The 144,179-nt window shown below is 41.0% G+C and overlaps 3 protein-coding genes and 1 long non-coding RNA gene across 9 annotated transcripts; 2 read left to right on the top strand and 2 right to left on the bottom strand.

The window, feature by feature from the left end:
• Nucleotides 1-22,127: 22,127 nt before the first annotated feature.
• On the bottom strand, nucleotides 22,128-23,761 carry LOC122640678. The gene has a single exon (XM_043833904.1). The coding sequence runs from the start codon at nucleotides 23,663-23,665 to the stop codon at nucleotides 22,412-22,414; it is 1,254 nt and encodes a 417-aa protein (XP_043689839.1). The 5' UTR covers nucleotides 23,666-23,761; the 3' UTR covers nucleotides 22,128-22,411.
• A 6,803-nt stretch (nucleotides 23,762-30,564) lies between these two features.
• On the top strand, nucleotides 30,565-79,571 carry LOC122640662 (V-type proton ATPase subunit H-like). Its single transcript, XM_043833889.1, has 11 exons — nucleotides 30,565-30,673; nucleotides 35,696-35,821; nucleotides 36,673-36,775; nucleotides 36,855-36,925; nucleotides 43,312-43,379; nucleotides 43,500-43,614; nucleotides 45,304-45,465; nucleotides 46,909-47,034; nucleotides 47,357-47,482; nucleotides 68,559-68,738; nucleotides 79,235-79,571. The coding sequence occupies exons 1-11, from the start codon at nucleotides 30,644-30,646 to the stop codon at nucleotides 79,481-79,483; spliced, it is 1,356 nt and encodes a 451-aa protein (XP_043689824.1). The 5' UTR covers nucleotides 30,565-30,643; the 3' UTR covers nucleotides 79,484-79,571.
• A 4,872-nt stretch (nucleotides 79,572-84,443) lies between these two features.
• On the bottom strand, nucleotides 84,444-130,862 carry LOC122639750 (protein SPA1-RELATED 3-like). 6 transcript variants are annotated; one of them, XM_043832690.1, is made up of 9 exons: nucleotides 130,858-130,862; nucleotides 129,239-129,243; nucleotides 117,449-117,652; nucleotides 117,176-117,333; nucleotides 114,502-115,471; nucleotides 114,272-114,418; nucleotides 113,823-114,134; nucleotides 102,772-102,831; nucleotides 84,444-84,738 (listed from the first exon to the last, which is right to left on the bottom strand). In XM_043832690.1, exons 3-9 carry the CDS (start codon nucleotides 117,542-117,544, stop codon nucleotides 84,550-84,552), a joined length of 1,932 nt encoding a protein of 643 aa, XP_043688625.1. In that variant the 5' UTR covers nucleotides 117,545-117,652; nucleotides 129,239-129,243; nucleotides 130,858-130,862; the 3' UTR covers nucleotides 84,444-84,549. The 6 variants fall into 6 exon arrangements, with proteins under 6 accessions (XP_043688625.1, XP_043688620.1, XP_043688621.1 ...); XM_043832685.1 differs by lacking the exons at nucleotides 129,239-129,243; nucleotides 130,858-130,862 and adding an exon at nucleotides 118,804-118,970 and having other exon boundaries at nucleotides 117,449-118,530; XM_043832686.1 differs by lacking the exons at nucleotides 129,239-129,243; nucleotides 130,858-130,862 and having other exon boundaries at nucleotides 117,449-118,725.
• LOC122639751 lies at nucleotides 106,806-120,934 on the top strand. The gene is made up of 3 exons (XR_006329566.1): nucleotides 106,806-106,889; nucleotides 110,077-110,081; nucleotides 120,925-120,934. It is a non-coding gene; the product is annotated as an uncharacterized LOC122639751 (long non-coding RNA).
• Nucleotides 130,863-144,179: the final 13,317 nt, after the last annotated feature.

Genomic DNA, 144,179 nt, shown 5'->3' with positions numbered 1-144,179 from the left:
GATTTCTCTCGTAGTACCTAGCTATATTTAATGCAATCCAAGACTGAGCTGAATCATTTAATTATCAAATTTTTTACCTTGGTGAAAAACCAATTTAACACCCAAATTCGTCAAATTCGTTATGATAATGGGACTGAATTTTTTAATTAGCCCACCATCCTTTTTTTGCAAAACTTGGGTGTCATTCAACAATCTAGTTGCGTCTCCACCCCCCCCCCCCCCAACAAAATGGTGTGGTTGAACGCAAACACCGCCATCTCCTTAATATTGCCTGAGCCTTACGGTTTCAAGCAAATTTACCATTTCATTTTTGGGGCGAATGTGTTCTTATTGTTGCCTATTTAATTAACCGTTTACCCACCCATGTTCTTCATAAGAAAACACCATTTGAAATTTTATTCACCAAGCTACCTGTTTTTACCCACCTCAAAGTCTTTGGTTGCTTATGTTTCGCCAGGAACACTTCAATTCATCACAAATTTGATAATCGAGCATCTCCAGGAATTTTTTTTGGTTATCCATTTGGCCAAAAAGGATATCGGGTTCATGACCTTACTACAAAGAAAATTATTGTTTCTAGGGATGTGATTTTTCATGAAACCATTTTTCCTTACAACCATGTTTTCTCATCACCAATGAATTCACCAGTTTTACCTTTACCACCTCATGAGATTGAGGAACCTGACCCAATTCCCCTTCCAACCCCAGCCCCTACCACATCTAAACCTATACCGCCACAAAACCCCATGGTTGAAATCCAATTGCTGCCAATTGATGACCCACCACCACACGATACAACATCCCAATCGCCCCCCGTGGCTCCATCTCCCACACGTGCCCAACGCCAACATACTAGGCCGGTCTACTTGAATGATTTCCACTGCTCTGTTACCCACTCACACTCCTCCTCGGACACGGTCCGAGGTACACTTCACCCATTATCTAAATTTCTTATTTATGATCGTTTCAATCAAAATCACATGTCATTTCTTACCTCTTTATCTAGTACACAAGAACCCACTACTTTTGCACAAGCAATGAAATTCTAGGAATGGCGCAATGCAATACAAGCCGAAATTGTGGCTTTGTCCAACAACAACACTTGGTCACTTGTTTCTTTGCCTAGTGGAAAGAAAGCAATTGGTTCGAAATGGGTATATCGCATTAAGCGCCGATCTGATGGCACCATTGAGCGATACAAGGCCCGTCTCGTAGCCAAATGATATAATCAAATTGAAGGGATAGACAACCATGACACTTTTGCCCCAGTGGCTAAACTTGTCACTGTGTTATTTTATCTGTGGCCACCATCCGTGGCTGGCCTTTACATCAATTGGATGTTCACAAAGCATTTCTTCATGGCGATCTCAATGAAGAAGTTTACATGACTCCATCGCCTGAGTACCATAGGAAGGGGGAGTCCCTTGTTTGCAAACTTCATAAATCCTTATATGGGCTCAAACAAGCTTCGAGGCAATGGTTTTCTAAGTTCTCAACGGTCTTGCATGATTTTGGCTTCACTCAATCCCAAGCTAACCACTCCTTATTCATTCTCCACGGTCAGAATAATTAAGTATTTGTGGTCTTATATGTGGATGATATAATCATCACTGGTTCTAGCACTCTCTCGATCGAGCAAGTACAACAATTTCTTCATCGTCAATTTCACATCAAGGATCTTGGACCTTTGAAATGCTTCCTTGGAATTGAAGTGGCCCATTCCATCAAAGGACTTTATCTTAGTCAAAGAAAGTATATCCTTGACATCTTGGCTGATTGTGGTTTCACTGGCATTCGTCCATCAGATATCCCAATGGAACAAAATATTAAATTAAGCGCCTCAACTGGTGATATATTGGTCGTCCTCTTATCGTCGTCTCGTTGGTCGTTTGATTTATCTGACTGTCACTCGGCCGGATATTGTACACACTGTCAATATCCTTAGCCAATTTATGCATTAACCCCGACAACCATATTTGGATTCTGCTCATAAGCTACTCCGTTATCTCAAGTCAAGTCCAGGGCAATGTCTCTTTTTTTCCTCTACATCACCACTTTAGCTTCGAGCCTATTGCGACTCTAATTTGGCCTCTTTTCCTACTACCAGGCGTTCCACCACTGGATACTGCATTTTTATGGGATCATGTCCCATCTCTTGGAAGACTAAGAAACAAGCTACGGTGTCCCAGTCCTTGGTTGAAGCTAAATATCATGCAATGATGGTGGCCACCTGCGAACTCACTTGGTTGTCCTTTTTATTCAAAGATCTTGGTATTCCTATTCTCACTCCAACACCTTTATGCTATAACAACCAAGCTGCTCTTCACATTACCTCGAATCTGGTCTTTCATGAACACACTAAACATATCGAAATTGATTGTCATGTGGTTCATGAAAAACATCAACAAGGGAAAATACGGCCAACAAAAATAGCAATTACATACCAAATAGCCGATTTATTCACCAAATCTCTCGGCAGGGAACAATTCCAATTTTTTAAGTCCAAGTTGAGCGTTTGTGACCTCCACGCTCCAACTTGAGGGGGAGTATTAGGATATGATTCTTCATCAAATCTTTCCTAATTTATTTCTCCCAATTAGCAACAACAATCTTGCTAATTGTCAATCAATGTTTATCTTAATTGATTGTAAGAGTAATCTTAGGATTATTTTCTTCCATCATTCCTTGTATGTTCATCCTCTTTTATGTATATGTTCCATATGAAAAATACACACAACTGTAGAATTCTGCAATCTATCTTCTTCTTATCACTTACTATTGCATCTTAAGCTACTTCTAAAACTCTATATGCATTCATAACTATTTTTCATAGCCAACTTTATATTGCAAAGACTCTTGAGGATTGGGGCCTCAAGTGTTCCAATTAATGTTCATTATTGAAGATGCTTTGATGCAAGACTCAATATCTTTTAGTGCCACATGAGAGAATAGGCAATGTGTAGGAGGGAGGTTTTAAAGTGCTCAATAATGGATTTTAGGACTTTGGAATCTCGGACCACAAGAAAGAAAAATACTTCAATCTCTCTTCCAACTGATAACAGCGAGGGATAAACAAAGCTAAAGGAGAAAGATGCTTATTTGGTATATATATATTGGGGTGTTGTTCTCTATACCGCAGCGCAGGCTGCACCCAGACACATGGGGGTGGATGCAATGACCACTCTGCCCCCCCCCCAAGTGGCAGGCCCATGTGCCTGGGCGCAGCCTGCGCTGCGGCACAGAGAACATTCTCCCATATATCTTTTAGTAACTTTGAGTTCTTTGTTGTGTAGTAATTTTATTCCTAATTAGTTATCCCATTAGACTATTTTCATTAATGGACTCCAAGGATTTTATTTCTTGCTTTATCGCCATACCATTTTTGGATTCATTGAGATATACCGTATACCTATTTTATTTCAGTAAGGTTGTAATTTGGAGAGATCCTATTGATTGGATTTAATTTGGGAAAGATCTCATTGATTGATTGGCCTAAGTTAATGGGTGGTTGGCATTATATTTTTACAGGGAGACTAGGTCTCCCCCCCCCCCCCTTGTATACACACTTATTAATCTCAACCATGTGAGAAGTGCATAGAGAAAAAAAAATACTAAGTGAAGAAACTCTAGTCCTCTTTACCGATTCTTGTCATTGTTTATTGGAGTTCGTCTTACAAACGTGTGTGAAGATGGTTGGATCAAGTTTTGCTGGAGGATCAATGTCGGCAATGAACGGTATGTTGTCGATACCTCTTTTATTAAGACGATTCATTTATGTATTGGCTAGATCGTTTATGTAGGATTATCAATGTTAAAGTTCCTACATGTTGAACACATGAAGGGATGTAGATGTTATTTTCTATATTCTTACTATTTCTTAAGAGACACATAAATCCCTGAGTTGATTAGTTGTGTTCTATGTACCTATGGTCAATTCTTATATTAAAATCACTGTTAGGAGTTGGGAGTGTTCAATAAAAATTATTTTGTTTTAATCTTCAATACCTCCAGGATGAGATCACTTTGTGTCATTACTGACAACGCCGCATTCTAGTGCCATTGGAGAAAGCCCAGAGAAGACCAGAATCAAGAGTACACTACAACAAAAGGCATCTTAGGCGACATTATTTAGCGACAGTAATATATTATCGTCGCCTATTAATATATACCGCGACGGTATTTTCTTCACCATCGTCATATATTATATTTTACGACGGTAATATATAATCGTCACCATATATTATAATTTACGACGCTAATAAGAATTACGTCGTGGAAAATTTATTTGTAACGACAAAAATAGTATTACCGTGGCTACATATTGATATGTTACGACGAAATCATTGTATCCGTTGCCGAGTGCAGGAGCTTAATATAGTGTAGGATTTTGGGCAATGGTAACATAAAATCCATCGTGAAATATATATTTATATCGACGGTACTATATCTTCCGTCGCGGAAAAGAGGAATTTTAACGACGGTACAGAAATTCCGTCGTGGGATATATATTTGTAACGACGGTATCAATATTATGGTTGTAAAATATATAATTTTTAACTACACATATTGAATGCATATTGTATTATGGTCCTACACTTTTTTTACACCGAATTTTTTAAAAAGTAGTTTTATCGTTTAGTTCATTTAACACCCGTATATTTTATTTTTTTTTCATTTCCAAAAGGGACTGGGCGGGGGGGGGGGGGTTAGTTAAAAAGTGCCAGCTCATTTAATGCTAAGTTTGGATCAGCTAACAACACGTATCATTTTGTTTCCATAATTGTCCTCTTTCATGTTGTCATAAAGAGGGACATTTTTTTGATGAAAAAAAAACACTTGTTGTTATGAAATCGTATGGGAGCTGATCCGGACTCATTAATGCGGATTTTTATCCTCTCAAGTGTGGTGCACTACCCGGTGCAACGAATGGTGGCCACTGCACTTAGGAGGATAAAAATCCATTGTGCTAGTGAGGTGTAGGTGCACCGCCCGATGCAATTTAAAAGTAACTGGACAGTGGACCGCACTTAAGAGGATAAAAATTCCATTAATGCTAGCCTTTCTAGACACTAGAGTTTAGTCATGCGTATGGGAAAACCACGAGATGTCCATGTTTAGTGTTGCAACACAATCAACATGACACAACACACAAATGAGATGAACCTAGTTGGCCATCCATTTTTTTTCTGTGCACACTCTCCTAGTTGTTCGGAGAAAAAAAATCGTCTATAGTGCCCTAAGCTTGCGATGCACTGAAGTGCAGGCCTGAAAACTCGACACGCAGAAGTTGCGACATCCAACAGTGCCGAGCTAGAGAAGAAAATCAAACTGCCTTACATCGAGCTCGCACCGTTGGATAAGCTTCTTCCACGTGTCAAGCTCTCAGACCTGCATTGCAGAGGATTTTAGTCCTAGATGTTCATGCCACTTGGCCAACACATATTGTGAATAAAACTTCACAAGTGAATAGGAAATCCTAAGATCTACTTGTTCACAAAATTATAACCTTGTATAACTTGCAATTCGATAAAACCAATGTGCACCTAGAGAACCCTCTCCATAACCATCTACCTAGAATTTCCACTCCCAAATATTTTAAGAACCTCAAGAAAAGAAACTTATTTATGTTGTTTAATTTCTCAAACATCGAATGATATCTGAATCGTACCTCCCAAAAAACCATGATATCTGAAAATTTGTCATTCTTTTATTGTCAATAGCATTCTAGAATGCAATTTTTCATTATATTATTGTCAATATCATTCTAGAATGCCAATAGACGAATGATAAGAAATGATACAAGATGGCAAAGTCTTCTTAAAAATATTTTTATTATTTCAATTGTGATTTTTTGGGATCTTGATTTTTTTTTCCCCTTTATGAAACCCAAGAACTAGAGGACAACTCTTAGCTCGAAGTCTTAAGTTCAAGACCACCTGTTCCTCTCCCCTCTCTCAAAAATAAATAAATAAATAAAAGACTTTTTTTTAATAAGGAATGCATGGGTTCTTAGGATATTAATTCTCATACCGAGTCTTACTGGTGGCTTTCAAAGAAATTTTTTTTTTTTTTTGAGGGGGGGGGGGGGGGCATAGTTTTAATTAGGACCAGACACCGTACCTGAAAAAGCCCTTGTTCCGGTTCATAATAGTGGTTTGGCTAGACAAATCATAATTTTGAGAAAAATAATTAAACCAAATGAAAAGAGGGTAGATTCCGATTCAAAGGTTACGATGCATTAAATACGGGGTTTGATCATTTCAACCCCCTCGTATCCTCCTCATCCTTGCTCTACCTTGCATGGTGCATGGTTGCGCACGAGAAATTTTATCGATATCCAAAATTGGTTATCGAAAAAAAACAGATAAAAAAAAAACAGAAAGATAAAAGATCCACACACCCTTGTGAAGGATTCTTTCCATGCTCTCTCACAAAAAATTAATGTTTGCCAAGTGACTAGTACCAAAAGATGAAATCACAAACCCTTGCGAGTTGTGACGTTCAATAAAAACTCATATGGCAAGAAGTTTTGTATGGCCTCTCTAAGTTTGCATCATTTGGAAAATGTTTTTTTTTTAGACCAGCATCAAATTTTGTGCATAAAAACAACTTTTTCCTACCTTTGTGCAAATGGAAATATACAACCATAACCAAATATACGTAAAATAATAACACACAAAAACAAATCAATTAAACTCCAAAAACACACCAATTTTGATGTGGAAAACTCTTCCAAGACAAAAGGAAAAAAACCACAAGATTTTGTCCAAATAAAAACTTCCACTATAGTAATAGTGGGATTACAAGATCTTCTCTCTAAACAATGCTAGAGGCTAACAAACATGGATCCGACTCCTCTCCAAGAGGCCTAGCGCCCAGAGAGTGCCCAAGGGGGCATCCAAGGGCTGGGTTGTGCCACAAATATCCCGACGTGTGCCCAGTCAACCATCGAAATGTGTGAAGCACAACCCAACAACTGGATGCCCCCTTCCCAAGCACTCCCGGAGCGTTGGGATTCCTGGAGAGGAGCTCAACTCAACAAACATTAAGAAAATAACACAAAAGTAAAAAGATCAGTATAAATCTTCGTTTCAATAGGAATCAGAAACAGATCTTGTGATGTACATCTTACATCTCCCACTCTCACTCCCTTTATACAAAAGAGAAGAATGAGGATTCAGATCCTCTCCAATGAGGAGCGCGCCCAATGAGTATCCAACGGCTGGGCGCTCTGATGCACCGGGATATGTGCCAACCAGCCCACCCGTTGTATGCCTCATTGGGCAATCTCCTCATTGGAGTGGATCCCGACCCAAAGAAATGAAGGCTTGGAGTTGCACCGCCACAAAGAGTAGAAGAATATCAATTAAGTGGAGGGCATAACGATGGGAGTAGGAAGATTCAGATCCGACTATTAAGATCTCTCAACTCTGATATCAGACAATACAGACCCGGTATGAAATTTGGGCCTGGTTATAGCAAGGATTGGATTATGGTCTTTATTATTATGATGAATTGAAAATAATGCCCAAAGTGGAGGAGAGAAGATTTTTCAAAAAAACAAATATTTGTTTCTAAAAGATGAGATCGTTGGGGAGGGGAGAGAAACCTGTTTGCTGTCAAAGAGTAGAGAGAGAGAGAGCTATTAGTGTAGGAGAGAGTATAGAAGAAAAGAAAGAGAAGAAAGAGAGAACTACAGACCACGGGGATAGGAGAGAGAAGTAACTAACTTGATATTTTTTAGGCAGCAACCACAACATACCAAATTTAACCATTAACAACTCGATGTAGGAGGGTATATTAAATATTTGTAGGATAAATACAAGGCTAAGAAACTTATCATTAGATTTAGAACACTTACTTGCCAAATAAGACTAACATAAGGACTCTTAACTTTCATAACATTACTAACAATAGATTCTAGAACAGCTAAAACTAAACTTCTTAAACTTAGACACTAAACAAGTAAACATGTTAACCACTAATACAATCTTAATTTTCATGCATCCCACCTTTGGGCATTATATTTCAGCCCACTACAATAATAAAGACAAAGAAAACTAAGACCTAGCCCAAACAATAAATAAATCTGGCCCAAATTTAAACCGGGTCTGCATTACTAACAAATTGGCTGCGAATTGGAGTTTAATATTCCAAGAGAAGATGTACTTCAGACAGAGAGGCCAAGATATGGCACCAAACAACAGGATTAGCCTTCATCCAAAGCACCAGAGTGGTGCACAACTTGCCACTATCTTCGACAATATCATTTTAGGGGACTGTGTCATAGCTGAACAGAAATCGTATTGCAAGGTAAAAGTTGAGCACTGGTAGCAAAGCTATATGTGAAGAGCAATATGTTACTACCAATCAAGAACATTATGGTTTTCTAGAGTCAGACACTGAAGCAACAATCTCGATTTACTTACCGACAATGATTAAGATCCCTTGTCATTCTACTACCACTGAAACCTCGGGATGATGCAGACTGTGGGCTCGGAAAACTCAGGAGAAGGGCTAAACTGTCCCTTTCCTGGCTGATGCAGAATTTCAGCAAGAAGAGAAGATGAGCAAGTAGTTTTGGGTTTGATTCACTTTCCTGGGTCAAGATAGGCTTAATTTTGAATGCACAATGAGTTATATGGGCCATTAGAATCTTTTCAACTTTTGACCTAATGTTTCATAACCTTATCCATGAACTTGATTTGAATTTCAGCATATTCTGACCTGCAGATTTTGAATTACTAGAGTTTCTCCTACTCTGCCCCCACCTCATCCTAGCTACTGTTTTAAGCATCATCGAGTTACTGTTTTCATGATCTACATATTATTTGTTATTGCACCTATATACAGAATTGAGTATCAAGTTCAGACCTAATTTCTAAATTCACTTTTGACTTCGGAAATTACCATTCTACCCCCAATCAGTTACTGTTTGTTTTCTCCACTGATATACTGATTTCAACGGCACAAGCTGAAGACAGCCATGCACCACCAGTGTCCGCGTTCCTGAAGGCACCCCTATCTTTCAAAAGAAATTGCAGCATGTCAAGCCCTGGTAAGGTTCTTCGCTTTGCATCGAATTAAACCACGTGCTCCATTGCTTGTGCGGGTCCCCTCTTGCATAAGAACTCCACCGATGGCATAATCCAAAGCATCGCTATGTACCTCGATTGGCTTAGCATGATCTCTTTTTCGATTCATCCTTAGAGTTGAATACCTCATTCAAGACTTTTTCCGGATCCAATCCATAGGAATCAATAGAAAAGGCAAATTCCTTGTGATAAACCAGGTCCGACTCGGTTAGGACTGAATTTCCCCTAGAGACTTTGGCTAAAGTCTTCCAGTATCTCGAACGTAGTGGTACCGAAAGCTCCTACTTTCAGTCTTTACTCAAAAAAGAGATCGGGGGACCGTTGACTTTTTGGGGAACTTCTCCATCGGAGATCATGATTGGGGCTACAGCTATAGTACTTACTATCTGTGTTTGGTCCTTATTTTACATCTGATTTCAGTATCAATTGATTCCACTGTTTTTCCTATTCTTGTTTGATAGATAATCACCTAATTCCCCTTCTCCTAGATCTGCTAGGAATGCCCCTTAATCTGAATTATTCTTTAATTAAAAGATCTTGTTTGGCTACTGTTTTGAATCTTTCAAATACAGTACTACATTAAATGATATCAAAGCATGGCAGAGAATAATTCATCAAGGCTTCCAGATCGGATGGCAAGGGTAATAGAGATATTTCAGCAGCTCTCGGTCGAACAGAGGAACATAAGTGAGAAGCTGCAATCACTTGAGAATCACAGCCCAACACTTGTGCAAGATAATAACTTACAACCTGAAGATGAAGACAGATATCAGGTACAGTCCACAGTACATCATCACATTCGAAGTGGCACAGAAAGAGGTCTACAGAGGGCTTACACATCCCATACACCTTTTGAAAATCATGGAGTTGATAGAAATCCACATATTGATTCAACTATTAATAATACCACGAGAGTTCAAAGAGGGAGTACATCTGAAAACAACACCTACTACAGGACGACTAATATTACTACTAGGACGGTGAAGTCAGAAGATCCCTTACTTTGCTAGACAGACACAACAATTATTCCTTGATTGGTTAGATTCTCTAGAGAAATATTTTGACGGATACGAAAAGAGTGAAGCAATGAAGCTTATATTTGTTTACTTGCAATTGACTGGTTGTGCTAGAGAATGGTGGACATTCCATGGAGAGAGGCTTAAAGTTAGAAGGCGAGAACCTAGGACTTGGGAAGAGATGAAGCACGAGTTGAAAAACAAATACCTACCAGAGCATATCCAACAGAAGCTCACCCTTTGACAAGATTACCACCAAAAGATTGAGCTCAACTTTCTACCATCGAAGGAAGCATTTAAAAAAAATGAGCTTGAAGTTGAAAATAAAGTTGAAGTGATCACAGTGAATTGTGATGATAAAGAACAGACAAGGCTTAATGCTTCAAAGACTGAAGGTCAACAATCAACATGTGGAAGATTCTACTAAAGAGGTCTACGTTGAAGAGATCAAATTACACAAGGCTGAAACAGTGGAAGATGAGGTGGTGGTCAAGAACACTCTACAAGAAATCATTGACATTCAAGATGTTGTTCTTGAGGAGGTGGAGCTTGTGCCTCAAGTATTCAATGAGAAGTTTGCCAACGTTGAGGACTATGAATACGACATTCACAGTTGAAATTGATTCAGAGGTCAAGCACATAGAGTTTGTTATGCCACCATGGTTCTTTAAAGAGAAAGTTCCAAGCCTTGAAAACTACATTCCTAAAATCTACAAACAACCAGAATATAATTCTGTTTGGGAATGCTCAAAGCTGCAACTCACATGTTGTTTCCCCCTCATCATTGCAAACTCAAGGTCGAGTTTTTTCAAGCTAGGGAGAGCTGATGAAAATTCATCACCGAAATGAACTTGTTTTATTAGGAATAAGTCTTCGGTTGGGTTCTATACATGTTGGTCTTTGGTCCATTGGGTTTTTAATTTAATAGACCACATTAATGAGCCTAAACAACTGATATTTTTTTTTTGGTAAATGAATATATTACCGAACCCCAAATGGGGGCAGGGAAAGAGAACCAAAAAACAAGAGGAAGGAAGAAGGGGGGGGGGGGGAAGCGCCCACCAGCCTACGCAGAGGAGGAGGGCCGCAGAAGGGCAATGTCAAGGCCCCAAAAATTTACAATATGCCTGTTTTTCCGGTTGTCACTGGAGTGTCTCTGCCGGATGTGTCTGATCTTGGAGGAGACATCGAAAGAGATGGCTTTCCAAATCACATCCAAAGATCTAGAGTTGGAAGTCCATCTCCTAAGGTTTCTTTCCATCCAGATATGATGGATCGCAGCTCCGAAAGCAAGCTTTCCAATAATGTCACAGATGGAGTTCCCTGAGAAGTTTTTGAGCAACCAGAGCCATTCACGGTCAAGGCTCATGACTCTTCTGCTCCTAGGCCAGATGGAGGACATGGCTTTGTTCCAGATGGTAGAGGAGAAGGGGCAATCAAAGAAGAGATGGGGGGTGTCTTCTCTGCCTATCCAGCAGAGGATGCAAGAGGGGTTGGCTGGGATGGTGCGGTGGATGAGGAAAGCTTGGGTTGGGAGGCAGAGTTTTAGGGTTCTCCAAACAGTGAGTGTGTGACGGGGGATGTGGCCAGTGAACCAAACTAGATTGTACCAAGGGACAAGAGGGCTCGGCTCTCTGGTAAGGTTCCAAGCAGAGGAAGCGGTGAAAAGGCCATTGGAGGAGGGGAGCCAGATAACCTTGTCCACAGAAATGGGGTTGGGGGGCTGCAAGGGGGGGAGGGTTGCCCAAATGTGGGAGGTGATGGCTGGGTTGAGATGGGGGTGGGGATTCCAAGAACCTGAAGCAATGAGGGAAGAGACAGGGGCATCTTTCGGGAGACCTGAGGAGTAAATGGCTCTGGGACCAAGAAGGTTATAAAGAATCCCTAAGGGGTGCCACGGGTCAAGCCAGAGAGAGGTGGAGGAGCCATCAGCGATGGGGAAGGAGATGCCACGAAGGGCAAGAGGACGAAGGGAGAGGATTTTGCGCCAAACCCAAGAGGAGTCAGCTGGGATGGGGACGGTCCAAATGGAGTCAGATTTAAGGAGATGAGATTGGACCCAGGTTACCCAGATAGAGTCCTGCTTGGAGGCAATTTTCCAAATGAGCTTAAGAATGCCCGCAGTGTTGGAATGACCAATCCGACGAAGACCCAGGCCTCCTTCGGATTTAGGGAGGCAGATCGACTTCCAACTGACAGGGTGGAGAAATCTGGAGGTTTCTTTCCCCTTCCAAAGGAAGGCACACAGGAGGTTCTCGATAGCCTTGATGGTGGACTTAGGAATGCAGAAGATGCCGGTCCAGTAGATATAGGACGCTTGGAGGACCGAGCGAATGCACTCAAGTCTACTTGCATAGGAGAGGAGCTTGCCTTTCCAGAGCTGGAGACGCTTGCGAATGTTGTCAAGCATAGGAATGCAATGGTGATTCGAGAGCCTGGCAGGAATCAGGGGGAGACCAAGGTACTTAACCGAAAGTAAGCCTAAAGAGAAGCCAGTGAGGAGGCGAAGGGTCGCTTTAGCCGAGTCCAAGATCCCGGAGAGAGATTTTGGATTTTAGGAGATTAACACGAAGGCCAGATAGAGATTCAAAGAGATGGAGGGAGTCCATGATGGCCGAGATGGAAGAGGGGGAGGCCTTAAAAAAGATCATCAAGTCATCGGCGAAAGCCAGATGGGAGAGATTGATGTGCTTGCACTTTGGGAGCGGGGAAATGAGGTAGAGATCCGTTTTAGTTTGAAGGCTCCTGGAGAGAACTTCGAGGGCAAGGGAGAAGAGGAAAGGGGAGAGCCTTGGCGGATCCCAACTTTGGATCGAAAGAAACCCGCGGGGGCGCCATTGACAAGGACAGAGAAGGAGGGGGAGGATATACAGGCGTGCATCCAGCGCACAAAGACAGGAGGGAAGCCCATAAGGGAGAGCACATCGCAAATGAAGTCCCACCGAATGGAATCAAAGGCTTTGTGGAGATCAATCTTCAGAAGAGCTGCGAGGGAGTGGGACTTACGGTCGAATCCTCTAACGATCTCCGAGCAGAGAATAATGTTGTCCGCAATGCTCCGGCCCGAGATGAAGGCCGACTGGTTGAGGCTGACAAGGGAAGGAATGACTACCTTGCTGCGATTGGCTAGGATCTTGGCGATGAATTTGCAAATGAGGTTGCAAAGGGAAATGGGACGAAAGTCAGACAAAGAGGAAGCCCCGTCCTTTTTAGGGATAAGGCAGATGAAAGTTTGATTTACCTGAGGAAGCTGGCCAGGTTTGAAGAAGAAGTTGCGGATGGCTCTGAGAATTTCTCCTTTAAAGGAGTCCCATCTGCTGAGGAAAAAGCCCATGCTAAAGCCATCGGGGCCTGGGGCCTTGTTGGCCTTGTGGGAGAGAATAGCCTGAGTTATTTCCTCATCCGAGGGGATGGCAACGAGAAGGGAGGAGGAGAGGTGGGAGGGAATGAATTTATCAATGAGCCTAGAGGGGATAGGGGAGGGAGGGGGAAGGGAGGGGTTGAAGAGAGCAGAGAAATAGGAGGAAGCAGCCTCCTTAATGTCAGAAGGAGAGGAGAGATGGGTCCCATCGGCTGTAACGAGGTGAGTGATGGAGTTGGAATTCTGCCTGGCTTTAAGGGATTGATGAAAATAAGCCGAGTTCGAATCTCCAAGCTCAAGCCATCGAGAGCGAGATTTCTAGCGGAGAAAGCTTTCCTCGAGGAGAGAGAGGGAGGAAAGCTCCTCGGAGAGACTCTTCTCATCGGCCGTAAGGTTGGGGTTGAGGGGGTCGGACTGAAGCTTGAGTTGGACCAGGGAAAGCTCAGTCCGACAAGAGGAGAGCCGAGAAGGGATATTACCAAAGGTGGAGAGGTTCCACAGACGAAGAGCAAATTTGGTGTTGCGGAGCTTTCTAGCCAGGGCTACAAGAGGGAACGAACAGGCTGAGACTGGAATGCGCCAAGCCTTCAAGACAGTGGGGGGATAGAGGGGATGAAAAGTCCACATGTCAAAGAATTTAAAAGGCTTTGGACCAAACAAGGTATACGGCTTAATGGAGAGGAGGCAGGGGCAATGATCAGAGAGACCTGGGAGAAGAAACGAGGCGTGTGAGTGGGGAAAGGAAGAGAGCCAAGCTTCATTGACAAGAAGGCGGTCAAGCTAACAGGCAACATGGTCATGGCCGATGCGACGGTTATGCCAAGTAAGGGTAGAGCCTGACCAGCGAAGGTCATCAAGGCCGAGATCCTCAATGCAATCATTGAAAGAAGTGACTGCCGAAAGATCAATAGGTCTGCCGCCGACTTTCTCAACCTGGGATCGGACGACATTGACGTCGCCACCAATACCCCAAGGGAGGGAGCCCAAACCAGCATTGAGAAGGGAGAGGTCAGCCCAAAGGGGGATTCGATCAGAGGCCTGGTTGTAGGCATAAATGACTATGAGAAAGAAGGGGGAGGGGGAGTTAAGGAGAGAGAGAAGAAGATGAACGAATTGGGGGGAGGAATGGGACAAGGTGATGTGGATCTTAGAGGGGTCCCAAAGAATCCAGATCCGACCGGAAGGCGAATGGTTGTAGTTAGAAAGAAAGGACCAAGAGGGGGCAATGGAAGCCGCAATGCGCGGAGCATTTTCCTGGAGGACACGAGTCTCAAAGAGGGCGCAGAAGGAAGAGTTGGTGGATTTAATGAAGGATCTTAGCTCAAGGTGTTTGGCCATGGAGTTTAGTCCACGGACATTCCAAGAAAAACCATAACACATAGGAACTAGAGGGGGGGGCAACAAGAACCTAAGGGGGATACTCTTATGACGCCTACGAGCATAGGCGACAGCCGGGCGGCTAACAAGGGGGCGCCGCGAGGGGAGGGGCAAAGCTATACCAGGGAGAAAGGGGTGGAATCTTTCGGACCTGGCTAAGAGGGAGGGGGAGGGGGGGCCAGGGAGGGGGGGTGGGTAAGGGGATCTAGGGAAGGGATGAGGGGTTCAGAAGAGGATCTGGAAAGCGAAGGAAGGGAGAAGGGGGAAATAGGTTCGGGAATGGGCTTGGGGTTTGGGTATGATTTTTGGTAAAGGTGGGTTGGGGGTTAAAAAATGGGTAAATTGTAGGAGAAGAAGGATTTGGGCTGGGTAGGGGTAATCGGGTGGGCCAGGGGAAATTGGATGGGCCGAGAAGACGGGTTAAAGAGATTAAAATGGTTATGAGGGTGGGGTCCAAGAAGGGGGGCTGGAGAGGAGATACGTGAAAGGGGCCACGTGGGGGTGGGGAGGAGGGGGGGCAAAGGTGTAAAATTGCAGGAATCAGGGGGGATATAAAAGACGACAAAAGGGGGGGGGTTCAGACCTGGGCACAGGGGCCAAGAGCTTATCACCACAAAAGGCAAGTTGGAGAACCCAAAACTTGCTCAGGGGCAGTTGCAAAGCTGCAAGACACCAAATCTGGCAAGGGTGGATGCGCGAGGGCGATACCAGCCTCGATTAAATCATCATCGCGAAGGAGAGGCAGCGCCAGGGGTTGAGCAGCGGTGGCAGGCAGGCTGGGACAGTCTTCGACGCCAATTCCAGTCGAAGCCAAACCCAAAGAGGTGTCCTCGATAGCAGCTTCCAAGGTAGCCAGAACTGGTTGAGTGCTAAGGATAGCGGACACAGCGTTTGGAGCAAACGAAAGCGACTCTTCAGGCACAGGAATCAAGTTTGCATCCCTGCGCGGCGGAGAAGCAGAGACCTGGAGGGCACGGCGACGACGACGATTGCGGTGGCGCACTCTATCTCTCCCTCTGCTGCGAGCTCTCGATTTTTAAGGGCAAGGGAAGAACAGAGCATCACTTGGGTGAAGAGGATGGAGCGTTGATGGCAACATACCGGGAGCAACGGCGTCGCAGGGAGACAAGATGCTAGAGGCACTTGCGTCTTGATCGCACAGTTGTAGCGCAGGCGGTAGCTTGCACAGGGGCGACGTCGACGGCTGAAAGGGCAGGAGCTTTGCCTGAACAATCGCTGGATTGATGTCCAAAAACTTTAGTATAAGCAGTGGGGGGGCTTCCATTCAAATTTAACAGGTTGTTCAAAGCTGAAACCATCATCTTCTACGATGGTGATGGAGGAAGGCAACGTCCGATCAGTAGGGATGTCGATGCAGATTCTGGCAAAGGATAAACGATCCATTTTGAGAGTGCAAGCATCAGAGTACAGAGGATTTCCTAAAACCAAACCAATTCTGCTTAAGCATTCGTTGCTCCAGTAGTGGAAGGGAAGACCAGGTAGAGTAGTCCACAAGGGAATGGAGTTGAAGTCGACCTTGTGGAGCAAGATGTAGGGATTCCACTGGCGAAGGAAGATAGGAACAAGGCCTACAAGCCAAGGAGCACCGTCCAGGGCTCTGGCCTTGATTTCCTCAGAGAAGAACTTGAAGACGAAGACTCCACTGTTGAGCAAGAAAAAATCGACAGAACCATGAGCTCTCCATTGCTTCGTGAGGGAGGCTTTTACAGTGCTAAACGAAGGTCTCAAACCAAGGAAATGACCAACAAGGCATGACTGCCATTTGGAAATTTCAGTGGCAAGAAGATTACTGCGACAGAGGGCGTAAGGAGCACCATCATCGCAAGAGGGCTGAACAAAGTAGAGGGAGGGATCAGAGATAGAGGAAGAAGAGGGTTTAGAAAGTAGGGATGACCACGAGACTGGTCCAGGGGAGGTGGAAGAGGGGGTGGGATTTGTGGTGGTGGAGGTGGAAGGTGCCGGGGGGTTGGAGGAGGTGTTGACTGCAAAAATGCAAGGGAGTCTGGAGAAGGTGGGGTTGGTGATGGTGAGGAGGGGAGAGGTGAAGGTGGAGGAGACGAAGGTGGTGGGGGGGGGAGGTGGAGGTGGCTGGAGGAATAGGGAGGGTGGGGCTCATGCAAGCAGGGTTGATTCTAACATTTTCAATGGAGAGGTGGCTGGAGAAGCTGAAGTCGACCTTGAAACCACTGGTCCAAACAAAACTACTGATATTAAGGCTGCACACGGGGATAGTTGTATTAGGATTTAGTTTCTAACATAAGTATCATGTCTAGGCGACCCAAAGCATTGGAGATGGTCCAAAATCAAGGTGACACCAACTAGGCGCCCAAGGCATCCAAGTCGAGCCTAGGCGACGCCTGGACAACTAAGGTTTGTTATACTTAGTTTATTTTTAAGTTGTTTTGAGATAGTTCAATTGAATTGGTTCTATGTGGTTCAATTTAAGTTGCAAGTAATTGTTATTCAGTGTTTTAATTGGGATGGATTAGGATTCTATAAGTCCAACCCTGTTTAGAGTCTGTTTCCTTTAATATTTCACTTTCATAGTTAATTTCGGTTACTTTATTAGTTAAGGATTGAGTTAGGCCTTTCCTTTTTAGCGTAAGAGTCTAATTTTGAGTCTTCTATACAAGTTTGTAAGGGAGGCCACCATTGTACAGGAATTTAGTAAAGAGATTGCAGCTTTTGTTTCCATCATGATGTTTGAAGATCTCGTGTATTTTGATCAAGGAACCCCTTGCGTGTGATCAAGGCAGGTTGGTGTTTGATCCAATCAAACCACTTAGTGGTGTCAAGCCCAGGTGTTATTTTCTGTTGTTTGTATTATTCCATCTTCTTCATCCATCAACAAGTAAGTATTCTTCTATTTTCCTACAACTAGAATCTCTGTTTCGAGAAGATTACATGCTATATTTTTTTTGAGAATAAGCAATCCGGAACTCGATTTGCATTCAGCATATTCTGACTTGCTGATTTCGAATTAGTAGAGTTTTTCTTATTCTGCCCCTACCCCATCCTAGGCTCCTAGCTACTGTTTTAAGCACATCAAGTTAGTGTTTTCATGATATACAAGTTATTTGTTAAAAAAAGGGCGTACCCAGTGCACGAGACTCCTGCCATTGCGGGGTCTGGGGAGGGTAATAATGCACAAAGCCTTACCCCTGTTTCGCAGAGAGGCTGTTTCCAGACTCGAACCCGTGACCAATTGGTCACAATGGAGAAACCTTACCGTTACACCAAGGCACGCCCGCCCTCTAATGGAATCTCTTAAATAACTTTTAAATTACTCGAAATCAATCCACAACTGCACTAACCCAGAAAAACTAAAGTGAGTAATGGAATCTTGTAATTAACTTTCTAGTGACTTCACCAAATCAGAAAGTGTTTTAACCTAATATATTAATTAACTAAACCCTATGACTTCCATTAGAAACATCCCAATTGATCCAACAGATGGGCTCACTCTCTCACAGACCAAAAAAGACAAAATGGCCACTAGAAAGGGGGCACAAGTGCTTCATTTCTTATTCTTTCTTTTCTAACCCCACGCTCATCAATGCATCACTAGATAGTAGGTCATCTAAGTGGCTCAACGGCACAAATGATTATGAGAAGCTTGCACACACAACCTTGGAACACTAAGGGCTACCGAGATAACAAAAAGGAACGGCTGTTTCTGCTTAGGTCAGCAGTAGAACGGCCAGACTGTCTTGCCATTCATTAGTTGCAGCCAGTATTACCTGAAGAATTCCTGTACCGCTGGAGTACCTGGGATGATGTGACATGACAACGAGTATGACAAAAAATAAAATAATTGTGTAAACTTTTTTTTGTCCCACATGGTATAAATTACTAACCTGCAAACATTCACCCAGGGACGCATCTGCAGTCCCAGTACCCAATTCAACCTTCATGCCATCTTTGTTTTCTTTGAGAGGTGTTGTTACTAACCTACAGTTACTTGTTACTGAACCTATATACAGAATTGAGTATCAAGTTCAGACCTAATTTCTGAATTCAGATTTGATTATGGGAATTATCATTATACCCCTATCGGTTACTGTTTGTTTTCTCCATTGATATACTGATTTCAAATCTGTGTTTAGTCATTATTTTACATCAGATTTCAGGATTAATTGATTCCACTATTTTTCCTATTCTTGTCTGCTATATAATTACATAATTACCCTTCTCCTAGATCTCCTAGGATTGCCCTTTAATCTGAATTATTTGATTAAATGATCTTGTTTGGCTACTGTTTTGAGTCTTTCAAATCAGTACTTCATTAATAATATTGGCTTTTTCTCCAAGTTCTGGTGTTGTGGATTCAGTGCTCCCTTGAGTGGACTCTCAAGGTTTCTAGGTAAGTTGGACTCTCAAATTCCTGGTGGAGGGCCGGTTAGAGAAGAGAAGCAACCTGAGATGGGATCTTAGAGTTACAGGGGAGAGAGGAGATATCATGTAATCACACACTCACATGAGCAACCCAATTTCACTTGTATTTTCAAATCCGTCCTCCAACGTTGGGTTACAAAGTTTAAAAAAACGAAAATCAAAGAAGCCTAATTGAAATATAAAACTGAAACAAACTTGCAAACAAACTCTTTCTCCTAATCCAACTCTAAGACTAAACTAGCCTATTCCTACGTACCCAACTCAAAACATAAATAAAAGACAGAGAATAACTAAATTACTGCCAACCCCTGTTAGCCCAAAAACCCGGATTGGACCGTTGGTTTGGGTTTCCAAACTCGGTCATGCTGGTTCAATCAGTCAAGTGCTACAGCATCAATTCTCTTTTCTGTTTCTTCTAGGTCTGTATTGTTCTGCATATTTAGTTCCATCAATTCATCTCTTTCATTCAATAGTCAATACCCGGTTTTTTGTCACTTCTCGTCCATCTTTCTCATATCACTTCTCCCTTACTACTACTCAGTTTCTGATATTAGTATCTGTTGATTTCTGGTTTTGAATCTGAGTTTAATCTTGTGATGCAGATTTATCACCAAACTGGGCTTCTTTTATTAGGAATAAGTCTAGGGTTGGGTTATATACATGTTGGGCCTTGGATCCCATGGGTTTTCTATGTAATAAACCACTTTAATGGGCCTCAAATATGGGTACATAGGTTGCATACGGGATTAGCCCTATACTTAGTTTATTTTCATGTTTTTAATGTTTTAAATTGAACCGGTCCAAAGCTGGTATGAACCAGTGGTTCAATTTAAGTGATTTTATTATTTTTTCCTTTAATTGTTTAGCTGGACTGGATTAGGACTCTATTTTGAGTCTATTCCAGTTTCCTAGTCAATTTAAGTTACCTAATAGGTTAGAGATAGGGTTAGACCTTTCCTTTTTAGTGTCTAAGTCTATTTTTTGAGTCTTCTATAGAAGTTTGTAAGGGAGGCCAGCATTGCACACGAATTTGATTAATAAAAAGCTTTTGTTTGCTGCCATAGCTGCTCCTTTGCTCCTTGTAAGTGTGCATCTTTGTGGATCTCAAGGTGGATAGAGTGGATGGACTCCTGCGACTCCTTGCATCGAGAAGATCGGGAGGTTTCTTCAATTTTCAAGTTGCTGCCTTTGAGTTCTTCAAACCAGTAAGTTTGATTCAAAGTTTTTGTTTACACCTTCTATTTCTTACCCTCTAACCTAGACTTACCCTCTTTCCATCGATCCCAATCAGATTATTAAACCAGCCTTCCATCCCCCTCCATTAAACCTGCAACAAGTAAGAAGTCCTGCAACTATTCTTCTTCCTTCTAGAAGGTCACATACAAGGTGATTTTTGAGATCTACCAACCAGCCATCTGATTGAACTCAGATTTTCACCATACCTCTATTAACCCTAATTTGGGAAGTGATTCAAATTTGGCCTAATTCCTGTGTCCTGATTTGAATATATTCTCATATTTCCCATTCTGCCCCTACCTCCATTAAAGCACAGTTTCAGACCTTCAACCATACTCGATTCTGATTTCATGCTCAGAATAAGGCGTTGATTTCATGACATGTTAATTCTGAAATTAGTAACCTAATCATATCTCTTAACCCTAGTTCCAATACCTTATTTACCATAATACCCTCACTCCTACCCTAACTAGGATTCCTCCATAACTTCAAATCTGTCCATCAGTTTCAAACCATACTTTCAGCATACATCCCTTACATCATTATTGACACTCGATCCAAGTTTCATCAAACCCCCACCACCCTAAACCCTAGAATCCCCTTTTCCTACCTCCATTAGGAATTGTCTCAACTAACCTTATCTTGCTGCCCAACTCACCTAATCGACTTTCATTCACTCAAACATCATAAAACCTATACCATTAGACTTCCCTACACCTGCCCATCATTAATATATAAGACAACCCTAACCTAAACCTAACTTTAACCCTAATTTTGACCTAAAACTCAAGTTTCACCCATTCGGATGACCTGTTCAGATTAGATCCTGGTTGAACTGGCTCCTAGTAGGTCTCCTACCTATCTAGGACTACATTATCTTGCATATTGATCAGGGCCCATATCAGACTTGGTCTGAGTTTGGTAAAGGCTCCGATCACCATAATGTGAGTACTTGATTTTCTATAATAATAACTGGTCCTATCATTTCTTCTTTTGTTTTCTCTTAAGATTTGAACTCTATTTGTTATCTAACTTATCCTAATCTGTTGTTCAATCTTCTAATGTTGAATTCCAATTCCTCACTCAAATCTGTCATTATTTTCCTTTTCCAATTTGCTCTTGGAGTTCCACACTGCAGTTTATATTCTTTTAAACTCTAATTCTCCAGAGGCAAATAGGTTCACTCGTGGGCCATCTTTTCATTTCCTTTTTATTTTTTAAAAGTTACTGGGAAGTGCTAGTACCATTTGGATTTAGAGTTTATATTTTTTTTCCCCCCCTTTTAATCAATGATGAGTCCTATTTTCACTAGGACTTGTGATTAGAGTTCTTCAGGCTGGTTCAGGAGTGACATTTGTCTCTCTTCTTTCACTTCAATTTCATAAACTAATTTTTTTTTATTCCAAGTAGGAACTAGTTATTGGTAGGGAGAATAGGAATTTGATTTTTCAAAGTCTAACTTGCAGATATGTAATCTGTCCAGCATAGTTATCTCTCCCTGTAACTTGATTCAAATACATTCCATCAGTGAGAGAGTAGGACTGGGGATGGGGGTGGGGGTGGAGAAGGAAAGATGAGAACACCAGATAGCGTAACAGATGAGGAAAAAACTATAAAGCTGCCCAATAAAATACCAAGATAGATAGCCAGTTTAATCAATTCTTAGCAAATGAGTCTGCAACATAAAAGAATTCAAGCATAAACCAAAGAACTCTTGACACAAAATCAAAAGACTAGCCAAAATAATGAACTATAAACATCAGGGAAAAAATTGCACCTTGGAAAATCCAAATCCTTCAAGTTTACATAAATTTATGAAGCCAAAACTCCCTGAATTTATCAGATAATGAATACAAGAATTCTTTTTTATCACCCAATTACAACACTGTACCCAGAACCACAAAATATCACTAATACACTAGAGGGATGAATTTGTACCTAACTTTCCTCATGTACTCCCTGTAGCTCTCCCCGAATGTATCAACCATTAGAGCCTCCTCCATTTCTGCCTTCAGATTGTAATACACCAAACAAACCACAAGAACAAAAAGCAAGCTCAGTGGCGCCCTGAGTGCAACAAAATAAGATGCGAACAGAAGCATTGTCGATCCATATATTGGATGCCTGACCCATCTATATGGTCCAAACTGCACAACAGCAGTCGGCACCACCACGTTCTCTGAATACTTGGCAAGATACAATGTGGAATGATATTGCATAAATAGTGTCATCATGATCAAAATCCACAATCCCAAATTGCTCCATCCACCTGGAATAAGGTGTGATTCCGGCCCTTCTGCTGCAGCAAGCCAGTGTGCAGCCATGACTCCAGCACTGAAGAGAAGACGATTCCAATTGGGAAGAACCACATCCCATTTGGGGTCGTGTGGGCGAGCATAGTAATCCCCGTATAGGCGTTTCCTGACACTGACATTGAAGAAGAAAAAATAATGGTAGACAAAGAAGAACACAAAAGGCCACCCCTCAAGGAACCCATTAAAATGGGCTGGAGGGACTAGAGTAAGCCAGGTGATTGTTGAGGTCACTATGACAAGCTGTTCAAAGATACTGGCATCTCCCTTAGTGTGCTTCTGAAGGCAATAAAGACCATAGCCTGCCAAAGCAATGGCTACAAACCATGGCCAGAACAGCCATGACCAACTAAAGTACATCCAGAAGAAGGGATTCAATAGGTGATATACAGTCCATTTTGCAGTACCTATGGAGAAGGACAAAATTGCAGACCATTTGCAGACGTCGAGAGGGGTTAGATTCAAAAGTCTACGCTTCAATGAAACCAGAGAGAGGTTTCCAAGGATTTCCGTTATTGGGTTCTTCAACCCAGAGTTGGAGGTGTTGGAATATGAACATTTACCAGAATGGTTTTCATTCCTTGTCAGTATTGTCGGCACTGGTGATGCAAGGAAAGGTCTTCTCAAAGTTTTGACAAATGGATTCTGGATTTTATGGTCTGTGGTGCTGGAAAAAGAGTATCTAACGGGGTTTACGAGAGACTTGAAGGTTTGGGACTTTGAAAATCGCTGAATATGTAGCTTGGCTTGTAGGTGCTCGTTTTTGTGTCTCAAAGAGACTCTGCGGCAACTGGTTAGAGAGAATCCAAAAGGATTGGCTGACGAATGGAGGCAGACGGAGGTGGTCTCCATGGCAGAGTTGAGTGAAAGATCCTAATGGTAACCAGCATAAGATAAACCAAATAGAGAAATCTTCATATACGTCCTTCCTTGATTCCAATACCCGTGCGCGTGTGAGATTGAACCATGAGAACAGCAGGGAAGCACAACCCTAATTAAGCCTCTGTGGTGTGAGAGAGAGAACCATACTTAGTTAAAACGGAAACAGCAAAAAAAACGGTGTTTGGTACAGTCGTGTTTTAAACGGATCAAAACTTGAACGGAACAATTAGAAATAAGGTCAAATACGTCAAGAACAAAAAAAAGACAATACTGCGTTTTAAACGTTTAAATTTAAACAATACAATACCAAAAAACAGCAATATACAGGCATCAATTGGTCAAAATAATAGACAATATAAATGATTTGCAAATCACAAAATAATAGAGTACACAATCTAGCCATGTCCTTTACATAATCATTAATCACAAAATAATAGCCAATATAATCTACTTGCGAATTAACCTGCTTTGTTTTGCTATTTTTATCATTAATGAAACAACTACCACAAATAAATTTCCCAAGACTTTACCACAACAGTCCAAAATTCTTACCAATATCCAAAGATCTCCCAAAATAAATATGCAGATAAGATTGAACGTATATCAAGCCATTCAACCTCTGAAACTAACAAATTGGCATATAAACAAAAGTTCTATAGAGATAGACACTGTTACATACATATTTTGGATAGAACCAAAGCTCACTTGAAATTGTTCATCAGCCACCTAATACGGTTTGCAACTATTCAGAAGAGCTTGTGAACTTTTTCCAAATTAAACAAACCTTCAGTTTTCTGCAGAACATTAACTTTTTCTTACGGATATAAAAACATAGGAAATTAATCATCTTACCCAAAGCGAGGATTAGAGTTAAACAACTACGAAGTGTTTCCCTATTGTTATCTTCAAAGTATCTTTGAATTCCAAGTTTCAACCATGAGTATCACAGACTTTGACCCAATATCTTGTAAAATTCAGCAATAGTTGCAATTGTAACAGAAGTTCTTTAAAGTAGCTTCGAATTGCAATGAACGCGTCTGATCTCAGAGAAGAGTACAACGGACTTGAACATAGATTACTTAACAACAGAATTACAACGGCTAATTGCAATGAAGTTCTTTAAAGTTCTATTACATAACTATAGAAGAGTACAACGGACATGAACATAGATAACTTAACTTGAATATGTACCTCAGAGAAGTTGCCGAATCGCCGCTAGCTGGAAGGGTAAGCCGTAAGCGTCGCTGGGAGTGAAAGAGAGTGGAGAGAAATTGTGCACGAGCAGCACCAGGAATGTACCTTCGAACGCTGCAGGTTCCCAGCGGCCGGCCCCCTTCGAGGTTCTAGCGCTGCAGGTTACAGGCTAGCGGCCTGCCGTTGAGAGTGAGGGAGACTGGGAGAGGTGTTAGGGTTTCTGAAAGTGTTTTAGGTGGGGAACTAAGGGGTTAGGATGGGCCGATGGGGGTATTGCCGTATTGGGGGGAGTTCCGTTTTTCGGTCGAATGGATAAAGTGGATGGATTTTTTCTGCAATAAAAAAAAGGGTTGATGTTCTCAATGCCGCAGTGCAGTCTGCGCCCAAACACAAGAGTCTGCCATTCAGGGGGTAGGGTGGTCATTTTGCCTATTCCCATGTGTCTGGGCGCAGCTTGCGCCCCCGGCACAGAAAACATTCTCCCTAAAAAAAATACGGACGTGTTCTAAAAGCGTTTACAACTTCTTCTATGGCCATTCACTTTTTTTCCAAAGTCTCTTTGAGGTCAGTTCGGCAATTTTCGTTACGACAAAAATATAGGACAGCGTTTTATCATGTTTTAAATGTGAATTAACTAACAAAGGAGAGAACCCAAATTAAAAAAGGGCAATAGCTCGCTCTTTGTTGCATGCCCTTGCACCAGCCAGGGGATGGTACCTTAGCATCTCTCTCTCTCTCCTCCTCCTCCTTACATGAAATGATCTTGCTACTCCCCTTTTGAACGAAACCATCTTGTCACACCTTATTGGTTCACTTTCCTATGCCACTTGCTCGGAGAACCTTCTCTCATAAAAAAATAACACAAAATGAGGAGACTTAGTTTTTTTATCCAAATATCACATGGTTTTTGGAATCGAGATCAAATGAGGTAGCATTGGATGATTTGAATTAGAATCGATTGATCCCGATTCCAATTAATTTCACTTCAAATCAGTGTTATCTAGAGTGGCCAATCCAAACCACTTGATCTAGATATGTCAATCCGACCAATTCCCTTTACATACCTGCACAACTTCATCTCGTGCATTATGACGCGTGTAGCAATGTGATCTGGTGCATGATGGACTTGTGTAAGAGAGAGTAACATAACCTTCTTAAAAGAGGGGAGAGTTGCATGGGGGGGGAAGAGAGTGAGAGTTGCAAACCAAGGAGGGGAGAAGAAGATGGGTTTCCAAAGTAGGAGAGTGAGTAGGAGGGGAAGGGAGAGTTGTAGAGAGGGAGAGAGACAAAGAGTTCTTATATGGTAGTGTCGGAAGCGATTCGACACAATATACATCTCAAAAGATTTACAGACAAAGATCTCGATGAACACATCCTAAGGAATGCAACATTCGATCACAATCTCCACTGAATGTACCTCTCCAAAGGCTGAATCCTAAGCTTGAAGGAGAAAACTACTATTTTCTCTATTTTGTGTTGTGAAAATTATGATTTTAGTCATGTCTTCTCTTTTACACGTGTAGCAATGTGATCTAGTGCATGATGGACTTGTGTAAAATAGAGTAACATAACCTTCTTAAGAGAGGGGAGAGTTGCATGGGGGGGGGGGGGAAGAGAGTGAGAGTTGCAAATCAAGGAGGGGAGAAGAAGATGGGTTTCCAAAGTAGGAGAGTGTGTAGGAGGGGAAGGGAGAGTTGTAGAGAGGGAGAGAGACAAAGAGTTCCTATATGGTAGAGTCGGAAGCGATTTGACACAATATACATCTCAAAAGATTTACAGACAAAGATCTCGATGAACACATCCAAAGGAATGCAACATTCGATCACAATCTCCACCAAATGTATCTCTCCAAAGGCTGAATCCTAATCTTGAAAGAGAAAACTACTATTTTCTCTATTTTGTGTTGTGAACATTATGATTTTAGTCATATCGTCTCTTTTATCTCGTTCAAGAGGGAGGTCAACTTCAAATGCACGGGTTAGTCACCAACCAGGTGATCATACTTTGGATGTCTTTCTTGACTCTTTATGGGTCGAGATCCCATATTCTTCATCCTCTCTGTTAGTTGGCAACGTGGCCCTTACAACAAAGTTGTATCAGGTTTGCCTCCGCAGTTCCTCTGCTTCTAAATATTTTGTAAACCAGACACCACAGTTGGGCCCTATCGAAAACCCCTACTCTACTTAAGTCATAAGACTTTAGCATTGAGTTTTGGTGGGTGGCTTACATCAAAGGCCATATAGGTTATATTAAAAGGCATTTAAGTTGTTGAAGTTGTTACATATGATTACATCATCAATATATGCCAATAATATTCCTAATCCTCTGACCTTCTGAAGCTTTGTCCTTGATCACTGTGTTCCTGATGAGGCATAAAACACCCCATCTATCAGAGGCTGCCACGTGGCCGCTTGGTTTTTGCAGGTTCATTCACGGGCGAACCAAGTACCGGGGGTTTTCACACGCAACAGTTCCATTGATGTCCGAGCTCCTTCCAAGTCATTAGCATTCATCAAATCCTGAATGACTATGGTTGTAATTTGATCAAAATAATTTATTAAAACGATAAATAAAGATTCAATTGGTTATTGGAAATGTAGGGGAGGGAACCTAGCATGCAATTGAAATAGAACTGAAGTGAATGTTCCTATGCCCAACTCTCCTACGTGCATGTAATCGCAAAGTTTAACTTGAGATTCTTACAGGGATAACACATTGGTTATGATTTTTAATCTATGTTATGTTTTATGATTAATGAAATAAATATTATTCTAATTTTTATATCATTTATATATAAAAATGAATAATTATCGAATCTGAATTTTATTTTGTTTGCTTAAATAGGGTCAAAATGAGGTTCAATTTTTTTTTAAAAAACAAGGTCTAACAGACAGTTTTTTTATCCAACCGATCGGCCGCTTTGGTAACTGACCGTTGGGAATTAGCCATTTTTGTACCGATATACATTAGGCGGTCAGTAGTTAGTCGACAGATGCTTCAACCATTAATTGACCGATGGATGTGCATCGTTCGGTTGCTCAGTCTGATAGGCCAAATTACCGTATTGTTCAGTCTAATCGACAGAGAATTCTTCGGCCTGATGCATCATCTGGCGACCACAACTCTTGAGTCTCATCGACCGGTAGAATTGGTCAACCGATTACTTAGTCTAGCGACCCTAAATGCACTTGCGATACTTTGATCGATAGGTAACCGATTGGTTGGTAACATCGACTGACATGCCTTTCAAAACTGATTAGTAAGGATGAGATTTTTTACTCTTATTTGATATTAACCATTGTTGCATATTCCCTTATAGTAACAAAAAGCCCACTTTATCATGTTAATTAAGTTCATTCCCAAGCCATACCACCAAAAGTCACCCAAGTTGGGGTTTACTAGCTAATGGGTCCATCTTAGGTCTTTGGGGTTAGGTGTCCTATGTGCCCACCGTGAGAATTATCTTACCATGTCACTTAGGATATTACAAGATACAAAACTTAAAGGAAAATTTATGAAACACCCCTTGAAAATGGGTCGAAACTCGGATCACCCCCTGAAATTTGAAAATACTCAGATCACCCCCTGGAATAGAGCCCAATACTCAGATTCAACCCTATCGTTAGTTAACTGATGAAATCAGCTAGTTAATTTTTTTGAAAACCCTAAACTACCCTTGAGAGTATAATTACTATTAATTCTTCTGAGTTGCTTCTTTGTTCTGGGAGAGAGAAAACAGAGAGAAGAGAGAGAGAAAAAGAAAAAAGAAAAAAAAGAAATCTAGGCTTTAAACAAAATCCATGAAGATTGTCTTCAACCTTCAGCCTAGAACAAAGCCAGCGGAAGGAGAAGAACTCCAATCGCATAAAACTCCTTCAACAAGGCACAGTTGGATCTGAGGTTTTGAGACAATTGTCGAAATTTTAAGCTCTTTTGAATGCAACCATTAATCAACTCAATTAATATGTGAAAAGGGACATTCAACTCTTGCAACCCTAACCTGATGGTGAATACAGTTTCAAGCTTGGTTATGGTGCAAAATCTCACAGTAGAGAATGATTCTGGGGAAAAAAACTCCTAGGGCTTTAAGATTTAAGGAATCTCTCTTTCTGTTTGGGGTTCTCGGTTAGTGGAACCGAACCAAACCCTTGAAGCAAACTTTTAGAAACTATTCGAGTATTGTTCCGATTGCAAGAAAAACACAGAGGTGGTCGTCGACCACTCTGCCGACGACTATCTCTAGCTCTAAATCGACCAATTTGAAAATACTACATGTTGGGTTTTAAGATTTGAAAATACTTAATGGGTCGTCGACCAATTTGAAAATACTAAGATTTCTCACCTTCTCTGATTTTTCTCACTCTCTTTCCCTGATTTTTTTCTTCTGAAATCCCTCCCCCGAAATCTCTCTTTTTCTCAATCTCATATTTGTTTCTCCAATTTTTTGTTTTTGTTTCTTTGTTATTTAACAATCGAAGAGAACTATCACAGAGATCAATCGAAATTTCTGCAAATCTGCCCGATTCCAGGTATGATTCTTGGAATTTCTTGATCTATTTGATCTATTTGAGATTCTGAAGTTCGATAATTGACGGTATCTGTCCGAAAAACTGATTTTTGCTCTTGTCGATCAAACTCAGAGATGACATTTCTGTGATTTTTGACAAAATTGTTGCAATTCCTCAAACCATCTACAATGGTTCCATTCTCGAATTTCGATATGAGATCCACTTTTTGCAAGGATTGAAGCTGCTAAAGCAAATCGACGGGAAGAACATCAACCAGATTTTTGTTACCCAGTTCAATGCTTATTACGATTCCCCCGAGTTGCAGAAAACTCCAACGAAATTGCAATGGTGAGGTCGGAGTTGCAAAGTAAGGATTACGGGGAGAGGAGGAAGAGAATGGGTGAAAGTGGGTATTTTAGGTTGAAGATGAAGGAAATGGTAGTATTGTAAATTTGGTTATAATGATTTAGTACAAGGGTAAAATAGTCTTTTAACATCAATAACTAACAGTAGACTAACACCGTTAGTATAGAGGGGGTGATCTAAGTATTTTCAAATTTCAGGGGGTGATCCAAGTTTTGACCCATTTTTAGGGGGTGTTTCATAAATTTTCCTAACTTAAAGCACATATTCCTAAATCTAGATTTCATTAGGTGACGTCTATATAGACCATGAAACCAATCACCTACAAGGCCCAATTACCTAAACGTGCAGAAATGATGTGGGGCTTTAAATTGGTGGTGATCGACTAGCTCGACAGAAACCAATAGGACCTGACTGGTTGACACCCCTATCAAATCCTGTTCGGCTCCGGCTCGGGTTTGCCCAAACACACGTGTATTCCTGGTCATTAAGGGGAACCAACTCCATGTGCTTCCCACCGGTTCGATGTTTGGACCGGGTTTAATCACGGGGACCAATCTCGACCATTATATTTTCCGAGCTCTAGTATGAATCTCTGATCCCTTTTCCTCTTGTTGCACCGTAATCAAACACTGGTAACAGAGATACCATCTCTCCTCTCTCTGGTAAGTTATCTAAGACGAACTTCAATTTCTTCTATCCGTTCTTGAAATGTTATTGAACATGAAAAAATCCTGTAATTTCAATCCTTTTTGTATGCCCAATTTTGCATCGGAACCTTTCTTTGCTTCTTATCATCAATTGCCTCTTAATCGCTGTGTGGTTTGGTCGAATTGCCAGATTCACAGATAAATCTGCTGGTCTCGTCGGAGAGCCGATCTCCATGGATCAAGCAGAGTTAACGACGGTACAGGTCGGTGATCGCTTCTTGCTTCTCAACTTCCCCGTACTAAATAAATTTGGTGCTATTTCGTGGATTCTGGTGCTTCTATTTGAAAAACTCGGCACATAATCTATTATTTTTCTTATTGTGTTCCTGCTTCTGAATTTGAATTCTGAACTTATTATTATTATGTTTGAGCGTAAGCAAGGTCGAGTGCCTTATTTTGGTATTTGAGTTTGGGCTTTTGTTTGAGAAGATCCCCCCTTTTCCATTGTAGTCAGAAAGAGTGTTGGGTGTTGGTTGGATGTGTATCATGGACTAGATCTGCCGTTATACTTCATTGTGTATCCAATTTTAATAATATACTACTTCAGCTACCATCGTTTCCCCCCTCCCCCTCTTTTTCTACTTTTGATGATCCATTTGATTAACAATGTATTCATCTGAAGTGGGTTTGCTGAGCTGTCATGTTATTTATGTATACATATATTTTCCCCTTTTCTTATGGTTTTAATTCACAGTAGGCAAAGGTTTTAGACTGGCTTCCAAGTTAATGCAATACTCCAGTTTTCAAGCTTGGGACTAGGAATGGAGCTCTAAAAAGATTGGGTCCCAGAGATGCTTAGAGCTCTGTTAACAGTTTATGAGTAGTAGGGAACTTGTAGGAACATTGTTGAAAATTATTAGTTGGCTTGGAATCTGAGCTAGACGGTTTTCAACCCATCTCATGGTGGAACTATACACTTTTGAAGTCCCGTATCTGCCATGGTTATACAGAACTTCTGAACATGCGTAATTCTTTTCTTTGAGAGGTTATCCACTTATCCTCCCTACTTATAAAAAAGGAAAAATAAAGAATGTCATTTTTTCCACTTTATATACATCCAGTTACATTTGCAGATTGTCATTGCTTTGAATTTATCGTGGCTTTAAAGAATTAAAATCTCACCTTGTGTGTTGGTACCTTCAATGTTAGTCCCTAAATAGGTTAAACTGATAGGTGGTTTCAAATTTAGTTATTTGTTGAAGGTTATAACAGTGGAACCACCTTTACTTTTGATGTAGGTTGTAGGACAGCCTAGGTTTTCATATTTCTAGGGTTGAACTATAAGAAAGAGTGGTGGGAAAGGGTTAGGCAGATCAGGGTTGAATAATAAAATAATAAGGGAAAGAATAAGACATACGTAATGTTATGGGACTGTGAATAGTATCCTTGAATAGTAAAATTTGAGTAAAAAAGAAGACAAGGGGAGTGAAATCTGAGAGAGAAAAGAAAATAGTAAAAGGGTGAAAGAAAAGAGAGAACACTGTCTTCAGTCGTCACTTGGCCACCATGAGCACATCTTAGACAGAAAACACAATTTTTATTCCATCACTTCCAAGAAAATTGTAGTTAAATAAGTATGCATATACTCTTGTTTAAGAAAAAATAGAAATTCTTAAACTGTAAATTTCCTAGCTAATTTATGACTTGTAACTTAACTTTCTCTTAACGAAAACGAAACTTAAAAAGATAGGAACTCCTAAAAGTATGACTTTTTGACTCAATTTAGAATTCATTTAAAAATTAGACTTTCTAAAGACAACTTGATGCAGATTCATCACCAAATAGAGCTTGTTTCATTGGGAATAAGTCTAGGGTTGGGTTACATACATGTTGGGTCTTTGATCCCATGGGTTTCTAATGTAATAGACCACTTTTATGAGCCTAAAATATGGGTATATTGGTTGCATACGGGATTAGTCCAATACTTAGTTTATTTTTTATGTTTTTTAATTGAACCGGTTCAAATTGGTTGCATCCAATTGGTTCAATTTAAGTGATCATATGACTTGGTTAAGTGGTCATGTGATGTAAGTTGGGCTGGATTAGGACTCTACAAGTCCAGCCATGTTTTGAGTCTATTTCCTTTAGTATTCTAATTTCCTAATCAGTTTAATACCTAATAGGTTAGAGATAGGGTTAGGCCATTCCTTTTTAGTGTCTAAGTTTATTTTTGAGTCTTCTATATAAGTTTGTAAGGGAGGCCAGCATTACGTACGAATTTGATTAATAAAAATTAGCTTTATGCTTGCTGCCATTGCTGCTGCTATTTGTGAGTGTATATCCTTGTGGACTCAAGGTGGTTAAGGGTGGGTTATCCTGCGACTCCTTGCATTGTGAAGGTCAGGAGGCCTCTTCAAGTGTTCAATCTGCTACTGTTCTGCAATCTCAGACCTGCAACCAGTAAGTGTTATCTAATTTACTGCTTCCCTTTGTTGAACCCTAACCTGCAACTATTTTCCTACAAAACCCTAGTTCTCCCTCAAACCCTAAAAGCTTCTAAACACTGCCCAGCCCTAAGCAACCATCCAAATCCCTCCAAACTTCAACCGAACCCTTTCCCCCACCACTGTGATACTCGGCCGGAATCCTTTGGCCTGTCTCCCCCTAGAAACCCTAGATCCATTTGCTCCCTTCATTCCCAAAACCCAAAACCCTAACCCTAATAATTCTGAAATCTTATTTCCTATTCAAACCTAATTAAAACCTATCCTAATAGACTCCTAAAAACCTGCAGACCATTACCCAATAAAGCCCTAACTCAATCTCCCAGTCCTAACCCTAATTTTGCCCTAATTACCCTAATCTGCCCCATTCGGCCAACCCTAACACACAACCTGGTCCTAAGTGAGACTTATTCCACCTAGGCTACATCAAATTGGTATCAGAGCTATGGCGGAGGGAAGCTCCAACCAAGCCTCAAAAGACTCACCTCCATTCATTTTCAAGACCCGAGTTCATCTACCCAATGGGAGCACAACCATATTAGTTGTTGATGAAAGGCGACGTAACAACATTATTTTACAATCCGTGGTGGATATGTTGTCTCAATCAGGAGAGATTTGCATCATGCCTACAGGTAAAGTCTTTGTTGAATTTGGGTGTTCTTCATACCATGATGGTGCTTGTGTCAGCCGGTACCACATTCAAAGAGTTTTATTGCGGTAGGTGGTGATTGGTTAGACATGCGACAAGGTTGGATTGAACCTGAAAACAACTCGTGTGTCCTACCTGATCGACACCGTCTATACCATTGTTTTATTCTAAAAGGGTTACAACCAAAGGTGACCACATCGACTGTACAGCCACAGGGATTGCTAAACATGTCAACTCAAACGCAAGTGGCATCGACTGTGTTTGAAGTTTCACCAATGGTGGATGCACTAACAGAAGATTCTACTAAGGCAGTTTGTGTTGAAGAGATTCAAGAACCTATAGCTAAAGAAACTCAAGTAGACCAAGCTGCACCAGTAGTTAAGATCATGGTTGAGAAGCTCAGCCATCAAATTGATGTGGAGGTCCAAAACACAATGGTAGAAGAAACTACTGAAGCGAGCAAAGTATACAAGGCTGAGGACATGGAAGATGAAGTGGTGGTTGAGAGCACTCCACAAGAAATTATTGGCATTCAAGATGCTGTTTTTGAAGAGGTGGAGCTTGTATCTTAAGTATTAGATGCGAAGGTTGCTAACACTGAAGACTCTATGGACAGGACATTCACAGTTGCTGCTGATTCAGAAAACGAACACATAGAGTTTGTTATGCCACCATTGTTCTTCGAAGAGAAAGCTCCACGCCTTGGAGATTTTATCTCCAATGTTCCTGCTTCACTGGAATTCTGTTTGGGAATGGTTAAAGCTGGTGATCACATGTTGATTCCTCCTCATCACTACAAAATTCGAGGACGAATTTTTTCAAGTTGGGGAGAGTTAATGCAGATTCATCACCAAATAGGGCTTGTTTCATTGGGAATAAGCCTAGGGTTGGGTTACATACATGTTGGGCCTTTGATCCCATGGGTTTCTAATGTAATAGGCAACTTTTATGGGCCTAAAATATGGGTATATAGGTTGCATACGGGATTAGCCCAATACTTAGTTTATTTTTATGTTTTTTAATTGAACCGGTTCAAATTGGTTGCATTCAATTGGTTCAATTTAAGTGATCATGTGACTTGGTTAAGTGGTCATGTGACAACTTAAGTGGTCATGTGATGTAAGTTGGGCTGGATTAGGACTCTACAAGTCCAGCCATGTTTTGAGTCTATTTCCTTTAGTATTCTAGTTTCCTAGTCAGTTTAAGTTACCTAATAGGTTAGGGATAGGGTTAGGCCATTCCTTTTTAGTGTCTAAGTCTATTTTTGAGTCTTCTATATAAGTTTGTAAGGGAGGCCAGAATTATATACGAATTTGATTAATAAAAATCAGCTTTATGCTTGCTCCCATTGCTGCTGCTCTTTGTGAGTGTATATCCTTGTGGACTCAAGGTGGTTAAGGGTGGGTTATCCTGCAACTCCTTGCACTGTGAAGGTCAGGAGGCCTCTTCAAGTGTTCAATCTGCTACTGTTCTGCAATCTCAGACCTGCAACCAGTAAGTGTTATCTGATTTATTGCTTCCCTTTGCTGAACCCTAACCTGCAACTATTTTCCTGCAAAACCCTAGTTCTCCCTCAAACCCTAAAAGCTTCTAAACACTGCCCAGCCCTAAGCAACCATCCAAATCCCTCCAAACTTCAACCGAACCCTTTCCCCCACCACTGTGGCACTCGGCCAGAATCCCTTGGCCTGTCTCCCCCTAGAAACCCTAGATCCCTTTGCTCCCTTCATTCCCAAAACCCAAAACCCTAACCCTAATAATTCTGAAATCTTATTCCTATTCAAACCTAATTAAAGCCCTAACTCAATCTCCCAGTCCTAACCCTAATTTTGCCCTAATTACCCTAATCTGCCCCATTTGGCCAACCCTAACACACAACCTGGTCCTAAGTGAGACTTATTCCACCTAGGCTACATCACAACTTTATTAGGTAAACAACTCACTACAACAGTTAATTAACTCTAGAAATAAAAGAAAATCTGTGCCTCCCCCCTATGTTTAGAGCTTATATTTTGGCCCATTACAAGTAAGCCTTATGTGTAACAAGCCCAAACCATATAAAACAAAACCAGACTTCATCCTTCATTCTTGGTTACATCAACTTTGATTGACATTTTGTTCCATTGTTGAAGGTTCTCAAGAGGGACATTCCATGGGAGACTTATATGACGACTAAGCTGATCACAGGAACATGCCTTCAGCTTTTAAGGCGTTATGATAAAAGATCTGAAAGCTACCGAGCAACACTACTTGATGATGTAAGTAATTTATGTTACCTCATTATTTGTCCCCTGTAATGATCCATGTTTTAACTTTTCTTCAGCAGGTCACTATTTTTCATGCTGTGCCTTCCATTTGTTTTTTTTTAATGGGAATCACCTGCAGACTGATGGGGATGAATGATGAATGGCTTTGAGTTATCATTCTTCGTCCTCCATTTCTTTCTCCTTCTGCTCTCTCTTTTTCTCTTCTCTTTGATAAATTTATTTGATGGGGACAGCTTTTTTACCTTTTTTTTTTGGGTGGGGGAGGGGGAAGGACGAAGGTGGAGTTCAGTCTGAGGGAAAGGGTATAATGCTCACAGGCTTTACTGGTGCAATTCATTTGTTCAATTGGAAGTCTATAAGCATAAGTATGTGGTGATCTCGATCCGATGCCAAGTTTAATTGGCCAATCCCAACAGATCCTGGCCGAGTTTGAAGGAAACTGTTGCTTGCAGACTTGGTCAGCTGATATTTGTTGGAGACTGGTCTATGTTACTTGGCCAAGTTGCTCAACTGATCGATACATGAAACCATAATAATAGTATGATACTGTCACAGCCCGAAAAGGGGGCAAAGTAGAACAATACTTTTGCAGTAGCAACAGAGTGGATAGATGACATAAGCTACATTATTGGATACAGCCCAATATAAAGGTGGTGTTCCTTATCAGCACTTTCTCTAGCTAGTTCATCTGCAAACATATTAGTGGATCTTGCTTTCCATTGGAAAGAGATAGTCCTAGCTTCAGTGTGTAATCAGGAATGCAACAGTAGCAACTAGAACAAGCTATTCAAGAAAAATGTCTTGGTGTCTTTCTGATATTGAAGAGAGGGCTTTTGTGACAGGATGGTCCAGCTTATGTTCGAGAGTTTGTCAACATTTTGCGTGCCATAAACAAGCAAGAAACAGTGGAATATATTCTAGCTCTTATTGATGAAATTCTCACAGGTAACTGAGGAAGTTCTTCAGCAGTCAAATTTCATCTTACATATTAGTTAGTTGACATCTTCTTGACTTCTCCTGGCAGCAAATCCAAAGCGGGCCAGACTATTCCATGACAAATCTCTCGCAAATGAAGATACCTATGAACCTTTCTTAAGTTAAGTATTTAATCAAATTCCTCTGTATGGGTATTGATTTTGTCATCTGATATTCTTTTCATTTATTATTATAATTCAATTCTAGCACTTTATTTTTAATATTAGATTAGACTTTTGAGATATCTTCTGATGACCATAATTTAGTATTGTTTTTCTACTGATTGAACTTTTGGCTGCCCTAGTTGCATCATTGACTGTCTTATTAATGCATATATGGATATTATTGAAGAGGAAATACTGCAAGACTGGTTTGGGTTGGTTTGGTCCAGATCTGAACTTTTTAGTTCAAAGTTTGCTTCCATTAAGTTTAGTAAGTTGTGGAATGATTAGGAAGCTTCCCCACGTATGTAGGAAGTTATTTATTTTGTATGAGGTATACTTTCTAGTTCTGAGTTTCTTCCGTAGATTAGGCTGAAATTGTCAGAAGTTCTTTTCCTTAACAGGGACTACCTTCGATTGGAAGGCCTGGTCCATCAGAGCTGTCGGTTACTATTTCTGAGATAGTTACTAATTTTTTGATTTAGTCCACTTTGGTGTTCTGCTGACAGTACAGGCTGAGTACTGTCTTTTTTTTGTAATTGATTAACACTTAGCATTGTGTTTCAGACCATAGAGTGTTGTGCGTTTGGTTATATCTAGCTTTGTAATTGATTGATTTCCTTGTTGAAAGTGTTGCTGGAACCACTGGTTAAACCCACTGTTAGATAGCATATTGATCCTCCCGTAGAGTTTGTTCTTAGTTGAACTGGTTCTACATTAGTTAGTTTCTCAAATTTGTCCTAACAAGTTAGTGGAGTGCATAAAACAGTGAATTAAGTCCCTCTGAGATGGCCTACATCCAAAATTTTCTTGATCAAGTTATTGAGGAGTTTATGCAACTGGATAAATTGTTAGCTCTAAGTCAGCAAAGAAGTGGCATACCCGAATCACCTCTACTTTACATACTGATCTCAACTTTGTACCTCCACAGGAAGAGAAGAGACCACTAATCAAAGAACAAGAACTTTAAGTTGAGGTTAGAGTTTAACAAAATCCAGCAACTGGTGATGACAAGGAAGAGATGGTGCTTGAAGATTCTACTGTAGATGCCTATATTGAAGAGGTTGAAGCAGACAAAGTTGAAACAATGGACAATTAGGTCGTGATTAAGGAACTTGACACTACTACAGAGGTTGAGGTGGAGATTGACACAAAAGTTCCACAGGACTCTATGAAGACTCCTTTTACCTACTGAAACTGAGCCTGAGGTGGAGCACATCAAATTTGTGATTCCACCCAAGTTCTTCGAGGAGAGAGAGCCATGCCTTGAGGATTTCATTCCTAGCTATTATGAGTGGCTAGAATACTGTTTTGGGCTGAAACTGGACGTACACCATATCAAGCTGATCCCTTTGTTAAAACTTGAGGCTGAGTTTCTTCAAGCCAGGGAGAGTTGATGCATGGCTCAAACAGTACAAGCGTAGGAGGAGAAAACGAGGCCCAAAAATCATAGTACTAAAACTCGCGAAATTTCGGTCGAGATATCGAATATTTCGAGTATCTCGACCTGTCCGAAACGAAACGCAAGTCCGAAATGAAAAAATGCAATATTTCGAATATTTCGGAAATTTCGATGAAATTTTGGAAATTTCGGTCATCTCGTTTCGGAAATTTCGGAAATCTCGGACATTTTTGGCATTTTACACCCACAGAAAAATACCATATTTCGACCGAGATTTCGACGAAATTTCGGTATCTCGAAAATTTTGGTCAGACCGAAACACCGAAACGAAACGAGATTTAGTACCATGCCAAAAATAGACCTGGTTATGGTTCTATTAATCCCCACGACCAGCACTTGTGGATGTTCTTCTAGAAGATTGAATGAAGATTTGAGTGGGCCCCATGTGATTTGCGTGGAGAGGAGATTATCAATAAGATTGTCTGGAATATTCTATTAGATCTACTACTACTTTAGTTTCTATTGTGATAGTTCCCTTTATTCTAGTTTCTATTTTGTAATAGATTTATTTATTTATTTTTTATTGGTACCTACTCTATCTATTCTATGGGGGGAGGGGAGGTGGGAACCAGGAGGCTTGAACCCAAGACCTCCTGGGTAGGATGAGCTTTTACGCTCCACACTCTACCAACTGTGCTAGGCAATTGTTCTTTGTAATAGATTTAGTTGCCAAGTCAATAGCAATCTCGGAGTTGCTATTTTTGTGTAATAGCAATTAGATCTTTCTAGAAGAGTTGTAATTTTCTAGAGTTATTTTGCAAAGGAGGCACAGCCTACCACAAATTGAGAGGTTATTGAGCAATAGGGTTTTCCCCTTTTTTGGTCAGTGGTGAGGCTGTCCTTGGACTGTGGTGAAGCAGCCCCAGCCCCTAGTGGTGATTCCAAAGTCATATACTTCCTTTTTTTCTTCCTTCTTCCTTCATCTCCTCAAGTTCCAGCAAGCATATTAGGTCTTGCGTGGGTGTTTTGTATTGGATGACAAGTTATTTGATTACTCTCAATTCTGGTTCTGTTTTTACGAAGTATTTAATCACTGCAATTCTGTCCCTATGGGTTAGTTTCCTAAATCTGTCCTAACAGGTTAGTGGAGCACATCACTTCTTGAGACATACTTCCCTGAAATCAAATGTGGTCCTACTCCTACCGCTACTTCTAGATTCTGGAATTTTTTATTCATGATCTGATTGTTATTTCGACTAATGTTTGGTTGATCTTCAGAGATCATTGATTTAAAAATCTTCTCTTAAAGTTTCGGGTCAATTGGATTCTAGTTGAGAGAGTTCTCTCAACCGAAAGAGGAACCTCTCCTCTGCTGTACGTGTTTCCATTGTGGGGTTTAAGAAAGGGTCTTCTTCGATATAGCAATTGAAGACCCATTTCCTATTATTTACAAGCCCTCTTTCCTTGAGTTGAATTTCATCATTCCATTCTTTCTATTCTGAATTCCAGAAAAGACCCTCTTTCAAATTCAATTGCCAGTTAGTCCCAGCTTCCATTTGCTTTACCAAACAGGGTCCTAGACTTTCTCATAATTTACAGAATTGCCACTGTCCATATTATTTTGAGTTTCTTTCACTTCGGTGGGCCCATAGCGGCCTAAAAGCAGGGTTCTGAGAACTCAGGTTGCATTCGATGGTCCTCAGGCAGTTTGTTCTCTATCTAGCAACAGTATTTTTTTGGTTTCTTGGTAATCCTTTGGTTCAATCTCTCTTCCTCTTTTTCTTTCTTCTTTCTAGTCCATTTCCCTATGATCAGTGTACAACAACAACTCAGCCTTGTCACAAGTAAATGGGGTCGGCTACATGGATCCTTGCCCTCCAATCAGCTCTGTTCGAGGTCATATTTGAAACAAGCCCTAAGCTATGCATGTCTTTCCTCACCAATTCTCCTAAGGTCATTTTAGGTCTACCCCTGGCTCTTTTAGTTCATTGAATCTGAATCAAATCACTCCTCCGTACTGGAGCATCCAAAGGCCTCCGTTAAACATGGCCATGACATCTCAAACGACTTTCTCGTAGCTTATTATGTATCGGGTCTACCGCATACAAAGTTCTAAAACTCAGTTTCGACCAGCCAGAAACTGAGATATGGTCGAAACCAGGGATTTTTTCTCAGCCAACTTGAGGTGGTGGTTTCGAGGCCCAAGAATGTTTTTTTTTTTTATCCGATTTTTTGTATGCAGTTTATTTTTTACATTCTAAACACAATGCATGAGCTAGTTTCACAAAAAAAACACTCAAAATGGTACTTGTGATTTTTAACCCAAGTTTACTAGTGTACGCACAATGTGCTAAGAATCATAGTTGTGAAAGGAGGCACTTATTTATGCCAAATATCATTATTTCATTTACTTAAGATATTATTCGTAATTAAGCAAATAACCCCTATTTGAATCCAATAAAATAGTTAAAAAATCAAATTCCAAAAGGATAAAAGTCGACCCCCCCAGTTCAAGAACAAAAACTGGATTTTCAGCGGTAGGTGCAATTTTCAACTTTTAAATGCTGGGGTTTTTCTCAAATCTATAAAATACATAAATCTTAATATGGTAAAACATTTCTAAAAACAAAAAATTGCGGTAAAATATTCATTTGTTTTGATATGTAAAAAATATTTTCATTCAAAGCGATTTTGACAGCGTTTGCGCACACCAAATTAAGTTTGACCGAAACATAACTAATGTAATCCTAGATAGGTAGAAGACCTACTAGGAGCCAGGTAGATCAGACCCTCATAAAGGTGCTGTCCGATTGGGACAGATTGGGGTATTTAGGGTCAAATCTAGGGTTAGGTTAATGAGAATGGGGTTAAATCTTATATGGTTTTAATGGGCAGGTCTAGGAGAAGCTAATAGTGTAGGTTTGAACAAAATTTAAAAATTTCAGAATTTAGGGTTAGGGTTTCAGGTTTTGGGTTTTAGAATGTAGGTTGAAATTAGGGTTTAGAGTGGAGTTTTGGGGTTGGGCTTGGGATCGAGTTTCCTAAACAGTGAGGGGAAGACTCGATTGAAGTTTGATGAGAAATGGATGGCTGGAAGTATGATTCTGTATTTTAGGTTTTTTTTTGGGGTTTAGTGGGAATGAGGGGATTAGGGTTTTGATGGACAGTTGGGGTTGTAGGTTAGGTCTAGTGGAGGAGAGGTTGTAATGGATCTGTGGTTGAAGTTTGAATGGATTTGAGTGGAGGGATAAGGCTGGACAGATTTTAGAAGAATAAGGGTTTATGGGGACCGATTAGGGTTAGGTGGGAGGATTAAGAAGAAGATGGGAATGCTGAAACAGTAAATAACTTACTAATTTAAGAAGATCTTCAATGGTATCAACCTTGAAGACAACTTTGAAGAAGAACCTCTTGATCTACAAGATGCAAGGAGTCACTGGAGATCCAACAACCCTTCACCTTGATGTTATTCACAAGGCAAACTCATAAAGGGCTCAACAGCAGCAGCGAAACAAATATTTTTTTCAAAACTAAAATGTGGGGGAGCCTCCCACGATTTCTATATTAATAATAGAAGGCCATAGGCCAAATCCTAATCTAAATTCTAAACAAAACACTCTCTCACTAAATCGTGGAGGGGTGGACCTAATTACAACTACTTAAAATTTTAAAAGAGTTAAAAGACTTATCTACCCCTAATAACTTAAAATAAAAGACACCTATAAATCACTTAAACTAGACCAACTTAAATTGAACCAATTGGATGCAACCAATTTGAACCGGTTCAATTAAAACCTTAAAAATAAACTAAGTATAGAACAATTCTAAGGCTCCTACTATGGCCCTATGCTTAGGGTGGTTTCTTCAACTTGAGGAGGCTTGGATCTACATCAATAACTCCCTCAATATAAATCAGATTTAAGCGATCTTGGATTTTTTAGTTTTATCCTTCCTAGTTTTTCCACTCATCTATCTCAACATTCTCATCTCCGCTACACTGAGCTTATCTATATGATGCTTCTTAACTGCCCAACATTCCGCACCATATATCATAGCCATATGACTGTCCTATAAAATTTTCCTGTAAGTTATAAAGGAATAGGCCAATCACACAACACTCCGACCGCATCTCTCCACTTCATCCATCCTATTTTAATTCTCTGTGAAACATATCCTCTATATCACCTTCTTTATTTATGATTGAGCCAAGATATCTGAAATAATCACTCTGCGGAATTTTCCTCTCATCAAGTTTCACCACCTCATTATTCGTCCTAGTGTAACCAAAGTTACACAGCTTATACTCCGTCTTCATTCTGCTTATCTTAAAACCTTCTGATTCCAAGGTTGATCTCGATAACACTAATTTGGTGTTAATCCCTGCTTGTGTCTCATCCATCAAAACAATATCATCAACAAAAAGCATACACCAAGGAACCTCATCTTGAATGTCTCTAGTTAAATCATCCTTGATAAGCGCAAACAAATAAGGTCTTAAAGCTGATCCTTGATGTAACCCAATTGTAATTGGGAATTCACTACTTTGTCCCCCTACAGTTCTTACACTCGTCACCGCTCCATCATGCATATCTTTAATTATGTCCACATATTTTCTTGAAACACTTCTCAGCTCTAGTACTTGCCAGCTTAACTCTCTAGGGACTTTATCATAAGCTTTTTCTAGGTCAATAAAGACCATATGGAGATCCTTCTTGCAATCTCCATATCTTTCCATAAGTCTCCTAATTAGGTAAATAGCTTCCGTCGTGGATCTTCCTGGCATAAAACCAAATTGGTTCTCCATAATGGTAGTTTCCCTATGATCAGTGTAATTACATTAAATTGTGAATTCTAATCAGAAATCAGTGCAACTAATTCCTTTTATGTTTGAATTTGTGAACTAATTCAAACCACTTTTCTCTGTGCTTTTTTTTTTCTTTTTCAGATTGCTTTGGAAGGATAACTGGTATATGCAAGAGAAGACTTGTAAGATATTATCTCTGATTGTAAGGTACTTAAAATTCTAAATTTCTCTTGTGTTAGATATCAAATTCGTCTCGTTACTAAGCAAAAAAGGGATGCCTTCATATAATTCTTTCTTGGATATTTATGTTTTATTTTTGTGGTATAGTGCTAGACCAAAAACTCAAAATGGTCTGTATGAAAATGGAGCCTCAAATTCAAAGAGCAAGTTTAATTCTATTGATGATGTTTTGAAAAGATTGGTGGAATGGCTATGTGCGCAGGTTAGTTTGTTTCTCTCAACTGTATGCTTCTTCTGTTCAGCTGCCTCAAACTTTCAGTTGGCATAAAATCTTCAAGAGTCCTTCTGCAAAGCCAATTTCTGTCCTTTGTTGCTTCAGCTTGTCACCTCTTAAGGCCTTCTCATCTCTATTTCCAAATTATAATGAAAAGATTAAACACCTCTGAACTATGTTAATAAAGAAAGCTAGAACCTGTGACAAAGTTTGGTTGGATTCTCTATAAAAAACAAAAAAAAGTTTGGTTGGATTCAATATGCAAATGCTATAAATATTTAAATGTCCAGAATGCGTTTGTGATGACACATAGGAATGATTCTTTGATGTGCTGAAAGGATATATATTGTTTGAATTTTTATTTTTTAACTCACTGATGGTCTTTGTAGGACTTCTGGGAGATTTGATCTTTGTGTTTTCCTTATTTTCTTAATGAATTTGTTTGAATAATGCTCAAAAAGGAGATTATAATAAAATTTAAACTTAAACCTTCCTAATCTTGAACACAAACAATATTGAACAATATTCAAAATTTCTTGGGGAACTGGTCATGTATAGCCGTATAGGGGCCTGCACATTTCCAAGTGGGGGACACAAAAAAGAAACTGTTTTTTAATCTAAAACATGAAGATGCAATAATGATATCATTCACTGCTGCTTCATTTTTAGTGAATCACACATCGAATCATGTGTGTCTCCATCGCAGGAGATGTTTTCCCATTATGTTTGAGAAGATAGATTATTCAGTTTTTTCTTCAGAAGCCTGACTTCTGGAATCAGAGTTACTCGTAAAGTCTCACAAAAATGTTGCAGATTTTTTGAAGTGGAGTGCAGGCGTTTTTCACCCGATTTATTGGGTTACAGCTTTGTTTAGTTGGATTGAGTTTCTGATTTTATTGAGTAAAAAAAATGGAAGTTGACTAGTTCAATCTGATAGATGGGCTCGGGCACTGTGTTCATGACAATAGGTAGCAGTTTTTTTTAACATTGTTTTTGTCATCATATTTAAGGGGAATGAATGATATGGGAGATATATTTCAAATATTTCAGATATTTGTTTGGTTTGGGGTCACTCATTTTTTTCTTTTCTTCATTCTTCATCAATAAACTCAACTAGTTTTTCAATGCAGCAGAGTGTTCCCGTCTCTTTTATTCAGATTGTCCAATAAAATATATTGGTAAAAAGAAAGCAGGTGAGATGCCCAACCAAATAGTAGCATCCGATCAGAGGTTCAAACTACAAGAAAAAGATATATTACCTATGACTTCCTGATGATCAATTCTTAATTCATAGAATGGTCAATCCATCTCATCCCTCTGCAATCTGCTCAATGATAAGCCCAGAAGAATCACAAATATTAAACACTTTGGCCAGCATTAGGTCCAGAGGAAGCATGACCCCACCTCCCCACCCCTACCCCCCCACCCCCCTGAAAAAAAGTGATTCCAGCATTTCTTTAACCATTGGTGACGACGTAACAGTAGGAAACTGTTCCATAAGCTTCTAGCACATTTATAAGTTGTGATAAGAGCAAGAGTATTCTTAGGACAGGTCCATCTCTGATAGAATTTCCTAGGGGTTGCCTTTACTGTGATAACATTCTTAATTGGGTATGATGGTTTGGTTTGACAATATATCTCTTTCACTTTTTGTTTGATAATACATTTTTTCTGCAGCTGAAGAAGCCTTCCCATCCTACTCGTGGCGTTCCAACTGCTATCAGTTGCCTAGCAACTTTGCTGAAGGAACCATTGGTCAGATCTTCTTTTGTTCAAGCAGATGGGGTTAAGCTCCTCGTTCCCTTGATTTCTCCAGCATCGACTCAGCAATCTATCCAGGTGATCTAATGTTAATTTTTTTTTCCTTATAAATAATTTGGATGGATAAGGAAGGTTCTTTGAACTTAATTTAAAAGAAAAAAAGAAATTAAAGTCTAGAGAGAGTTGGTGTCCTTATGTAGGTTGGAATGAAAAGTATTTCAAACATGCCGTGAAGACTAAAGTTTTGAAATTCATGAGGAATGGTTGCCTAGAGATTGCCTATATCCGTGTTAATAAAGCAGCGTTGTTCCTAGGTCATCATTTGATGTAGAGGAGATATCGGATTAGTTCTTGAGCCAGTTGGACCAGCAGAAGTCCACCCGGACTGGTCGGAGGTATTAAGCAATATAGGGCGAATTATATATCAAATCAAACTATCAAAGATCTCGTCGAGCTCTTTTAGGGTCAGCCCCTTTGGCGCTGAAGTATGCATGTTTTTGGCTGTTTTGGCGCGATTTGAAGGCGAAACAGCCCGCCGAAGTTTTGAAATTGAATTTCGAACTTTTGTTTTCTTTTTCTGTAAGCAAGCCTCTCTATTTAAGGGCTTCGAATTCTCCTTGTATCCAGCTTACATTCTGAATAGAAAGAAGTTTTTTCGCTTTTCTCTACTTGTCCAATTTTGTTGAGAAAATTCAGTTACATTATTAATCTTGACACAAATTGTGGAAGGTGTTGGATACTTGGATGAACCATACTCCACTTGATAAAACATTCTAGGATCAGACATGGGTTGAGTGAAAATTCCCAAACCTGGCATAGATTTAGAATCAGATTCAGAGGGTTGGAACATTTCCAACCTCAATGCAAGCTGTTGCTGAAACTTGTATTAGTCAACCCATGCGTGAACAAAGGGATGGTCTGTCGGTGTGTTCAGTAATTTATACCCTTATATGCATATGAGTCATGGAAAAACTAACAAATGTTTCTTATTGTTACTTCTGCTAGTAAAAGGTCGTAGGATGAGGCACCGCCAGATCCCTTTCCAGCTGTCTTGCTCATTTCTATGTGTGAACTGATCATCTGGTCATTTTAATCATTGGATAGACGGAGAATTATCCGGTGGACCACCAGGTGGCCCATCTTAGTAGTACAACTTGATCGGGGCTGGGTTGAGCTATAATAGAGCCCAACCCAAAGCATAGCCTGATGTAGTTCAAAGTTAGGACCAAATTTCTCATGGATTGACTTTAGTTGAAACCCTAGCAGATCTCAACCATATGGCCCACCATGCATGATGCTTTTCCTCTTATTTTATTAATGGACCCAGTTCTTTATGCAAAATACACTCTTTTTTTGCAATGTCAAATTGGTCTGAAAATTAACCCATGTGGTAGAAAAGATGAGAAAGCTGGAAGGGCTTCTAGCGGAGGCCCAGCTGGATCACCATCTCCCTCATGCTTAGTTATTCATTTATTCTTAATTGACATGCTTTTTCCCCTTTTCATTGATATTTCTTGGCAGCTCCTTTATGAAACATGCCTTTGTGTATGGCTCTTGTCCTACTATGAACCTGCGGTGGAATACTTGGCAACTTCTAGGACCCTGCCACGTCTATTAGAGGTCGTTAAAGGTTCGACTAAAGAGAAGGTAAGTTGTGGTCTTTGCTTATATGTTGAGATTCATTTGCATTTGCGACATGGTAATCTTTATATATCATTAACTACTATCAAGTTCAGTTTGTTGGAGAAGTGATAGTTTCTCATATTTCTCTTTTGTTCTTAGTTCCCTTTCTGTGCATATTGGGACAGTTATTTCCAAATTTCCTTACCCAATTGAAAACAAGCTCCATTGATTTCCCACCCAGCCCCGAGTTCTATCTTTCGATTTTGATTTTTCCCTCTTGTGAGAATGTTTTCAAAAGTATTTTTGCTACTAATATTGTTAGCTTGATTTGGTTAAATTTTTGTAGGTTGTGAGGGTTGTTGTCTTAACCCTTAAAAACTTGCATTCAAAAGGAACATTCGGGGCTCAAATGGTTGACCTAGGATTACCCCAAATTGTACAAAATCTGAAGGCGCAAGCATGGAGTGATGAGGTGAGAAGTTGTGAACTTTGTAAAGTTTTTCCTTCACTATTCTTTCATTCATTTGTTTTAACTGGAGATTTTGGTGGATGAAAGAAGAGAAGTTGTGACTTATCTTTCTTTGGTTAGTTGTTACATATTGATGTGCCGATTTCATTGGTTTTGGCCATGATTTTAGAGATTTTCTCCAGGGACTATTGATCTTTTACTGGAAGAAAAAATCCAGCTATTTGAAAATCATAAGTAAAAATAATGTTTCATCTTCTTATTTTTTATTCTAATTGTGATACATTTTAAAGATGATGTGGAAAAAGCATCTGGGATAACTAGCATCTTTATCACTTGTAAGATTAAGCAAAGGTAATGCAGCTGCAGGAAAGAAAGGAGGAGCTAGCAAGCTCATATTTCTAGTCCCAATGGGTATTCTGTGTTCTGTCCAGTTTGGTTTTTTGTCTTGTCAAATTTTTTTTCCCCAATTTTAGACAGTCATAATGTTAGTTGGTCATAATATGTATTGCCTTTTGATTCCAGAAGTTTTCCCCCCTGATTCCTGGAAGTATTAGGAGAGTCCTATAGGCTGGCGGTAGCTCTGTTTTAGAGTTTTTCTGTTGCTAGTTGGGATCCCCAGTTGTTGTTAAGGATCAAAGTGAATCTAGTCTCAAGTCTATATATTGGCTGAGGGCCTCGACTACGTTTTGTGCAACAGAGATTTCCAGTTGTCTTCAATTGTGTGCTGTGTGGACTCATAGCCCACTGAGTGGATACTCAAGGTTCTCCCTTGGTGGGCTCGAAGGATCTGAATTGCGAGTGAAACTTGTTTTCCCTCCTTTTTATTTTCTGTTTGTTTCTTCATCCATCCAGGTTATAGTTCTGAGTCTTCTGACCCATCTAGTACTTGGGGGCACACCCCTGTTTTTTATTTAGTTTCAGCTAGCTTAAATTAGTCTTTTGTTTTTTGGGCGAATAATAATTTAAATTACGAAGAAAAGAGAGGGGAAATACAAGCCCAAGGGCCAACAAAACAGAATCTAGAAACTAGCTGGAGCGCAAAATGGAGGTAGGGAGACCCCAGGAGACAACAATAAGCCTATTCCTTGGGGTATCCAAGACCCTACCCGGGGGAAGGGAGCACACTTTAGAAGAAACATCGAATAAGATGGCCTTCCAAATCCCATCGAAAGAGCAGGATTTGGAAGTCCATCTTCTAAGATTTCGTTCCATCCAAATGTGGGAGATGGTAGCACAAAAGGCAAGCTTGCCCACCATGTTGCAAATCGAGTTCCTTCCAAAGGTCATATCAATCCAAACCCATTCCCTAGAGAGGGGGAGCGGCCTTCTTCGAGCCGGCCAGCAGTGCTGGAGAACCTGGTTCCAGATGGAGGCTGCAAAAGGACAAGAGAAGAACAAATGGTCTGTGTCTTCATGTCCATTCCAACAGAGACAGCAGCTGGGAGAGACTTGCATGTGGCGATGGATGAGAAAGGCCTGGGTGGGGAGGCAGCCTGCCATGGCACGCCAAGCAGTGAAACTCTGACGGAGGATGTGCCCTTTAAACCAAACCACTTTATGCCATGGACAGGTAGCCCCTCTATGTCTGACCATGTCCCAAGCGGAGTGGGAGCTGAAGATGCCTGATGGGGATGGGAGCCATATAGTGGTGTCGCCTCTGCCTCTGTGGCCAGGGGGAATGGGGGGAAGGGAGCTCCAGAGGTCATCAAGGGGAGGGGGGAGGGGGGAGGGGACCAATTGCCTCTGGTAATAATGGAAGCCATAAGAGCTAATCTGTCCAAGCCCGAAGCATATATGACACGTGGACTGACAATGGAGGCAAGGACACCTGAAGGGTGCCAGTGGTCAAGCCAGAGGTAGGTCTGAAGCCCCTCGTCAATCCTGCAAGATATAGCGCCCCTGGCAATGTGCCGCACCAGAAGAATTCTGCGCCAAATCCAAGAGGAGTCAGGTGCAGGGCTAACTGTCCAAATAGAATCTCTGCGGAGAAGCCCAGCATACACCCAGGAAGTCCAGATACTGGTTTTGTTGGTGAGAAGCTTCCAAAGCAGCTTGATGGAACCGGCCATGTTGATATCTTTGATCCTTCTAAGACCGAGACCCCCTTCTGCTTTGGGAAGGCATATAGAGGACCATCTCATGGGATGAAGAAACCTAGTAGAGTCCACACCTTTCCAAAGGAAAGTACACATAATAGTCTCAGCAGCCTTTATGGTAGCTTTGGGAAGGCCAAAAACACCGCTCCAATAGATGTAGCAGGATTGGAGAACCGATCTAGTGAGCTCGAGACGGCCTGCGTAGGATAAGAGTTTGGCTTTCCAAAGCTGAAGTTTCTTGCGGAGGAGGTCAAGGATAGGGTTACAATGATGGGCTGAAAGTCTGGCAGGGATGAGGGGAAGGCCAAGGTAACGAGCAGGGAGGGTGCCCGGGGAAAACCCAGTGATGGCTAGAAGGGACTCAATGGAGGCGTCAGGGATTCCGGCTAAGAAGATTTGGGATTTAAGGAGGTTAATGCGGAGACCAGAGAGCCCCTGGAAAAGGTGAAGGGAAGTCATAATGGATACGAGGGAGGTTGGGTCAGCCTTAGAGAAGATCATGAGGTCGTCGGCAAAAGCAAGGTGGGTCAGCCTGGTTGGTTTGCATTTGGGGATGGGGGAGATGAGATGGAGGTCAGTTTTAGATTGGATACTGCGAGATAGGACCTCAAGGGAAAGGCAAAAGAGGAAGGGGGAGAGAGGACAACCCTGGCGGATACCAACAGAGGAGGAGAAGTAGCTGGCGGGGCTGCCATTGAGGAGAATAGAGAAGCGGGGGGTGGAAATACAGAAATGGATCCAGGTGACAAAGGTGGGGGGGGGGGAAAGGCCATCTTAAGGAGGACTTGGGAAATAAAGTCCCATCGAATGGAGTCAAAAGCCTTGTGGATGTCAATCTTCAAAAGGGCAGAGGGGGAAATGGACTTTCAGTGAAACCCACGGACCATTTCCTGGCAAAGGATGATGTTATCCGAGATGCTTCTCCCAGAAATGAAGGCAGATTGGTTGGAGCTAACCAGGGAGTCAATGACAAGTTGGAGGCGATTGGCAAGGATTTTGGCAATGAATTTGTAAAGGAGGTTGCAGAGGGAGATGGGTCTGAAGTCAGACATGGAGGAGGCTCCAGGGGATTTGGGAATGAGGCAGAAGAAGGTGTGGTTGATGTTAGTGATCTGATGGGGGTTGAAGAAGAAACTTTTGATGGCGCCAGTAAGCTTAGGGCTAATGATGTCCCAACAAGTGGTGAAGAACCCCATGCTGAAGCCATCAGGGCCAGGCGCTTTGCTAGTCTTATGAGATCGAACAGCAGAGACGATTTCATCGTTAGAGGGGATGGAGCAGAGAGAGTTAAAGAGATTTAGAGGGACGAATTTGTTAATGAGGTCATCTGGGAATAGAGGTTGGGAGGGGGAGATGGGGTTAAAGATGCCATTGAAGTAAGACACAGCTTCGGACTTGATGGCGTCAACAGAGGAGAGAATCTCTCCCTCGAAGGAGGTGAGGGAGAGGATGAAATTGAAGTTGGTTCTGGCTTTAAGGGACCGGTGGAAGAAAGCAGAGTTCGAGTCACCTAGCTCAAGCCATTTGATCTGAGATTTTTGTTTGAGGAAGCTCTCCTCTTGAGAGAGAGCGGAGGCTAGCTCAGAGGCGGCGAGGATCTCATCTTCAACAAGGGAGGGGTTGAGGGGGTCTGACTGGAGGCAGTGCTGGATGGAAGAGAGGGAGTCGCGACAAGAGGAGACATGGGAGGAGATGTTTCCAAAAGTGGAGGAGTTCCAAGACTTGAGGGCGGATTTGACATTTTTGAGCTTTAAAGAGAAGGCAAGGAGGGGAGAGGAAAAGGAGTGAACAGGGATAGCCTAAGCCGCCTGAACAATGGGGAGGAAACCATCATGGGAGGACCACATATCAAAGTACCTGAAGGGCTTGGGACCGAAGAAGAGATAGGGGAGAACAAAGAGAGATATGGGGGAGTGGTCAGAGAGGCCGGGAAGGTCAAAAACAGCATAAGAGGAAGGGAGGGAGGAGAGCCAATGGTCGTTGACAAGGACACGGTCAAGCTTACAAGCTATTTTGTCAGGGCCGGATCGCTTATTGTGTCAAGTAAGCTCAACACCAGATCATTTAAGATCATTGAGACCAGCACGCTCAAGACAAGAATTAAAGGCTTCGACTGCTGGGAGGTCGATAGGGGAACCACCCAGCTTTTCATGGCTGTAACGGACGACATTGAAGTCGCCACCAATGCCCCATGGGGTGGAGCCAATGGACAGGGAGATGGAGTAGATGTCGTCCTAGAGAGGGAGACGATGCAGAGGATGATTGAAGGCGTAAACCAGGGTGAAAAAGAAGAGATGGTTATTGTTAACAGAATAGGATTAGAGAATGAATGCTTGGATGATTTAGTCATCCCAAGCACATCTTTATTTATAATCATAATGAAGAATGAAACAATTGTACATTAGCAATGTGAGACTAAACCACATGTACGAAATAAATAAAATAACAAAAGAAAGAGGACCAGAATACCCATTCTGACCATATAGCTAACACTCCCCCTCAAGTTGGTGCATATATATCATGCATGCCCAACTTGACTAAGATAGGATGAAACAGCTTGCTACTCAGCCCCTTAGTGAACACATCAGCCAGTTGATCAGTGGACTTCACAAAGGGAACACAAATGAGGCCGGCTTCAAGCTTCTCCTTGATGAAATGACGGTCAACCTCTATGTGTTTTGTATGATCATGCTGGATAAGGTTATGAGCAATGCTAATGGAGGCTTTATTGTGACAATAAAGCCGCATAGGAAGATGGACAACAACACCAATATCCTGCAATAATCCTCTAAGCCACAGAAGTTCACAAATTCCTTGTGCCATTGCGCGGAACTCGGCTTCAGCACCTAGACCTTGCCACAACATTCTGCTTTTTGCTACGCCATGTGACAAGGTTCCCACCCACAAAGGAACAGTAGCCAGATATAGATTTCCTGTCAGGAGAACCAGCCCAATTGGCATCAGTATAGGCTTCAATCTTCAAGTGACCATTGGGAGATAGAAGGATTCCCTTTCCCGGAGCAGACTTCAAATACCTTAAAATACAACGGACTGCTTCTATATGAGAGGAATAGGGATCATGCATGAACTGACTCACCAAACTTACAACAACTGCAATGTCAGGGCATGTGTGAGAAAGGTAGATTAGTTTGCCCACTAACCGCTGATAAACACCCTTGTCAACAGGCTCACCCTCTTTCTCCCTAAGTTTTGTAGTAGCTTCCATAGGAGTATCTGAAGGATGACAGCCAAGTAGCCCTGTCTCAGTCAATAGATCAAGGACATATTTTCTTTGAGAAAGAAAGATGCCCTTTGAAGATCGAGCAACTTCTATCCCTAGAAAATATTTTAGGGGACCAAGATCTTTGACCTCAAACTCACGACCAAGAAGAATTTTCAAATCCCTGATTGCAGCATCATCATTACCCGTGACTACAATACCATCCACATAGACTATGAGAAGAGTAACCTTGTTACCAAGCTGTCTGATAAACAAAGTGTGATCAGTATTGCTCTGCTTGTAACCTACTGAAATCATAGCCTTATGAAATCTACCAAACCAGGCCCTAGGTGACTGCTTCAAACCATAAAGGGCACACTTCAATTTACAAATCCTGCCCATAGTCCTATCATCAGAAAAACCTGGTGGAATGTCCATATATACCTCCTCCTCAAGCTCTCCATGGAGGAAGGCATTTTTGACATCTAACTGTTGAAGATCCCACCCAAGATTCGCAGCACAAGATAACACCCTGACGGTGTTGAGCTTTGCCACTGGTGTAAAGGTCTCCTGATAGTCAACTCCATAAGTTTGAGTGAACCCCTTTGCAACCAGACGTGCCTTATATCTATCCATCGAGCCATCAGCTTTTTGTTTAACCACGAAGACCCATCTACATCCCACTGGTTTTTTCCCTGGTGGAAGAGCCACAAGATCCCACGTATTATTTTTGTGTAGTGCTCTCATTTCTTCCAACATTGCTGCCTGCCACTTTCCATCTGTAGATGCTTCCTGCCAATTTCTAGGAATTGAGATAGAGGAAAGAGAAGATACAAATGCACGAAAAGAGGGAGAAAGAGAGTTATAAGAAACAAAATGAGATATGGGATGTAAAGTGCAAGTCCTAGTACCTTTGCGAAGTGCAATAGGTAGGTCGGAAGGAGATGGATTACCAGGAGATGTAGGATCTGTGTCTGGAGCCGACCATTGGATGGGTACTGGTGCTACAGTGGGATGCAACTGCCCTCTGGTGGATCTGCCCCTTGTATAGGTGATCATGTTGGAGTTGTCAATTCTCTTCTGAAATTCACCAATAGTTCTCTGGACTGGAGTCAGCTCCCTCTAAATAGGAATATTAACAACACTATTTTCTATGGTCTCCCCCTGTAAAGGATTCCCATTAGGTGAGAGAGGAACAGCCAGAGGTTGTTGGGCAGTCTCCAAAGTAGGATGGGTAGCATCCAAAGTTGGATGGGAAGCATCCAAAAAGGGCTAGGCAGCAGCCGTGGGTGGTAAAGGGGGCTGGACAGCAGCCGAGGGTGGTAAAGATGGTTGGGCAGCAGCCAGAGGCACCTCAGGTAAAGGAATTTCGAAAGCCACATCTTCACTAGCACTCTCCCCTTGAAGAGGTGGAGAAGAATAATAAGAAATGGACTCATGGAAAATAACATCCATACTAACCACGGTACGGCGGGAAGGGGGATGGTAGCATTTATAGCCTTTCTGGGTTGGAGAATAACCCAAGAAAATATAACGGAGCCCCCAAGGTTCAAGTTTGCCTGGAGATTTGGTATCTCTAGCATAACACACACAACCAAACACCTTAGGAGGCACAATAAAGGAGGAATTACCAATCAAAATATCAGAGGGGCTACGGGAGTTAAGCACCCTAAAGGGCAGCCTATTGATAAGATAGGCCGCCGTAAGAACCACATCCCCCTAATATTGAGACGGGACATTTTTCGCAAACATCAAAGCTCTGGCCATTTCTATCAAGTGGCAGTTTTTCCTTTTTGCCACACCATTCTGAGCAGGGGTATCAACACAACTAGTTTGATGAATGATTCCATGGTCAGCCAAATATTTTTGAAATTGTGATTCTTTATACTTTGTCCCATTATCACTTCTCAATATTTTGAGAGTAGCCTGGAACTGAGTTTGGACCATTTTATGAAAGTGCTGAAAACATGAAAAAACCTGATTCTTTGTGTGCAAAAGATACACCCATGTGTTCCTAGAATGACAATCAATGAAAGAGACAAACCACCGATGACTAGAAATAGAGGGTTTACGATTAGGGCCCTAAACATCAGAGTGCACTAATTGAAAGCAAGAAGAACTCCTTTTATTTAAAATAGGATAATTTGAACGTGTTTGTTTGGCCAGAACACACGCCTCACAAAAAAAGTCATCCTTAGTACGAAGGGTGACCAAATTAGGAAATAAATGTGCTAAAATTCCTAAAGGGGGGTGACCTAACCTAGAGTGCCATTAGTAGAGTTCAGAAGAGACCATGGAGTTCTGGTGTAGTGGAGAAGGCAATGGTGGTGGAGAGAAGCGACCATCATCAAGCAGGTACAGCCCACCGTGCACTTTACCCAATCCAATCGTCCTCCCAGAGTCCAGATCCTGAAACACACAATGAGAAGGAAAGAAAGTGACTTTGCAGTTAAGATCACCAGTAACACTACTAATGGAAAGAAGGCTAGTAGTAAAATTAGGAATATGCAAAACAAAAGTTAATGGAAGAGAGGAAATGGAGTTGATGATTCGTTTTCCAGATATAGAAGAAAGGGAATCATCAGCCTTGACCTTGTCTTTCCCAGAAGTGGGAGAATATCTATGAAACAAACCAGAGGAACCGGTCATATGATCTGTAGCCCCAAAATCTATGATCCAAGGATGTGAAGCTACAGAAGCACAATGACCCCCAAATGGAATACCTGACCGGGCAAAGTGGGAACCTGAAGTAGCAAAAGAATTGGCAGTAGCTGACGTAGTAGAGGCAGCAGCAGCGGAAGGCCTCAGCATACGAAGGAGTGCTTGTAGATCATCCTGGGATAGACCAGGGTCAGTAGCAGGGGCCGCAGTAACAGTCTCAGTCTAATGGGCCTTGGAGTCTTTGTCTTGGTCTTGGCAGCCCTTTTAACTTCAAAGTCAGCCGGTTTCCCATGAAGTTTCCAGCACTTCTCCTTGGTGTGGTAAGGTTTGTGACAGTACTCACAAACAACAGACCCAGTAGTAGAATCACCAAGAGAAGCAGTGCCACTAGGCGCAAGAGTGGCAGGGGCAGCAGCCTGGACTGTCAATCTGTCAGTAATAGGAGGGTGCAACATGGCAGCCCTACGGTTTTCTTCAGAGGAGACCAGGGCATAGGACTGTTCAAGTGTGGGAAATGGCTTGTGACCCAACACCTGAACCCGAATCTGATCATACTCGACATTCAAACCTGCCAAAAAATCATAGACTCTGATCTTGTCCATATGTTGTTTGTAAGAAGTAATATCAGCAGCTGTACTTGGGTGAAAGTCAGAAAAGTGGTCCAGTTGGTGCCAAAGGCTGTGCAAAGTAGCATAGTACTTGGAGACTGTCAACTCCCCCTGAGTAGTGTGAAGGACCTTCTTCCTGAGTTCATAAACCTGGGCATCATTGCCAAGCTGTCCGTAAGTTTCCTTGCAAGCAGCCCAAATTTCCGAGGCTGTGTCAAGGAGAAGAAAATTGTGCTGCAGATCTGTAGTCATAGAACCAATTAGGTAGGAAATAAGAACTCCATTGTTGGCAAGCCACTTGTCTTGAGCAGCTCCAACCTCAGTGGGCATAACAGTAGTGCCCCTAATATGACCCGTAAGGCCACGACCAGCAATGGCAAAGGATGCAGACCTAGACCAAAGCAAATAATTACTGCCATCCAACTTGATTGGATTTGGAGAAAAAGTGTGATAATCTGGCTTGCTGGTTCCATCACCAACAGAAATAGCAGTCGAATCTACAGAGCCACCCATGAAGACATTAGAGAAGCCCAAATCGCAGAAGGGGGCTGTTGTGAAGAAAAACCCAAGAAATCCTCCAAGTTAAGGGCTGAAAATTGGAGGAGAGCCTGCTGGTAGTGGTAGAACAATGGTCTCCAAAAATCAGCAACAGTAGCTAAGTAAATCCCTTAGATCGATTTTTACAGGGTTTTGGAAAAAACCCTGAAATTGATGAGATCGATGTAGGGAAGAAGAAGAGCAAAATCACAGCAGATGGAGCTGAAACTAGGATCGAGTGGTGCTCTAGTAATGCTGAATCACTCTGCCAAATATCAGCCGCAACAAGAACCTGCAAACCCTAGATCGATAATGCTCAGGGTTTTGAAAAAACCCTGATTTGGTGGAAGAATAATCGATCTAGGATGTCTTCAAACTTGGTGGGGATAGGAACTAATCCAGAATAGTAAATACTGCTGCAGTTCTTGAGTCTTTAATGATGTAGATTGCTTCCTTGGAAGGGAGTGAGAGCAGTCCACAGAAAAAACAGAATCTTCAAATATCGCAAGCAGCAACTGGAGCTGAAATTGTCCCTATCGATCAAATAACTTGATCATAGAATGAGGTAATGGAGGGCAGCCACTGGATCTATTGATCACCTCATCAGTGCTGCCTTAATAGGGGTGAATGAAGAACAAGGGGAAAGGAGAAGAAAAAAAACTTGCGAATGAGAGGGGAGGAGGCTGAAATCGAGAAAGGAAGAGAAGGGAGGGTCCCTAATTCGAATTCTGCTTTGATACCATGTTAACAGAATAGGATTAGAGAATGAATGCTTGGATGATTTAGTCATCCCAAGCACATCTTTATTTATAATCATAATGAAGAATGAAACAATTGTACATTAGCAATGTGGGACTAAACCACATGTACGAAAGAAATAAAATAACAAAAGAAAGAGGACCAGAATGCCCCCACGGTATTCTGGCCATATAGCTAACAGTTATGCTGGTGATCAGAGATGCTGAGGTGGAGGAATTGAGGGAAGGCAGAGGAGACCATGATATGGAGTTTAGAGGGATCCCACAGGACCTAGATGCAGCCATTAGGAGAATGGGAGTAATTGGAGAGAAGAGACCAAGAAGGGACAAGGGATTGAGCAATGCGGGAGGAGTTGGGTTCAAGAACCTTCGTTTCAAGGAGGCAACAAAGGGAGGATTTAGAGGTTTTAATGCGGTCACGAATCTTAGCCTGTTTGGCCGGGGCCGTTGAGGCCACGGACATTCCAAATGGTCCAAGGGATCATGGGAAAGGGAAAGGAGGGGGCAACCAACCAGTAGTGGAGCTAACCCGAGACCCAGGGGGGACACTGCGGGGCCTCAAACGATATTCCCGAAGAGGAGGATAGCAAACCAGGGGGGAGGAGGGGGAGGCGGCGTGCAAGGTGTGCTGGGAGGAACCAGCCGAAAATCCTGGTTCAGGTCTGAGCTGGTTCGGCCAAGGTGTTTTGGCTAAAGAAGGGTAAGTTAAAAGGTCTGGGTGGGTGGGTTGGGTTGACGGGTCAGGGTGTATGGGTTGAGTTAAGTGGAATGAGGGTTGATGAGTCGGGTAAGACGGGTTAGTGTTTTTAGATGGGACAGAGGGGTTAAAGATGAGGGTTGATGGGTCGGATCTGGGGGGGGGGGTACGTAGATTAGAGGGGACAAAAGGGGGTATGTGGACAGGTGGGGGGGTATGGTAGAAAGGTGGTCCGTACAAGGGGATGGGTTTTTAGCGTAAAAGGGTGAAAGATTTAGGTTGTCAGGGGAGAAAGCAAGGTTTGGAGAGCCAAAAGGAGGGGGTAAGCAGGACAAGGCCTTGACAAGATCAAGGGGAGCCTGTCGCTTAGTATCTCCATGCAGGCAGCTATCGAGAGGAGTCGGCAGGGATGTAGTGTCACCATCATCACCCAGATCGAGGGTTTGCAGAAGCGCAAATCTGTTGTGGTCAACCTCTAAGATTTGGCGAGGTAGGTGGGCATCGAGAGACACGCCATGGCAGGGGCTTTCGCCAATATCCCTGGTTTTTTTCCGGCGACGATTTCTGACTTTTTTCCGGCCACGAGAAGGGTGCGAGTGATCTTCCTGTTCCACCGCAGGTTTCGCCAAAGTTTGGATCTCAGCCAGAGTCAAGGCTACAACATCTTCTTCGTCGTCAACCATATCTACTTCCACTGCCACCACTGGAAGCTAGCCTGCATCTGTGCCATCAGGCAAACCTTCGCAGTGGTCGTTGGAGACAGGGGAGCTGCAACGATGGTTTTGGATATCTGCCGCAGGGACTGCCGTCGAATTCTCCAGAGTAGGGTCAGGGGGGCTGGGGAGACACTGCTTCGAAGGATGGCCGAAGGTCTTGCAAACGGAGCAGTAGTGGGGCAGCCATTCATAGCTAACCCTCTGCAAGAAAGAGTGGTCACCTTCTTCTTGTATGGTGACAAACTCAGGAGGTGGCACATCTGCTGAGACTTCTACACAGATGCGAGCAAAAGAGAGGCGATCCATCTTCTTCGTGCGCTTGTCCGAGAAGAGAGGGTTGCCAATGGTTGAGCCAACAATACTGAGACCCGAGGCACACCAGTAGTGAAAGGGAAGACCAGGCAAGTTAACCCAGATGGGAATGGTCTTGAGGTCAATTCTGCTGAGGGAGGAGCGTTGGTCCCACTGCCGGAGGAAGATTGGCTTCTTTCCAACCAGCCATGGGCCTCCTTCCAAGGCACGAGATTTGTCAGCGTCAACGGAGAACCTGAAGATGAAAATGCCACAGTTGAGGAGGTAGGTGAAGACAGCTCCTGAGGCACGCCATTGCTTGAGCAGTGATGCTTAAATTAGTCTTAACTTCTTAATCAGTAATCGGATCAACTTCATATTTGTTATTTGAGTTGTTATTACTTAGGTCTATCTGTTGTGATAATTAGTTATCAATTCACAAGTCCATATAATTACGTCTCAAAGCTTTGGTGAGATTTCTGATTATCCTTCCTCATGGATAGATCAGACACACCAGAGGACTGGACCTGAGTTTCATGGTTTTCTGATCAACATTTTAAGAGATCAGATTTTCTTTATTTCAACCTTTTCTATCCTATCGATCTCTTCTATTTTCAGTTTCTTTTGTTAGTTTCTATTTTGCAATTTTGCCCCTCATTTATTATCCTTTTCCTATTCTGTTATTGTTAGATATGGGCCAGAATACCATGGGGGGTATTCTGGACTTTTTTCCTCTTTATTTGTTTAGTTGTTTGTATGTGGTTTAGTCCCACATTGCTCATGTACATATGTTTATTCTTTTATTACTCTTAAAAATAAAGAGGGGCTTGGGGTGACTCAAATCATCCAAGCCTTTCCCTAATTTTAAATCTCTCAACATGGTATCAGAGCTGATTTCGAATTAGGGACCAACCCCATCGATTTTTTTTTTTTCTCCTTCTTCTCTCCTCCATCGTTTTTCCCTTTTTCTCCCTTTTTCCTAAGGGCAGCACTACAAGAGGTGGTCGTATGACTTAGGTGCTACCCCTCCCAACCTCTTTTTTATGTTTTCTCGATGATCAATTCCTGCTCGATAGCTGCTGGACTCTACCTGCGATTTTGAAGTCTTCAAGTTTTTTTAGAAGATCAGCCCCTACCATTATTGCAGGCTGTTCTTCCCTTATTGGAGCTTCTTCAGCACCCTTTCCAGCATCTATTCAGCATATATATCCTCCTTCATTGAAGACCTCCACTCCCAATCGATCTCCATCTTCAGGGTTTTTTCCAAAACCCTGACAATTGTCGACTTTGGGTGTGGGGCTGCTTGTTGCTGCTACACTTTGGCTCTACTTCTGCAGGGCTACTTCTACACTTACAAGGACACACTCGACTGGAATTTGGGCCTTCACAGTTCAGTTTTGAAGACCTCTCTAAGATCGATATACCATCACAGGTGTTTTTTCAAATCCCTGACATCCATTGATCTTGGGGGCTGCTGCTGCCTATTGGACCTATATTTCTGCAGGTTATTTTCTCCATTATACAGGGTCAATCGACTTCAGTTGCTGCTATTTACCTGCAGTTTTATCCCTCTCTTGTCCCTTTATTGATTTCCACAATTCAGATTTTTTTCCAAAACCTTGCAAATATCGATATAGGGTTCTTCTTGTGCTGCTAGTTCTGATTTTTGGAGAGGTGATTCAGCCTTTAATTTGAGGATAGTTTTGGTTTAATTTGCTTCCATTATGGGGGATTCGATCACTTCTTTAGCCACTTCAGACCAGTCACTTCATGATGGTCACAGCAAGATTGAGTACCACAGCTTCCCACCAAATCCTATTAAACTGGATGGCTCGAATTATCTTCTATGGTCCAGATCTGCCTCTTTTGCTATTGCAGGCCGTGGTCTCACCAGTCATATTAATGGCACTTGTGTTATGCCTACTGAACAAGGGCCTGCTCAGGAAAAGTGGCTTGCCAATAATGGTGTTCTGATGTCTTATCTGATAGGCTCTATGACTTCAGATTTACAGCATAACTTTCTTCTTCTGGACACTGTCTCTCAGATTTGGGCTGCATGCAAGGAGACATATAGGCAGCTTGGCAATGATGCCCAAGTATATGAAATCCGGAAGAAGGTCCTTCACACCACTCAGGGAGACCTTTCAGTGTCAAAATACTATGCTACTCTCCGCAGTCTGTGGCAACAGTTGGACCATTTCTCAGACTTTCACCCTACTACAGTGGCTGATATTGCTTCCTATAAGAAGCACGTGGATAAGATCAGAGTCTATGACTTTTTGGCTGGTTTGAATGTGGAGTATGATCAGATCCGTGTTTAGGTGTTGGGCCATAAGCCTTTTCCCACACTTGAACAATCATATGCATTGGTGTCTTTTGAGGAGAATCGGAGGGCTGATATGTTGCACCCTCCTATTATAGACAGATTAGCTCTCAAGGCTGCTGCCCCTGCCACTCCTGCTCCTAGTGGCATTGCTTCTCTTGGTGATTCTGCTATAGGGAATGTTGTTTGTGAGCACTTTCACAAACCCTATCACACCAAAGAGAAGTGCTGGAAACTTCATGGGAAACCAGCTGATTTTGAAGCAGAAAGGGCTGCCAAGACCAAGAATAAGACAAAGACCAAGGCTCATCAGACTGAGACTATTACTGCAGCCCCTGTTACTGACCCTGGTCTATCCCAGGAGGATCTACAGGCATTGCTACGTATGCTAAGGTCTTCCGCTGCCTCTACTACATCAGCTACTGCTAATTCTTCTGTTCCTTCAGGTTCACACTTTGCCCGGTCATGTATTCCATTTGGCGGTCATTGTGCCTCTGTAGCTTCCCATCCTTGGATCATAGATTCTGGAGCTACAGATCATATGACCGGTTCCTCTAACTTGTTTCATAAATACTCTCCCACTTCTGGGAAAGATAAGGTCAAAGTGGCTGATGGTTCTCTTTCTTCCATATCTGGAAAGGGAATCATCAACTGCACTTCCTCTCTTCCCTTGACTTCTGTTTTGCAAATTCCTAATTTTACTACTAACCTTCTTTCCATGAGTAGTATTACTCGTGAACTTAACTGCAAAGTTACTTTTTTTCCTTCTCATTGTGTGTTTCAGGATCTGGAGTCTGGGAAGGCGATTGGATTGGGTAAAGTGCACGGTGGGTTGTATCTGCTTGATGACGGTCGCTTCTCTCGACGACCATTACATTTTCCACTACACCAGAACTCCATGGTCTCTTCTGAACTCTACCAATGGCACTCTAGGTTAGGTCACCCCCCTTTAGGAATCTTAGCTCATTTATTTCCTAGTCTGGTCACCCTTCGTACTAAGGATGACTTTTTTTGTGAGGCTTGTGTTCTGGCCAAACAGACACGTTCAAATTATTCAGTTTCTAATAAAAGGAGTTTTTTTTGTTTTAATTTGGTGCATTCTGATGTTTGGGGCCCTAGTCATAAACCTTCTCTTTCTGGCCACTGATGGTTTGTTTCTTTCATTGATTGTCATTCTAGGCATACATGGGTATATCTTTTGCATACAAAAAATCAAGTTTTTACATGTTTTCAGCATTTTCATAAGATGATTCAAACTCAGTTCTAGGCTATTCTCAAAGTATTGAGAAGTGATAATGGAACAGAGTTTACTGAGTCACAATTTCAAAAATATTTGGCTGACCATGGCATCCTTCATTAAGCTAGTTGTGTTGATACCCCTGCCCAGAATGGTGTGGCAGAAAGGAAAAATCGCCACTTGCTAGAGATGGCCAGGGCTTTGATGTTTGCGAGGAATGTCCTATCTCAATATTGGGGGGATGCGGTACTCACTGCCGCCTATCTCATCAATAGGCTGCCCTCTAGGGTTCTTAACTCTCGTAGCCCCTCTGATGTTTTAATGGGAAATTCCTCCTTTATTGTGCCACCCAAGGTCTTTGGTTGTGTGTGTTATGCTAGGGATACTAGATCTCCTGGCAAACTGGAACTTCGGGGACTTCGTTGTATTTTCTTGGGTTGTTCTCCGACCCAGAAAGGTTACAAGTGTTACCATCCCCCTTCCCGCCGGACCATGGTTAGTATGGATGTTATTTTCCATGAGTCCCTTTCTTACTATTCTTTGCCACCTCTTCAGGGGGAGAGTTGTAGTGAAGATGTGCCTTTCGAGATTCCTCTACCAGAGGTTCCTCAGGCTGCTGTCCTGCCTAATTTACCACTACCCACGGCTGCTGCCCAGCCTACTTTGGATGCCCAACTTCCTCTGGCTGTTCCTCCCTCACCTGATGGGAATCCTTTACAAGGGGGGAGACCATAGAAAATAGTGTTGTTAATGTCCCTATCCAGGGGGAGCGGACTCCTGTCTAGAGGACTATTGGTGAATTTCAGAAGAGAATCGATAACTCCAACATCATCACCTATACAAGGGATAGATCCAACAGAGGGAAGCTGCAACCCACTGTAGCACCAGTACCCATCCAATTGCCCGCTCCAGACCCGGATCCTTCATCTCCTGGTAATCCCTCTCCTTCGGACCTACCTATTGCTCATCGCAAAGGTACTAGGACTTGCACTTTGCATCCCATATCTCGCTTTGTTTCGTATAGTTCTCTTTCTCCTTCTTTCCATGCTTTTGTATCCTCTCTTTCTTCTGTCTCTATTCCTAAAAATTGGCAGGAAGCATATACATATGGAAAAAGGAAGGCTGCAATGTTGGAAGAAATGAGAGCACTACACAAAAATAACACGTGGGATCTTGTGGCACTTCCTCCAGGGAAAAAACCAGTGGGATGTAAATAGGTCTTTGTGGTAAAACAGAAGGCTGATGGTTCAGTGGATCGGTATAAGGCACGTCTGGTTGCAAAGGGGTTTACTCAAACTTATGGAGTTGACTACCAGGAGACCTTTGCACTAGTGGCAAAGCTCAACACTATCAAGGTGTTATTATCTTGTGCTGCAAATCTTGGGTGGGATCTTCAGCAGTTAGATGTAAAGAATGCCTTCCTCCATGGGGAGCTTGAGGAGGAGGTATATATGGACATTCCACCATGCTTCTCTGATGACAGGACTAGGGGCAAAGTCTGTAAGTTGAAACGTGCTCTATATGGGTTGAAGCAATCACCTAGGGCCTGGTTCGGCAGATTTCATAAGGCTATAATTTCAGCAGGTTATAAGCAGAGCAATGCTGATCACACTTTGTTCATCAGACGAGTTGGTGACAAGGTTACTCTACTCATAGTCTATGTGGATGATATCGTGGTGACTGGTAATGATAATGCTGCTATCAGGGATTTGAAGCTTCTCCTTGGCTGTGAGTTTGAGGTCAAAGATCTAGGTTCTCTCAAATATTTTCTAGGGATAGAAGTTGCTCGCTCTTCAAAGGGCATCTTTCTTTCTCAAAGAAAATATGTCCTGGATCTATTGACTGAGACAGGGCTGCTAGGTTGTCATCCTTCAGATACTCCTATGGAGGCCACTACAAAACTTAGGGAGAAAGAGGGTGAACCTGTTGACAAAGGTGGTTATTAGCGGTTAGTGGGCAAGCTAATCTATCTTTCTCACACCAGACCTGACATAGCAGTTGCTATAAGTATGGTGAGCCAATTCATGCATGATCCCTATTCCTCTCATATGGATGCAGTCCGTCGTATTTTGAGGTATTTGAAGTCTGCTCCAGGAAAGGGAATTCTCTTGTCTTCCAATGGTCACCTCAAGGTTGAAGCTTATATTGATGCCGATTGGGCTGGTTCTCCTGACAGAAAATCTATCTCTGGCTATTGTTCCTTTGTGGGTGGGAACCTTGTCACCTGGCGTAGCAAAAAGCAGAATGTTGTGGCAAGGTCCAGTGCTGAAGCCGAGTTTCGTGCGATGGCCCAAGGCATTTGTGAACTTCTATGGCTTAAAGAATTATTACAGGATATTGGTGTTGCAGTCCTTCTTCCAATGATGCTTTATTGTGACAATAAAGCTGCCATTAGTATTGCTCATAACCCTGTCCAGCATGATCCCACTAAGCATGTGGAGGTTGACAGACATTTCATCAAGGAAAAGCTTGAAGCTAGCCTCATTTGTGTTCCCTTTGTGAAGTCTACTGATCAACTTGCTGATGTGTTCACTAAGGGGCTGAATAGCAAGCTGTTTCATCCTATCTTCGTCAAGTTGGGCATGCATGATATATATGTTCCAACTTAAGGGGGAGTGTTAGATATGGGCCAGAATACCATGGGGGGTATTCTGGACTTTTTTCCTCTTTGTTTGTTTAGTTGTTTGTATGTGGTTTAGTCCCACATTGCTCATGTACATATGTTTATTCTTTTATTACTCTTAAAAATAAAGAGGTGTTTGGGGTGACTCAAATCATCCAAGCCTTTCCCTAATTTTAAATCTCTCAACAGTTATGTATCCATATTATTGCATATTCTGCCCATCTATTCTATTTCTGGGAGTTCTACTCTTTGAGTTCCTATTCTAGGATTCCAAGGGTACTGATTGCACTAAAACCACCGATTGATTCCATCCATTCTTTGTAGAGCACCTCAGCCTAAGTTGATTCTGATGCAGGGCTAAAGGTGTACTCACGTAGGAGGAATAGGGGAGCAGACCAATATTAAGGTCCTAGGCCAGAACCTGGTTCATAAAGCAAGCCATGGTTCTGGTTCTGGCCTTTGATTGGGCCAGCCATAGGCCAGACCTGCATATGGCTTGGTTTGTTTTTTGTGTGGGCCCCAGTAAAGATTGCATGCGTTGAATGAAGATTATGCTGCTAAAATATTTTCTTAGTAGTGCTCGTATCTTAAGTTTCTAATTTTGTAATCATCTACTCAGTAGTTAAGTTATTAGCTAAGTAGTTGTTTCTATTTTATATACTTTCTATTATATGTAGTAGCATTGGATCTCATTTGTAGTAAGATCCTAATTAGTTTTGGCAGCCAAGTAACCCTTCCCCATGCATAAGAGGTTACTATTTTTTTGTATTGGGTTGAATGCTATTATAAATAAAAGATGAACAGCATTATGCTCTCTTGTGAGTTTTTTGCTGCTGTAGTGATTTCTGAGGCTGGTTGGTGATGATACCAAGTCATATTCCCTACTGTTCGATTTCCAGCAGCCTTTCTTTCTCCTATAGTGGTCATCCTTAGGTAATCGTTAATCCCTCTTATGTTCTTTTTTTTTTTAATCTATAATACACCTAGCTGTTACTCACTATATCCGCAAGTTTTATTTCCGTTTTCCTTCTCTGGTTTCTGGTTTTATCATATTCTTATAGTAACTTTGTTATATTGTTTCTCCCAATCCAGCCATTGGATGGGCTTCAATTTTTTATTTTATCTTCTCTTTGTACCTCCCTACCTTTGACCAGAATTTGGCAGGTATTTGACCAGTCGATTATGAGTTATGGCTTATTTTTTGAGTTACTAATTCTGTTTGCTTAATAGTTTCTATTTTCTGTTCTTGCTTGTGTCTTCTAATCCAACCGTTGGGTTGCCTTGACGTTTTAAACACGTAGCCTACCCAGTAGAACCTCCATTCGACCCAAGTTTCAGCTACATCGGCTGAATGAATTGAGAGACATGACATGTCCAATTTCTGCCCAATATTTTCAGTAATGTTTCACTGTGATTCTGGTTTTTTCTAGTAGGTTTTCTGGTGTTGTCTTATCAACATAGCAACCTCATCAGATTCCTTTTCTTCTGGTGTCATGTGATGTTTTATTGTATTACAAACAGTTATTTTATTTTATTTTTGGTGGAGGTGGATTTGAACCTCTAACCTTGTGGTTGGCATCCTCAATGGTGCTTTATAAAAATTTAAAAAAAGGCATCCTCACTGGTGTAACCTAGGGTTTCAAAACCCTAATTTGGTCACTAAGGGCCCATCCCAAACTAATAAAATTCCCAAACTGCAAACCAGGGGCAATTTCATAAATAGACATTATGTACTGGATAAGAAACACAGAAACTGGGATGAGAAGATAAAAAATCTGGATAGAAGGACCTACCTATAGACTGTAGAAAACTTTAACTGGAGGGAGCCATTTGTAATATCAGGAAATACATATACATAAGTTTACCAAAAGATGCATAATGGATGTACTTTCTGGTAAATAAATATAGTTGCAGAACATCAAATCCAGCTCTCTTATGATCATAGTTGTCAAGGCACCCAGGCAACCAAAGGCATTGGAGGGCCGCCTAAGTGCTTAAGAGCCAAGGTGCCCACCCTTTTTTTTTTTGTATCGATTATATCTAGCAAAAATGCAGAATAATAGCAGGTTTAGCAGCACATAATAAACCAAACAATGGATAATAAAAGGGGAAAACAGAATAATAGGAGCACATAATAATCCAGACAATGGACATAATAAAAAGGAAAAAAATAATCATAGCAAAGCAGCACTTTATAGTTTATATACACAACAGCAGAACATGATAGCGAGAAAGAGAGGGAAAAAAAATACAAAGGGAAGAAGAAATAGAAGAGAAGAAATAAAGAAGAAGAAGAATAAAAGGAAAAAAAAAAAGGGAACAATGAGAAGAAGAAGAAAACATAAGAGGAATAAGAAAAAAAGGAACCAGAGAGAAGAAGAAAAAGAGAGAAAAAAAGGAACTGGAGAGAAGATAAGAGGAATCGCATAACTATGAATTTGGTCACCAGAGTCGGACCCATATGACCCAATAGGGCTTTGAATTAGACTTGATCAAGCCCAATCAATCAGATTTGGTGCCTGCATCACCCGATCTCTAACCAGCTGATTCCAGCTTTATAATGGCTACTATTTGTTGGTTTTCCAATGTCAATTGATTGAATGGGCATAATTATGCAACAAATGTTGTGAAGTTGTACTTAGTTGAAGCAAGGTTTTCATTTCAAAGAAATCGTGAAATTTTATTGAGTTAATTTTGAGCATTGGTATTTCAAGGTTTTCCATTTCAAGTTTTGGCTAATTCTTATACTAATTATCTTTTCAAATTTATTAAATTTTGGGATATTGTTCTGGTTTCAACCTGACTGGGATTGATGCATGAAGAAAACATTATTAGAACTGTGTTTAAGAGCACTCTCTTGATTGTATATTTCCTATTACAATGGTGGTTAGTGATTATTTGGACGAACTTTTCTGTGCTGATATACATAGCTCAAACAAACGAAGAAAACTATGGAATTCAAGAAGTGCATTGTTAGATGGGAGTTTACGCATATGTATTATTATTTTAAATATGGTAACTAAGTACAACATTTAATCCTTTATTTGTGTCATGTTGTCACCAAAAATGCCTGAAAGTGACTACACTGAGGCTCACATGACCCTAAGACAGACCCAATTAATTGATTCATGTGCCAGTCAGCTAAAATTTCACATCAATTCTCTACTTGGCTTTATTTTGTTCGTGGATAGGGAAACAAATAGCTGAAATTTTAATGAAAGGACTGAAATCTTGACATTTGAATGCCAAAATTATCTGTTTCTTAATAGTGTGCTTTGTGTCTTTCATTACTGGCTTTGGAATTCTTCGCAGGACCTGTTGGAGGCTTTGAATCAACTGGAAGAGGGGCTTAAAGATAATATTAAGAAACTAAGTTCTTTTGACAAGTACAAGCAAGAAGTTCTTCTTGGGCATCTAGACTGGTCACCCATGCACAAAGATCCAAATTTTTGGCGTGAAAACATAACAAAGTTTGAAGAGAATGATTTTCAGGTACTGTTGATCTCCCATTACTGTTTCTCCTTTGATCTTCTCAGGGTCGGGGGGGGGGGGGGACCAAAGAAAAAGAATTCCATTTTGTGGTTGAAAATTGCATTAACTCAGGTACTCATATGTATCATCTGAGGCACAGAATTGCTGGAGATGTAGCCTTTCAGGCTTAAACAGAACTTTGAAGCTGTGTTGCAAAGCATATTTTGTCAAAAAATTGAGAGAAGCTAATAAAATGTTAGGATACCTTGAAACATTGCAATTTTCCATGTCACCTTAATTCTTCTACCTTTTGCTGTTCTGGAACTAAGAATGTTGCATGAGGAATGATGCAGTTACTTTAGGCATTATTCTCGTATGTATGCCTATATCCAAGCTTATGAGGCACATAAGGTGTTTATGGAAGTCCAATGAGCTGAAATTGATTTTTGGGTAGTTATAAAGTGAGAATTAAATTAGTACATGGGATTAGTAGTTAAGTGCTTGAGTTAGATAAGAATACTTAATAGCTAAATAGATTTCAGTTTTGAGTTTATTTACTTTATTGTGTGAGTATGATTAGGAGTCCTTTTATGATTCAAATTAGGAATTTTAGATCTTTATATATGTAATACATCCCCATCAATTAGCAATGGTTTGAGTAAAGAATGTGAGTTTTTTTTTTGAGAGTTTTGGTGCTATTGAGCAGTGCATACAGAATTGGTATGCCAAACCTGATTTCTTCTCTTCCTCCCAAGAAGATTGATCTCAGGTCTCTTCCTCTTCCATTGATTTTATTTCCTCCTTTAATAATGCAGTTGTTTCCTTTATCTCAGATCTAATCACAGATTTGATTATTGGGTCTGTTTGAATCTGAGATCCTTAATCTGTATTTTCAGACTGCATTAGGAAAGGGTTTTTAGTCTTTCGAGGAAAAAAAAATTCAAATGGTTCCATTCCTAATGCTGAGAAGCCTTGCTATATATAAAATTTTCCATATATTTCAATAAAATGTATTTCTGTTGCCTTCAATTTTTTTAGGTTCAGTTTATGGTTTTGAGGTATCATTTCATTACTGAATCTTTGTACAATCCAGATCTCCGCAGCCATTATGTGCTTTTCAGCTACAATAATACCACTCTTGCGGTGACTTGATATGCTCTTTAATATTGTCTTTGACCTTTATAGAGATGAAATGATCAGGTGTTTACTGGATTTCATCTCCTTGCTTTTGACATTTTCATTGATCCCTATAATGATTTGGTTGTTTTTCCCATCAATCCGATTCCTCTTGAAGTTTGGGATAAATCAATTTCAAATTATGGACTTCATAACAAGAGTTGATGATATGATACATAGTTGCCAACAACAACAACAATAACTCAGCCTTATCCCACCTAAAGGGGGTCGGCTACATGGATTCTTGCCCTCCAATCAGCTCTATTCAAGGTCATATTTGAAACAAGTACTAAGCTATGCATGCCTTTCCTCACCATTTCTCCCAAGGTCATTTTAGGTCTGCCCCTGCCTCTTTTAGTTCCTTCAATTTGAATCAAGTCACTCCTCTGTACTGGAGCATCCAAAGGCCTCCAATGAACTTGGCCATGCCAACCCAAACGACTTTCTCGTAGCTTATCACGTATCGTGGCTACTCCCAAACCAGCTCTTATATGATCATTCCTAGTTTTTCCACTCATCCATCTCGACATCCTCATCTCCGCTACACTCAGTTTATCTGTATGATGCTTCTTAACTGCCCAACATTCTGCACCATACATCATAGCCGGTCATATGATACATAATTGCCACTAGTGGATATATATCTGGAAATAGATCACAGAGCTTTGCTCAAGCCACTCTTCCTCTATTTTCTTCCCCCAAATTGCCACCACCACCAGACTTAGCTATATTCTAGATCAGCATCCTTTGTGCACCTTCATGGTACCTTTCCATGAACAGTGACCAGAAGTAATAGTCACCTCATTTGATTTCTACCATTTGAGTACTGGTTCTCTAAATAGCCCCAATTAAATTCCTCCATATATATGGACGTTTCATTGCCAGGAATCTCTGAAAGCAACCCGCATTTATATAATTGAAACCTACGAATTTCTCGTTAAAGCAGCCCATTAGTTCTTTGGAAGTTTGAGTGCATTACAATAGCTCTAAAATCAGCCGCAAAAAGCAGCACCAACTTCAGAATGATGGCTTCTAATGATTACCCCAGTTGCGGGCATGGCCTGAATTACCAAATTAAAGCCATCAAAATTGGACTTGAATCTCCCACTAGGAGGATTCCATTTTGTAATTATCACCAACCTGTGTGGGTTCAGAGTGGATAATATTCCATCAATCCCTTATTCTTGATTCTCTTGGAATGCCTTTGACACGATCTATTCTTGATGCCCATTTCCCACAACAGGAGTAAAAGTTTTTGTGCATTTCTAAATATTCTGTTATTTCATCTAAAATGATTCAAATACTCTACAACAGGATATACCAGCACAATAATCTTCCACTTTTAGTAAGTTGGGGAGAGTACCTACCTTTGATAAAAATCAAAGATGCAGAAGGGAGTGGAGAAAGTGAGTGTCAACTTTCCCTAGCAAGCACACAATGAATGAAAAGATGGAGAACCGATTCAGCATTAGCCAATCACATATGACACGCCACTGGTTGACCTCATTTATTTGGGATAAAGCTGATTTGAGTTGAGTTTCCTTTAGAAAAATACTCAATAAAAAACGAATAGAGTTCAAAGGCTAGAGGAGTCTTTTTCGGGGGGAAAAAAAAATACGAAGGCAATTTAAGGTAGGGCATTTCCTCATTTCATGCACCTTTCACTTCTACCTCTCACTGCCAATCGCCGACTCTCCACCAGTCTTTGACCTTCAAAAGTTCACCATAATGGCAGAGTTGCAAGTGGTAATGTTCCAATCATATTTGTTAAGGATTCGCCTAGCGGATGCCTAGCGTCCAGGTGCCTTGGATTATTTGTTCCTGTTGTTGGTTTTACCTTGCATCTAGGCTCCCTTCCAACGCCTTGGGTCACCTAGCTGCCATGACAACTATGGTTCCAATTACCATCCAACTTTGTTCTCTGTTGGCAAATGGTGTGTTCTCCTGTTAAGAGAAAATTATGATCAGTAAGTTTTTCAGCCTATATAGCAACTCTCATGTCAAAACCGACGGCCTGTAACATTTGACTGGAACTTTTTTTTTTGGATGAATAAAATTCAATAACAAAACCCCAAAGAGGGAAAGAACAAGAAGAGAATACACAGGGAAAAGAGAAGGGGGGGGGGGGGAAGAAAACAAGCCTCAGACCCTAAGATAGGGGCCCGAGAGAACAAAAAAGAGAATCGCCTAAACCCCAGGAAACAACAATAAGCCTGTTCCTCGGGGAGTCAAGAAGTTGATTACGTGGAAATAAATGAAGCTTGGAGCTAACATCAAAGGAGATGGCTTTCCAAATCATGTCAATAGAGTGAGAGTTGGAAGTTCATCTATGGAGGTTCTGCTCCATCCAAATGTGAGATATAACTGCCCCGAACACAAGCTCTCCAATAGTATCGCTAATTGTGCCACCTGAGAAAGCACGTAACAACCATAGGCATTCCCCGGCAAAGGGGAGAGGTCTTCTACTACGAGGCCAAATGGAGGCTAAGGCTTTTTTCCAAATGCTGAGGGAAAGGAGGCAAGAGAAGAAAAGGTAGTCGACAACAGTTAAGGTCTCTCCAAACATGAAAACTATGACGGGGAATGTGGCCTTTGAACCAGACTTGAGGGTGCCACGGGCATGGGGACGGATGAAGTCCCAGGCAAATCTAGAACTAAATGCACCATTGGGGGAGGGAAGCCAAGAGACCTTGTTCAAGATTGAGGAGTTGGGAGGGGGGAGAGGACCGAGTACCTTGGGAAATGATATAGGAGAGCGGGCCTGATTTGGGAATGCCAGAGGAGTAGACCGATCGGGCTCCTAAGAGATTGTAGAGAACTCCTAGGGGATGCCAAGGATCTAGCCATAGAGAGATGGAAGGCCCATTAGCAATAACAGAGGAGGTGGTAGAGAGAGCCAGAGGCCGAAGGAGGATGATTTTGCGCCAAACCCAGGAAGGATCTGCAGGGAGGGGAACAGTCCAAATGGAGTCATTGTTTAGGTGATAGGAGTAAACTTAGTTGACCCAAATGGAGTTATGCTTGGTGGAGATTTTCTAGATCAATTTGAGGATATCTGCAATGTTATGGTCCTGGATCCTTCGGATGCCAAGACCTCCTTCAGATTTTGGGAGGCAGATAGAAGCCCAACTGATCTGGTGGAGGAAGTTAGAGGATTCCTTTCCTTTCCAAAGGAAAGAGCAAAAGAGACATTCCATAGCTTTGATGGTAGACTTAGGAAGCCCATAGATACCACACCAGTAGATATTCGAGGATTGGAGCACAAAACGGATTAGCTCAATCCTGCCTGCGAAGGAGAGCAATTTACCCTTCCAAAGCTGGAGTCTCTTACGGATAAGGTCTAACATAGGGGTGCAATGATGACTGGTCAGCCTAGCAGGAATCGGAGGAAGACCAAGATATTTCACAAGGAGGGAGCCAAGGGAGAAATTGGTAAGGCGAAGCAAGTTATCTTTATCTACATCAGAGACACCCAAGAGGAAAATATGGGATTTTAGAATATTAATGCGAAGAACTGAGAGGCTTTCGAAGAGCTGCAGGGAGGACATGATGGAAGAGATGGAGGGGGAGGCCTTGGAGAAGATCATGAGATCATCAGCAAAGGCAAGATGAGTAAGGTTAAGGGCTTTGCATTTGGGGATAGGGAAAATGAGAAGTTGGTCAGTTTTAGCCTGAATGCACCTATAAAGGACTTCAAGGGGGCATCCTTGGCAGATTCCAACCTTGGAAGGGAAGAAACCAGCAGGAGATCTATTGATAATGACAGAGAAGGAGGAGGAGATGCAGTAGGAGATCCAATGGATAAACACTGGGGGAAAGGACATCTAGGTCAGGACATCATAGATGAAATCCCATCGGAGGGATTCAAAAGCCTTATGGATGTCAATTTTCATGAGAGCTGCAGGGCAGTGAGATTTATGATCGAACCCCCTAACAATTTCAGAGCAAAGGAGAACATTGTCAGCAATGCTTCTTCCAGAAATGAAAGCTGACTGATTGAGGCTGACAAAGAAGGGACAACAGTCTGGAGCCTGTTGGCAAGGATCTTAGCTATGAATTTGTAGTGAAGGTTGCAGAGAGAGATGGGCTTAAAATCAGAAAGGGAAGAAGCACCCTCTTTCTTGGGGATAAGACAGAAAAAGGTTTGGTTAATCATGGGGAGCTCATTTGGATTGAGAAAGAAGCTACAAATAGCTTTGATAAGGTCATCCTTGATGATATTCCAATTGGCGGAGAAGAAACCCATATTGAATCCATCGGGATCGGGGGCCCGGTTGGATTTATGGGAAAGGACAGCTTTGAGTATTTCCTCCTCCGAGGGGATAGATTGGATAGAATCAAAGAGGGAGGGAGGGATGAATTTATTGATAAGACTAGGAGGAGGGGAGAGAGAAGGGAAGTGGAGGGGGAGAATAGAGAGGAGAAGAAGGAAATAGCTTCTCTCTTGATGTCTTGGACACCCGTTAAGATAGTCCCATCCGATGCGAGGAGCGAGGGGATGGAGTTATAGTTAGAACGGGCTTTCAAGGACCGGTGGAAGTATGCTGTGTTAGCATCTCCAAGTTCAAGCCACTTAATACGGGATTTTTGGCGAAGAAAGCTCTCTTCTTGGGAGGAGAGAGTAGAGAGCTCCTTAGAGAGCATTTTTCTTCTTCACCCAATAAAGGGTTAAGCATGTCTACTTGGAACTGAGTTTGGACAAGGGAGAGCCTAGAGCGGCAAGAGGCTACTCGGGACGAGATATTGCCAAAATAGGGTAAGTTCCAAGACTTAAGAGCTTCTTTGGAGTTACAGAGTTTTTTTGGCGAAAGCTATGAGATGAAGGGAGAAGCAATGGACCGGTTTGTTCCAGGCTTCACGAATGGTAGGGATAAATTGGGAGTGGGAAGACCACATGTCGAAGAATTTGAAAGGTTTGGGACCAAAAGAGACAAAAGGGTTGGATGAAGAGATGGCATGGGCTATGGTCAGAAATGTCGGGAAGAAGGAAATTGGCATGAGAATTGGGGAAGAGAGAGAGCCAAGCCTCATTGGTGAGGGCGCGGTCGATTTTGCAGGCTATACGGTCCGAACCCACTCTCCTATTATGCTAGGTAAGGGGGGAGCCTGACCATCTTAGGTCATTCAAACCCAAATCATCGATACAGTCGTTGAAAGCATTGACAGAGAGGACATCAAGGGGACGACCTCCCACTTTCTCATGACAGAATCGAACCTCATTGAAATCACCTCCCACAGCTCAACGGAGGGAGCCGATACTGGGCTTGGGAAGGGATAGGTCATCCCAGAGAGGGAGAGTCAACGGCTCAATTAAAAGCATAAATGACCGAGAGAAAGAAAGGGGAGGGGGAATTGGGGAGAGAAAGCTGAAGGTGGAGAATTTGGGAAGAGGAAAAGGAGATTGAAATGCTAATTTTAGCGGGGGGCCCATAAAATCAAGATGCGGCCATTAGGGGAATGGTCATAATTGGAAAGGAAGGACCAGGAGGGGGCAATTGAAGAGACAATGCGGGGGGCATTCTCGAGAAGAACTCAAGTTTCAAGGAGAGCGCAATAGGAGGAATGGGAGGATTTAATAAAGGGCCCTAATATCAGCATGCTTGGCTAGAGAATTTAGGCCCTGACAGTCCAACTAAAGCCAGAAGACATGAGAACTAAAGAGGGAGGGGGGGAGACTTGTATCGCTTACGGGTGTAAACAATGAGAGAGAGACGTGTGGTACCCTTAGGAAGGTGGGACTCATCAGTGGCAACAACTTTTTGGGGGGGGGGGGGGGTTGAAACAGAAAAGGGAAGGGGGGAGGGATCTCATCGGACAAGGGAAAAGGCGTTCCCATCGGGCCAGTGTGAAAAGTGGGGAGGGCATTATGCAAATGGGGGTGAGTAGTGTGTAAGGGGGTGATCAGTGTGCAAAGGATGGTGGGTAGTGTGCAAATAGGCGTGTTGATTAGCGCTAGGGTTGAGAGGGATGGTTTTCGAGGAGTCTGGGTTAACAGGGCTAGAGGGGTAAGAGGTATCGGGACTAGGTTTGGGGTTAGTAGGGCCAGGGACAAGGGGGTGATTATCGGGACCAAGGTTAGGGTTAAGTGGGTTAGTGAAGATAAAGTTAAGAGAGTCGGTGGGGCCAGGGTTAGAAGGTGTAGGGTAGAGAGGACCAGGGTTAGATGGTTTAGGGTTGGATGGACCAGGGTTAGATGAATTAGGGTTAAAGGGGAGAGGGTTAGGATCGTGAATGGGGTTCGAGGGAGAAAAGGTTGACTAAAAGGGGTACAGAGATGGAGTGGGTAGCAAAGGGGGTAAAGGTTGACAGAAAGGTGATGGTTTGGAAAGCAAAGGGTGCTGATGATGGACACAAGAACCAGGGGAAAAGTTACCTTCAAAGGAAAGGCTTCGTCTGGTACGTAGTGGCACAGTTTCCGAAACTTAGGGAGCTAGTTGTTTAGGGGCACTGGAGGTGACTTGTGAACCAGGACAATCTTTAGAGGTGGAGCTTGTGACCAGCGGATAAGACGATGAAGACTTCGACAGGTTGGAAGGAGCGGCACTCGAGGTAGCTGTCATTGTAGAGGAAGGCTATTGTAGCAGGGTCGAGCCAGGTTGCAGAGAAACCCTCGAATCAGAGCTACCATGGAGGACAGAAGGTCCAGGAGAATGAGGTAGCAGAGAGGCAGCGGCAGTGGCAACTGTAGCAGCAGCAGAGGCATTGTGATTCGAGCCTGTCTAGAGAACCGGAGACGACATTGGGAAGGAACGGTGGGTTCTCCACTTCTCCCAGGCAGGGAGCCAGAAGCTGGCTGCTCTCTGACACGGCGTGGACGGCAGCGAGATAGTGTCTGGCCACGGCTGGGTTCTCTGGAGGAGGAAGGAGGAAGAGGCGGAGCCGGGTAAAGGGAAGCGCCTGGTAGTTGAGGAGACCGAATGGAACTGGGGTCCTGGGAACATTCCATAGGACCAGAGCTCGCAGAAGGAACCAATAGTTCATTGGGGAGAACAGCAGTTGAATCTTCTGGGACATCGGTGGGCAGAGTGGAGACTGTAGGAGTTTTGCCGGAGCAGGTACTGGAGTTGTGCCCAAAATTTTTGCAGTAAATACAGTGAGGGGGAAGCCAATCATAACGGATGGGTTGTTCAAAGGAGAAAACATCATCTTCAACGATAGAGATGACTGAGGGGGTGGGGTATCAGCAGAGATGTTGATGCAGATCCTCGCAAAGGTAAGGCGATCCATTTTCTTTGTGCGCATGTTAGAGTAGAGAGGAAAACCGATAACTGAGCCTATGATCTGAGACCAGCTTAACTCCAATAATGTAATGGCAATCCAGGTAGGGTGACCCACAAAGGAATGGAACAGAATCCAATCTTGTGGAGATGGAGATTAGGGTCCCAAGGCCGAAGGAAGATGGGTTGATTGCCAACAAGCCAGGGAGCACCTTCAAGAGCACGAGCCTTAACGTCATCACAAAAGAACTTGAAGATCAATACACCGTTGTCGAGCAGGTATGTTTCCAGAGAGCCTTGAGCTTTCCATTGTTTAGTCATAGAAGATTTGACAATATTGAAAGAAGGTCAGGAGCCAAGAAAATGGCCAACCAGACAATATTTCCATTTTTCAATTTCTGGATAGAGTAGTTCCTGGGGACAGAGGGCAACCTGGGAGGAGCCAACTGCCGATGGTTTGACTGAAAAATTAGATCATGGATATTATGGCTTGACCTCCATGAACACTTTATGACAAGAAGGATGAAAGATTTAGGATTTTGATGTTCTAAAGAGCTGAAGCAAGCAGCGCCTGTACCACCTTGCTCTTCCCAAGGAAATCAATGCAGGCTGAAGAGTGAAATAAATCATAAGAAAATTACTTCCTGAATTTAAACTTCAGACCTTGACATTCCAAGTGAACCATAAATTGTTTCTATGCAGAGCTTCAACCTCCATGAGAAGGAGATGGAAAAGATCCAAAACTCAGGAGAAAATTAATAACATTCAAACAAAGATTCTGATCTGGACAGAAAGCTTGTCGAAGGTCACTCTAGTAGGTAGGAGTAACTTCACACAATCTGATCAAGTTCTGATGGTCAGATCTGGAGTTTTAAGATTTAGGTTCCCGCACAACAGGGAAATCACAGTTTTAAAGATCTAAACCACTAATTAACAAAGGACCAGAATAGCAATAAGATATCAGTAACATGAATAGATTATCAATCTGAAACAAGAGACAAAATCTGATTTTACCTGAAGATTTTCCTTTTATATGGATTTTACCAAGGACAAAGTCCCTTTCAATCAAGAAGACCTAGGGTTAAAATTTTCAAATTTCGGTGGGATTTCGATCCCTGCCAAAACTGACATATGTCGGTAAATTCTGCATCTTTTGGACCGAGTCTTTCCACACCCACGGTCAAGGGAGAAGCCCTTGAACCCGAGGGTTCGGATGGTGTCCATAGGGGATCAGGGAACAGTGGAGGTATTATTGACTTTGTACTATGGGGGGGGGGGGGGGGCAGAACATTTATGACCCTTGATGCAATGATGGGTATACGTGTGTGCAGGAAAACTTTTGCCATTTTCTTTTGACCCTTGTCAAAACCAAAATATTTCACCGAAATTTCGACATTTAAGTCCCTACTCCGTAGTCCTCAAAATGTCTAACCATGATAAGACCTTCTATTACTATTACTGCTTCTCTTGTCTGATGTAGGATACGGGTTTTCACCTTTGAAGATACACCTCCCTTTAAAGAGCCTAAATTTCCTGAAATAATTTTGCATTTAAATATTTTTCCCCTTTTGAAGTTTCCTTATGAGATAATTGATCTTTTTCCTCAAAGTATTTTAACTCCACATGGCAATTTAATTTCTAATTGTTTACATAATTCATTGGGAAGTCTTTTTTTTTTTAAATTTTATTTTCGGGGTAATATTCTTTGGCAAGACTTTAATATTTAAATGTTGAAGTTTTACCTATGGAGATTTCAGTAGGCAGAGTAAACCTATGGAGATTTCAGTAGGCAGAGTAAAACAGTGGAATAGAATTCTGCTGCTTACCATGATTGGTGGTGTTTTGGTTGGGGGCGTTGGAGTTATCTGATAATTATAGTGCTGAGGAATCTGATTTCATTAGGTTTGGAACTATTCTGCTGGTGACTCAAGGACACATTTGCATACATACCACATTTTTTGATTATTTATTTATTTATTTACGTTTTTATTTTTGTGGGTAGGGGGTTCCTGATTCCCAATGTGTCCTTTGTCCTGCAGCCATGCTGATAGATGGTAATTCTTGCGGTTACTGGATCACCCTATTTAACTAGTTTCTTACCTCAGTTGTCTTGGTGCTCTGCAGATTTTACGGGTCCTCATCACAATCTTGGATACTTCTAGTGATCCCAGGGCCCTAGCAGTTGCTTGTTATGATCTGGCACAGTTTATTCAGAATCATCCAGCTGGACGGATCATAGTTACTGATCTCAAGGCTAAGGAGCGTATTATGAAGCTAATGAATCATGAGAATGCTGAGGTAACAAAGAATGCCCTTTTCTGTATTCAGAGGCTTTTCCTTGGGGCAAAGTATGCTAGCTTTTTGCAGGCTTAAGTCCGGTGATACATGTTCCAAGTTGACGTCTCAGATGTCTGTTGACATACTAGGTTATATGGAAATTTGGATGTTATTGGTTGGCAAATAGTTGGTTTTTTATCGAGGATCTTCTTTTGATCTATTTATGTTGTAAAAAAATAAACTTGGGATTATTGTAGACAAAAATTGTTATGACTTCAATTTTAAATTGTTTCTCAACTATTAATAAAGTTCCAACTATTCTGTTACTATCATTTGTCAGTGTATTTTCTTGGTGAATGGGATGTGCCCAGTGCAGAATACCTATTCACTCAAGATCTGTGAGAAATGAATCAAATGATGCACCTGATGGTTAAATCGGTAAGGACCTTATCTGTGGAAACATGAACTGTCTGAACCCCAGAGCTCTGTTCAACGAGGGAGAGGTTGATATGCGGCCACTGTTGTGTCATTAGATAATTTCAAAATCAGTTCCTGAAGAATGAAACAGAAATTAAAAAATGTTGATGCCCTCAAATTCAAACCGATATTATCATGTTGGCTGCTGATTGATGTTAAAACTTGCAATTTGTATGGTCTCAAGGGAGGAACGAGATAATCACTGCAGGCTCCTCCAAGTATTTTGTCTATGCATGGACATGGAATATGCAACCTATATTGTCAGAAGCTGGTCAAGTTAGCCACAACTATTGAGTATAGATTTTCTGAGAAATATTTTTATGGAACAATGAACAAACTGGGAATCAGATGCCACTCTCTAAAAGGATATCAATCGGTGAAAAACACCAAATTGTTCAATGTAGCAGCAGTACGCATCCGCTATGCGTTAAGCCTTTGTCAATGGTGTCTGGCAGTGTTTGCTGGGCCTCAAGATGTGTAGGAACGTGGTCGATGTGATAATCTAACAATGGATTGATTCTTTTCACATTCCATTCCAGGAGATTGCTACGAAAAGTGTTATCAAAATTCACTTTTTATTTGATGAACAGGAACCAAATACTCATAAGCTTCAACAGAAGATACAAGTGCCCGGCATATATTTAATTGGACTATCAAGCAAGCTATTTTGAAGAGCAATAGAGAAATTGGTAATCACAACATACAAGCTTCATTAAACCTCGGTCATTCAGGATTTGATGAATGCCAATGACTTGGAAGGAGCTAGGACATCAAAGGGACACAATGATCAAGGACAAAGCTTCAGAAGATCAGAGGATTAGGAATATTTTTTTTTCGCATTTCTTGATGTAATCATATGTAACCATTCCAACAGAGTAGATGCCCTTTAATATAAGTCACCCATAAAAAATAGGAGTCAACCAATCCCTTACTTCAACGCTAAAGGCTTGACTTCAGTAGATTAGGCATGTTTCCCTCAAGGGTTTTCGATAGGGAATGACTGGTGCGGTTTACAAAACATTTAGAAACAGAGAAGATTTCGTAAGAGCCGCACCGCCAACTAGTGGAGAGGATAGAGAATCTAGGAGCTTGACCCACGAAGAGTCAAGAAAGACGTCCAAAATCTAATCACCTGGGTGGTGACTGACCCATGCATTTGAAGTTGACTGCTGCCACTTGAACGTGATAAAAGAGAAGGTATGACTGAAATCCTAATTGCACTACACAAATTAGAGAAAAATAGTTTTTTTCTCCTTCAAACTTAGGATTCAGCCTTTGGAGAGGTACATTCGACGGAAATAATGTTCTAATGCTGCTTTCCTTTGGAGGAACACATCATCAATGTGTTCTAGTTAACTATGAATTATCGTTGTTAGGTTTAATGGATGTGTTTATCGAGATCCTTGTCTGTAAAATTTTTGAGATGTATATTGTATTGAATCGCTTTCGCCACCACCCTATAGGAACTCTCTGTTCCTCTCCCTCGTTACGACTCTCTCTTCCCCTCCTACTCCCTCTCCTACTCCCTCTCCTACTTTGGAAACCCATATTCTTCTCCCTCCCCGGTTTGCAACTCTCACTTTCTTCACCCCGCCCCATGCAAGTCTCTCTCTCTCTCTCTCACCCATGCAAACCCTCTCCAGCATTCCCTCCCCTCCCCCTTATGTTCCAACTTTCCCTTGCCCTCCCCCCTCTTCAAAAAGGTTCTGTTACTCTGCCTTATACATGTCCATCATGCACTAGATCACATGGCTACACGTGTCATAATGCACAAGATGAAGTTGTGCAGATATGTACATGGAATCGATCGGATCGATGGATCCAGATCAAGTGGTTTGGATTGGCTGCTCCAGATAACTTTAATTTGAAGTGATATCAATTGGAATCGGGATTAACCGATTCTAATTCAAATCAGCCGATTCCTCCTATCTGATCTTGAGTCCTAAAACCATGTGTTGGATATTTGGACCCAAAAACTACTGTATTATTGGCCTCATTTCCGAGGGGGGGGGGGGGGAATTATTTTTTAATGGGGGGGGGGGGGGGGGAAAGGGGAAAAGAAAAAAAAAAAAAAAAAAAAAAAAAAAAAAAAAAAAGAAAAAATGGAGAGGAGGAGGGGGGGAAGAGGGGAGAGGGGAGGAGGGGGAAGAGGGGGGGGGGGGGGGGGGGGGGGAAGGGAGGATACATTGTTTTATTTTTTTTTATTTTTTTTTTCTTTCTCCCAATAAGTTATTAAAAAAAATATTAATTCTTTTTTTTTTTTTTTTTTATTAATTATAAAATTTATAATAAATTTATTTTATATTTATTATATTTTGTTTTTTTTTATAATTTTTTTTTAAAAATTTAATAAAAATACAATATAAAACTTTTATTATTCCTATAAAAAATAAATAATTAATTTTTCTTAAAAATTAAGAAGAAAGGCTCTTTGAGAAAAAAAAAAAAAAAAAAAAAAAAAAAAAAAAAAAAAAAAAAAAAAAAAAAAAAAAAAAAAAAAACTAAAAAAAAAAAGGGAATTTTTTTTTTACAAACAAAATAAAATAGTTTAGTAAAAAAAAAAAAAAAAAAAATTTGAGAAACAAAAATATATATTTTTTTCTTCTCTGCTCTGGTTTTTCCTGTTTTTTGATGTTTTAAACATAATGCATGAACTATTTTCATTTAAAAACAAAAATCTCAAAATAATACTTGTGGTTATTGACCCAAGTTTACTTGTTTACACAGTGTACTAAGAAGGGCGATATTTATTTATACCAAATGTCATAAGTAAATGTTTTTTTATATTTACTTAAGATATTATTCATAATCATAAATAAGCAAATACCTCTTATTTTAATCCAATGAAAATAGTTAAAAAATCAAATTCCAAAAGGATAAAAAGTCAATTCTCCAGGTTTAAAAACAAAAACTGGATTTTCGACGATACATGCAATTTTTAACTTTTAAATGATGGGTTTCTTTTCAAATCAAAGAAATTTTATAAATCTGAAAATCATGTGTGTGTGTACATGCTATATTCTATTCGTGTATGAGAGAGAGAGAGACGTTATTACTCTCTTGTACTTATCCTATATTTACTTAAAATCTTCTATCTAAAGTTTCTTTTTTGATTCCCACAGGAAAATAAACTTTCGCTTCTTTTTCTCCCCTATTAATTTTAAATCCCTAAATTACCCCTCTTCCCTCTCCACCCACAGTCGGACAGTCCCCTCCCGTGCTCGCAACTTCTCTCTCCTACATCTTTACCCTTCTGCCCTGCCATCACCTTTCACCCCCCCCCCCCCCGGCCACCCTCTCTCCCTCCTGCAACCACTTCCGTCTTGTGTTCAATTCCAAGGTTGTTGCTCTCCCCATCCGACCCCAAGGCATCACTCAAATTGGTTGCCCTTTGGGTCAGAAATTCTTTCCTTTTCCTCTTGAATTCCCTACTCCTATCCTCGTGAGATTTTCCCAATGACCATCCAAGCACAACAAAGATTCTCTGTTCTTCCTTCAATATGGTGAAAGGAAAACTGGGTCCAAAGAGAACTTGTAAAAAATCTAGGAAAGAACCATAAAAAAATAGATAAAAGAGAACCCAAGAGATATAAGGATAAAAAACAAAGATTCATAATTTCCTTCTAAAGAGAAGTGCTCCATACCATGGTTTTAAAACTGAATCGGAATCAACCGAATCAGTTGATATGAATTGGAAGTGACACACCCGATTTTATTTTGGCCAATTCTGACTGATTCCCACAAACTCCAACCAAGTGGGAATGAGTCCAGAACGATTCCAATTTCCGGGTACTTCTGTTACGGGGAAGAGGTTTTCTAATATAGGATTTAAAAATATGAATCGCAAAAAGTTTGAATATTAGTGGGGAAGAGCATTAATGTCTTCTCCAGGGTGGATGACTCTAGACCATAATATCTCTCATCTTTAATCAAGAAATAAGACTAAATTTCCCTCCACCCACAGAGAACGATGGTTCACCCACCATCCTAAGGTTCTAGTATGTTCCAAAAATACCCTCCTAATACCCTTTCCCACCCCTCTCCCATCCCTCGGTGTTCCCATTCATCATGGGTGGTAGGAAACTCGGTTCATATAAATAAATAAAGAATCTGAGACCAAAAAAGGCATTACGGCATTTCTCCAAAAGAATTTTTAGCAACTTTCTTGGTCTGTAGACTTTCAACAGCATCATGTTAATAACACAAGGTTGCTAATAAATTTCAACACCCCCTTATATGAACATGTTAGATGGTATCCAGCGGATGAATCACAATACTTTACAAAATCACCTAAAATTATAAACTATGATGTTTATACAATCATCACTTAATATACATATACTTCCTCTTTCATTTCTTCCCCTATTGTATCCTCTTCTTCCACAGTACACTCAGTTAAATTCAGACACCCCCCGCCGTGATTTCCTTTCAACTCCCATAACCTGCTTACAGTGAGATCAAATGCCAAAATTTGAACAAAATAGCATCATTGGGTCTCTCCATCACACCTTCTAGATTGCAGGTCAAAATCCAAAGTTACAGACTCTGCGGGTTATGTTTGCTCTTCTTTACACACCCTTATATATCTATAAACTCGTTGACATCCCCAGTCCTTTTTCTCTGTTCCCCATTCCCCCCCTTTCTTCAATGGGACGTTTTTGAATTATTTCCCATAGATAACCAAGTCAGACCATCTCTAACAGTTTGATATTCCCAGTTGAATTGGCTGCAACAAGCATGGAGGTCTGACCATGCCAACACACGGAGGATATGAATTGGTTGGCATCATCAACTTCATGGCCAGAAAATGGGTCCGTATTACCAAATTTGGACAACAACACTGGCATGGGGAAAGCTCTGTGGTAGATAAAAACCTGTTGCACAGAAGATGAGAACTATACGACAATAAATAAGATGGATAGGAAATGAAGCTGGTAAGTGTAAATATCAAACAGAGTGAGACTTGTCTCCTTTCAATAATTACAATCATAATCTGGTTTCTAATTCAAGTTTGTAAGGAAAGATTACCATATGTTTAATGCGAAGGGACCACAAATGGAGTCATTAACAAGAGAATCCAAAGAGTGTTAAAATGTAGGCAGGGATAGGTGGTCAACAATAAACTTTACTGGTATATTTAACAGATCTACCACCACCATGAATGAGCTCAAAATAGTGACAGGATTCTAGTCAGAGTTAGTCATCACCTAGTGAGAACTCAACCGCAATAAGTTGGAGAGATGTCAATTAGTCCAGTAACCATTGCAGAATTACATAGCTTCAGCCGAATTTTGGACACAAACCAGGGAAATCAGCATTGCATGTTCTTTCTGGTCATTCTTTTGACATGCTCAAATAAGATCCCTAACTGGCAAGGTTTAGCGTACAAAGAATTTCTAATTTTTACTAAACTCAAGTGACAAATGAAAGATACCTTCAACAAAATCAGAAGCATCCTAGGCTTCTCTAGAACCACCTAGATTTGAAACTGAGTTGTGCTCTGGATGGGTAGAAATTTGGTATGGGATGAAACTGGGGCACCAATTTCATTTCTGTTCTTGAGATTGCAAATCTTAGTTGAAAATTTTGTTTTGGTGACCATTTCGGTTGGGGGACCAAAATGACAAGTTCGGATATTTCGGTCACCATTTTATTCGATGTTTTCAACATAAATTTTTGGTTACGTCATTTATTAAGTTATTTTTTTCATCACATTTTCTTTATCCAACAACTACTTCTGGCCTTGTTGTTGAGACATTACATTGTCAGAGGGAGGTGTTGGGTTCAAGTCTCCCCTCTTACAAGTTATTAAATATCAAATAGGATGTGGAATCGATACTTGGGCCTGATGTGGACCTAAATTGGGCCATGACCAAACATATTAAAGCCAAGAAACAAAATCAGGATTTCACCAAAATTTGTCAACATTTCTGACATACCAAAATCAGGAAAATCCACGTTTCTAGCCAAACCTTTACCACTGAAAATTCACAATTAAAGGAGCTAAAGACCAAGGGCTAAGGCCGAAAATTAATTGGTAAGTTGTGAGGGAAGATATGAATGACTTTGGGTTGACAATTTTCTCATGGCTTTAGACCGAGTTGAATGGTGAATGAGATCCCCATAGCCAACCCATTTAATTGAGAAAAAGGCTTATTGTTTAGTAGAGTTCATTATCAAGACAGGAAATAGAGGGAATATTCAGGCTAATGATAAGAGTTTGCTAAGTTTCAAAACATTCAATAAAGAAGGATCACCAACAAAAGCAGCTTGGTGAATGGTAACTCAAATCTATGAAATTTTTCCAAAAAACAATATCTCAACATAGAAATCAGCTGGGTATGATAGAATTTTCAAGGTCCCTAGAAGATACAGTTTGGGAAGGAATGCAACACCTCAATTGAGGGATTTGGAAATATGACTGGAAGAAGGCTAGCAGCCTAGCAGACAATTTTTCGACATGTATAGGAAAAAAAAAGTGCATAGAAGGGGTGACGCAAACATTATAAATCCCTAAACAGAACTACAGAAGAGGAAGTCCCATTACAAAAAATCTAGCTTCATCTAGACAAATGTAAGAGATAATATCATTCAAATGGTAAGAAGCTTTTGAATTTACGAGCCAAGAGCGGGAACTGATAATAACAGTTCTGAAACCTATCCTGTCCTTCAACCTGTTTCAAGTGCTGGTGAAGGGTAACTAGTTGACACTGAATGCAGTAAATTCAATTACACTTAGGATGCGTTTGTATGCATTCTAGGTCAATAATGCATTCCAAGAAATCATACCAAATGCAGCCTTAGTCTTCCACCCATGCTCTTAAACATCTGGACACTATTTATTTAATAAATATTTGTAATCTCATCTTCTCAACCTCAACACTTTGTGGGTCTGGGTGTTAGAGTTGTTAGAAGGGTAGTTTTGTCATTGTCATGTTATAAGACATGACCAAGTTGTATTTTTCCTTTTCTTGTTTTGTTTCTCTTTACCTCCCTAGGGAGGACTGCATAATTTGGAAGACTTTATTAACGAAGTAATGTGTGTTGAGTTCAACTCAACACACACAATCGATTCTCCCATCCTCGTCTCTTCTCTACTTCTTCTTCTTCTTGCTGTAAATCTCTTCTCTCTTACTATATTCGATCTATCTCTAAGTTCCAACTTGGTATCAGAGCAGTTCTTTCACTGGTTTGAGAGTTGACTAAGACCTGGCTGTCCTCTTCACCTCTTCTTGGAACCCTAGAAAGGTAGAGGGTTCCATTGGAGGTTATACTATGTGAAAAATCACACATACTACATTCTTTGGAGCTGTATCCTTCAACTCAACAACAATGGAGAGAGATTCCCAACTCGCAAAGTGTATTTGAAGCCCTAGAAGCTGGACAGAGCATTACCGCCAGCCTGTAGAGCATTCTGCTCAGCTCTCTCTCATCTCTTCACCATTTGTGATGAGGACTAAGGCATTTGAATCACCTGAAGGCCTTCTTGCAACCCCCACCTGGTTTTAAGTGTCCCTCAGCTGAAGGGGAAGTGTGTCTCTTGAAGAAAGCTCTCTATGGCCTCAAGCAGTCTCTTAAGGCTTGATTTGAGAGATTTAGACAAGCCATCCTGAAGAATGGGTATTATCAGAGTCAAGCTGACCACACCTTGTTTATCAGGAGAGGTAATGGTACAGTTACAGCTTTCATTATCTATGTTGATGATATTGTGGTAACTGGGAATGATGTTGCTGAGATAAACAGATTGAAGTCTTATCTGGCTAAACAGTTTAAGATCAAAGACCTTGGACTCTTGAAATACTTATTGGGTATTGAAGTAACTAGATCAAGGAAAGGAATCAACATCTGCTAAAGGAAATTTGTCTTGGATCTTCTGAAAAAGACATGCATGATGACGTGCAAACCAGCAACTTCTCCCATTGATCCGAATCATAAGCTTGGTGATGAATGTGGTTCTTCTCTTATAGATGCAAGCAAGTACCAAAGATTAGTTGGGCAACTAATCTATCTCTCCTTGACTCGACCAGATATCTCTTATGCAGTTGGAGTGGTGAATCAGTTCATGCATGCTCCCAGAAGTGGACATCTGGATGCGGTGTATCGCAACATTAGATACTTGAAATCCTGTCCAGGAAAAGGTCTTCTATTTGCCAGGCGTGACCATTTACAGATTGAAGGCTACACAGATGTTGATTGGGTTGGTTCAGTCTCTGACAGGAGATCTACTTCTGGGTACTGTACCCTTATGGGTGGTAATCTAGTTACCTGGAGGAGCAAGAAACAACCAGTTGTAGCTAGATCCAGTGCAGAGGCTGAGTTTAGGGCCATGGCTCATGGAGTGTGTGAGCTTATATGGCTGAAGAGACTTCTTCAAGACTTGAGTTTTGAAACTGAAGGGCCAATGAGACTTTATTGTGACAACAAAGCTGCTATAAGCATTTCCCATAATCCGGTTCAACATGATTGAACCAAGCATATTGAGGTTGATCGTCTTCATCAAAGAGAAGTTGGATTTTGGGTGCATTTGTACTCCCTTTGTGAAGACAGGTGATCAAGTAGCGGATATCTTCACCAAGGGTCTCACTCCTAGTCTATTTAGTACCTTATTGTGCAAGCTGGGAATGCATGACATTTATTCTCCAACTTGAGGGGGAGTGTTAGAGTTGTTAGAATATCTTGTATAAGGGTAGTCCTGTCATTGTCCTGTTATAAGACATGACCAAGTTGTATTTTTCCTTTTCTTGTTTTATTTCTCTTTACCTCCCCATAGAGGACTATGTAATTTGGAAGACTTTATTAATGAAGTAATATGTGTACACACACAATCGATTCTCCCATCCTCTTCACTTCTCTCCCCCTTCTTCTTGCTGTAAATCTCTTCTCTCTTACTATATTTGATCTATCTCTAAGTTCCAACTCTGGGCACCCCACTCCCTGAAGATCTCAACTCTAAACCACAATTAAAGAGAATGAACTATACCGTTATACTTTGAGAGTGTTTTGAGAGTGTTTGGAATCATAAGTGGACTTTTTGAAATTAAGGCTGCATTTGGTATGATTTCTTAGAATGCATTATCGCCCTAGAATGCATACCAAACAAAGCCTTAGTTACTAATCAGACAAAGTCATTTCGAACATGAATGGGGTAGTGAAGCAATGGTTTAATCCACTATTTAAATTTGGAACCTTACTTGGATTCAAACCCTGGCTAAAGCACATACTTTAATGCTCAAAGCAAAACATACATATATATAAGTAGATTTGATTGACGGGTAAATGATAATTCAACAACCCAGTTTGTAAAAAAGTTGATTAGTCAGCGGACTGAGGACAAAAATGTTCTGAGGGTTGGTTGACCCACCCATTTTAGGGGCCTGATAATGGGTCCACCGGTTTACCCAACTCATTGAGCTGGGCTGGACTGAGCAGCCAGGTCTCAGAACATTCCCGACAAAAGAGGCACTAAGGCCACACCAAAGGCACTAGCCATTGTGGGCTTGTCCAGCTATGCTACAAAGCTTTCTCAAAATATAAAGCCAGACTCTCGTGGAGCTGAACTGGATGAGGGAACCACAAAAGTAACAAAATGGACACCTGAACCTCCAGTAAATTATAAATCAATACTCAATCAAGGAATATCTCCAGCATGACTGTACCAATCACATAAAGCAATCTCAAAAAACAATGCCAGTATAATCATGTAACATAAATCAACATATGACTAGGGGAACTTCCATGAAAATGGTGTTACTTTTTTTATTATTTATTTATTTAAGGATCCAGGTTTTATGCACGGTTGTGCCTTACAACCGTTAGATGGGGGGGGGGGGGACAGAAGTGTAATTACACATCTCCTTCTCTCACCAATCCAATGGTTGAAGGCACGACTGTCTACGTACACAGCCGTGCAAAAAACCTTTAGCCTTTTATTTATTATTATTATAAATTGCATGATGGTGCACTTTTGAATTGAGATACATGACTTCACCAAAAATAAATAGAATTGGGATACATGGTCATAAATATCATTAAGAATAATTTTCGTCTGCTTTAAAAATATTTAATTAATTAAATGATTTTAGTATTTTGAAACAAAAATCCTTATGTAGCACGTGCAACAAGAGTTTTAAAAATAGAACAGTGAATCTAGAATTTAGTTTTGAAAAAAGAAACGGGATTGGTTTTGTACTCCTGAAAACCATAGGGACCTGTAAATAATAGAAGAAGAGAAAAGAGAGAGGGAGGAGCTGGTCTCTCAATATTAAAAGAGACCAGAAATATCTCATTATATATAGATCTCTTTACAGGGGCAGAAAGGTAAAAACATAAAACAAAAAGAAGAAGGAAGGAACCCCTTCTCTGTATTAGCACCACATTGCCTTATGCTAATTTCAAGACGGGTATTACCCTTTCTACCCTCCTACATCATCTCATACTTCTAACAGGACTGATATTATTCTTTGTTAGAAACCGAAAAAAGGTAATTAGAAAATAACCTTTTCCACATTGGAAATGCCACAAATTGGAGATGTAGTACCTTCAACGAGTGACTACTCACTAGAAATGCATAGAGAGGAAAGAAGGAAATGAAGAAAAAATATGTTTTAAGGACAACCAGTAGAAAATTCAACACCTAAATCTGACACATTAAATTGCAGCTCTAGATAGTAGATGAGGTTAAAACCCAAAATCAATGCATACAAATGTAATTTAAAAAAAAAGAAACTGAATCAAGTTTTCCTTGAGCCATGGTGGAGGAGGAATTCCTTTACCAATGGCCAAATTTTGTGGACAGATGGATTCCCATATCTCAATACACTTAGGTTTCAATTCAAATGGAGTTGGTCACATAGCAAAATAAAGCATGGAGAAATTCGAATCCGTTTTAATGTCTCATCCACAACACATATTTTATCTCTCTCCTCTCACTACTGGTCATTCATCTCCCTAATTGAATGTCAACTTTTCCCTCCCCTCCTACATCTATGATCTATCATAGATTTTTTCTCCCAAAATCTTTCTAGATTCCCCCCCCCCAACCTTCCTTTCCATGTTAGATGACACATGTTTGATGTTTCTTCCACTTCCTCCTCCCAAAATCTTTTGGGTTTTTAGTGATCTTTAGAGGAAGATCATAACCAAAAAGTGAGATTTTCTTATTATACTTTTTACCAACCGGTTTTCCTATCATAGGCAACAAAAAATTAGAATGCCTTCATCAATTCCAAATTGAATTGGCCAATTCTTCCAGTTTTAATCCACTTTTTTAATTACAGTACACTATACCCAGCCTGGAAGCCTATCGCCTATTTATCTTCCTTACATCCATTACTAATAAATTTCAAAGATGCAGTTGGATCTTCGACGTATTTGTTGGATTATATGGGCCAGAATACCGTGGGGGGGGGGTATTCTGGACTTTTTACTGTTTTATTCTTGTTTCTATTATGTGGGTTTTAGTTCCACATTGCTTATTTGTAATTCTGTCCTCTATTTTCAATAATATAAATAAAGAGCTTGGGTGATCATTAATCATCCAAGCATTCACTCCTAATTCTAATCTCTCAACATGGCATCAGAGCAGGTTTGAATTAGGGAATCTCCTTCCATTCTTGATTCCCCCCCCCCCCTCCTCCCTTTCAATCTCATCTCTTCTTCCCACCCCCCTCTTCTGTTTTGATCTTCTCTCTCCACCATTCTCCCACTAGGGCAGCACTGATGAGGTGATCGATAGATCAGTTGTTGCCACCCTTTTACCTCACCCTATGATACAGTTTTTTTATCGATAGGGACAAGCTCTTGCTGCCTGCGATATTTGCTTCTTCAGTTTTTTTTGGATTGCTTCCACTTCTTGCCAAGGGACCAATCTACCTCATTGAAGACTCAAGAACTGCGGCAGTATTTATTTCTTTGGCTCAGTTCCCATCTCCAACAAGATTGAAGACCTAGGTCAATTTCTTTCCATCAAATCAGGGTTTTCTCCAAAACCCTGACAAATATCGATCCAGGAGTTTCAGGTTTCCATTGGGGCTGTTTTTGGAGGAGTACTTCAGTCCTATTAGAAGCATACTCGATCCAAGTTTCAGCTCTATCTGGTATTTTTATGTCAGCAATCAGCCCTCCATCGATTTCACCAAAATCAGGGTTTTGAAAAAAAACCCTGAAAAAGTCGATCTCAAGAATTACTCTGTCAGATGCTGCTGGTTTTTTGAGACATCTCTCCCTATATTAAAAGAGGATTCTCCACCAAATTTCAGCCCTTACCTTGAAGGGATTCTTGGGTTTCTCATCACACCAACTTCTCTGTGATCATGGATGACTCAGCTAATTCTACGGCAACTTCTGTTGGTGATGGCCAAGGCAAATCAAAATTTCATGCCTTTCCTACTAATCCAATCAAACTGGATGGTTCTAATTACTTGCTTTGGTCTCTGCCTGCTTCCTTTGCCATTGCTGGCCGTGGCCTTACTGGTAACATTAATGGCACTACTATAATGCCAACTAAGACTGGTCATGCTCAAGAAAGATGGCTTGCCAACCATGGTGTTCTCATGTGCTACCTGATTGGTTCTATGACTTCAAATCTGCAACATAATATTCTTCTCCTTGATACAGTCTCTCAAATTTGGGCTGCTTGCAAGGAAACTTACGGGCAACTTAGCAATGATGCCCAAGTATATGAACTCAGGCAGAAGGTCCTCCACACTACTCAGGGAGAATTTTCAGTTTCCAAATACTATGCTACTCTACGCAGTCTGTGGCAACAATTGGACCACTTCTCTAATTTCCACCCTACTATAGTTGTTGACATTACTTCATATAAGAAGCATGTGGACAAGATCAGGGTGTATGATTTTTTGGCTGGTTTAAATGTGGAGTATGACCAGATTCGTGTTCAAGTATTAGGCCATAAGCCTTTTTCCACACTCGAACAATCCTATGCCTTGGTGTCCTCTAAGGAAAACCATAGGGCTGCTATGCTGCACCCACCTATTACTGACAGATCAGCCCTCAAGGCTGCTGCCCCGGCTACTCTTGCACCCTGTTGGCACTGCTTCTCTTGGTGACTCTACTACAGGGACTGTTGTTTGTGAGCACTGTCACAAACCCTACCACACCAAAGAGAAGTGCTGGAAACTTCATGAGAAACCAGCTGACTTTGAAGCAAAAAAGGCTGCCAAGACAAAGATAAAGCCAAAGAACAAGGCTCATCACACTGAGACTGTTACTACAGCCCTTGCTACTGACATTGGTCTATCCCAGGATGATCTACAGACATTCCTACGTGTGCTAAGGACTTCCACTACTGCTGCCTCTACTACATTTGCTGATACTGCCAACTCCGCTGCTCCTTTAGGTTCACACTTTGCCTGGTCAGGTATTCCATTTGGTGGTCATTGTGCTTCTGTAGCTTCCCATCCTTGGATCATAGACTCTGGAGCTACAGATCACATGACCGGTTCCTCTAGCCTGTTCCATCGTTATTCTCTCACTTCTGGGAAAGGTAAGGTTAAAGTAGTTGATGGTTCTCTTTCCTCCATATCTCGAAAAGGAATCATCAACTGTACTTCTTCTCTTCCTTTGTCCTTTGTTTACATATTCCTAATTTTACTACTAACCTTCTTTCTATTAGTAGTATTACTCGTGATCTTAATTGCAAAGTAACTTTTTTTCATTCCCATTGTGTTTTTCAGGATCTGGGCTCTGGGAAGACGATTGGATTGGGTAAAGTACATGGTGGATTGTACCTGCTTGAAGATGGTCATCCCTCTCCACCACCATTACCTTCTCCGCTACCTCAGAACTCCTTGGTCTCTTCTGAACTTTACCAATGGCACTCTAAATTAGGTCACCCTCCATTAGGTATTTTAGCACATTTATTACCTAGTTTGGTCACCCCATGTACGAAGGATGACTTTTTTTGTAAGGCTTGTGTTCTGGCCAAACAGACACGATCAACTTATTCTTTATCAAATAAAAGGAGTTCTTCTAGTTTTCAATTAGTGCATTATGATGTTTGGGCTCCTAGTCGTAAAACATCTCTTTCTAGTCACTGATGGTTTGTTTCTTTTATTGACTATCACTCTAGGCACACATGGGTGTATCTTTTACACACAAAATCAGGTTTTTAAGTGTTTTCGGCATTTTCATAAAATGGTCCAAACTCAGTTCCACGCTACTCTCAAAATATTGAGAAGTGATAATGGAACCGCTCAATTTCAAAACTATCTAGCTGACCATGGTATTGTTCACCAGACCAATTGTGTTGATACCCCTGCCCAGAATGGTGTGGCAGAAAGGAAAAACCGCCACTTGTTAGAGGTGGCCAGGGCTTTGATGTTTGCTAGACATGTCCCATCTCAGTATTGGGGAGATGCTGTCCTCACTGAGTCACTGCTGCCTATCTCATCAATAGACTACCTTCCCGGGTTCTTGACTCCCGTAGTCCAGATGAAGTTTTACTGGGGAATTCCTCTATTGTTACTCCCAAGGTGTTTGGTTGTGTGTGTTATGCTAGAGATACAAAATTCCCAGGCAAACTTGAACCTAGGGGGTTATGTTGTATTTTCTTGGGTTATTCTCCAACCTAGAAGGGTTACAAGTGCTACCACCCCCTTCCCGCCGTACTTTGGTCAGTATGGATGTCATTTTTCATAAGACCGTTTCCTATTATTCTTCACCACCTCTTCAGGGGGAGAGTTCTAATGAAGATGTGCTGTCTTTTCAGGTTCCTCCTCTTGAGGTTCCTCCTTTTCTAACCCCTACGGCTGCTGTCCAGCCACCTACAACTGCTGTCCAGCCTCCTACAGGTGCTGCCCAGCCTCCTTTGACTGCTCCCCAATCTCCCTTGGCTGCTGCCCAACCTCCTCTGGTTGTTCCCCCCTCTTCCGAAGGGAGTCCTTTATAGGGGGAGACCATGGGAAAGAGTGTTGCTGATGTTCCTATTCAGGGGGAGCTAACTCCTGTCCAGAGAACTATTGGTGAGTTTCAGAAGAAGATTGACAACTCCAATATGATCACCTATAAAAAGGGAAGCACCAAAAGGGGGCAGCTTCAATCCACTGTAGCATGGATACCCATCCAGTTGCCGGCTCAAGATCCAAATTCTTCCTCTCTTGGTAAGCCCTCTTCCTCCGACCTACCTATTGCTCATCGCAAAGGTACTAGGACTTGCACTCTGCAACCCATATCTCATTTTGTTTCTTATAGTTCTCTTTCTCCTTTTCGTGCATTTGTATCTTCTATTTCTTCTGTTTCCATTCCTAAAAATTGGCAGGAAGCATCTACAAATGGAAAGTGGAAGGCAACAATGTTGGAAGAAATGAGAGCACTACACAAAAATAATACTTGGGATCTTGTGGCTCTTCCTCCAGGGAAAAAATCAATTAGATGTAAATGGGTCTTTGTGGTCAGACAGAAGGTAGATGGGACAGTGGATCGTTATAAGGCATGACTAGTTGCAAAGGGTTTCACTCAAACTTATGGAGTTGACTATCAGGAGACCTTTGCACCAGTGGCGAAACTCAACACTATAAGGGTGTTATTATCTTGTGCTGCAAATCTTGGGTGGGATCTTCAGCAGTTGGATGTAAAGAATGCCTTCCTCCATGGGGAGCTTGAGGAAGAGGTATACATGGATGTTCCACCAGGTTTCTCTGATGACAGGACCAGGGGCAAGGTCTGTAAATTGAAGCGTGCTCTTTATGGTTTGAAGCAGTCACCTAGAACCTGGTTTGGTAGGTTTCACAAGGCTATGATTTCAGCAGGATATAAGCAAAGCCATGCTGATCACACTTGGTTCGTCAAACGAGTTGGTGACAAAGTAACTATTCTCATAGTCTATGTGGATGATATTGCGTTCACTGGTAAAGATGGTGATGCTATCAAGAAATTGAAGCACTTCCTTGGCCGTGAATTTGAAGTAAAGGATCTGGGGACTCTAAAATATTTTCTAGGGATAGAAGTTGCTCGATCTTCAAAGGGCATCTTTCTTTCTCAAAGGAAATATATCCTAGATCTATTGTCTAAGACTGCGTTGCTAGGTTGTCATCCTTCACATACTCCTATGGAAGCTTCTACAAGACTTAAGGAGAAAGAGGGTAAACCTATCGACAAAGGCCGTTATCAGCGATTAGTGGGCAAACTAATCTAGCTCTCTCACACACGACCTGACATAGCCATTGCTGTAAGTTTGGTGAACCAGTTTATGCATGATCCTTATCCCTCTCATATAGAGGCAGTCCTTCGCATTTTGGGATATTTGAAGTTTGCTCCAGGAAAAGGAATTCTTCTCTCTCCGAATGGTCATCTGAAGGTTAAAGCTTATACTGATGCCAATTGGGCTGGCTCTACTGATAGAAAATCAATTTCTGGCTATTGTTCTTTTGTGAGTGGAAACCTTGTCACGTGGCGTAGCAAGAAACAGAATGTTGTGGCAAGGTCCAGTGCTGAAGCAGAGTTCCGTGCAATGGCACAAGGAATTTGTGAACTTTTGTGGCTTAAGAGGATTGTTGCAGGATATTGGTGTTGCTGTCCATCTTCCCATGATGCTTTATTGTGACAATAAAGCAGCCATTAGCATTGCTCATAACCCTGTCCAGCATGATCGTACAAAGCATGTTGAAGTTGACCGACATTTTGTTTTTTGGGTAAATAAGTATATTACCGAACCCCAAGAGGGGGCAGGGAAGAAAGAACCAAAGGACCAATGTACAAGAGAAAAAACAAAAAGGGGGGGAGGGAGAGAGAGAACAAAGAAAATAAAAAAGGGGGGGGGGGAGATCCTCCAGCCTACACAGAGGAGGACCGCAAAAGGGCAGAATCAAGGCCCCAAAAAGTCAAAATGTGTCTGTTCCTAGGGGTGTCCGAGAAGGGCCTCTGACGGATACAGCTGATCTTGGAGGACACATCTAAGGAGATGGCTTTCCAAATCACATCGAAAGATCTAGAATTGGAAGTCCATCTCCTGATGTTCCTCTCCATCCAGATATGGTGAGTAGCGGCGCTAAATACCAACTTCCCTATAGTGTCACAAATGAGTTCCCTGCAAAGCTTTTGAGCAGCCAAAGCCATTCGCGGTCAAAACACTTGATCCTTCTGCTACGCGGCCAGATGGATGATAAGGCTTTTTTCCCAAATGGTAGAGGTAAAGGGGCAATTAAAGAAGAGATGAGGAGTATCTTCTCGGCCGTTCCAGCAAAGGTTGCAGGAGGGGGAGACTGGGATGGTGCGGTGAACAAGGAAGGCTTGGGTAGGCAGGCAAAGTCTGAGGGCTCTCCAAACAGTTAGGCTGTGGCGGGGTATGTGGCCTTTGAACCAGACTAGGTTGTGCTAGGGGACAGGGGGGTTGGGATCTCTGGAGAAGTTCCAAGCAGAGGAGGAGAAGATGCCAGAGGGGGAGGGAAGCCAGAGGACCTTGTCCGCACGGGGGAGGGGATTTGAGGCAACAGGGGGAGGGTTCCCCAGATTTGAGAGATGATGTCTGGGTTGAGGGAGGGGTTGGGGGTCCAAGAGCCAGAAGAGATGAGGGATGAGACCAGGGCGGCCTTGGGAAGACCAGAGGAGTAGATGGCTCTAGGGCCAAGAAGATTTTAGAGGATACCTAAGGGGTGCCATGGATCAAGCCAGAGAGAGGTGGAGTTGCCATCAACGATGGAGGAGGAGATACCACAGAGGGCCAGAGGGCGGAGGGAGAGGATCTTCCGCCAGATTCAAGAGGAGTCGGTTAGGATGTGGATAGTCCAGATGGAGTCAGATTTTAGGAGATAAGAGTGAACCCAGGAAACCCAAATAGAATCCTGGCGGGAAGAGATTTTCCAGAGGAGCTTGAGGATCCCCGCCGTGCTAGAGTCACAAATGCGGCAGAGGCCAAGACCGCCCTCAAATTTGGGAAGACAGATAGATTCCCAGCTCACAGGGTGGAGAAATCTAGGAGTGTCGCTACCCTTCCAAAGGAAGGCGCAGAGGATGCGCTCAATGGCCTTGATAGTGGATTTAGGGATGCAGAAGATGCCAGTCCAGTAGATGTAGGTAGCTTGGAGGACCGAACGGATACATTCGAGTCTACCAGCGTAAGATAGAAGCTTGCCTTTCCAGAGCTGGAGACACTGGCGAATGTTGTCAAGCATAGGGGTACAATGGTGGCTCGAGAGTCTAGCAGGGATAAGAGGAAGACCAAGGTAGATGACAGGGAGGAAGCCGATCGAGAAACCTGTCAAGAGGCGGAGGGATTCTTTGGAAGAGTCCGAGATGCCAGAGAGAAAGATTTTGGATTTGAGGAGGTTGACACGGAGACCGGAGAGAGATTCAAAGAGATGGAGCGAGTCCATAATAAACCAGCTGATTTTGAGGTTAAGCCTGTTGTTCGTGGGAAGTCAAAAAACAAAGCCAATCATACTGAGACTGTGACCATGAATCCTACTATTGACACTGGTCTCTCCTAGGATGAACTTCAGGCATTCCGTCGTATGTTACAAGCTTCTGCTACATTTACTATATCGACTACTACCAATCCTTCCACCACTTCAGGTTCCAATTTTGCCCATTCAAATATTTTGTTTGCTGGTCATTGTGCATTGGTAATCTCCACTTCTTGGATCATAGACTCCGATGCCACTGACCATATGACTGGATCCTCCAGCCTCTTCCATTACTATTCAAGACGAAGTTTGGGTAGTCGATGGGTCTCTCTCCTCTGTCTCTGGGAAAGGCTCTATCAGTTGCTCCCCTTCTATCACTTTATCCTCTGTTTTACATATACCTAATTTTACTACTAATCTTCTATCCATTAGTAGTCTTACTCGTGACTTGAATTGTAAAGTGACTATTTTTTTCTTTCCCACTGTGTTTTTCAAGATTTGGCAACGAGGGCGACGATTAGATCTGGTAAAGTGCATGGTAGATTGTATCTGCTTGAAGATGGTTGTCCTCCTCCACCAACACCACCATCTCACATTTATCAAAATTCATTAGTCTCTTCTGAACTTCAACAATGGCACAATCGATTAGGTCACCTCCCTTTAGGAACTTTACCTCATTTATTTCCAGCATTAGTTAAGCAATGTAATAAGGATGAATTTTTTGTGAGGCTTGTGTTCTGACCAAACAGACTCGTTCAACTTATTCTATTTCTAATAAAAGAAGTCTTTCTATTTTTAATATGGTTTATATGGATGTGTGGGGTCCTAGTTGGAAACCTTCTTTTTCTAGCCATCGTTGGTTTGTTTCCTTTATTGACTGTTACTCTAGGAGTACATGGGTGTATTTGATGCATAATAAAAGTGATGTTTTCTCATGTTTTCAGCATTTTCACAAGTTGGTTCAGACCCAATTCAATACCTCTCAAAATTTTGAGGAGTGACAATGGCAAAGAGTATAAGGAAGGTCAGTTCCAAAAATACCTTGCCACATGGGATACTTCACCAGACCAATTGTATTGATACACCTGCCCAAAATGGAGTAGCTGAAAGAAAAAACTGCCACCTATTAGAGGTAGCTCGAGCTCTTATGTTAACCCGTAATGTCCCCCCCCCAGTATTGGAGGCATGATGTTTTTACTGCAGCCTACCTAATTAATAGGATACCTACCCGAGTTCTTGACTCGCGTACCCCCACTGACCTTTTACATGGCTCCTCAGCATTTATAGTTCCCCCTAAAGTTTTTGGTTGTATTTGTTATGTTCGGGATACTCGAGCCCCTTGTAAACTTTAGCCACGTGGTCTTCATGGCATTTTCTTGGGTTATTCTCCCTCCCAAAAGGGTTATAAATGCTACTATCCCCCCCACCCGTCGTACGGTGGTGAGCATGGATGTTATATTTCATGAAACCCTTTCCTATTATCCCATAGGACCTCTTCAGGGGGAGCATTCTAATGAAGATGTGTTGACTCATGGGGCCCCTCTTGAGGCTCTGGTGTATAACCAACCTGAACCCAATTATAACCACATCGAACCTACTCCTCTTGTTCCTCACATACCGTCTATCGAAGAGGATCCCACACAAGGGGAGACCTTGGATATTGGTAATGATGCAGTTCCTGTTCAGGGGGAGCTTACTCCAATCCAGAAAACCATTAAAAATTTTTAGAGGAGAATTAATGATTCCAATCTCAAAACATATCAGAGAGGATGTTCCAAATACAAGCAGCTTGCATCCACTACAATACCAATACCCATTCCATTGTCGACTCTGGATCTGGATCATCCTTTCACTTTAGGTAAAACCCCTTCTCCTGAGTTACCGATTGCTAATCGCAAAGGTATTAGGACTTATACTCAACATCCTATATTTCATGTTGTCTCCTATAATTCCCTTTCTCCATCCTTTCGTGTTTATGTTTCTTCTCTTTCTTCCATTCGTATTCCCCAAAATTGGCAGGAGGTTCTTACAAATGGAAAGTCGAAGGCAGCAATGATGGAAGAAATGAGAGCCTTACAAAAAAAATGATACATGGGATCTTGTGGTTCTTTCTCCAGGGAATAGACCAGCTGGATGTAAATGGGTGTTTGTGGTGAAACAGAAGGTAGATGGCACTGTGGATCGGTATAAGGCACAGTTGGTGGCGAAGGGGATTACTCAAACATATGGGATTGACTACCAAGAGACCTTTGCACCTGTTGCTAAACTAAATACTGTCAAAGTACTACTATTTTGTGCAGTAAATCTGAGGTGGGATTTACAACAGTTGGATGTGAAGAATACCTTCCTCCATGGAGAGCTTGAAGAGGAGGTATATATGGATATTCCACCTGGTTTCTCATGCGACAAAACCAGTGGCAAGGTATGTAAGTTGAAGCATGCTTTATATGGGCTAAAGCAATCACCTCATGCTAGGTTTGGAAAATTTCATAAGGCTATGGTTTCTGTGGGATATAAGCAGAGCAATGCTGACCATACTCTATTTATCAAAAGGAATGGTGATAAAATAACCATTCTCATTGTCTATGTTGATGATATTTTGGTGACTGGGAATGATGGTGATGAGATCAACAAGTTAAAGACTTTCCTTGGCCGTGAATTTGAAATAAAGGATCTGGGAAGGCTGAAGTACTTTCTAGGGATAGAGGTTGCTCTATCTTCAAAGGGCATCTTTCTTTCTCAAAGGAAGTATATCCTATTCTATTATTTGAGACCAGGCTGTTAGAGTGTCACCCTTCGGATACACCTATGAAGGCTACTACAAGACTCAAGGAAAAAGAGAGTAAACCAGCTGATAAATGTCGCTACCAGCGGCTGGTGGGAAAACTTATTTACCTCTCTCATACACGGCCAGACAGCCATTGCCGTGAGTTTGGTAAGTCAGTTCATGCATGATCCTTATTCCTCTCATATGGATGTTGTTCTTTGTATTCTTCGTTATTGAAGTCAGCCCCGGGAAAATGAATTCTTTTATCTCCTCATAGCCATCTACAAGTTGAAGCGTATACTGATGTTGATTGGGCTAGATCTTCTGATAGAAAGTCCATATCTGGTTATTGATCCTTTGTAGGTGGAAATCATGTCACTTGGCGTAGCAAGAAACAGAACGTGGTGCCAAGGTCTAGTGCTGAAGCAGAGTTTCGTGCTATGGCACAAGGCATTTGTGAGCTATTGTGGCTTAGAGGTTTATTGCAAGATCTTGATGTTCTTGTCCGTCTCCCTATGATGTTGTATTGTGACAACAAGGTTGCTATTAGCATTGCTCACAATCCGGTTCAGCATGATCGTACCAAGCACGTGGAGGTGGATAGGCACTTTATCAAAGAGAAGTTGGAAGGAGGTCTGATTTGTGTACTCTTTGTGAAGTTTGCTGATCAATTAACTGATGTATTCACTAAGAGGTTAAGTGGGAAAGTCTTTCATCATATTTTAGTCAAGTTGGGCATGTTTGATATTGATGCTCCAACTTGAGGGGGAGTGTTAGAATAATAACCGTGGGAGTATTTTTAGCAAGGTAGAATTGTAATTAGGGCTGTGATACTGTTCACATGAACAATGTCGTGAATAGTGTTGGTGAACAGTGTTGGGGCATATATGTAATTTTTCCTATTAGGATTTTATTATAAATAAAGAGCTTGGGTGATCACATTGATCAATCCAAGCATTGAGCTCTAAATTCTTTCTTGTTAACAATAAGGCATCCATATCTCGTCATTACTATCCCAGGTAACTTTGGATACCTTATTCTTCTAGCTCCTCTAATCTAAAAACTCCTACTCCTCCTTATGACCTCCGTTGTACACACCCTAACCGACCACCAACTTCCTATCAACTATTATACTTGGACCCATTCCAGATCACTTGAAACCCCTATATAACACTCATCTCCAAAACTTGGAGATGTTCTGCTAAAATATCATTCTTTGGTTTCCTCTACTTGACAGTTCCATAGTTCAAATGCAAGGGGATTGAAGTACCATAACTTGGCTATATTGTGGCTTCCCTTCAGTCAAACTAATATAAATTGACTAAACTGCTGGCTTACCTCCAGTCCAAAGTGCCTAGTTGCCACAAGTGCCATTTCCTTGACAGGGAGATTCAACAATGCATCAGATGGTACGTGTACACCCCTCCCCCTTTTTCTCCTAATGACAGTAGGACACACCCATTTGTACCAGTGAGAAGTGGGTTAGTCAGTACATTTCTACAACTCTGTTCCAGTGAATAATCTAGAAAGTATAAATTTCTATTCCTTTTGATTTTCACAAACATTTATAAATAGCAAATACTGAAATGAATTCCACTCCACTGTAAACATTGCCTCAATATTATTGGAACCAACTCATGAGACATGTTCTTAACAACCATTATTTTCAAGGGGAAAAGGAACAGATATAGAACACCAGCCCACTTCAAATCACAACCTGAACAAATAGTAGGTATCAACAGCTATTGCATGAACATAAATTAAGTTCACAGATAAAGTACCTCATTTGTTTCTGAGCCTGTAGCAATGTATCCATCAGATATAGAAAGGCCCACAAAATTCTAGAACCAAATGGAAATATGTCAGCAACAAATCCAATTAAATGGCACATCAACAGAAATTGACAGCTGAAATTAGTAGCCGAGGACAAAATCACCACGGTAAATACAATACCCAATAACCAAGCAACAGAAATTTACCAGGACTCATGAATTTGACTTGGGCGTTCTAGTTTTTTGTTTTTGTCATTCTGGGTTTTTTTTTTTTCAATTTATGACCCAGAATTGCAAAAACAAAATGGACTCCCATCAGGCTGTAAGCCAGACCTGTACTACATCAGAATACCAATTCCTTTCTCATCATCAATGGAGGATGGGATTGCCTCCTTGCATAATTTTTGGAATTGAGTGGGTTATGATCTTCAAGTTAAAGGAGATGATAACTGGGCGATCTGATAGAACATTTTCCAGGAAGAAAAAAAATCCAAAGCTCTATGAAGATTCCCCCCCATTTTCCCTATATAAGGTTCTTGGCTTAAATAAATACATGTCAAGTTTAAAATGAAAAAGAAATTAAAAAAAAAAGTATATAATTGTTAAATTCTATTTTTTGTACACTAGATAAATACTCCAACTATTCCACAAAAAACTGTCTGTTTTGTTTGGCCAAAAAACCTACCACTTCAAAAATCTTTCGTATAGCCAAACTGAAACAGACAATTCAATGAAATTTTCGGTTTTATGTTTCTTTTATTTTGATTCATTGCAGCCTGTTTCGGTCAAGTTCAGTGAATTCATCCGAGACAAGTAGAAGACATGGATTTGGAATCTCTTTTTAGGTAAAAATCCGTTGGTTTTAATTGGCCAAAATGAAAACCATTTATAAATAAGCTCCAAAATACCCATTTTGTAGCCCACTTCAAGGGTTTCTCAATGCCCAATCCAATACTAAATATACTAGACTAGAGTTAGATCTTGACTCAGAAAAAAAATTTTCTAGACAATCTTTACATATCCCTCCTATTTCAACAAGACAAATTGGTATACAAAGAAAAAAGAAATTAAACACTTCATCAGCCCACATGGCCCCGAATATTTTGAGATGCTCTATTGGGACGAATGTGCAACCACAAGGAAGAACCCAAGCAAAAAATCACACACAACGCAAGGAATTTAACATGGTTTGGCAAGATTGCCTACATCAACCCGAGAGAACCATATATTTTCCACTGAACATGAAAAACTCTCTACACCACTCTCCACCTCACAAAGTGCTCCCCTTTGCTTGTGGCTAGGGTTTTCCATACAGAGACGATATATAGGGAACCCAAAAACCCTAATCCCCACACCGTTACAATTCTACCCCCATACGTGTAATGGCTCAAAACCTATCCCAATTCCAAATATAGACCCAATTATAATTATGTGGACCCACATAATACAAGACACACTCAACCCCAACAATCTCCACCTTGGCTTGGATTATACAAGCCACCTTGAAGAAGACGGTATTGATGTCGTTTCTGTAAACTCCATCATTGTCTCTGCCTATCCGCCACACCCAAACCAGCATGGCCCACAACCTCGCCTAGGGTGTCCTTGCCTGGCTGCCATACCCAAACCGGCATGGCCTCTACACCCCTACCCGGGGTGTCTATACAACTTACCACTGCTACACGATATGGTGTGGCTCCACCTTTCCTACCTCTGCAGCCTGTTCCGAGAGATCACTGCCACTCACCAAATTTGAAGCGAAAGCCACCCGCTTCTTTCCAGAGTTGCACTTGTTCATCACTTGAACCACATGCAATCTCTGTCCTCCACCTGTACCTCTTGCCCAAGTTCCAATAGGAGCTCCACCTATTTCAACACTCCCTGCAAGTATGTACAAATTACTAATCATCCATCCCTACATCACAACCATGGCCCCTTTAGAAACCCTGAGAACTCCACCTTCAAATGAGCATTTGAAAGCTCATGAATCTAGTGTTCCCAGTGAAATTCGGTTCTTCCTTACATCAGGCACATGCCTCACCCTAGTCAAAGTTCCCACAATCCCACCAAACATGCAAATCCATACAGTCCCAATCCCAACAACCTTGTTTCGAAGTTTTCGTACTCGATGAAGTAGTGAGATAGACATCTCCATCATTACTCCAAGACCCTTCCACGATACCAGCAGTAGATGATGTACCTTCCTTCTCCTCCTCTTTTCTCTACTCCTTATGCCTTGGACAATTCTTCTTTATATGATCTTCATCCTCACAATAATAACAAGTTATTTTGCGACCTTTAGACTTTGAGAGACCCTTTTACTTGTCAAACTCCTTCAGTCTCTCACTTGATCTGCCTCTACCCGGAGTCCCTGACCACCACCTGTAACCAAGGCACTAGCCTCCTTTGACGCCCCATCACCACTATTTTTCTGTAGTGTCTCATTCATCAGCAAAGCAGTAATAACCTCGTTAAGTTTGAGAGTATCCTTACCGAACAGTAGCATAGTAACAATGGGATCAAATGAAGGAGGTAGTAATACCAACAGAAGAAATGCCTTGTCCTCTTCGATCTTAACACCAAAAGCCGACAATTCTGTCAATTTCTTGTTAATGCCAACAGAAGAAATGCCTTGTCCTCTTCGATCTTAACATCAAAATTTGACAATTCTGTCAATTTCCTGTTGAACTCATCCAAGTGCACCTCAAACTTGGCTCCCCCTAACAACCGAACACTATATAACTTTCTTCAAAAACAGCCGATTTGTCAATGAACTAGACTTGTACTTGCTCTCCAGTTCTGTCAAGACTTCCTTTGGATCTACCAAGCCGATGACCTCACGAAGAGTGTTATCTGCAAGATACAATTGGATCGTACTATTTGCCAAATCCCTCAACTCTTGTCACTCATCGTCCTCCATCTTCTTTGGCTTTTCTAGTTTCTTCCTAAGAGCCTTAACTGTCCCCTCCCACGTAAGAATATTCTTCACCCGTTGTTGCCACAAGGTAAAGTCATTATGGCCATTGAAGCGTTCAATAGAGAAGCTTGAACTCTTTACTGCCATCCGATCTACCAAATTTGTGCCTTCCATGCCTGCCATCAACCTGAACAAACCGTATTAGTGTTGATCTTGCACGAACCCACACGATCTATACCAACGGAGAGAAATCTACCCGATTTGGCCCTTCTATTGAGTCTGGCATGCCGAAAAACCTTAGGAACACCAAACCTTGGTACCACACCCTCAGCACAAAATCAGATTTCCTGTACAGAGCTGACCTGTATGGTATCGATTTTGGTTTTTTTTCTTTTTTCACCGAACCCTAATTCCTCTTTTCTTCAACGTTCCCCTTAATTTCTACCTTTTACTCTCCTTCCTTCGTAATCATTACTTTGATTATCCTTTTTTTTTTCAATGTTTTCTTCTTCCACAAATTCTCTTTCTTCTCCAACTTTTTAAACTTCATTTTTTTATTCCTTGAAACTCCATAGTTGAAGCTCGACGTTTTGTTTCTCTTCGATTGAATTGCATGAAACAATTACCACGATCACAACAATCAAAACCCACGCAAAGCGACGTGAGATTTCTCACAACACTTCCTTTTTTTTTCCTTCCCTTCTTACTGCGCACACCCCTTCCTCTCTTACACGAATACACACACCATAAGAGAAATATTTGTGCACCTCTATGAAGAAAAAAAAAACTGACATGTTGTGATACCTTCTTCTACTCTCCTTGCACATCGCCCTTTCCTTAGACTTCCATGCACACCTTGTAACGATCTGCTGAACCTTGCTCTGATACCACTTGTTGGGGACTAATGCACAACCACGAGGAATAACCCAAGTAAACAATCACACACAACGCAAGGAATTGAATGTGGTTCGGCAAGATTGCCTACATCCACATGAGAGAATCAGAGATTTTCCACTAAACCTTAAAAACTCTCTACACCACTCTCCACCTAACAAAATGCTCCCCTTTGCTTGTGACTATGGTTTTCCATAGAGGGACAATATATAGGGAACCCAAAAAACCTAATCCCCACACAATTACAATTCTACCCCCGTCCATGTATGGACCCAAAACCCATCCCAATTACAAATACAGACCCGATTATAATTATGTGGGACCCGTAGAATACAAGACACACTCAACCCCAGCAATGCTCTTCAACATGGTATCCAAGTATGGCTCCCTTTGGTGACTGTCAAATTGACAGACCCTAGTTCGTTAGTAAATTCTGCCCAGCTGATCTCTGTCAAATATACAACAAAAGAACAGGATGATGCATGCATATATCTAGTGCTTCAATTGATTTCCATGCATGTCCAATTATCCATGCTATATATTTCTCAAATATGGCTTACTGATACTTCTAACAATATTGTTTTCAAGCCACACTAGACCAAGATGATGTAGACAAGCACTACACAGCTAATACAGCTGCAGGCCTAAGGAGAACCAGGCCCATACCTAGGCCCAAGTTCAACAATTGGACCTTTGGTTCAGGCCAGACCAAGCCCATGGTCTGGGTTTTAGCTGGTTCACTAAAAAACAGAATCTAGTTGTGACTTCTTCTCTCAGTCTATCACAATTTCTCTCCTCTCTCTCCCTTTGTTTCTTCTTCCTCTTCTTCATTTCTTTGGCCCTTTTTTTTGGTGTGGTTTGCAACAATCTATGCTGCCATATCTATTCTATGGAACTCTAAATGATGATTAGATGAAAATAAACTAGGGTTTCTTCCATATATGTTATTTGTTTCCCCCTTGTATGGATCACCATAAAAGATGAATTTACATGGAAGTTATCAAGAAAATGAATAAGATTGCCTGTAGCAGTGATTCCTTGGGGTTATCTATCTACCAGTATTGACTTCTCCCAAGTTTATTTCTGTTTACCTCTCCTGGTGATACCCTGTTTGTGAGATTTTTTGGCAGAATCAAGATTGGCCAGTACTAAGAATCTGTCCATCAAATCTTCCCGACTTTTTAGGACATTACGGGTCATTCTTGTAAGGCTCTTCGACCCAATTTTGAGGCTGATCCAAGCCTCTGTTCTACTGAAGCTTAATACTATTCTGTTAATTGGCGAGACCCTGTTTTTGGGGTTTTCTGGCACAATCGATATTTGCCAGTACAAAGGATGCTATCAGATCTCCTTGAATTTTTAATGCATTGAACGCCCATCTGGAAAGGGCCTTCAACCTAAGTTTGAGGCTAATCCAAGCCTCTGATTCTCTGCAACATGGTATCAGCTACAAGCCCTAATATGTAAGCATTGACTCCTTCAATATCAGCGATGTTGCTGCTGTTAACAAGCCAAAGAGGTGCTCCCATCGATCCATTGCCAAGAACAGAGATTGAAGGCTTCCCCCATACCTGTGGCTCTGCCCTGTTGGAGTTCTACTGTGGCAAGCCACAGATCATCTCAACTCTTGATCCGGCCGACAGTTTTACTTGATGTTTTGAGTGCAAAACTCCCCATTGGGACTTTCCCTCGATACCACTTTCAGCCACATCATCTATGATTAGTACAAACAAATACAGGCTCAAAGTTGATCTTTCATGTAATCCAATTGTTATTAGGAATTCACTACCCTGCTTTCATAAAATTCTTTAACTACGTCAACATATTTACTCAAAACATTTTTCTTCCCCGCCCAATTAACTCTTTGTGGACTCTATCATAAGCTTTTTCCATGTCTATAAAGACCATGTGGAGATCTTTCTTACATTCTTTAAATCTTTCCATTAGTCTCCTAAGCAAATAAATAGCTTCCATCATTTATCTTCTTAACATAAAACCAAATTGGTTGTCCTAAATATTAGTGATGCAGATTTATCACCAAATAAGGCTTCTTTTATTAAGAATAAGTCTAGGGTTTGATTATATATATGTTGGGCCTTTGATCCCATGGATTTTCTATGTAATAGGTCACTTTTATGGGCAAAAAATATGGGTACATGAGTTGCATACGGGATTAGCCCTATACTCAATTTATTCTCATGTTTTTAATGTTTTAAATTGAACAGGTCCAAAGCTGGTTTGAACTAGTGGTTCAATTTAAGTGATTTTATTAGTCTTTCTTTTAGTTGTTTAGTTGGGCTGGATTAGAACTCTATTTTGAGTCTATTTCAGTTTCTTAATCAATTTAAGTTACCTAATAGGTCAAGGATTGGTTTAAGTCTTTCCTTTTTAGTGTAGGAGTCCATTTATGAGTCTTTTATATAAAGTTGTAAGGGGGGCAAACATTGAACACGAATTTGATTAATGAAAAAGCTTTTATTTGTTGCCATAGCTGCTGCTCTGCTCTGTTGAGTGTTGCCTTGTGAGTTATATCAAGGTGAAGGGACTGGTGGATCTCCAGTTGACTCCTAGCGTCTGGTAGTACCAGGAGGATCTGTTATAAGGGATTGGTGGATCTCCAATCGACTCCTTGCATCCGTTAAGATCGGGAGGCTCTCTTTTCATCTTCAAGCTGCTGCCATTGAAGATCTACTCATCAAGTAAAAGTATTTTACAGATTTCTACAATCAACCTTCTTCTCCTAATCCCCTAAACCCACCCCCATCGATCCCCATTATTAATACTCAATCCTTACTACCTTCCTCATCCACCATTAATACCATAGATCCATTAGAACCCTAAACCCTGCAACTATTCTTCTTCCCTTTTAGAAGGTCACATACAAGGTGATTTTCGCGAGAATTCTTCCCAGTCTAATCTAACCGTTAGAACCTGCTAAAATTTTGATCGAATCTTCCTCAAACCCTAAGTGAGACTTGATTCGAATTTCAGCACCATCCACCCAGTCGATTGTCTGAAATTACACTTTTACCCCTCTCTCCTACTTCTACTTGGAAACCTCCACAACTCCAGATCTAACCATCTGATTTAGCTGTAAATTTCAGCATGTATTCCCCTCCACCCTACCCACACTCGACCTAAATATTCAGCCCATTCAACCGCCTGATTTCCTATTATTATAACCCTAGATTCCCTCATCTTCCCCCTTTCAAAACCCTAATCCTAGTTGCTGCCCAAATCCATCTAACCTGCCTCTACCCATCCAAAACTCATAAAACTTAGTTCATTAGACTCCCCTACACCTGCCCAACTTTACCATATAAGAAACACTATGAAACCCGCAAAATTTGAACTTTTGGAACCTGTGTGATTTGAGGTTCTGGTTCAATATTGCCCATGCTAGCCTCTAAGTTGTGGGCTGTCTCAATTAAAAAATTCAGACCAATCTCATGACTCATCTATAAAGGCATTTTGAATAACCAACTACCTTGGCCTTAAATGAGTTTGAGTTGTCTAGTGGATGACAACACATAAGCTTGGCATGCTGGATTGATGGCCTGCAGAGCCTCTCTCTATCTCAGGGCGAATGCCATGTAAGGATCCCATCTTGTTAGTATATATATTGTACATTTACTTAAAATAAATTATAGGGGCAGAATAGTCATTTCCTCTTGTGGGACCCACATTTCCAATGCGGAATCCAACTGCCCATAGTCTACCCCAACCACGTTCCCGCTTACGTCATATGACATCACCTATATGACTTAGTTATAACTAATTAGCTAAATATTTCTATTTAAAATCAGATTTTAGAAACACATTCCCAAAACTAATTTTTACCCAACTAAACCAAACATGCCTCAACAGAGGTTTCCTATATAAGAGTTACTTAGTTTTACATTTCATTTCCTACCAAAGCTAAGACCAAATCGATTTCAGCTTGAGCTCTAGAGAGAAAGAAGAGAAAAGAGAGGGAATGAGAAGGGAAGAAGCCTAGGGTTTATGGTCTTGGTCTATTTGAAAGCTTGGACCTTGGAGATTATACTTGGAGCTTGGGATTGAGCCTATCATCATCAACTCCACCCTAATTTCAGATAGGTTACACAATTCAAGTTCTGTTTTACCCTAATTTCTCTCCTTCTCCTTCAATTGTTGTTGAGCTTTCAACTCAATTCTGTCCCAATATAGAATCTAGACAATTAATGAATTAATCAACCAATTGAACATGCAATTAGATGGATATAACCCAATTAGTGTTCCCTTCCTTTCCCCCCTACCCAATTTTAGGTTTTAGGGCTGTGCATGTCAAGATCCAGCCCTAATATGCAAAAGCCCCAATTCTGTTTGGGTAGCCGGATGGAGTTGCAAGCTTCATGGCGGACGTCCGGCCCTCTGGCAGTTTGCATCCGGCTGCCCCTTTCGATGTGTTTGTTAGACTGACTCCTTAGGGTTTGACCTAGATTACTACTCTAACTAATATGTGATGTTTTGATGTCTAATTAGGGCTGTTTTACTCCCTTTTTTGTGAGGATTACTTGTACTTTTGGGTTTCTAATTGGCTAAGATTATCAACTATTTCAGGTAAGGGAAATTGAACATAATTTGGTGTGTTTGTGGGCTTAATTATGATTTTGTTAAGTATGCCATGCCATGCATCATCAATACAACTCAGATCATGTAGTTTGTTAGCTTTTACTTCTTTGCATTAGATGCATGTGAATTAAGATGCATTTGCATACTGCATTGCACTTGATACTGTACTTGGAACTGTATGATTTATGATGGTGTTAATGGTCAGCTTATTATTACTCTTATTGATACATATGTCATCATGTTTAGACTACATATGGTTAGGATTGACATAGCCCAGTACTACGTCCCTTACCAACAGGGGAGAGGTGTTGGATAACCCGTGGTAGGTCCGAAGGGATGATTCCGGAATGCCATTAACTGTCCCATTACCGAAGAACATTATACGTGTGGGAACAAACAGTAGGGTTAGTCACTGGGAATCCGTTAGCGTCAGATGTATGATGCCTGAGCTGTCGGGTCTCCACCGTAGTAGAATGGTTTCGCTCGGGTGACCGACGTCTGGTTATGTGTTTCCGGGACCGAGGCTAGCATTCTATTACAGTAGTACTTATACCCATAGTTCAAAATCTCGCGAAATTTTGGTGATATTTCTCCAAATTTCGTATATCTCGAGCTGTCCGAGATACGATACCAATCCGAAATGGAAAAATACCATATTTCGACGATATCTCGTGAGATATCGACGAAATATCGTGGACTCACGATATATCGCGAGATATTGAAAAAGTCACGTGCAATATTTCAAATATTTCGGTCATCTCGTTTCAAAAATTTCGGTAATTTCGGTAATCTCTTTTTGAAAATTTCGGAAATCTCGGTCATTTTAGCATTTTATACCCACAGAAAAATACCATATTTTGGCCGAAATTTCGGTATCTCGGAAATTTCGGTCAAACCGAAACACCGAAACGAAACGAGATTTGGTACCATGCTTATACCTCATGAGACCTAGTATCCATGTTAGGAGCATGTTTATTTTAGGACATTCATCATGGACTATCTGTATGTGCTTGCATGTTTTTTCTTACTGGGCTCAGTGGAGCTCACCCTCGTGGATATCCTTATTTTCAGATGATACTACTGTTGCTGTTGCTGGTGTTTCTGTGGGAGTTTCTTCTGCTCAGGACACTCCTTCAGCTCATGGAGTTGATACTCCTCTTTTGGTGGAGCACAATGTCTCGTGCTCGTGTGATGACTGCGCTTTCTCTTGAACTGCCTGACAGACCCGGCTATCTCCTCCCTTTTTGTTATAAACACTTTTATATATAGAGTCTATTGTAGATATGTCTTTTGGTTTTGAGTTACTATATGAGATTGTCTTTGTAACTCAACTTCACTCATATAAATACAACTGCTTTATTACCTAGACTTCTTTATTACTGTCTTTATCTCTATATTTAAATTGCTTCCGTTGCATTTTAATTCTGTATTGTGAGAATGATTGTAAATAAGGTACTACACTTGCGATCCTGGTGGATTGATTGGATGTCAGAGACATCCAGTCACACTTGGCCCTTATAAACTGGGCCGGGGTGTGACAAACACTCTCATTGACCTAACCCTAACCCTAAAGTTTGACCTAAAACCTCAATTCTGCCCCCATCGAACCAGCAGCTTACAGATCCTGGTTGATTGGCTCCTAGTAGGTCTCCTACCTATCTAGGACTACACTAATTAGCTTCTTGTCTCAGACGGGTTTCAATTGCTCTCACATATTTTCATAGTATGGCTCATAGGTTTTCTCTCTATAGTAATTACAGCTCTGAATATCACCTTTATTTTTATACATCGGTAGTACAATGTTTCTCCTCCATTCATTTGGCATTTCTCTTGCGCTCATAATATTTATTAAACACTTTGTTAGCCAAGCTATTCCAAAAAAAAATCCATTAATTCCTAAGATCTTTCACAACTTCTATTGAGATACCATCTGGACATACAACTTACCTATTTTCAATCTTGTCTAATTTTAAATATTTTCCAATGTCATTGCAAACCATCTTTTTAATTGGGTAGGTCAAATTAAAATACATGTGTCTCTATGTATGGATATATATGTATATAAAAACATGTACATATGCATATATAAAATAGATCAAAAAGAGAGAGAACCAATCCTTGAACTAGTAACCAAAATATGTAAACTGCTATGATCCAAACTATTTCCACAAGAAACTGTTCATTCTTTTTCTTCATTTTTCTTTTCTATTTAATAGGAAAATATAAAATGCCAAATGCATAAGAAAGTTATACTAGATAACAGACACCACAGAAAAGAGAAAACAAAAAAAGCAAAAAGAAACCAAATAAGGAAATAGAGAATATGCCAAGCATAGACACCCAACACTTAGAACCTAGCAAACAAATTTGTTTTCTCTCTTTTTTTTCTTTTTCCTTTTCAGAGACATGCACACATGGGGGGGGGGTTAAGTAATAAATGTACTAACTTATGCATCAAGAAGCTTTCCAATATAATGATAATAAGTGCCTAGTGCACTTGGTAGAATGTGGAGCATTAATGCACATCCTACCAGGAGGTCTTGGGTTCAAGCCTCTCCTGGTTTTCACCTTCCCTCTCCCCCCCCCCCCCCCACCTTAGAATAGGATAGAGTAGGTACCAATCAAAAAAATAAATACATATAATGAGAAATTGCACCTTTACATTAGTGTGCCCCGTGAAGGTTTGGAGAGGATTGTCAAGCACTCGAGATGTGATAGTTGATAAATCCCAAAGCTTCAGTGTGTTATCCGTGGATGCAGAAACAAGAGTTGTCGAATCTACAAATTTCACATAGCTCACAGTCTTACTATGACCAAGTAATGTGTACAGAGGTACTCTTATGCTACGAAGGTCATAGCAATAGATCTTATGATCTGCTGAACCTATTGCAAGCAAACGTGCAGAATCAGGAGGAAACTGAACACAGCAGACATTGGCCTTTGCTTTAATAGTGCTGACACTACCTCTCTGCAGTAGAAACCCATGTAAGGGAAGCAACTCATTATACATCCAGATTAAAAAAAATTGTGGTAAAAAAAACAGATTACTGCAGTACGTTTAGTTTCAAAGCTGACGTCCACCAAGTGGACAAAAAATAGAATTGCCTGATTGATATTCCATAGTTTAACAGCACCATCATCACTTCCACTAGCCAACTTTGTTGGATCTGCTAAAGAAAAGTCTACAGACCATACACGTTTCTCATGCTCCCTCATTTCCATAAATACTTGCCCTCTTGTAGCATCCCAAACCTGACCAAATTACAAGAAAGTAACTGGGTTACTACACAAAACAGACAAAGCAAAAAAATGATACGAATAAAGGCTTGATCTACCTGCACGATTCCTTCAAAATCACTTGAAGCAATCTGGCTTTTGATATAACTATTCCAACATATACTGCTAAGTTTTGATCTGCTAGCCATCTCAATAACGGGATAGTGAATGTCACGGTCTTCATTTAGAATCATGTCACATTCAAAAATTTTAATTTTCCTATTTACACCAGCTGTAGCAAAAAATTCTCCATCACGATCAAAACTCAATGAGCACACAAGGTTGGAAGAATTTAGCAGATCCCCATGCTTCAGGTCTGCCCTCACTTTTAACTTGCTGAATGATAGATACTTGCACAAACCATCAAGGAAGGGATTTATCCATCCATTTTTTCTACCTTCACCAAAACCCTCCTTAGAGGCCGCATTATCAACAGAACTTCCTTCAGTTACCACAATCGAACCCCTGCCACTACTACTGATTGGTAAGCATGTAGTAGGTGGTTTCCTAGTTGGTTTCATAAGCCTGCATCTTGTTGAAAAATAAGCAGCCTCCAGTTTTTTAAAGTTCTTCATCAATCGAGAACTTTTGGACAGAATACTTTCAAGGTTTTCGGGCTTCTGAACCTCACATTGGTTCTCATTAAGTTCCTCTTCATCAGAAACCCGAAGTCCTGGTCTGAAACGTTTCCTGGACCCCAAGCCAGTAGATCCCTCATCTCTGGCAAGATTCAATGATGGGGGATCCACCTTTTCCAATGCTAAATTATCATCCATGTTTGGTTCCAGGTAAAAGTCCCCTTTTTTCTTTAGGATGCTTTGCTGTTTCAGAACTTCTTCAATGTCAGAAGATAGACAATCAATGGTATGGCGCAATTTATCAGAAGCTTCTTGTTTCCTCTGTTGCATCTGCAACAGAAATTCCAATAGCAACTCCTGCTCTTTTATTTCCTCTCTTAGATTTATAGCTGCCTGACGTTCTTCCAAATTATCCCTTGGCTCATTGAGGAAGTCACTTTGTAACACGTCACTGATAGGATTGCAACAGACGATAGAGTTAGCATCCAATACAACTCCATTGACTACAATAGAAAAAATATGCATAAAATATGCCAGATACCGTTTTGTTAACCATTCCCAGATAAAGACCCAAAGACATTGTGTATGAAAAGGGCAGGAGATGGTCAGACATACATCGATGGAAAGGGAGGAAATGGTTGCTCCATATGCCATCCAAAAGTAATAAAGAATATATGGAGTCAGGATAGGCTAAGAACCAACCAACTTCGAATACTACTATTTTGACCAAGCAAGAAACAAGAATCCCTCTTGTAACAAATTAAGCATGATAAAAGGGGGATAAAAACATGATTTAGTTCTAATACCCTAAAGCATTAAATTGATGTAATTAATCACTCCAACAGCAATTACAGAATGTCAGCTTAGGTACGCCAATAATTTAATTATGACCATTAGCCTCTTTAATGCAAGGCAGTTTATACGCTTCCTGATCTTAATGACAAGCTTCATCCACCAATGACGATCTAGTTCTAAGCCTATATAATAAAATACAACAACAATGAGGTAAATAAACAAGACAGAAAACACAAATATAGTATGATTAATGTGGTTTGCTAGTATGCTAACGTAAACTTGGTGAGATGGGTGATTTTCAAAAAGAACATAAATCACAAGAAACTTATGTCTCTTATCCCACTCATCTATGTCTCTAAACTGAATCAAATTCCAATAGGTTCAACAGAAAATCTGTCAAGTTTTAATAATCTTATTTTTTCTTGGCAAGTTTCAGATCCCTCAGTGGGAAGGGGGTGTTTCAACAAAAATGCTTAGATAAACACAACATAGTTTTTTTTTCAGTGTCTGTTGGTGAATAAGGAAGGAAGGAGTAAAATGCCAGCTTCTTACCGATATCTTTATTTTTTTTTTTGTTAAACAAATACTTGTGGATACTTTTTCCACTGCACAGATGGAAGTGGAGAGGATTAGCAATAGAGTGGCTCGCTGAGCAGCAGCACAGCAGCTATATCCTCTTTCTAACAATGCCCAGACGGCATTTATTTCAGGATTGGTCCCAGATCATTTCTTCAAACACCACAGGGAATCAGCTTAAGTCTCCACCCATGATAGAATTTATCAAATTAAAATTTTGATTGGTGTTCTTTGGGAAAACTGGGTCTATAAGGTGTCATGGATGTGCTCAGAGAACATTCTCGGGAAGACGGTCCAGAGCTGATCTATGACCACCCTTCTGTATAAAAGCTCAAGTGGTGTCATTCAGTGAGCCGAAAATACCGAAATCTAGTTCAATAGCAACCTACTGCTCTCGAAGGCAACAATTTTACTTTATTTAGTGAATGCTCAGCTAAATGCAGTGTACCTACCAGAAAGTACATTCATCATTTAGGATGTTGTTCTATATTACCCAAGCAAACTCCCAAGTCCCAACATCAATTTTGAAAGAAAGAAAATATTAACTACAGCTTAGTGCACATGCTAGTAATTTTCAATATCATGGCTCTCTTTTAAAAACTAGGTATCATCAAACAATATCCATTTTTCTGATTGCATGTGGATATTGCTATTCAAATTGAAAGGCAGTAAGGGTCTTAAGCTGTCACTAAGAAGTGATGGAAACCGTTCATTACATTATGCAAGAAAAGAGGTTGAGGTACAAACAAGACGAACAGATGCATATAATGTATGTTACACCCACCTCATTTTTGGTCTAGTACTTGGCTGAGGGTGCAGCAACCAAAGACAAAATGAAGCTTCTTTTGGCCACTTCAACAGCAACTGAGGGGGCAGGACACGATGTCTGAGATTTGACATTATACTGAGCTTTTCTTCCATGGAGCTAAACGGACAGAATAACTGCTCATAAATAAAGCAGCTACATTGGTTCAAAATTAGACCAAGGACAATGACAACCTAACACCTTCCAACTCTATTAAGTATTCATCAATGACTAGTTATGGCGGATACAAACCTCAAAAAGGAGAACCCCCAATCGATAAATATCTGAAGAAAAAGAACTTGAAGCTCCAGCAACTTCTTCTGGACTAGTGTACCAGTTGGCCTCCATGAGTAATATCTGCTTTAGTGGGAATGTTTTCTTATTTTCTTCAGCATCTTCGACTTTCCTGCTATCCTCTATCTTATTTTCCTCTCTCTCTTCAATAGATGATAGACGGGGTCTGCCAGACCGCAAACAACTGGTCTCCGATGCCCTATGGGAAGCACCAGAGCGAGATATCTCAATCAGGGAATCTTCAACACCAACCCCACTTCTCCCACAAGGCAAGTCCTGGGCTGATGGTGAGGAGCAGCTCTGTCCCCTTACTGTTTGGTTGTTTACGGCATCACCATATGAATCAGAACCTGAACTCGAACATGAAGCAGACTCAATGAAGGAAACGCTGTTAAATGAGGACATGACGAAGCAGGATGGTCGCACATTATGAACAACGACGCCTTGCACATGTGCCAGGTTCACAGTTTCCACAATCTGCCTGAACATGTGCAAGCACTCCGAGAGATCAACAGATCGGTCTGGTTTATCCAACCACTGCCTCAAGCTAACATCATCCCGTTCTACTGCGTGAGCAACAGCTCCCACGGTCTCCGCATCCCCACAGACCCCAGTAGAGCCGACCTGGTTGTCGAGGTGATCAGAGTGGGGCAGAAAAACCCGATCTATATCTTTCTCCCACGGCGTGCACCTCGCAGAACTGGCATTATTCGAGGCATCACCTGAGACGCCAACCCTGTCGGCGTGAACCAACCCAAGGCTACCGCTGGATACCACAACAGCATTCAATTCCCTAGAACTCTCAGACTTCTGCCAACGAGACTCCGATGAACCCTCCATCATTATCCATCTACGGCAGCACCAAGGCCTGAGGAAACGCCATTAACGAACAGAATAATGCTCCGACTTCCAACGCAAATTCTCACTTCAACAATCATTTTGAACAGAAAAACCCATACTCCAACCTTGAATCACTCCAAGTAGAAGAAAAGCACACCAGACCACCCAACTCGGTTCCTGAATTCAAAGATAATCATCTCCTGTGCACAATGATATACACAAAAAAATGAGTTAACAACATGAATTTCTGAGTAGAAACCAACTAAAAGCGTCTACCTACCAACAAGAACTCACTTCCAGAAAAGGCAATCATTCCAGCATTAGCCAAAAATGTATATTCTGACTGTAAGAACTATGAATGACCCAGTTGAATCACACACGGCCAGTTTAAGAATTTAGATATAGAATTAGAGTGCCAGAGAAAGAAAGAGAGAAAAGAAGGAGGAGGTGAAATGAGAATGTGAGAGAGGTACCCTGAGAAGAGGATCTGCTGTTACTAGTTCTCACAGCTTCTCCAACATGAAAACAGAACCACACAATCCGAACTTCGATTGCATTCGGCTTTTCCAGATAGAGCTTCTTAACCTCACAACTACAACTGAACTTTTCCCTTTTTTTTTTTCTTTTTTCCTTCATTCTTTCCCACTCATGAAAAACACACAAATCTCATCGAGTAGTAGAAACGCCAGACCTTCTCTGTAATAAATGGAATAATAATTTTAAAAATAATATAAGGTAACCCAGAAAGTACAAATTTTCAGAATCCCTAATTACTGTTTGGGTCGTTCTTGTTTACTTTATTGTTTCTTTTACAAAGTGTAAGGTCCTCACCTAGTCGGCTAGTCACCTTTTTTATCTTCTCCCTACTGCTTCCCGCTTTATTCCAGGTGACGTACGTGGCACAACCACGTCCTCTAACACTTGTGTGGACTAGGTTTTTGCGAATCAAAACGGGTCGAGACACAGAAATAATAACCAGTGATGTAAACGGTCTCTCTCTATTCAAATGATGGGACTCCTTAGTCCTCATTTTCCCTCTTTTTTTTCCTTTTACCACCAAAAACTATTCAAATTCTGGTAAAAATAACAAAGATGAACCAGATTCAATGCTTCATTCCGCGAACTTCGGCATTGGAGAAGAAGATGAAAGAAAACCTGATCAGGCGAAGATCACTAAACTTTATTTCAGATCTTTCTTCGATCAGAAATCCAAGAAACTAAATCAGATTCGAACTGGTTCACAATATAACTTCAAAAGATTTTAAAAACAAAAACACAAACGAATGACAAATTCGACCTGCAACACCGAGATTTCTTCTTGAAAGGGATCGTCAGATCTTCCAGATCTTCCGGATCAAGTCTAGTGAGCGCGTTATGATCAAACGAAGAAGAAAACAAGTAAAGAGAAAAATCCAAATTCCTTCGCCTCTTGCGCTCGTGTAAAGGTTTGGGAAGAAAAGGGTAAAATCGTATTTGACAGTTGGCAGAGCTGAGTCAGAGTATAGCTGTCCTGCTAGTGGCACTGCTACGTTGCAGCTTTTCCAGGCGAAACGAAGTAGGTGAGCTGTTAACGTTACAGTAAACGGCTCTGGTTCGGTCCAGAGCTGAATTTAAACTTTTTATTAGAAGGAAATAGGGCTTCAAAGGTTCCATGCAGGGATTTTACCCTAATAAGAACACTATCTTTTTCCTTCTTCTCAAACACGTGGCATGTGATTATCAAGCCTATACACGTGGCAGATTGGAAATACAGGTGTATAAAGTGATATCAATCTGACGGTTCCAACATCGGTACCCATAAAGTGATATCAATCGGACGGTTCATACATAAGTACCTAAAGTGATATCAATCTGACGGCTCAGACATCGGTACTCATATGGTGATATCAATCTGACGGTTCAGACATCAGTACCTAAAGTGATATCAATCTGACGGCTCAGACATCGGTACCCAAAAACTGCACAATCCAAAATCAAAACCGGATTATTTAACGGGTTTGAAGGTCTCTTAACCCAACTCCGAACCACCCATTAAGCCATCTAATAATCTTGGTGTTGGCTTCTAAGTTGACATATTATGACTAATTATGAATTAAGCACTTCTAATGGTTTGGGATTCAAAAGGTCTTCTCCCACCAACTAAAGTTAAGGAGTTGTTAAATTAGGGTTCCGTAACCAAATCGTTTGCAATCTTTAGTTTTTTTGTTTGGGTAAGAAGAGACTCATATATTATTGCGGGAAAAACGCATGGTGTTAGAAGTACAAATCTCCAACAACCAAGGAGTGGATAAAGGCCATGAAGTCCTACCCGCTACGGACTTAGCCCTCCGGGCCAGGGAGTCAGCCACGCTGTTAATCTCCCTGGGAATAAAAGAAAAAGAGCAAGTTCTAATGTAACTCATTAGGACCTTTTTCCCCTGAGGTTTGCTGACCGATACGGTTGTGCGGTTTCTCTCATGGGGGGGCTGAAATGACCATTCCACCCCCTGACCCAACACACTGCCCGGGTGGGGTCCACCCCCTTTTGTTAGAGGCACAAAAGTTTGATTTCCTTAATAATAGAGGCAATCTCAAAGGGCAGGGACGAGTCCGAGTTGATGAGCCGGATCACCTCTTGATTATCCGATTCAACCTGAAGCCATTCAACATCTTCTGAAATGGAAAGGAGCAAACCATTACGGATGGCTAGAGCTTCACCTTGTAGAATTGAGGCAAATTGAAGAGGTTCTGATACTGCCACGATGATCGAGCCTTTATCATTCCTGATCACATAACCAAGACTGCTATGATCCTTAGAGAAGGCAACGTCTGAGTTTAATTTGAAACCATTTAGAGGGGGAGGCTGCCAATAAGTAGGAGGTTCATGTTGCTGTCCAGAAGTGGGTCGTGGAGTAGTGTATGCTGGCTTTTGAATAGCTGCTTTGTACTCCTGGAACTGGCTTCAGAAATTCTACTAAACTCAAGAGGGGACCCTTCCACTCCATTGAAAACTAAAGCATTACGAGCTTTCCACAGGTTCCAACACACGTAAGCAACCAAACCTACTATATCTTGACCTTGCTTCTTTTCCACTCTAGTCCAATCGATCCAAGATTGAATAACCGAGATTAATTGAGGATTATCAGGAGGAGGAGAGAAACAGAGCATTGATCCAAACCAGGTTGCCCGAGCAAAGGCACAGTCAAGGAGTAAATGATCTACAGTTTCCTCAAGGTGATCACATCTGGGGCAAGCTGTACTTACTAAGATGTTCTTACGAGCCAGCTCTATTCCTGATGCAATATCTCCAGCACATGATCGCCATAAAAAATTCTTGATTTTTGGGGGAGTAGAGCATCTGCAAATCTTATTCCAAACCTCCTTAGAGATATGGGCATAACTGGATCTGTTGGAACTCGAGGCACGAAGAGTAGAAGTAGCTTCCTCAAGGTTACACAAGAGATGATAAGCTGTCTTAGTTGTATACACACCCTACTTATTACATCCCCAAACTTGATGATCATCTTCAAGAAAGAGGCTCAAGGGGATCTTAATGATTGCAGCCACATCTTCAGGATGAAATAGCTCCTTTAAGAGATCCATTCTCCAGGTCCGGTTCTCCTCATCAATCAGCTCAGCCACAAACACTCTCTCTTGAGGTCAATAGTGAGGGTGAAGAAGTCTAAAATTAGGAGATGAGGGGATCCAACCATCTGACTAGATTCTTATATGATCCCCCTTACCCACAATCCAAAGTAACCCAGCTACCAGGACCTTGTGACCTTCTAATATCCCCCTCCAAGCCCATGAAGGGCTAGAGCCAAGAGAGGCATCTAAGAAGGATGTATGAGGAAAATAAATCTGCTTCAGATACTCTGCCCAATTTGAGGTGGGATCACTCCATAATCTCCAAGCGAGCTTTCCAAGGAGAGCTTTATTTTGTAGTGGTGGTTCGCGGAAATCCAAACCTCCCTTCTCCTTCGACTTACACAATCTATGCCAAGAGATCCAACAAATATGATTTCTTTCTTCATTTCCTCCCCAATAGAATTGGGTTAAAGCTTGGCGAAGTTTAGAATGATGGGCAACTGGAAGTTTAAAATAGGAGGCGGCATAGGTATTCAAAGAGAGGGCAACTGATTTGATCATAACTTCCTTGCCGGATTGGGAAAGTAAGTGTTGTTTCCATCCTTGAAACTTCCTCCCTGTCTTCTCATTGATTTCCCTAAACAACTCCAACTTAGATGTTCCGAAATTTGTTGGAAGACCAAGATACTTTTTTGGGCCGCTGCCATAAGGAATTTTCAATATACGGGAGAACCACCGTTTGAACTTTTGAGGAGTATTGGGACTGAATGTCAAGCAAGATTTGCGCAAATTAATACTCTAACCACTGGTTGCACAATAAAAATCCAAGCAAGCCTTAAGGTTATGGATCTCCAAAACTTTAACCTCCGAGCAGATGAGACTATCATTGGCAAATAGAAGATGGTTTAGAGGCACTGTGTTGTTCCAAAGTCGAATACCACTAATGAGACCTGCTGATTCAGCTTGAGTAAGAGTGGCACTGAGAGCCCGAGAACATAGAACAAAGATGGCTGGAGAAAGAGGATCTCCCTGCCTAATCCCTCTGGAGGGGGATATAGTCTATTGAGCCACTCCATTTAGCAAGATCTGATATGAGACTGAAGAGATACAAGCCATGCACAGCTTGATCCAACCAACTTCCACTCCAACCGATCATATGCTTTACGCATATCTAATTTCAAGGCCACCAACATCTTCTTCCCTTTTTTCTTATGACTAATGTAGTGAAATACCTCATGAGCTAGCAAGACATTATTCGAGATCAGACGGTTGGGGATGAAAGCCGATTGTGCTGGGGAGATCAACTCATCCAGACAACCTTTTAATCTACTCACCATGATCTTGCTAACAATTTTGACAGTCACGTTACACAAGCTGATTGGGCGGAACTGGTCAATTTCATCGGGCTGGTCCACCCTAGGAATTAGGCAAACAAAGGTAGTATTTGAAGCAGGAGGCATACATCCAATTGTGAAAAATTCCTGAACAAACTTACATACCTCATGACTTACCAAACTCCAAAACCTTTGGAAGAAAGCTAGGGGGAGGCCATCCGGACTCGGAGACTTGATTGGAGACATGGCGAATAGGGCGGCATTTATTTTTGCCTCATCAGGAATTGTACATAGAAATTCATTTGTGTGCCCCTCTACTTTGGCCTGAATAGACGAAAGCACCAATTGAAGAGACTCTTCATCCAAACCTTCCGAGGAGAAAATAGATTGGTAATGCTGATTAACTTCACTTCTTATTTCTCCCTCCGAATGAGTCCAAGAACCTGACTGTAACTTGAGATGCAGAATTGTATTTCTTTGTCTTCTTTGGATGGTGGTAGCATGAAAATACTTGGTGTTTCAATCCCCTTCAGCTAGCCAATGAGCCCTCGATTTTTTCCTCCAGTGGGTTTCTTCTCTTTGAAATTCAGCAGTAAGCAGCTGTTGTATCTCCTTCTCTCGTTGTTGGTTTGAGGCAGAGGCAGGCAATCCTACAAAAACTCCAATTCGCCCAAGAGAGTTGCTATCTTTTTTTGGACATTACCAAAAGTATTCCTATTCCATTAAAAAAAAATAGGTTTACAATTGGAACTTTTTTTATGGAGGATATCAGCAGCCTTACATGTAGCTTTAATGGACCAGGCTCTCGCTGCAACCGCCTCACATTCCTGGTGGGAGAACCACATGATCTCAAAGCGGAAGGGGCGAACACCGGGGGCTGGAGCACCTTCTGTGTCAAGCATAACAGGAAAGTGGTCAAAACCCACCGCTAGCCGAACCAGAGCAACAGCATCTTCAAAAGAGCTCTCCATGCCTCATTGGAGAAAACTCGATCAAGTTTACATTTGATGCTTGCGGCCCCTCTTCGCTTATTAGACCAGGTAAACACAGGTCCCTTCGACGGAATGTCCATCAGTCTACACCTATCAAGCATATTCCTGAAATGTTGAATGTCTCTAGAGCCTGTGGAGAGTCCCCCTTTCTATTCAGACCAAGATAAAATAGAGTTAAAGTCACCCAGGCAGGTCCAATTCTCAGCATGGTGCTCCCCCAGAGAGATCAATTGATCCCAGACTAACTGCCTTCTATTCTTAATAGGATCCCCATAAACCAATGAGAGAAAGAAGGGAGCAATCGATTTAGAAGCAACCTGGGAGTCAATAATTCTATTGGTGGCTGACAAAATTTGGACATCAACATTGTCAGTCCAGATGACTGCTAGGCCTCCTCCAATTCCAATAGGGCTTATAGTAAAAGCATGATTCATATGTAGTTGCCGGCGAAGCTATAGGATCTTCTTATCTGAGCAACGAGTCTCTATAAGATATATAATGTCCGGCTTCCAGTCATAGGAGAGTTGTTTGAGCTACTGAATTGTCAGGGGTCTCCCAACACCCTGGCAATTCTAGCTAAGTATTCTCATAACATCCTGTGGGGCTGATTTCCCCCAACCACCGAGGGGTTTGACAGTAAAAAATGATCGTCAGATTGATCATTGGAGTTCGATTCCTCCCCCAGAGATGTTCTAACTCTTTTAGCACGATCCTTGATGGATGGATAAGGTCCATGTCGAACTCTGTGGGTTTCTCCAGTTTTGCTTGATTTGCCCCCTGCTTGTGGAGGTTGAGGAGTAGAAGGAGTATTTGTAGACACTTGGCCAATAGGGATAATGGCAGGGGTAGGTGTTTGAGTGGTGGGTAGAGTAACTACTACTGGGGATTGTGGAGTGGTGGTGTTGACTAAGGAAGTTTGTGGAGTAGGTGGGGGTGACGTGATCTGAATTGTGTTAAGGCTTACCGGTTCCAGAGGGTTCATTTGGTTACCAGATCCACGATTCATTGGTAACGAGGGAGGATTTGTACTGGGTGTAGGAGTTGCAGATGGGCTTTGGATGGAATTTGGGCTTGGTGGAAGAGGGGTTGGAGGGGGAATTAACGTTGAATCCGGGATTGTGGATAATAAGGTCAGGGTTAGAGGATTAGCTGGGTGTGCGGGGTCGGGTATGGAGGGTGGGTCAGTCAATGAAAAACCCGATAACAAGGGAATGAGTGCCTGGTGATGATGTACTGACTGAGGGAATTGGGAAAGGTTTGGTGGGAAAGGTGCTATATGATTCATGGAGGATAAAATAGAAATGGGAGCCTGGGGATCAGGGGTGCGTATCATTTCTGAGGGACGACACAGATTGGTAGTTGTCAAGGTGGGGGAACGGTTTGGGGGGGGGACAGGGGAGACATGGGTGACAAGGTAGTCTGATACTTGCCATGAGAGGTATTGCCATGTTGCAGGTTGGTTGCCTGTGGTATCATGTGCATTTGTGTCTGAGCTGTAATCTGAGAAGGACCTCCATTGCTTACTGGATTAGCATGTCGCCCTGCAGAGTTGTCGGCCGATGGAATAACCGAGGGGGAATTTGGAGTGGACTCTTCCTCTGCTAATAGACTTGGGGCTACTTCAATCAGTCTAGCTGGGGGAACCATAGCTCTGATTCTAAAGTTCAGGGTAGCCTTTGGAGCCAAAGAACACCTAATCCCGTCGCAACCTTCGTGTTCTTGAGCATGTTGTTGTTGGACTTCAAAGAAACTCTCATAGTGGCGTTCCTCATGTTCCAAACTACCACAGTAGGAGCAGAATATAGGGAGGTGCTTGTATAAGAGACGAATGGGGTGCTGGGCACCATTCCTCCGCTGGATGATGAGTTCTGGCTTGAGGGGACGCCTTATATCGATCTTCACTCTGCATCGGAGAGAAGCTCGATTAACACCAAAGTGGTCACCAGAGACTAACATCGCCTGAATAGAATTCCTGAGCTTTCTAGCGATCTGAATACCTAGCTTAACTTGTAGGAGTTCCTGAGGTAAGTCATGGAGTTGTACCTAGAAATCAACCAAGTGGAGGGGCCACTCCCCTGAAGCATTTCATTTTTCGAGAACCAAAAGGTTACCTGAAACAGTCCATGGGCCTCCTTAAGGACATTCAAAACATCCAGTTTATGCTTGAAGCAGAAAATGTACCGGTGAGACTCGAAGGGGGTCACAGATGCTCCATGTACAAGGTGCCAGGCCGTAATCAGTGCTTCAGAAATTGCTTGGCGCCTATAGGGTTTAATGCCTACCACTCTGCCCACTAACATCAGCTCCGCCTGGTATTCGAGGTCATCTTCCGTATCATCGCCGAGGCAAAAAATATCACCCTCTTCATCTGAAGGGGGGTTGCTCACCACTGAATCTGGCTCTCTACAGGAGGGTTCACCACCCATGGAAAAGAAGAAGAGAGCGCACTCTCAAAATGAAGGGTAAAGGCGAGAGGTGAGGTAAGACGAGAAGGACGAACAGACAAAGGTTCAAAGGAGGTATTCTAACAAAAAGACTAGAGCATCGAACATCTCTAGGCAATAGTGTGCGACTAGTAGAACGGTAGTGAGAAGATGACGCAGCAACGGTAGAAGGAACTCTAGAAGAAATCCCTCGTCGAAAAACTCCATGAGAGGTTATGAGAGCTTAGTAAGCAAGAAACACGCTCACGACGGAGAAAGGACCACGCTCACGGCGGAGAATCCATGTCGGCGTAGTGCCGTTCATGTTTTTTCTTTGAACCCCAACACTTCTTTTTATGCTTTGTAGTTGGATGACCAAGTGAGTCATAATCTATACCTTTTAGATTGGTTGCATTTTATTTGCAATCTTTAGTTTAATACTTTTAGAAATAATGGAATATGATTTTCTTTGGTAATTAAGAGTATAATTAACATGCTTTTGTTAACTAATGATCTTGTGGGCCAACCTTGGCAAAGTCCAATTTGTTATTATATTAACATGCCAAAATTATCTAATATGTTAATTATTTATTAGCTATAATACTATTTTTTTGGTAAATATTAGCTATAATACTATAAGATGCATGGATAGTTAAAAGGAAAGTACAATTAAATAAAATAACTTATCTAATGAAAAGTAAATAATTAAAGTAATTTAAAGATATTTTTCTATTATATCATCATCGTTCAAAGTTCAAACGAATAATATAACGAAAGGATAGAAGAATAATTATCACCTCCAATTTGCAGGTACCTCCAATTCTCAACCAAAAAATAAAATAAAAAACATTCCTCCAATTCCTCAAATAGGGGGGAGTGGACCCCATCTTGGGCAGTGTATTTGGGCAGGGGATAGGGTGGTCATTTTTGCCCCCCCATGTGAGGAATTGGAGGAATTGGAGGGGGCAGCGAATTGGAGGGGATAACGATTCTAGAGTTAGTGGTTTCAAAAAAGATAAACTATTCAGCAATCTTTTGATTTTTGTGCGTTCTTACAAGTGCATAAAGTGATATCAATCTGATGGCTCAGACATCGGTACCCTATTCTGGCACATGTATAGGTTGATAACACATACCACGTGTTTGAGAAAGAAGGAAAAAAAAAAATAGGATTCTTATTATGGTGGACTAATGCGGCCGCGAAGTGGATCGGGCTCCACTCCATCGAACACCCTGCCCAGTGAGTCATCCAATGGCAGGACTGCTCTACGTGGGCCAAGATGCACGCCAAGGTAGGGCTTGGCACGTACACATCCAAGTGCACTGTGAGCAGCACTACCATTCGATGCCTCACTGGACATTCACTGGACGGGGTGCTCGCAAGAAAGTAGCCCTATCCCCACGAAGTCCATGATAGTCCATACAATCATCTAGGAAAATAGAATTAAACTTACAATACAACATACGAAATATTAGTCAATGACATATAGTCCCTCGTACATGAGCCACACAGGCTAGAGTTTATAGTGTTTTAACAAATAAACTTTGTTTATTCTTCAACAAAATATTAACAAAAGCGAAGGATAATAACATATTATGAATAATGAGTAAGATTCGAAACGATTCTTATGTCCACGTAGATTGCTGATGAGAGTCAATTCAATTTTTCAATTTTTCAAATATCCAATGCGTCTAACTCTGCGAATCCCACCTCTATTACCCATTGCCTTTGCCACTTGCTAAAATCTATAAAATCCTAGATAAATTTATTTTTTATGAACAATCATAGAAGCACATCTGGGAACACCATTATATGGGTCATAGGTTCTACAAAATAGCATAAGAAAAGTATCTTGTGATGGCAGGCGTGATATATATTGATCTACCTTTATGTCACAAAGAAGGGATGATGACTTAAAATCATACCTTGATCCTCTACTGCCGAACTGCTCCGGCAGGAACCTACTGCCAAGATATAGCCAGACGGTAAATTACCACCTTATCCCTACCTGAGCGTCTTACCTGAGTGGGGGTAAGGCGGTCATTTACCATCTTGCTGTATCTTGATAGTAGGGTCCTGTCGGACAGCTCGGTAGTAGAGGATCCAAATTGAGTTAAAATCTGAAATAATATATGATTGGAATAAAACTCTTAAATCAACAATCCAGCGATTAATATGAACATTAGTTAAAAGAGGATACGACTTTGACTAAAGAAAACAACATTGAATATGAGCTTGCCATATAAAATAAAATGTAATAGTAGTTATAGAAAAGATAAGATGTAAATCACTACAAATAAAAGAAGAATTAGAAAGAAATGAATAGAAAAGTTGAAGTAATGAGTTTTCCTTGGAGGAATTTTGTCCTCAATGCTAGGGGCTTTCCAAACCAAATATGTAGCACGTGATTGGTCCATAACTGAAACAAAAGTTAGCCTATACTTTGTAGTAGAGATGTAAATGGATCGGATTCGGCTCGGATATGAATCGGATATTCTCTGGCAGAATACGGATACCTCTAAACGGATTCGGATGGGTTCGGATGTGGATCGAATCTGGATTTTCAACCATCCATTTACTTCTCTGCCTTGTGTAACTCGGACCTTCGTCCCCTTAGCGGATACAATTCACTCTCAGTCCATATCTCTTAGATCATGATTATCTTTACCTCATATTCTAGAACATGTTGAATCTTCAAAAACCATTAAGACCATTATTTATTTAATTTTTTATTATTAAATATTTGAATTTTTTTTACAAAAAAAAAAAATTTGGATTTTTTTTTGGACGGATTTTTATCGAAATATTCAGATTCTTTTCCGAATATCTGTAAACGAATACGAATGCGGATCGAATTTGGATTTTCAATTATCCACCTATCAAGACCTTCAAAAAAAAAATACTTAAATTTAGAATGAATCCTAAGCTTCCGTAAGATCTGTCACAAACGTTTACAAGATACAAACCGGTTTGGTTCCCAATGTGACCCTTTAGGAGGACAATATGTTTAGTAGTTAGGCCCTTTAGGGGACAAAGGGGTATAAACAAAGTAGTTTGAAAGCACTTTTACCTATGTTAATTTGCAAAATAACATTCCTAATCCATGAAGGAATCTTTGCCTAATTAGTGTTTTCATTCACCATTAAACATAAGATCACATACTTTCTAAAATAAAAAAGGTGAGGGGATAATAGAAGTTAGTGCAAAGATTCCATTAACATTTTTTTTTTTTTTTTTGTCTTTGGTGAGTATCAGTCTTTAACCAGTCTTAATCAATCCCTAATTGAAAGGGTTGTTCAACAGTTGATCTATCAGATTAATAAGGTTGAAATGAGGCCGACCGATTACTCCAAAAACTACACAATTTAAAATCAAAACTGGATTAATTAATGGGTTTGAAGGTCTTTAATCCCAACAACCAGGCACCCATTAAGCCATCTAATAATCTTGGTGTTGGCTTCTAAGTTGACATATTATGATTAATTATGTTTTAAGCACTTCTAATGGTTTGGGATTCAAAAGGTCTTCTCCCACCACCTAAAGTTAAGGAGTTGTTAGATTAGGGTTCCGTAATCAAATCGTTTGCAATCCTTGGTTTAAGACTTTTAGAAATAATGGGATATGATTTTCTTTGATAATTAAGAGTATAATTAACATGCTTTTGTTAACAAAGTATATATGGAAGTTTGGGACCAAACTCCTCAAAGCGATTTAATGATCTTGTGAGTCAACCTTGGCCAACTCCAATTTGATTCTTATATTAACATGCCAAAACTATCTAGCTATAATAGTATATAAGATTCTTTTTTGGTAGAAATAGTATATAAGATTCATAGATTATTAGAAGGGAAGTACAATTAAATATCTTATCTAATGAAAAGCAACTAATTAAAGTAATTTAAGTATATTTTTCTATTATATCATCATGGTTCAAACGAATAATATAACAAAAGGATAGTTAGTGGTTTCACAAAAGATAACCGTTTAGCAATCTTTTGATTTTATTTACCCAAAAAGCAATCTTTTGATTTTTGTGCGTTCATAGAGTAAATAATTTCAGAGAATTTGCCGGTTCATCTCCTTACTAATGGTGAAATCAGAAATGTGGTTTTCTCCATAGGTCCCCTCAAAGCATCAGGAATTGATGGCTTTCAGGCTTATTTTTATCAAAGATTTTGGGGCTGTTAAGAAAAACAACGCTCAGAATGACGATTTGCAGAAGAAAAATAGAATAGAGAAAGCACATACAACGCACAATATAGAGATTTATGTGGTTTACCCCCAAGGTGGGAAGCTACATCCACGGCCGAGCAATAGAACAGATTTCACTATTTTTCTGGAAATGTTACAAACCCTCTTAACCCCATCTCAAAGAGATAAGAACATTATATAGGGAAGCCCTAACCCCAGAAAGTACAAAAGTACACCTGATCCAAAATTACCCAAAAAACATGGCCGGACCAAAACATACCATATGGCTCAAAAGTACTCATTTCTAAGATCTCGACGAGCCCAACACAACAACCGGCCTTTGGTGGGGATATTCGCCATTTTTCACCATTCCGAGGTTGTCTCGAGGCCGAAAAAGCCCTCTAAAGATCTCAACCGCACTTTTTGACCAAAATCAGGCTTCACCAACAACAGGGGTGAGGGAGTTTAATGTTGATCAACAAGTTTGATAGCTCCAAGTTGTCCATTTCAACTTCCAAATGAAGAATGCCTTCAGAGGTTGCTTGAAGAAGACCTTCCCCTCATTGTTGTTATTTCACCTTGGAGGACTGAAGAAAAGTTGGAAGGTTTCGATACAGCACAGATAATACCTCCATTTGAATTTCGAATACACCTCTCTGCTCTTTGAAAAAGAGGCAAGGAGGGTAACCACTTGTCTTCCCATATGCCGACATGTTCCCCTATTCCTATGATCCAAACCAGACCTGCCTGTATCACCTTTCTTCCTTCAATGACACTTATCCACCCCCATAGTGGGTTAGAACCCAAATTGGCTGAGAGGAAATCAGAGTGTGGATAATAAATTTGTTTCATGAACATCCCCCAATTTGAATTTAGATCACTCCATAGTTTTCATGCGAGTTTTCCTAGCAAAGCTTGGTTTTGAATAGAGGGATCTAGACCACATGGTCTTTTGATCTACATAGCCTTCTTCATGAGATCTAAGGAATGGAATTTTTTATCCTCTTTACTCCCCCAGAAGAAATTACATACTATCCCATCTTCTTTTTTTTGGTACAGTTAAATAACTTATCCCTTTTGTTGGGTAAAAGTTAAATAACTTATCTAATGAAAAGTAACTAATTAAAATAATTTAAAGAAAATTTTCTATTATGTCATCATCGTTCAAACAAATAATATAACGAATGGATCGTCAGTGGTTTTCACAAAACATAAACAGTTCAGCAATCTTTTGGTTTTTGTGCGTTCATACGTGTAAATAATTAAGAGAATTTGCCGCTTCATCTTCGTGGTAATGGATTGCTAATTGGGCAAAGTGCTTCCCTCATACTGGGATGCGGGAATCCTATTTTCCAAGGATCTCTTATTATAATATTTTTTCCCCAAATAAAAAAAAAAAAAAAAACGAAGAAATTCTGCATGATTAAAAAAAAATAAAAAAACGAAGAAATTCTGCATGATTTTTTTTTTAATATAAAAAAGGTGATTTCCTCAATGGCTATTATAGCTTTTCTTTTAAAAAAAAAAAAACATAAAAGCTTTTCTTCACGTACATTAAATTGGGAGGAAATCTTGTCTATCTTAAAACAAGGGGGCAGAGCTATCTTTTTATATGGGGAGGAGAGAGATAGACTAATGGGAGTGCTGGTGTAAACCACACTCCCAGAGAGAGTTCTTTTTCCCATCATTGAATTACCTTTTTTTGATAAACGTTAAATAACTCTGGCCTATGGTAGCATATTCACGCTAGTATTCCCATGAGTCTATCTCTCTCTTCTCATATGAAAAGACACATCTACCCTTTTGTTTTGAGGAGGAAAGAGATGAACACGTGGGCCCAGACAAAAAACTAATTCTCTAAGTAATAATACACCTTTTTTTCGTAGGGGTTTCAAATTTCAGTCGATTAGACAATGGTTTTAGGGCACGGTATTAAAATGGTATCGGTCAACCCAAAAATTGATACCGTATCGGATTGGTATCGGCATGGTTCAGCTTATCGGACAAATATGCCCTTGATTCTCCTTTAAAAATGGATTTTTTTTACCATTTCAAACTATGGGTTGGATTGACTAAATTCAGATCGATCGCTTTATGACTTATGTAAGGATGCCAATTGGTCCCATAGTTTGAGGTATCTATATCGTATCTCCCGTATTGGATGATATGTATCAATTTTGCAAGTGACAGATCTTGATACCATGCCGACATCGTATCAGTGACACGGTATAGACAAGTTGTAGAATGGTAAAAAAAAAACCCATTTTTAAAAGAGGATTAATGGCAAATTTGTCTGATACGATCGATCTGATACCGTATCAGTTTTCGAGCTGATTGATACTCGTTCTGATACCATGCACTAAAACAATGATTGGTCGATTTGGGCTATTGGTCCAGTTCTTTTACTGTTCTGGTCCTAAGGGGTCAAGACCAAAACCATACCAATAAGTTAATTGGTTTTGAACCTAGGATCTAGGACCATTAACTAATGGGTGCCCCGGTTCCGATTCCTAATCAGTTCTAAAAAAAATTAAAAAAATTCTCTAACACATACTACATATATTCAATAATATTATAATAAGACAATAATTTCAATCACATGAGAAATGCAACCTATCATTATTTTTTCCTTAAATTACGGAACTAGTCCATAGTACCTCTTTTTTTTATATTCAATTAATAAATAGGAACACCACCACCCTCATAAATTAGGATTATTTTTAAGGCATGTTCTTAAGTCAGAATTCTCAAATGGACCTTTAAATCAACAATCGAATCTTTGATAATATAGTATATGAAACAGGAGGTGTCAATCAAAATTGAAAAATTAATAAAATAAAAGGTTTGACCTTAGCTCTCACGGTCTTTAAGTCTTAAGAAAAATATATCATATAGGGTTAGGGTGTGGCTTTATTCCGGTTTCAACAGTTCCTCGTTTGTCTAACGATTTTGGAATTGTTGGGAGACCAATAACTTAATCGATAGATCTAGAACCGATCCAATAAACTATTCGGTGCATTGGTTCCGATTTTCTACCAACTGGTTCCAGTTTGGTTTCGGTGCCCAATTGACACCCGCAGCATTATGATTTGACTATTTTTTTAATGAGAAAAAGTGTATCAGATACATTACGCTTTTGTGAAAGAACTTGTAAAACGATTTTCCTGGTTAATTGTAGAGATTTAACATCCTTGTTTGGGAGAAAAATATGCTCTTAAAATTCATGGTTCCCTTGGATAATTGTAGAAGCAACGGAAGAACATTCCAATGCCAAGAGGTTCCGTGATGGGGTGGTAGAAGGAAACAGAAATCTTTGCTTCCGCACCAGTTCTCCTGGATGTGTAGCTTCATCCTTCCCGCATGTTGAAGTCCTTGCAAGATACCAAAAAGCTTTGCTTCCAAAATGTATTTTGCAATTAGGAATCCTGCCGCTGTCAAAAGAAAATTGTCATCTAACAAAATACATATAGCCCAGCTTGATGAGTTTGGACTTGGGTTACATGCTCCCACATGTTGATTTGGGTTTGTAAAAATCGATAGAAACTAAATTATCTGAACTGATCAAAATCGAATATTGAACCAAACTCAAAAAAAATCAATAACAACTGAAAAAATAGTTGTTTTACATTATGAAAAAAAAGAATGTTGCTTGGTTGCACGCCCCTATGCCCAGACACAGAGAGGCGAAATGACCACCCGCCTCCATGTTGGATGTCTGGGCATGTCCTCCCATTGGCTCTCACGCTAGTGCAGGGACCATGCGACCAAGGAGTGCTCTCTCTGATCCCTTACATTATATATAGGCAAAAGGTTTCATGTACAATCATGCATGGTGCACAACCTTACTTGAAACCCCATGATGTGGAAAAAGCCACTTTAAAATACCAAACCCTACCCCTAATTTATGAAGCTTTTGAAAATGGTCATACACAAAACCCCTCCCTTTTATAGGAAAAAGAAGGCTACCAGGTTGTGTAGCGCTTGCGCGCATACATAGGAAAAGGCGAAATGATCATCTTAGCCTTATGAAATGAAATTTTCCACCTCTGTTGGATGCTCTGCAGTGATACAGGGGCAACATACCAACAAAATTTATAAGAACCTGTTTAGTCAATTCGATAAAAGCCCGAATCGAATAAGGCCAAAACCAAATTCCACCTTAACGATTCAGATTCGATTTGATATGTAAAAATTGTTTTATTGGATGATTTTATGTTTTATTTATGCGATTTTTCTACATCTTTTTTGGATGATTTTCAGTTTCAAACCCTAAACGATTTGGGGAAGATGAGGGCAATTTGATCACTTGACTCTTTAATTTTGGTGGGTTTTTATCATGAGGGCATTTTGGTTATTAGATTCCCTAAAACTAACGTCTAACGTCCCAGACTAACGGTCTGGACTAAATTATTACAAAGTTTGAAAGTAGGGGTGCATTTAAAATTAGTAAAGTTTCAAGAATGCATTTGTACAAATGGGCAATTTGAGGGGGCCATTGGTAAATGCCCAAAAAAAAATGGAGATTTCCTCAGTGACTCTTAGAAATAGCTTTTTTTCTTCTTCTTTGGATAAGGAAATAGCTTTTCTTCACGTGCGTTAAAGAGTGGGAGGGAATCTTTGAATGACCTTTACCTTCTACGGTCGTCTAATAATACACCCTTATGTTTTTTCAAAGGGGTGTTAAATTTCAGCCTGAATCGGTTGGACCGAACACTTTATGTAAGGGTGTCAATTGGTCCCATGGTTTGAGGTATCGGTATCGTATCGCTCGTGATACGTACTGGTTTTGCAAGTGATCAATCCTGATACCATATTGATGACACGGTACAGATAAGGGGTAAAATGGTCAAAAATCAACTTTTAAAGGAGAATTAAGGGCAAATTTGTCTGATACAACGGATCCGTGGTGATACCGTATCGGTTTTTGAGTTGACCGATACCATGTACTAAAACCATGATTATTTCGGATTTGAGCTATTGGTCTAGTTCTTTTACAATTCTGGCCTTAAGGGGTCAGGACCAGAACCAAACCAATAAGCTAATTTTGGTTTCAAACCTAGGATCTAGGATCATTAACTAATAGGTGGGTCGGTTCCAATTCCTAATCAATTGTAATATAAATATAAAAAAAAGCACTAACACATTCTACATATATTCAATAATATTATAATAAAACATTAATTTTAATCACATGAGATAGACAACCTACCATTTTTTTTTCCTTCAATCACGGAGCTAGTCCATAATACCTCTTGTTTTATATTCAATTAATAAATAGAAACATCATATTACCAAAATAATAATAATAATAAATAGGAACACCACCACCCTCATAAATTAAGGTTGTGTCTGATATGCATTTTTATAACGCATTATGGATCGATTTTACATTCTGGGACGATAAAAACAACTATTTTTATCATTCGAGAATGCAAAATCGACCTAGAATGCATTCCAAGAATGCATACCAAAGACAACTTAGGATTACTTTAAGACATGTACTTAAGTGTGAATTCTCAAATGGACCTTTAAATTAACAACCGAATATTTGATAAAATAATATATGAGACAAGAGGTGTTGGACAAGTGTGCGTCCATCAAACCCGGTTCGATCCGATTCAACCCGGTTCACCTTTGTATTGAACATTTATACATTTTAATTTAATATTGTCACATGCGATATAAACTTTTTGAGCATTATGTGTCCGTAAGTTATACTTAAAATGGTAGTCACGACTAGGGTTTGGGCTGGGCACCCTTATCATATGGTCGTCGCATTGGGTATGCCTAGACATGTGATGTCAAGGTACGAATGCGAGTGCTCACATGTTTGATGTGTGCATTGGCGAAGAATCTACTTTGTCAATTCCCTCATGTATTACGCCGGATGTAGGAAGGGATAGACATGTGTCACCGACACCACTGCACTGAGGGAACCTCACATCGCAAAGTGTGATCGCATTCTTTGGTTCATCAATGACTGAGACTCAAGCAAATCAAAGCCGGTATTCTGAGAATGCGTGAACACTTTGTGAGTGAAGGAGTTATCCAACACGGTCACCACTGTCCGATTGGGGAACACCAAGATAGAGACTGTCTGTGCATGGTCGGATCAGAATCTGGATCCAGTACCGTTTTGGAAATGGTTTTGCAAAATTTATTTTACATAAAATGATACATTATTTATAGTTATTTTAAATAAAGTGTTTTATCGAGTTTTGCGGGACCCGATCGGATGCACAGACGCTCTTATATGGACATGTACTATGGATTGGGGTTTGGCAATACATGTGTACATGCCCTAGATTCCATAATGATGGTGTTGATTAGTGGGGGGGTTGTATATGATAAATTGTTATCATATAGGGAGTTATTTGGAATTTGTTAATTTAATTGGCTCTTTATTTAATTAATGGATTTGGTGCTAATTGTAATTATCCATTAATAATTAAATAAAGAATCTAATTAATACTTTCCCTATTAGATTCTGCTTCTTTACCTGTGTAGCACTTTGAGTTTAAACAGAACTGCTAGACTGAGAGAGAGAGAGTCAGACTTTCACTAGCACTCTATTAAATCTATCTAGGATTTAATTAAACCCTATTATTATAAATAGGGGACCATAAAACGCAGAAGAGAGGAGCTCTCCACGTTTTTGGAGCAGACACTCTCTCTCCTACGTTTTTGGTTTCTCTCTCTCCCTCTTGTGATCTCTCTTCTTCTTCTTGCTTCTCTCACCTGTGTTTGAGAGTTAGGGTTTGTGAAACCCTAGATCTGTACTAAAGAGTTTGAGGGCATCTGGGACTGGCGTGTAGAACCTTGGTAGCACCATTGGAGGTTCAGATCTGTTTGCTTGGAGCGCTCGCTAGAGGAAGAACCACTGTCTATTGGAGGAGCAACACTTGAAGCTCACCAGGTTAGCAGTTCTTTATTAATTCCTTCTGTTCATTGATTATTAATATTTATGGGATGCGAAAGAAACTCGAATCGACCTTTTTCGCTGCGCATTCGAGTTAGAGATGGATCCCCTTTGCCATGTGATGGACTAGGGATGAGTTTCTTCGTCCCTACTGTGATAATAAATTTTATGGGACACATGAGGGAAGGAGAAACCCTAACAGGGATACACCAGGGTTCCCATGGGCGACGATGGGAAGCCCTAAAAATTAAAATGGGGCACCCATGGGACACCATGGGCTAACCCAGGGCTTGTAAAACCCTAAGGATAAATATCTTGGTCTCCCTAGGGAACCATGGTTTGATCCCTAGACCGTTGTTTGGCCAACAAGAGGTACCAGTTAAAATTGAAAAACTAATAAAATAAAGGGCTTGACCTAACCTCTCATGACCTTAAGTCTTTAGAGAAATATAATATATAGAGTTAAGATGTGGCTTTATTTTGATTCCAATGATTCCTGGTTGATCTAACGGTTCTGGAATCATTGGGAGACCAATAACTTAATTGGTAGATAAAAAAAAGGACCAATAACTTATCGGTAGATCCAGAACAGATATAATAAGTTATTGGGTGGGTTGGTTTCGATTTTTACCAGCTAGTTCCGATCTGGTTTTCAGTGCCCAATTGACACCTTTAGCTTTATGGTTTTACTTTGATTTGGGTTTGTAAAATCGATAGAAATTAAATTATCTGAACCGATCAAAATTGAATACTAAACCACACTCGAAAAAAAATCAATAGCAACTAAAAAAAACAGTTGTTTTACATTATGGGAAAAAGAATGTTGCTTGGTTGCGCACTACTACGCCCAAACATAAAGGGGCCAAATGACCACCCCACCCCCATATTGAATGCCTGGGCATGTCCTCCCATTGGCCTCCACGCTGGTGCAGGAGCCATGCGACCAAGCAGTGCTCTCTCTCCTTTACATTATAGGCAAAAGGTTTCATATACAGTTGTGCATGGTGCACCACCTTACTTGAAACCCTTTGATGCAGAAAATGTCACTTTAAAATACAAAAACCCTCTGCTTATATATACATAGGAAAAAGAAGGCTGTCAGGTTGTGTAGTGCTTGTGCTCATACACAGCAAAAGACAAAATGATCGCCTTTCCCCTATGAAATTAATGAAAATTTCCACCTCTATGGGCAACGCACCAACGAACTGAACTAGGGCAAAACCAAATCCCACCTTAACGATTAAGATTCTATTTGGACCAAAATATGAAAAAACTGATTCAGATTTCAGACAGGCCGAAACCAAATCAAACCCACTGTTTAACATCCCTAAAATGGATATCACACTTTCTACAGTTACATGGTCTGGCACTTTGGCTTGCTTGACTCTGTGTCTGGGCGACCAAGGGCCTTGGAAGTTGGGCATGAGCTTGGGCCCTTTTGTTTTATTTTATAACCCTCTGTAGTATTTTTATTTATATTTTTCAGGCCAAAATGTTCTCTGTGCCGGGGGCACAAGCTACACCCACACATATGAGAGTAGGCAAAATGACCACTCTGCCCCCTACAAGTCCATGACCTAGAACTCTCTACACTAGAAGGGAGTCTAGATATATTCTAGAACCTCTAGAAGCAAAGATAGTCAAGGAAGTTTCTAGAGAAGCTTCTGGAGAAGCCTTGTAAATAGTTAAAGAAGGAGGCGACTTCTAGTTCTCTAAGTAGCTAGAATCCTCCACAAAGGAGGTGGGAAGGTTCTAGTCTCTTAGGCTAGAAAGTTCTCCACCATTGGATGGAGGACACTTGTAAATATCTTAGGTATTCTTTGGGTTATTGGTTGCCTATAAATAGAGGTGGCCTTATTTGGCCAAGGCACCAACCACCCAACCAACCAAGCAAGTGAGTTATCAAGCTTTGTACTCAAGCTTTCTAAGTTCAATTCAAGTTCATTCACTCAAACTCTCTTGTCTTCTCTAAGTTCTCTTTCCAAGTCCCTTGCTAGAGTTATGGAAAAGCTGACTTAGTGCTAGCGTGAGTGCTAAGTGTCGGCACAGTTGCTTAAAGAGGTCTAAGTCCGTGACAGTTGTAGTATCAGAGCTTCGATTGTGAGGGAGCATACTTGTGGAATCGACATCATGCCTTACAACTCAGAAGTGCTAGATATGGTGGTGGACGAGCAAGCCCGTGGAAGGGAGGCCATTCCCAACAAGGAGAAGCGTAGCTCGGGTGGAGTTAGTAATGGCCGAGGTGAAGGAGCGCCTTGATGTTGTGGAGCAAAGTGGGGAGTGTTGGGTAACCTAGAGGGGGGTGAATAGGTTACCACTAGTGGATTTTGCCTCTTTTTCGATTGGTTGCACACTTATATTAAATACAAAAAGCGTAAATGAGGCACAAGATTTATAGTGGTTCGGCTAACTTAGCCTACATCCACTCCTCTCAACCTTGAGAGAATTCCACTAGTATTTCCCTTTCAATACAATAGGTGGGGAAATGACACCTTTACAACTCTTTTAACAGGATAAGAGGATCCTTACAATCTTAGTTCCAGGACAAGAGTATCCTTTCAATCTCTTAAGGATGAGAGGGTCCTTGTACTAATCTAAGTACAGTCTAGATTAATACAATAATGCTTTATCAAATCAAAAGCATAAACAAGTAAATACAATAGAAGTTTGGTATAAATACCTATCAAAGAGTAATGACACTTTTACCCTTTGAGTGATGGTGCTCAATGATATGAATGAGAGTGATGCACCTTGAGTCTCCTAGATGACTCTCCTTGATGGCATGAGTTGGAGAGAGTGGAGAGTTAAGAGCTTGGTAATATCTCTTTGAAGAGCTTGAATTGAATAATTTAGCTCAATGACAAATTCTCACTTTTGTACCTTCTCAAATGTACAATGCACTTTTTCTATCAAAAGATGTGTTTTGTTCCTTGTTTGGATGTGTTTTATAAAGCCAAAAGTTGGAGTTTGTTTGTTCTCCAACGGATATAAAAGCTGTCATATTTTTAGACCGTGGCGACCTATAAAAGTTGTCGGTCGACCATCAAAAATCTAGCCGTTGAAAACTAGCCGTTGAGCCCAAGTTTGGGGCTGTAGGTCGATTGTCGGTCGACCTATGGATCGACCTACGGTGTCTGGTCGACCGATAGAGATCTGTCGGTTGCAACCGACAGAGCTCTGGAAACAGTCCTGTATTTTTTATATTCGTAGGTCGACCGACAGCAGTCAGTAGGTCGACCGACGATAGTTATCCTAGTTTTTGATTATCCGTCAAGGGATTTTTGGTCCAGCTTGCTTGGGGACTTCATAGGTTTTTGTCTAACACTTTAATGGCCATGTTTCTTGAGTCTAGGGCATGGGAATGAGTTCCTCCTAGGGTCTCTTGCATGTGAATGCAATGTGTGTGTAATGTGATATGTACATGTAATGAAATGTGTTCTAATGCACTTGAATCTTCTTGGAGAGTCTTTGTCTTGGCTTCCTTTAGAAGATGTTCCTCAATCTTCAAATTTCTTCTTTCCTTAACTCTTCATTTGTGAGCTCCGTTGATCAAGTCTTTCCCGGATGCTTGATGCTCCCAACGTCCGACTATGAAGTTTGCTTAAAGATTGGAATATTAGTATTAATCTTAATGTTTGTTATCATCAAAATTAGTTTATGGAGAAATGTGTTTTCCAACAATCTCCCCTTTTTGATGATGACAAACATGTGATTCAAAATATGCATTACTCATGTATGTATGCAATTCAAGATAAATATATGCATTATTCATGTGGGCATGTAACTCAAGATGAATTTGTATTATCATACATCATAATTCAAGGTATGCATTATCACATAAAATGAATATTTGAATCATAACTTCTCCCCCTTTTGTCAACACAAAAGGAGGTGTAGAGCATGAACAAGCACAAATAATCTTAGGGTGGCTCCCCTAAGCATCTTGGCTGTAACCATGAACAAACAAAAACAATCTTAGGGTGGCTCCCCTAAGAAAATGACTTCTGCATGGTTAGAAGAACAGAGAGCAAATAATAAGAAGCCCAATAAAGTGTTAATTTTAAAAGCATCACATGCTTCAAAATAGAAGTTCCATGTTTTAAAAGTATGCCATAAAAGTACAGATCAAGAGTTCTAATATAAAGTCGGTGATGTCAACTATCTCTACTGGGAGGAGGAGGAAAGAAATGCAGATTGAGACGCCTGTAAGATCACTTGGTTCTCCTGTTGGATGCGAAAAATCTCTTCTTGATCTTTGTGGAGAGAGGTGAAGTGATCATCAAAGCCCTTCGGGTGTCAAGTTGTTGGCGAAAACTTGAAAATTCTTCTCTCGGTGACATAGTCCCCGAGGGTTCAGATAGTCTTCATCCTCACTGTCGTCCTCTTCTTGTGACTCGCTCGTCACCGTGACATGTTGGGTAGCTCGCTTCCTTCGGGCTTAGTGTGAGGGAGGAGCCGCAACAAATCCGGCTTCATCTTTTTGATGGTGGATGAGTCGATGTCAATCATCTTTGGGTCAATGAATTCCCAGTGAGATCCACTTCATGGAACTTAAGGATGGCGCTTATGAGTCGCCATATGGAAGGTTTCCCCTATAATGAGGTATGCACGATATTCCATGGTCTTCATAATCACATATGGAAGATTGATAGGAGTGGCGTGACAAGACACCAAGTAATGTAGGCTTGAAAGGGATTGACTTGGTCTCTATGGCCTCCTTTGGGCAAGATGTTGTAGCCGACAATGAAGCTGATCATCCTGGGTAGTTCATGAAGTTTTATAGCTTTAACAGCTTGGTTCAAACCCAACATAGTCTTTCATGATGGCACCATAAATTTCATCAACATTCATAAAGGTTTTGGCATCCCCTTTGGGAGGAAGATAGCTCATATCTCCTACGTGGGAATCCCCATGATCTCTCCTAGATCTTTATAAGTTTACATGATGGGAACACCCTTTACTAGGGATGTGATGGCAAGCCTATCATCCACTATTTGGGTTCTCGATTACGAGAAAAAGTGTCCGGCAAGGTCGGGATAGCAGGGATCAACATAAACTAAGGTATTTTCCCAACCCAAATATTTGAAATATTCTTCAATGTCATAGTCAAGAAATTGAGAAACTCTTCTTGTTCTTTCCTTGTCAACCTTTCTCTTCTCAAATCTTCCCAGAGAGAATGGAGGCTTCTTCCGAGATGAAGAGAGACTTGTCATATGCTTGCGAGCTCTCTCCAACTTTGGCTTTCTTCTTTGGTTGCTTGCCCTTGCTTTGCTTTGGAGCCATTTGAAACCTAGGGCTTTAGAGAATAGAGAGAAATAGAGATTTTTGGGTTGGAAGTGGGTAGATTGTGTAGGAAGAGTGAATTGGGGCTTGGATTTGGTGAAATCTCAAGGGTTTTACGGGGTTTTGCCTTGGAGTTCGAGAGAAAAGGGTTTTGGAGAGGAGAGGTCTCGAACATAAGAGGAGAGAAATGAAAAAATCCTTTCGGTTTATGTTTAAAAACGAAATTTTTCGTGTCGGTCAACCTACACGAGTCGTCGGTCGGCCAGACCGACAGTCAAAAATAGGAATTAATGGGATTTTGCCCGAATTCTCTAACAACCTGATTTTTGGGCTTTTTGAGGATTTCACTTTACTCAAAAGGGTTGCAAATCCCGAGTTCTCTCCTCAAATAGCGAGAATCTCTCTTCACTTAATGGCTTGGTGAGTATGTCAAGTTGTTTTTCGAGTTTCAATGTATTTTAGAACAATTTGCCCTTTTTGAACGTGTCTCTAAGAAAGTGATGCCTAATATCAATATGTTTGGCTCTTGAATGGAGAATGGGATTTTTGCTTAAATTGATTGCACTTGTATTGTCGCAATTAATTGGAGATGAACTAAAATGTATCCCATAGTCCATGAGAGTTTGCCTCATCCAAAGGACTTGGGCACAACACGCCGGCCGCAATGTACTCGGCTTGTAGTAGTGGAAAGAGCAACAGAGTTTTGTTTCTTGCTAAACCATGAAACCAAGCAAGATCCTAAGAAGTGACATGTGCCACTTGTACTCTTGCGATCAAGATGGCACCCCGCAAAGTCGGCATCCAAAAGCTTATTAAATCAAAATTTTGGTTCATTGGGTACCATAATCCTACATTTGTAGTACCTTTAAGATATTTAAAGATCCTTTTAACGGCACTAAAGTGGGATTGCATTGGGTTGGCTTGGAATCTAGCACAAGCACACACGCTAAACATGATGTCCGGCCTACTAGCGGTGAGATATAGAAGACTGCCAATCATGCCTCTATAGCGTGTAGGGTCTATGGGAGTACCTTCCTCATCTTTAGATAGCTTTAGAGAGGTGCTCATGGGGGTGCTAGATGACTTTTGACTATCGAAATCAAATTTCTTGAGAAGTTCTTTAGTGTATTTAGTTTGAC

Source organism: Telopea speciosissima, chromosome 9 (assembly GCF_018873765.1).
Source record: "Telopea speciosissima isolate NSW1024214 ecotype Mountain lineage chromosome 9, Tspe_v1, whole genome shotgun sequence".
In the NCBI taxonomy this organism is placed as follows: Eukaryota; Viridiplantae; Streptophyta; class Magnoliopsida; order Proteales; family Proteaceae; genus Telopea; species Telopea speciosissima.
This window is presented reverse-complemented; position numbering and strand designations above follow the sequence as displayed.

Excerpts from the sequence above, each read along its gene's own strand:
- LOC122640678 (XM_043833904.1), bottom strand. The coding sequence starts at position 23,665 with ATGGAGACCACCTCCGTCTGCCTCCATTCGTCAGCCAATCCTTTTGGA.
- LOC122640662 (XM_043833889.1), top strand. The coding sequence starts at position 30,644 with ATGGATCAAGCAGAGTTAACGACGGTACAG. Across the intron at positions 43,380-43,499 it reads ATATTATCTCTGATTGTAAG|TGCTAGACCAAAAACTCAAA; the intron begins GTACTTAAAATT and ends TTTGTGGTATAG. Across the intron at positions 47,483-68,558 it reads CGCAAGCATGGAGTGATGAG|GACCTGTTGGAGGCTTTGAA; the intron begins GTGAGAAGTTGT and ends AATTCTTCGCAG.
- LOC122639750 (XM_043832685.1), bottom strand. The coding sequence starts at position 118,333 with ATGATGGAGGGTTCATCGGAGTCTCGTTGGCAGAAGTCTGAGAGTTCT. Across the intron at positions 114,135-114,271 it reads AACTATGGAATATCAATCAG|AGAGGTAGTGTCAGCACTAT; the intron begins GCAATTCTATTT and ends TTTCTACTGCAG. Across the intron at positions 84,739-102,771 it reads CAGGCTCAGAAACAAATGAG|GTTTTTATCTACCACAGAGC; the intron begins GTACTTTATCTG and ends TCTGTGCAACAG.